The 137,895-nt window shown below is 44.4% G+C and overlaps 1 protein-coding gene, 1 non-coding gene and 1 pseudogene across 2 annotated transcripts; 2 read left to right on the forward strand and 1 right to left on the reverse strand.

The window, feature by feature from the left end:
* Positions 1-24,980: 24,980 nt before the first annotated feature.
* Positions 24,981-94,731, forward strand: LOC144252996 (regulatory-associated protein of mTOR-like). Its single transcript, XM_077794982.1, has 4 exons — positions 24,981-25,218; positions 89,025-89,129; positions 92,749-92,855; positions 94,600-94,731. Exons 1-4 carry the CDS (start codon positions 25,164-25,166, stop codon positions 94,729-94,731), a joined length of 399 nt encoding a protein of 132 aa, XP_077651108.1. The 5' UTR covers positions 24,981-25,163.
* A 1,174-nt stretch (positions 94,732-95,905) lies between these two features.
* Positions 95,906-127,513, reverse strand: LOC144252997 (transport and Golgi organization protein 1 homolog; annotated as a pseudogene).
* LOC144253011 (U6 spliceosomal RNA) lies at positions 121,758-121,864 on the forward strand. The gene has a single exon (XR_013343100.1). It is a non-coding gene; the product is annotated as a U6 spliceosomal RNA (small nuclear RNA).
* Positions 127,514-137,895: the final 10,382 nt, after the last annotated feature.

The raw sequence follows: 137,895 nt of genomic DNA on the forward strand, positions 1-137,895 counted from the left end.
ATTTTTTAATTTTTGTTTATTTGGACACAGTACATTTATTTTATTTTCATGTGGTTCTGAGAATCAAACCCAGTGCTCCACATGTGCTAGGCGGGCACTCTACCACTGAGCTATATCCCCAGCCCTGTTTTGTATTTTATTTATAGACATAGTTTCACGGAATTGCTTAGAACCTTTCCCTTGCTGATGCTGGCTTTGAACTCATGATCCTCCTTTCTCAGCATCCCAAGACACTGGAATTACAGGCATATGCCACCATGCCTGGCATGCTTTTTTTTTATTACAATGATGTTTGTTATTAACTTTTATACTTTATGTCATGAATTTTAAGTGTTAATCTTTTTAGAGCTTCATATAAAATTTTTTGTTTCTACAACTTAAAATATATTAAAGCCCATGCACATAGATCTGATGCATGGTAGTTTTAAGTAGGCATATTTAAAAACATTTAAGACCTGGAAATAGTGGTGCACATCTGTAATCCCAGCTACTATGGGAGGCCAAGGTAAGAGGATTGTAATTTCAGGACCAGCCTGGGCAACTGAATGGGACCCACTCTCAAAATGAAATAAAATAAAATGGATGGTGGATGTAGCTCAATGGCACCTTCAACATGTTTGGCAAGTCATTTAAACACTCTGAAACTTAGTTTACTTATTTGTATGAATGGTAAAATAATTACCTGCCAGTCTTGAGGGTAAACTCGACACAGTATAGAGTACAATGCTTGATAAATAATAGACTTTCTGGAAACATAATTTATCTCCTTTTTTCCAAGATTCTTCATTTTAATATTTCTAATTGCTTAATTATTTTTGCTCCCAAATGTATAATGATTTTATGATGTTGATATTAACATAGATGTTGTGGTCTAAATGTGAGATAACATATTTTAAGGAAAGCTTGTTCATTAAAATCAGTGTTTTAGTTTATCTTTCTTTATAATGGGAAATGTAATCTGATTCAGTTGTCAATTATTAGATTGAGACGTTTCCAGTTTGTAACTGCTATATTAACAGTTAGAAATGGTAATTTCATGAGAGTCACCCTAATTAAACTTGGGACATCACCTGGTAGACCAGTGGATACTTAAATACTTAGTTTTCATAATTTCCTTTTTTCTCTTAAAGGTCTTGATAAATTCAGTGCCTTTCTACAGCAAGAGCAGCCACCCCAGCCTCTGTCCTCTACCAGCTGCTCTGAGACTCTGGACTGGTGACTTCACCTCTCTGGGCCAGGGTGAGGGTGAAGTGCACAGCTCCACAAAGCTCTTAGGGCGGTGCTGGCCCCAGGAAGCACTTCGTACAGGTCGATGATGACTGCCGTTCCCAGGGGCTCCGAGGTTAGCAATGATAGAGGGGAGTGACCAGGGGCAAGTGGCAGTGGTCCCAGGGCTGGGGGCTGTCAGTGCCAAGCCAGGAGGAAGGAGGGAGAGAGGGCTCTCTGAGCAGCACCACAGGCTGGACCCTGGCGTGACCAGCCCCCTCTGAATTTCAGTTAAAATTTCATAAAGCATAAAAATTCCCCCCTTGTTCACGTCTCAGTGATGGTCCAGAGGCACAGAGGGAGGTGCACCATCCCCACCACCCATCCCCAAGACCTTTCACCTTCCCAAACTGAAACTCTGTCCCTGTTCATCATGAACTGCTGGACCTCCTCCTCCTCCTCCTCCTCCTCCTCCTCCTCCTCCTCCTCCTCCTCCTCCTCCTCCCGTGCCAGGGTTTGAACCCAGGGGTGCTTTACCGCTGACACATCCCCCGCCTCCCCTTTTCTGTTCTTTTATTTTGAGACAGCCTCTTGCTAAGTTGCTGAGGCTGGCTTTGATCCTCCTGCCTCAGGCTCCTGCACTGCTGGGATTAGAGGTGTGTGCCGCCATGCTGTCTGCAAGACTAGGACTATTGCAGGGACCTCGTGAGTGGAGTCCTATAGAACTTGTCTGTGCGTCCACTTTGGGCTACTGTGATTAGGCTTCTGTGAACACGGGAGACCCTGCTTCACTTCTTTTAGGTGAACCTCCAGAGCGCAATTGCTGGTCCACAGTCTCCCCACTTTCCACAGATGCAGACCTCGTGGCTGTCCGGGAGGGCTCCGAGGCCTGCCTGGGAGCCCTGCCTCACCAGTGAGGAGCAGCCACCTCTGACCCAAGCCTGCTGGTTGCTGGACCCAGGCCTTCCCCTGCCCCAGCTTCTCTGTGCCCATTCATTCTAGGTCTTCCAGAAAGTTCTCTGGAATAGGTGAGCCTTGACAGAGACACCAGGGGAGTGTCATCGCCATTCTGCACTGTTCTGATTCATACTTCTGTCACCAAATACGTGGACTTTCCCCCCTACACCAGCCAGTTCTCCACCTCTTGGGACCCCAGCCGGGTGTCCCACAGTCCCCTTAATTCTGACGCCAACTCCCTGGAGTCATTGCAGACCTCCCATCGAGGGCTCTGTTCTGTGACAAGAGGAACCCTCACTTTAGACCCAGTTGCAAATCCAAGGTTGTCACTGGGCTGAAAGTCGAGGGGTCCCACAGCCCCCTCCTCAGGTTCCACAGGTTGCTGGATGGGCCACAGGATGCAGGGAAGAGCTGTGCCAGCTGCCACCGCCGGGTTACAAAGAACCCACTGAGGAACCTCCGAGGCACAGAGGCGCCCAGCTCCCTCGCCCTCCTCTGCACCTGGTGTGTCCACAGCCTGCGGCTCTGAGCCTGTCCTGTAGGGTTCCCTGGGCTCCACGACAAGAGCAAGACCTGGAGAATGCAGGGCCTCGATGAGCAGCCCCGTCTCCAGCCCCTACCCCTCCCTGGAGCCACAGAATTGGTCACTTCCGGCTGGAACATTTAACACCTTCCAGGTCTACTCCTGAGCAGCCTCCTGCTGATCCGAGGGGCATGTGACCATGTTGTGGGAAGGAGCCAGAAAGCAAGGCTGCAGTTAAAGCAGCTGTCTCTGGGCTTTTTGTGACAGTGCCACGCCTGCCCACTGGGGTCCTGCCCAAGCACCGTAGATCAGCTTCTGCTTCATCTGAAGGCCACCAGTGCCCTTCCCAGGCTCTTCTTCTGCCAAGTCCACCCCAAGGAGATTTTGCTCTTTGCACGACAGCCTGGCCAGAGGAGGAAGCTGTTGAAATGTGATCCGCAGGTTGTGGGCCGCAGCCAGGAGGCGTGGGCAGGGGCGCAGGGGCTGAGACTGAAGGCCGCTGCAGAAGGAGTGATGCGGCTGTGTGTTGGGGAGTGCTAAAGGAACTTCCACACCCGAAGGCCAGGTAGCCTAATGGTCGAGGGCACAGTCTTCCCCTGCCTCTGCCCCAAGCCTGGATGTGGCTCCTAACACCTCGATTCCCAGCTTCGGGTCCCTGCACATTGGCCTGTCTAGATTCCAGTGAGCATGTCTTTGATGTGGCCGTGACAGTGCACAAAGGATCTGGGAAGCCCGAGAGGATTCTGCACAATGCCTGGCACAGTGTCACACACAGGAGCCACTCAGCTCACCCCGGTCATGCCCCCAACAAGGTGCGGCAACCCTGCAGCCACGGCCCTGGGCTCCATTTCCTCCATGCCACCTGCTCAGCCCTCTGCCGGAGACCCCTCCTCTACTCCCACCTGCCGCCCTTGCAGACCCTCTCCACAGGCCCCCTGCGGGCTCTGGAGGCTTCGGCCTCCAGGCGGCCCGCGGTCAGGATCTTGGCTTCTCTTGATTGCTTTAAAGTGTTTTGCTGCTGGGAAGCCTCAAGCGGCTCCTCAGAGGGACATAAATAAAGGCAATAACTTGGCCATCGGGAGGCCCACGTGGCGCTTCCATCCGGGACCTGGCATTCTGCGAGGCAGCCCTTGAGACTCAAGCTCCCCACTGTGGTCAGGTGCCTCTTCCCTCTGGGAATGTGCCCAGCCTGGTGCCAGGGAAGGAGTGGGCGGGCCAGCCCTAGGAGGGACACAGAAACAGTGGGAGGCAAGGGAGACGTGACGTGGACAAGAACTTGCTTCATACCCTCCCTCCTCCCCCACTGCTGCACATCAGCCCCAGGATGGAATGTCCAAGTTGGGTTCCGCAGCTGAGGGAGAGCACCGACCTTAGCTCCAGTCCTGGGTCTGCCCGCTGCCTGGGCCTTGGACAGCTACCCTGACCTCTGAGCCTCAGTATGCCATGTGCCAAGCAGAGACGGCGCTGTCCCTGATCTGAGGAGCTAGATTCAGCCTACAATCCCTGACACAGGGTCTTGGGCACGCAGCCCTCAGCTTCATCCTGTCTGGATTGTTCTGCACAGAGGTGCAGCCCTGTGCCCCGGAGGCCCTCCTTCCTGCACCCCAACACAGAGGGACCCCTGGCCGCCTTAGGACAGAGATGGGAGGGAACCCTTGACCTGCCTGCAAAGCTCCGGAGCATTTAATTTCCTGACAGGAGGGAGACCTAGAGCTCCGCAGAGGCAGGGATGCCGAGGTGGGCCACCGGGCAGCCGGGCAGCTGCAGTGGGGTGTGCCTGGGACCTGGCATCAAGCTGAGGTTCATTAGACCCTGAGTGCCCAGGCCACTTCTTCTACACTGTTCACCCAGTCCTGGGCCTCTGTCTTCCCTTCTTTAAAAGGCCTTCAGGTGGGGGTGGGGCTGGGGCTGGGGCTCAGTGGTGGAGCCCTTGCCTGCATGTGTGAGGCCCTGGGTTCGATTCTTGGCATTGCATATAAATAAATCAAATAGGGGCTGGAGTTGTGGCTCAGGGGTAGAGCGCTCGTCTAGCACGTGTGAGGCCCTGGGTTCGATCCTCAACACCACATAAAAATATAATAAAGGTATTTGTCCAACTACCACTAAAAAATTAAAAAAAATTAAAAAGAATAAATAAATCAAATAAAGGTCCATTGACAACTATATAAAATAAAGGTAAAAAATACATTAGAAAAAAGGCCTACAGGGGCTGGGGGTGTGGCTCAAGCGGTAGCGCGCTCGCCTGGCATGCGTGCGGACCAGGTTCGATCCTCAGCACCACATACCAACAAAGATGTTGTGTCCGCCGAGAACTAAAAAAAATAAATATTAAAAATTCTCTCTCTAAAAAAAAAAGAAAGAAAAAAGGCCTACAGGTACACTTTCATTACTATTTAATAACAAATTTTTTTAAAAAAAAACAGACAATGCAAGTTGGGCCTGGTGGTGTATACCAGTAATTACCAGTGACTCATGAGTCTGAGGCAAGTGGATTGAGAGTTTAGTGCCAGCATCTTAATGAGACCCTGGCTCAAAAAAATAGAATTTAAAAAAGGGGTGGGGTGCAGCTAGATGGTGAAGCGCCCCTGGGTTCAGTCCCCAGTAATATAAAACAAAACAGAACACACGCCCATGTAAAATAGTTGAAACCGCACAGACATTCACCAAGGTCCCTCAGTTGTGACCCTGTGGCTCCAAGGCACTCCAGGACACAGGTGGAATTTGGGGGCTGCGGGACAGAAGGCAGTGCAGGCAACGGTGAGGAGCAGCGAGGGAGGTGCAGGAAGCCATCCTGACTTCGTCCCTCATGTCCCAGACTCAGGCCGGGCTGGGGCTTGTTTCCCCTGTGCATGGGTTTGCTCAAGCAGTTGTGTGCTGTCCAGGCACAGAGCAGGGAGGAGCAGGACTTGGGGGGCAGCCCTGCAGTGCCCAGAACAGGTCAAGTGCCTCTCCCTCCCTAGGTAGTGCTGAGACAAAGGGGGCTCTCTGACCCTCCTTCCTCCTGCTTCTCCATGGAGTCAAGGACCCGGGAGGCTATCAGAGGATCTGAGTCGCAAGAGCCTGGGACACAGGCCAGAGCCAGTCTGTCCGGGCCACCTTCCCCGAGGCCGTGAGGATGCTCGGCTCCCTTCCAGCAGCACATCTAATGGGGTTTTACACAGGCCTCTGGCGCTGGAATCCATGTCCCAACCCCCTCCCCTCCCCATGTCCGCCCCAAGGTCTTGCCCCCCAGAGCCTGCACCCCCTTTCCTCCCACCCCCATCAGCTGTCCCATTCCACTGGCCAGGACAGGCAGGCGTGGAGGAGTTGGGGCACCTTGCGTGCCTGTGCTTCTCCACGACCATCTGAGGCACAGCTCCCCACTTGTCCCGTCTCAGGAAAAAGAAGGAACACCTGAGACAAGGTGTCCCATTGCCTCCATGAGCATTGACCCGAAGGGAGCCTCCTCCCTGATGCTTGCCCCTGGTGTGGGTGAGAAGGAGGGTCTCCAGGATGGCCTGCATGGTGGCACCAACACTGGAAACTGTAGAGACCGGGGACTTACCCTGGATAACGTGTGTCACATAAGGAGTGGCACCCGATGAAAATATCTGTGTGCCTGTCCATTTCCTGACCACTGCCACCTCCCAGTGTGCAGGACAGAGGAACAGGACACGCAGGCACAGTATCTATGATCTCTCTCTCTCTCTCTCTCTCTCTCTCTCTCTCTCTCTCTCTCTCTCTCTCTCTCGGATTGAATACAGGGGCACTTAACCACTGGGCCACATCCCCAGCTCTTTTTACATTTTATTTAGAGACAGGGTCTGGCTGAATAGCTTAGGGCCTTCCTAAATTGCTGAGGCTGGCCTGGAACCCGCGATCCTCTTGCCTCCGCTTCCTAAGCTGCTGGGGTCACAGATGTGGGGCACAAAGCAGGCGCTTGTGTTTCTGCTATGTATCAGACCTCCACTGTGAGCAGAGGGAGGGCAGGTGTCTGGGGGCTGCAGTGGGCAGGGTAGAGAGCTGGGTGGGAGGCAGAGCCAGTGGGAGTTTACAGCGTGGGCCCACTACAGACATGCCTGGCTCTTCCATGAACTCTAAAACCTCTGGGAAGCAGGGGCTGTTGGGGTCTCCATTTGCAGTCAAGAGCACCGAGCCTGAGAATAGCTAAGGAACTGGCCCTGGGTCCCAGAGCTCTTCCAAAGGGCCCAGGACCCATACTTGGTCTGCCTGCGCCCCCCCGGGCCTGCCCTCCAGGTGACCAGTTGTGCAGGGGAGCAGAAGGTGTCCCAAGCTTGTCCCTCAGTGGTCATCACCCTTGTGCATTTGCTGGCCACCTGCTGCCCTGCTCTTGGCTCAGTGGGCAGTGAATGCTCTTGTTGGGGTTCTGACAGGTTGGGCACCTTGCGTGCCCGTGCTTCTCCAGGACCATCTGAGGCACAGCTCCTCACTAGTCCCATCTCAGGAAAAAGAAGGGACACCTGAGACAAGGTGAGCCACTGGCGGAGTTGGGGCACCTTGCCCGACACACGTTATCCAGGGTAAGTCCCACCATGCAGGCAAGGGGTCACACCCTGGAGACCCTCCTTGTCACTCACACCAGGGGCAAGCGTTGTTTTTCAAGACCATGTCAGCAGAGGCCTGCCAGGGAAACAGACCCCTGTCCTGTCCAGGGATGGCTCAGGGCTCGCAGGTTGAAAGGGGCCGTGTTTGCATGATTCCCACGCGGCCTGCACCCATCTCTCCGGAAGAGGGAGGCTGGAAAGCGTTGGCAGGGGTGCCGACCACTTGGTTTTTAAAACGAGGCCAAAGCTTTTTACTCACTCCCATAGGCAGAGTGACCCGCTGTGGAGGTTTGGCTGAAACGAGGTAGTGACATCAGTGCTGCTCCCCACCCCTCCTGCCTGGAATCCCCCTGCCACCCCGCAGGCCCTTGGTCTCTGATTTCAGGTTCGCCCCTGCTCTGTTCCACGTCTCCTGCAAGCAGACAAGCGTGAAGCCTGCCCTGGGAGGCGGCATGAATAATAGAACTGAAATCATCCCTGGTTAAAAATATATATTCTTCTTAATAAATATTTTACATACTGTCTTTAGGACACACAGTTTCCCTGACTGAAGAGTTAAAGCAAACCCTGTTATTGAACCCAGTGGAAGCAGGAAAGGCTTAGCCCAGCTCTGCCAAGCGTGTTCCTGTGGCCGCAGCTTGGCTCAAGTCCGCCCACGCCGCAGCCACCACTGATACAGGCGGCAGCCACCCTGGAACCGCAGAACCTGCAGCCGGGAGCGGCTTGGAAATTCTCGGGCGTTTTCGTCACCTGTGAATTTTATGCAGGCAGATGGATTATAAAATGCCCTTGGTTAGTGAGGCTTGGAGTCCAGACAAGTCCAAAGCAGGCGCTTGGGTTTCTGCTATGTATCAGGCCTCCGCCGTGAGCAGAGCAGGTGTCTGGGGGCTGCGGTGGACGGGGAGAACGCTGGGTGGGAGGCAGAGGCAGTGGGAGTCCACAGCACTGGCCCATTTCAGAAAACTTTGCAAACACAGAACAATCTTGAAGGTCTGCACTAATTAGGACATGGCATGATCTAGAAATGTCAAACGGATTTGAATTGTCTGCAGATGTATCTTGATGCTCTGACCCCACCTCCTTCGCCAGGGGCCTCCCCTGGAGGGCAGGGGCAGGCAGGAAGTGCTGGGGGATTCCCAGCAAGCAGACCCCTTGCAGGTGACTTCCTTCTGCAGCTGGAGAGGCTGGAAACTGGGTACTGGGGGTACAGGGTGCTGGGCCAGGACCGAGGGCCACACGAGGCTCCAGGGCCCACGTCTCAGGTGGGCGCCTCTGTCTGGAGCCACAACCCCACTGTTGAGTCAGCTTTTCAGTGCTGTGACTAAAAGGACCCGATCAGAACAACTGTAGAGGAGGAAAGTTTATTTCAGGGCTCTGCTTTTGGAGATCACAGTTTGCAGAAGGCAGGCTCCATTCCTTCGGGCTCTAGATGAGGCAGGACATCAGGATGGAAGAGTGTGGCAGAGGGAAGCAGCTCACACGATGATCAGGAAGCAGAGTCAGACTCCACTCACCAGATACAAAATATGTGCCCCAGAGCGACACCCCGAGGAGCACTTCCTCCAGCCACACCCCAGCTGCTTCCAGCCACCACCCAGTTAATCCCATCAGGATTGATTAGCTGATTGGGTTAAGGCTATAACGCAATCATTCCTCCTCCAAACCTTCCTGCGTTGTCTCACAGGTGAGCTTTTGGGGACACCACATCTAAGCGGTAACACCTACATCCCAGCTGTCCTGCTGTGGGCCCGTGTGGCTTCCTTGGACTGAGCACAGAGGCCCCTCTGTGAGGACCTGCTCGGAGGAGAGGCCACCGTCTCCCTCTGTGCCCGGCAAACCTTGAGGATATTCAGGTTTAGAAGCCAGCACCTTGGGCGGCATGCAGGGCTGCAGGTTTGTCTCCTCTCCCTGGCCTGGCGCTGGCCTGGCAGAGGGCTGGTGGGCATGTGGACCCTTGGGTGGACCCTCGGGGGGACGCTCCGATGGGACAGGCGTGTGTGTTAGACTGCGGTGGTGGAGTCGGTCACGGAATGCAGTGGGGGCTGTCACCACTGTGGTTTCAATGATGCTCAGGTAGGTGGTGACCTGTTTGATCCTCACCTCTCCTGCCGGAGGTACCCCAGCTCCTGAATTCCTGACTCTGGAAAGACTGGGTTTAGGAGCCGGGAAGGAGAGGGACTCTCCCAGACCCATGGAAGATGGACAGTGGAGGCCACAGAGGAGGGGCCAGGCCTTGCCCACATGCGCAGAGGCTTCGAGGAGGATGGTTGCCGGGAACCGTGTGGAAGGCTAGGAGGTCTCCCGCGGCCCCTCCAACAAGCCCACGCTCCTGCGCTGGTCCCCAAGCTCAGTCTGCCCCTGGGTCCACTAGGCACCTGCTCTGGCGCACAGGCTCGGGCTTGGCGGGGAAAACAAGTCCAGGGTAAAACACAAACGTGAAAAGGGCTGGGGTCGTGGCTCAGCGGTAGAGCACTCCCCTAGCACGTGTGAGGCCTGGCTCCATCCTCAGCACCACATAAAATACATATATAAAATAGAGATATTGTGTCCATCTGCAACTAAAAATATTTTTTAAAAAATGTGGGGAAAATGAAACAAAAATGAAGGCATAAAATTACATCAACAAAGGGATATTTAAAAAATCCACGCCACCTAGCTGTACTTGTTTTAGTTTTTTTGGGTTTTTTTTGTTTTTTTTTTTTTTTTTTTTTGACCAGGTAAGGGGAAATTATGAGATGTTTTCATTTCTCTGTGATTGCACAAACTCTTAAAATATTAAACTATTGCTTAATAATTGATTAAAACTAATCTCAGTGGGAGCCAATCACCCATTTGGCAGGATCTCGTTAAACTTGTAGGGGCTTTTAGCTCCCCTTGGCTCCTAACCTTTCCCTTGTCTGATTCATTCAGGGATCAGCAGACGTCCTGCCTCTGTGTGATTGGGAGGTTGTGCCGTGGCCAGCTGCACGGAACTGGATTCAGAGAGAGGAAGCGTCCAGGGACGTCGCGTCTGAAGGGTGGTGGGGAAACAGGAGGATGGCTGGTCAACTCTAAGACTCGGACGGGAATCAGAGCAGCCTGCAGCCCTCAGACCCGCTCAGCTCGTCTGGCCTGAGTCTGTCCACACGGTGACGTGTCCCCTGCCCCTCCACTTTTTCCAGGATCACTGAAGACATTAAGCCACGTGGATCAGAACACAGGCTCGGCATCAGAGGTTCAGAACTTGCCGGCTGGATACTTCTTGTACGGCTTGAGCAAAGGTTGTCCCCCTCTCTGCCTCAGTTTCCTCATTTCTACAGCGCGGATGGCACGTGTAGAAAGGCACAGGCAGGTCCGCTGCATTCCTGCACTGTTGCTGGGCAGGGCTTGACATGCATTCATTCTGCTTACTAAGGGCTCAAGGGGGTCTCTGGATTCAAAAACGACTTGGGGGCTGGGATGTAGCCCAGCCTTCATGGGGCCCTGGGTTCTATCTGAAGCACCGCTACCAAACCAGACAAAAAACCTGCTTAGGATTTTAGGGGCCTGAGAAGAGGGGGCAGTTATATGAACAACTGAGGCTTCCAGCACTAAGCACCGCCTCCAAGAACACTTGTACACCTCTGTCCTCAGCAGGACTCTTCCCAATAGCTAAAAGGTGGAAGCAACCCAAATGTCCACTGACAGATGAGTGGATAAACACAATGCCATCTTCCCAGGACTGAGGTACAGCTCAGGGGCAGAGCACTTGCCTAGCATGCAAGAAGCCTTGGGTTCTACGTCAGTACAGGGGTGGGGGGAAAGTGGTTAATCCATACAATGGAATATTACTCAGCCTTAAAAAGGAAGAATGGTGCCTGTGATCCCAGTAACATGGGAGGCTGAGGCAGGAGGATAACAAGTTCAAGGCCAGCCTGGGCAACTCAGCAAGACTCTGTCTCAAAATAAAATAAAAAAGGCTGGGGACATAGCTTAATGATAGAGTGTGCCTGAGTTCAATCTCCAGCTCCAAAAATAAAAATAAATAAGCAAAGGGCTGGAGATGCAGCTCGGTGGCAGAGCACCTGGATTCAATCCCCAGTCCCACAGAAGGAAAAAAAAAAGAAATGTTCTGTTGACTCCCTGCAGTGGTCGATGAGGACTTTGCTCATTCAGTTTATTACTCTGTTTTTAGTTCTTCCATGGATGACCTTCTAACTGGGACCTCTGTCCTGGGTCTGGCCTCCGGGATCACCTTCTTGCTCATACCCAGGCTTTTGTCCAGTCCTGGTGAGTCTTGTGGGGCAGGGCGTGTGGGGCAGGGCTGGGCACCAGAGGCTGTGTGCTCCAGGGCAGTGGGCAGAGCCCTAGAGACCAGAATCGCAGTGGCTTTGGGGGTCCCCCATCACCCAGACCTAGATGCCTCCATTTCCAGGCAGGGAGGCGGGTCCACACCCACAAGGAAGTTAATGGCCAGCACCCAAATGTCCCAAGTCAAGAACCCAGGCCCGTCTGCAGGGCCTCAGCCGCCGCCCCAGTTCCCTCCACCCTCCGGCTGTTGCTCTGAGAGGCCTGCAGCCCTCTGTGTCTGAGACCCCGTCTGCATTTACCACACTCACGCCCCAGGGCTGCTACAAGCAGCTTTGCCACAGTCCAACAGCTCAAGCTCGCTCGCTCCCCCCCCATCTCTCTCTGTCTCTCTGTGTCTGTCTGTCTGTCTGTCTGTCTCTCTCTCCCCCCACCTCTCAGAGCAAAGGTGGGAGGCTGAGGCAGGAGGATGGCTTCAGTCCAGGGGTTTAAGGCCAGCCTGGACAACATAGCAAGACCCTGTCTCAAAACCACAACTACAAATATTAAACACAGAGAAAAGCTCAGAGAGAAAGTGATCTAAATCTGGAGGGTTATGGGCAATTACCTCCCGTAATGAGCAGTGAACAGACTGTAGATTCCTTGCCGTCAGGCGCCACCAGGTCAATTTTTATTTTTTTAAACTGGGGATTGAACCCGGAGGCCCGCTCCACTGACCTACATCCCAAGCCCTTTATCCATCGATTGATTTATTTACTTTTGAGGCAGGGTCTTACTAAATTGCCTGGACTGGCCTTGAACTTGCCATCCTCTCGCTTCAGCCTCCTGAGTCCGTGGGGTTACAGGCGTGGCCACGGCACACCCTCTTCATTCTGTAGGTGAATAAGGGAACGTGGAGCTTGCAGTGGGAAAACCCAGCACACGTTATTTACACGTTATTCAGTGGAAAACATTAACTTTCCCTAGCGTCAGGGCTGGAGCCACCAGGAGGGCCAGGCTCTGCAGACCGGAGGGAGGGCTGGCCTGTTCAGTGGACGTCAGGGGCTGGGACCCAGGTGGCTGCAAGGCCTTATCACCTGAGGTCTCTCGGCAGGAGTCACAAACGGGGAACTCCACCTGCTCCAGATGCTCCTGAGCTTCTCACTGAGGCCGTGCCCTGAGGCTTGGCTTTGCCAGCAAACACAGGCCAGACCCCTCTGGGGAGCCTCACAGTCCCCGGTTTCCTGTTGTCCCAAACAAGGCAGCCTCCTGATGAGCAGGAGGTGTGAGCCTCCCCAGGCCTGGGAGTCACGTCTGGGAGGCCGAGGCAGGCGGGCAGGCACACAGACCTGCTTGGGAAGGGATGCAACGGCCACTCCGAGTCCAGAAGGGTTGGGGCTTTTCTCACGTGCTGCCGTTCAGTGTCAAAGCGCAGAATTTTCATGTAGGGTGGCCTTCTGTCCATCCTGTCCCTTCATTTTAGACAGAAAGCAAGAGATCTGGGAAGGACAATCCCAGCCACTCTGTGGCTCTCTGGGGTACCCTGGTGGCTTGTCAGGCAGAGTGGCTGCATTAGTCCGGGTTCTCCAGAGAAATCAAAAACAGTGCGCTGGCAACACACAGATGGGTCTTCTTAAAAAGAACCTGCGCACCTGGTCACGGAGCTGGCAAGTCTGGATCTGCAGGGCAGATCTGCAGAAGTGGATGTTTCAGTCTTGAGATCGAATGCCAACTGAATTCCTTCCTCTTCTGGGAAACTCAGTCTTTGTTCTTCAGGGCTTCATCTGATTGGATGAGGCCCACCCACACAGAAAGGGATCATTTTACACAATCTACTGACTTAAGTTAAATTCATCTAAATAACACCTTCATGTAAATTTCTAGATTGCTCTTTGACCAAATAACTAGGTACCATATCATGGCCAAGTTGACACACAAAATAAACCCTAACAGTAGTGCCGTCTGCTCCTTCTGGGACATTTGGTACCCCGGCCCCTCCCTCTTCAGTACCAGCAGTGTCCCCATCATGTAACAATCAAAAACAAGCTGCCACCCCACTTCTGCATGACTTCTGGGGGTGCAGAGCTCTCCTGGGTGAAAGGCATTCATGAAGGGGCCAGAAAGCCTGGCGTCCACCTAGGACCCTAGGCTCTGCCTGGCTTCTCTGCTCAGCCGAGTGTTGAACGTCTCAAGCTAAGGGGACGGCTTCCCCCCGTCCTCGAGAGAACAGTGGGTACTGGACTGGGATGAGGCTCAGTGGCAGAGCAATTGCCTAGCATGCGGGAGGCCCTGGGTTCAATACAGAGAGAGGAGGGAGAGGGGCGTGGGGAGTCCTGAGCCCACAGTGGGGCCTCACTGGACATCTGGGTCTAACTTGCCTGATGTCCAGTCCGTGGGTCCCCAGCTCTGGCTGCCTTTGATGAACAGCCTCAATAATGGGTTTGGAAACTGGCCCAGAAATCAGAGATTTCTGTAATAATTAGAGATCATTTGGGGTCCAGCTCCTGGGAGCTGTGGGAGGCTAAAATAGAACTGTCTCATGGCTTTCCCAAAGTGTGAAACCGGGATATTAGGATTCTGAAGGCTACTGAGTCCCTGCTGATCCCCGGTGCCTGTCCTTTCTAAAGGGTGATGTATGCGACTCAGCCTCAGGGCTGGTGAAGTGGGGACCTGTTTTTTAACCCTTGATATTTACCCACTTTGGTCAGTTCACCAATCCCCAGTCTCAGGTTCACTGAAGTAAATGCTATGCCCTTTTCATAGAGCTGTCACTGTGTCCCCACCTCCTGTCCTCCAGTGAGCCCTGCAGTGGGGCCTGCTGGCACGTGGGGCAGGGCGGTGCTTGCTGTGACAGTCACCCCCTTCCTTCCGGTCCTGAGCCCCATCCCGGGGCGGGGGTCAGCTCTGTGCTGGGTGGACATGCAGCACTCTGCCTCCAGCTGCAGGCCGCTGTGGTCGGGCTGGACGATGCCCAGCGTGGGAAGGGGGGAAGGGGACAGAGGCCTGTGAGCATGGGTTCCTGCTCCTCCTCCAGCTGGCCCCACCCTTACCACCTCCTGGCCCCCATCCAAAGGGAGAGGAGGCCCAGAAAGGAAAAGGGGGAAGGGCCCCTGGGGCTTGCTTCCCACGTCACCAAGTGACAGGCCTGAATCCCAGTGATCACCCAGTAATCTGCTGTCCAGGGCACTTCCATCAGTGGTCACCAGGTCGGATGCTTCCTATGGATGGTGTCACCTAGGAGGGTGAGGTAGGAGGCCGCAGCCCACCTGCCCTCCCCCTCTCCCTGTTCCCCTCTCTCCCTGTTCCCTTCTCTCCGTCAACTAGACCCGGAGTGTGTCTTAAAAACGTGGCTTCGGTGGGTAAAGCACCAAGTCAGATGTCAATCTCTCAGTTCAGACGTGTTGAAAGGCTCGGTTCAGACCAGAGTTCCACTCGGTCACTTCCGCACTGTCCTCTCTCTGTAGAGTTGTGTGGACAACAGCCCCTCAATGCTCTGACTTGGTTGTTCGATTGAATCAGGGAAGCAGGTCTTCAAGCGGATCTGTGACCCACTCATCCAGGACAAGGGTCCAGAGCTCAGGGGCAGCCCCTGACCCTGTGGCTCCGAGGAGACCTGTAGAAGAAGGCCTGCGACCATCACCTCCTGGCTACGGGGACGGCTTCTCTAACAGAGCCTCTGCTGTTCTGTTCCCACCTCTGAAGAACCCAGAAAGTGCCCTTCCTTCTAGAGGATCCGTCAAGAGATTTCGTGAATCAATGAGCTTGCCTGAAAACAGAGTGTGAGTTTGAAGGAAGACAAGGGCTCCTTTTGCTGGTATGATTCTAGGTAGGTAGTCAAAGAACTTTTATTTATATCATCTAATTTTATTCTCACAACAGTCTTATGGGATTAGTAGAAAAAGAACTACCCCTACTCCATTTAACAAAATAAGTTACAAAACTAGTGAGTGGTGGGACCCTGACATGGATTTCTGCTTCTTGGCCATGGATTCATCTACTCATTATTTTATGCATCTGTTTATCCATCCATCCATCCATCCACCAATCCATCCATTGACCCATCCATCTACTCATCACCCCTCTGCCCCATTCAACCATCCACATTTCTATTCATCCACCCATCCACACATTCACCCCTGTACTGACTCACTCATTCACTCATTCATCTATCCACCCATTCATTCACCTACCCAACCATTCATTCACCTACCCACCCATTCATTCACCTACCCAACCATTCATCCACCTACCCAACCATCCATTCCCTACCTGTCCATCCATCCTTCATCCCTCCATCCCCACCCACCCATTCTACATGCATCTGCCAGACCCATGACTAAGCACTGGAGGACAGAGGGGACCTTGATTTTCAAAGAAATCCCAGCCCAGGGGGTTGTGTGGCCCCTGTATGACCCGGGGGCAGCTTATTTTCTCCTCAGAAATTCACCCTCAGCCTCTTCTCCCAATAGTAGCTGGGGGACGGGCAAAGGCCAGGGCACCTGTAACAAACACCTGTGGCTGGTTGGGGGCGTTGGTGTGACTGCAGGTAACGAGGCTCTGGGAAAGCTCCCACCCCAGGAGCCCCAGGAGCCCGGGGCCCGATGCTAAGTGCTGAGCCCTGTTGGATGTATCCCCAGTTCTGGGAAAGCCCGTGTGAGAATTTCTGTCTCCCTCAACACTGAGGATGAGGCTGGGCAGTGCCCGCAGGCTGAGGGCCAGCATGGTGTGACAGCTGTTTGCCTTGCAGATCGCACCCCCAGGCCTTGGGAGCTAAGGCTGTGGGGAACCAGATCATAAAAACCCACTCACAAGAGACTGAACGGTGAACCTGAGCCATGTGCTTCTGTCCAGTAGTGGGGGAGGTCCAAAGATCCACAGCTGCACATGCATGACCTAGTGTAAGCCTCTCACAGAAGGCGCTGGAGGGACTGTGGCTGAGGCTCACTGTCCAGGCAGAACTGGACTTGAGCTCAGGTCCAGGACTCCTTCCCAGCTTTCCTCCCTCTCCATGTGGCCCAGTGCCCCCCCCCATAGCCTTGGCACTCAGGGCCCAAACTTAGCTGGAAGACCCTGGAATCCATGAGACTGCCTGTCCCCTGGGGACCAAATTAGAGGCGGAACTGGGACCAGACAGCGTGCCAGCAGCACACACTTGTGATTCCTGGGTACCCAGAAGCAAACAGAGCAGGTGGCCGACTTCTGCACTTCAGCAGCCAGGGAAAGGCAGGCTGGGCTCGGCAGGAGAGTGGGGCAGGAGCGGGGAGCAGGTGCTCTCGTGGCGAAGGCTCGGGACCCTCCTGCTGGAAGGGCAGAGTGGTGGAGAGTGGCGAGGCCCCACTGCACGTGGGCTCTGTGTTGCGAGTCGGAGGCTGGGCGTGGGGTGGGTGCAGAACGTGAGGACTCATGGAGAGAGCCATCGAGGAGTCTGCCCGAGACGTCGGTGGGGTTCCGGGAGAGAACTGTCTTGCCGGCTTAGAAACTGCTGCCCACAGTCACTGTGCATGGCTCTGGAGCAGACTGTCCCCAAATTTAGTGACTCAAGACATTTTTACTTGTCATCTCACCGTTTTGGTCAATCAGAATCTTAGTGTGACATGGGTCCCTCTGGCCCTGAGCCCTTCACGAGGCCACGTGATCCCAGGGCTCCAAGGGCCAGGCCCTTCCTCCAAGTGCATGTGTGTGGCTGCTGACAGGACCCTGCTCCCCAGGCTGCTGGACAGAGGGCTCCCTGAGTCTGGGTCCCAGGTAGGTGCACAGAGCACCTCACAGGACAGGTGAGTCCCATCCAGGCCATCTGGTGGCAGGAGAGCCACCTTCCTGCAGGAGCCCCTCAGCCCCCTGGTCCTCCTCCACTGTCTCTGCTCACTGGCTTTCCCTCCTTCTTCTCCCTGACACATCCTCCCTGCTCAAGTGCCCACCTTCCAGCTGACCAAGGCTCCTGTCACTGAGCGCGTGCAATAGCAGGTCTGCCGCTAGCAGGGTGGGTGGCTTTTTCTAGGCAACAGGAGGCCTGGGCCCACTCTCTGTCCCCAGTGTTTCTCCAGCCTGCCCCAAGGCCTGGTGTCACGCTGCCTTATCTCCCTTGACTAAAGCCATGAGGACGCTGGAGAGTCCCAGGGTGGGGGACACAGGCACATCACATGCCTTTGGCCACACAAGACTTAGCTACCTGGTGAGCCAACGGCCTGGTGAGAGACTCGGGGAGCTGGAAAACAGGACAGGGCACTTTTTAAAAACAAAGCAAAATATATGTTACATAAAATTAACATTTTAGTCCCTTTTGTGGGTATAGTTCTGTGGCTTGAAGCACATTTACATTGCTGTGCAGAACCATCCCCACAACCTGCCTCCAGAACTCTTCCATCTTCCCAAACCAAAGATCCATTCCCATTGAATATGACTCCCATTCTCCCTCCCCCAGGCCCTGGCAACCCCCATTCTACTTTCTGTCTCATGAATTTGATGAGTCTAGGGACCTCCTTAAGAGGTCCCTAAAACACACTGTTTTTTTTAGTGCTAAGGATGAACCCAGGGCCAATGCTCTGCCCCCGAGCTGCACCTCAGCCCTGCCTTTCTTTCTAAGGCTGGATGATATCCCCTCGTGTGGATGGGCCAAGTCTGTGTGTCCAGTCACCCATGGGAGGACATCTGGGTGGTTGTGCAGAGTGCTGTTGTGAACGTGGGTGGGCACACGTGGGTCCAGGACTGGCCACTTTGGGAGGGCGCCGAGAAGGGGAAAGGTGTGGAGGGCAGGAAGACCTGTCCTCTGGAGGGGTGCAGGGCTGGAGGGGCAGTAGGGGTGAGTGGAGAGCAGCAGGGCAGTTGCTCTCCCTGCAATGAGGCTTGATTGTCTCTCACTGTTTATGGGGTCACTTGGGTGCCATAACCCCTCCTGTCCCTGACCTGACTGTTCCTTGGTGCCAGGACCAAGTCTTCCCCTCGTCTGGAGCCTCCTTGGTCCCAAGTTCAGGCAGATCTGGGGAGACTCAGGGCTACATAGCACAGCTGAGGCCAACCAAACCCAGACCTGCTTACTCTTATTCTAGGTTGTGGAGGGCTCAAGTCCACCTACACCCTGGTGAGAAGGAGGCAAAGGCTGGCCCAACAGGAAAGGTCACGGTCCACAAACAAAGAACGTTGAGAGAGGACGGGGCCTGTACTGCCCGGTGCAGCACTCCCCTGTGCGCCGGCCAGCTGGTTCTATGTGAGGGCATGTGGAGCTCCCAGAGGCCACCTGGCTGAGTGCAGCTCGGCCACATTTTGGAGGGGCAGATATTGGCACAATAACGATGGGTCACCAGTGGCTCTGATTCAAGTCCTGGCTCGTGGGCAGGCGATAGCAGCGGCTCGAGGGGGAGCCCAGCCCAGCCAGCATGTTCCTAAGCTCCGGATTCATTCCCTGTAGATGTCTGTGGGCCGCAGCAGGTCTCAAGGCTGGACAGGAATGGACAGGCCTGCACTGAGGGGTCAGGGATGATGTCCAAGCTCTGTGGCAAAAGCCACAAGTCACAAGACAGAGAGCAGGGCCACCAAGAGGGGGCAAAGAACTGGGTCAAATCTGCTGCTTTTCTGGAATGTTCCAAAAGAAGCTGGATGGCCACTGCTCCTCCTACCCCAGGAAGGGGGACGTTTTCCTACTGTGGGTTTCTCTGATTCCAATTCTGAAGTTCTGTGACTCCCAATCAATGGCCAGCCAACAGAATCTAGTTCGTCCCAGTAACCCGAGGGGCCCTCTTGTTCACTCCTGAGTCCCCTACAAATTCACCTCCCACCGCCAAGGTTTACTAGGAAATAAACAAGTCTGGGGGCTGGGGCTGCAGCTCAGTGGTGGAGCGCTCGTCTGTGTGAGGCCCTGGGTTCCATCCTCAGCACCACATAAAAATAAATAAAGAAAATAAAGGTATTGTGTCCAACCACAACTAAAACAATATTTAAAAAAAAAAAGTCTGAGGGCTACGGGAGTCGGCAGAGCCCCAGGAGCTGCATGGGATGTGCGTGGATGGCAGCGCCTGGGAGGAGGCTGGCTCTGAAACCCTGCCCGGGTTGCGGCGGTGGCCGTTGGTCTGGCGGGTCTGGCTGTGTGTTGTGGATTGTGCCGAGAGTTCCTTGCTCTTGGCTTTTCTGGGAAAGGCCTGGATTACTGGAGAAAATCCAGCTCACGTGTGTGCAGTGGCAAAGCAGGCCTGTTTATCTTTGGTTTTTACATGCCTCACAGATCTCCTGAGGTTTGACTCTAAGTAGGATTTATGTCTCCCCAGATGTGAGGAACAAACTGAGAAGCCTCATCAGGCTTGCAGGAGACGGTGCAGCCTGCGTGGGTCTTGCTGTAAGCTTAATGGGGATGTCAGAGAGAGGTGTGTGTGTGTGTGTGTGTGTGTGTGTGTGTTTTAATTAAAGGGAAAAAACCCACCTTAGTGTTTGGCCATGTGAAAATCTTCCACAATGTTAAGTGTTGCTGACAGCAGACGCGTGTGGCTGTCACGGACTGCGCTGGCCCTGGCTGAGCCCTGAGCTGGAGATCTGTTCTCTGTGCCAGAGGAGGCACACCAGGGGAGACTCAGGATTTCACAGATGTGTGTGCAGAGCAGTGTTCTTAACCAGGGGTAGAGTTGGTCCCCCAGGGGCATTTGGTAAAGTCTGGGGACATTTCTGGTTGTCATAATTGGGAGGTGGCAGGTGAAACTGGCATCCCATCCAGTGGGCAGAGCCCAGGGGCACTGCTGGGCATGCTACAGGACTCAGGACGGCTCAGAGCAAAGCATCATTTGCTCAGAATATCACTCTGCCTTGGAAAGGAAGGACATTCTGAGGACAGAATGGTTTGAATGTGTCCCTCCGAAGTTCAGATGTGGGAACTTGAAGGCTACTGTGACGGTATCGAGAGGTGGGGCCTGAGGTGACGTAAGTCCGAGAGCTCCTCTCCTGGAGGGGGTTGTCTTTATGAATGGGAGCCATCTTGGAAGAGAGAGCAGCCCTCACCAGACTCGGAACCTGCAGTACCTTCACCCTGGACTTCCCAGCCTCCAGGGCTGTGACGAATGGATTTCTGTTTTTTAAAAGATTACCCAGACTGTGGTGTTTTGTTACAGCAACACAAAATAGGCAATGCTATGGCATGGAGGGATTTGAAAACAAGGTGGAATACGCCAGACCCAAAAGATGGATATTCCATCCTTCCACTGAGTGTGAGATCTCTAGAACAGTTGAACTCACAGAGACAGAAAGGGGAGTGTGTGTGTGGCCAGGGGCTGGGGAGAGGGAGTTGTTTAGTGGGGACAGGTTTTCAGCTTGGGAAGATGAAGGAGTTGTGGAGGTGGATGGTGGAGATGGCTTCACAACCATGTGAATATGCTTAATGCTAATGAACTCTACACTGAAAATGGTAATTTTTTTTAATATTTATTTTTTAGTTGTAGTTTGACACGGTACCTTCATTTATTTTATTTTTATGTGGTGCTGAGGATGGAACTCAGGGCCTTGCACATACTAGGTGAGCACTCCATTGCTGAGCCACAACCCCAGCCCCAAGATGGTAAATTTTGTGTTATACATGTTTAACCACGATTTTAAAACATGCTAAAATGTAAGAAAAAAAAAGAGGGCTAGGGTTATAGCTCAGTGGTAGAGAGCTTGCCTGGCACGAGTGAGGCATTGGGTTCAATCCTCAGCACCACATAAAAATGAATAAATAAAGATATTTTAAAAAGAATAAGAATGATTTGCTCAAAACATTAGTAGTGTCGAGGCTGAGAACTCAGGTACAAGTTGTATGTGACAAGGTGTTGTCTTAGTTCATTTATGCTGCTATAACAAAATACCTGAGACTGGGTAGCTTATAAAGAACAGAAACCCATTTCTTAGAGTTCTGAGACTGGGACACCCAGTCCCAAGATCAAGGTACAGCAAGTTGGGTGTCTGGTGAGAGCCTGGTGGCACTTCCAAGATGGCAGCTTGTTTTAGAGGGGGTCCTTGTGTGGGAGAGGAACAGAACATCCTCTCTCCAGCCCTTTTGTAAGGCCCCCCGTGTTAGGAAAACCAAACTCTGCCCGCTGTTTCCATGCTGCAGTCAACACAGAAGAGCTCTGTGACCCTGCAGCAGCGGACACCTGCTGTCCTCTGATCCAGGCCAGTTCTGACACCATCTGCGTGGAACAGCGTCAGAGCCCATAGGCCCCAAGACTGCCCGCCTGCAGAAGCAGGTTACAAGTCCCAGGTTGTGCTTCTAACCCACTGGCTCTAAATGGAGAGTGCCAACATCTCCTCTTCAGGTCCCTCAATTTGCTGGAGTGGCTCACAGAACTCAGGAAACACTTCTTTTTACCCATTGATTTCAAAGCACATTACAGAGGATAGAGAGGCCTAGGGCAAGGCATGGGGGTGCAGGTCAGAACCTCCTGTGTTCAGCTCTCCTGAAGCTCCCGAGGCTGTCCTTGGGGTTCACGGAGTCTTTGCGGGACATCTGGTGCCAATCGATGGGGGAGGGCTTCAGCATCCTTCCCTCCTGGGCACTGGGCCATGAGAAGAATATTGCGAGCTAACTGGCAGATGAGGTGAGTTGGAAATGTTTTTACGGACAGCAAAAGGCGAAGGCAGACTGTTTCCACTCCAGCTTCCATGACCTGCCACGGGCAGGGAGTGATGAGCCAGGATCCATGGAAGAAATCCACAGAACAGACCACGACATCAGAGGCTGACCCTGCTCACGAGGCTCTCGTGACCTCGTCCCCATTTTTTTTTCCGTGTTGGGATGGAATCCAGGACCTCACACAGGCTGGGCAAATGCTCTGCCACCAAACTGCATCCCCAGTCCTTACTCACCTCCGAAAGGCCCACTTCTTAACGTTATCACATTGATGATTGGATTTGCACAGAGATTTTTGCCGGGACACTGTCATTCAAACTGTAACACCAGTCTGGCTGGTATGAGTAGCTACGACGACCGTGCTTGGCCAAATATCACAACATAGAGCAGTTCCCCAAAGTCTCCCCTCCTGCCCCACTTGTACCCACAGGACCTGCAATCCCCACTCCAATGACAGGTGCCTGAGTCAGGGTTCTCCTGAGGCACAGGCTGATGGAAGATGTATGTCGATATGTGCTCAGTATGCAGTCGTGGAGGCGGAGAAGCCCACAGGCTGCCTGCAGGCTGCAGATCCTGGATGCCAGAGGCCTTGGAACCAGGCAAGCTGATGGTGTAAACTGAGGCTGAAGGCCCAAGAATCCAGAGGTCATGGTGCAAGTCCTGGAGTGCAAAGGTCAGAGATGTCTGAGGGCCCAAGAGGTGTCCCAGCTTCAGGACAGACAAAGGGATCCTTCCCACTGCATTTTCATTCCATCCAGGCCGCAGCTGATGGGACAGGTGAGCCACAGTTAGGGCAGATGGTCCCACCCACACTCAAGTCTCCCCTGTGGACGCCCTCCCAGACGCACCCACAAGTAACGCCGACCAGTTCTCTAGGAATTACTTCATGGACTCAAGTTGACATGCACAATTAACCATCATGACTTGGGTTGACCCATGTCCCCAAGGAGCTGTGCATGAGCTCGACCTGCAGGAGGTCACCAGGGAAGGCTCTCATCTTCCTGCTGGCCAGCTGTGGCTTGATATTCTACCCCAGGACCTCCCAAAAGACAGCCTCCCCCATCAGGACATTCAGAGGAGAGCCAGGGACCATGCCCCTGTGCTTCTCAGGACATGCCCAAGCTGTCACTTGACACTGTGCCATACTGTGCCACCTGGTCCCAAAGCAGCCCAGAAACGCCCCCTGCCCCGCCCATCTCCTGCAGCAGATGTCCACTCCACCTGACCGCCTGTGCTCCACTGCACACGGCAGAGCCACCTTCTGCTCACACCAACATTAATCCCCACCTCTTATCACCAGACTGTCCCCTCCTAGATGAGTCACCACCCTAGCCCTGTACGTGGCTGTAGAGCACAGAGACACAGGGGTGGTCCAACTCCAGCGGGTGGTAGGGATGCCCACCCATGGGCCCTGGGTTTTCAGTGCCTGAGCCGGGAGCTTGAAATTGCTCTTGGGTCCCCTTGGCCTCCACCTCCAGCCAATCCCCCGTGGATTCCACCTCAACTGTTCTCAAAATAGCCCACGCCCCACCTGTTCTCCCCTCCCACCTCAGCCCAGGGCTAGGCCGGCATCAGTTTATCTGGATCACCTTGGAGACCCCTAAACGGTTGTTGCTGTGGGAGGTGGGACTGCTTTGTCTTGGGGATGTGGGAGTGATGGTGGCGGAGGGCCTGCCTCGGCTCCATGTTAGAGCCTAGCCCCAGTGACCCCCGCCTCCTGGCTGTTCTCTGCTCATGGCACTGGCCAGAGAAGCCCCTTGGAGAACGCAGTGGACCCTGCGTGATTCCCTGCAACTCCCCTTCCCTACAGGCTGCCCCCTCTCTAGCCCACCTGCCTGCCCCTCTCCAAGCGGTCACTAGCATCCTGAGCCTTCTCTTTCCTTCCTCAGGGCTTCCTGAAAACTGCCCTCTTCCCCAGTGCTGAGTGGATAGACATCATTTCCTCAGATCCCCCCCCCATTTGGGGTGAGGAGTCCCTTCCTGGGGTCCCTGGCCTTGTCACACTGAGCTGTTGTTGGAGGCCTATTGTCCCTCTCCCTTCTAGACGGGGACCATATCCAGTTGATGGGATGTGAGTCTCCCAAACACCTGGGCTCAGCCTGTTCTAGAAGTTTCCATTTCCGTGTTCCAGCCATCGGTTCCCCTTTGGTCACTCATCCAACAATCGTGACCCTGCGGCGAAGGCAAGAGAAGCGCAGATCACGGCCACCGGCCCACCCTCCCTCACTGGTTCCCTCTCACAACAAACGGAAGTGGGAGATGGGCCGGGCAGCAGTGAGGGTGGTGCAGGGAGATGAACAGGAGAGGGGGACAGGGCAGTGGGTCGTTGGGGCACCCGGAGAAGGCTTCTCTGCATGGCAGCGCGAGCGGTGACCCGGAGGACTGGCAGAAGAGCTCGTGGGTATCTGGGAGCAAGTGCCCAGGCCTGGAGGCGGGAGGAGCTTGCCTGGGTGTCCCCAAAGGGGTGAGGAGGCCAGTGTGGCCGGAGCTCGGTGGGCAGTGGAAGGTCAAGAGTTATGGGTCAGATGCTGTTGGCCTGGGGGTGACAGTGATGAGCCCTGAGGATCCCTAATCTGATTTTAGCTTTCAAAAAAGTATCAGGGCTGAGGCTGTGACCCAGTGGTAAGGCGCTTGCCTAGCACATGTGGGGCACTGGGTTTGGCCCTCAGCACCACGTAAAATAAATGAATAAAGTCAAGGTATTTTGTTCATCTAAAAAGATGTATCTTTAAAAAACACTGAGGACTGAGGACACGGCTGACTCCCCTCTCCCGCAGGCCAGGACAGGGTGGCGCCAAGGTCAGGATGAGGGTGGTGTCTTTCTTTATTTATAGCCTTCCACCTGGGTCTGGTTACACTGAGGTCTCAGCTAGGGCCGGGGTTACGAGCCAGGGGTTCAGTGGGTGGTTGTGGCTGTGCTGAAAGGCTGGAGGAGGAGGGAGCCTGGGTGTGCCCTCTGAGTGGCAGACTGAGACCCAGACATGGGGCATGGTGAGGCTGTTAGCCTTGGATGTTTTTAGCTCCATGATGCAGCTTTTGGTTCTAGAAGTTTCTGAGCCCACCTAGAGCCCAGCTCATCTCTGTCAGAAAGGCCTTCAGGCTGGGGATGCAGTTCCGTGGTAGAGGCCCGGGTCCAATCCATAATCCTGCTGGCGTCATAGGTAGGCTCCTGGGGTGCCCTGGGGGTGAGAGGTGGGGGGGATGCTTCACGTGGCCCTCAGGCCGGGAGGGGAGGCTCTCTCCTGGGGACCGCTGTGGCTTTGGCAAGTTGGAAACAGTCACCTAGACCATGTTCATGGTGTTTGGAGGGGGCCTTTGGAAGGTAATCAGGACAGACCAGGACCTGCAGTCCTGTGGTGGCAGGGCGGCTTTGTAAGGAGAGGAAGAGGGACCGAGCTGGCTCACTTGTTCCATCTTGCCCAGGGACCCTGTGTCTGGCAGGGACCTTGCTGATGTGGCTCCCAGACCTTGAACTTTCCAGTGATCAGAGCCCTGAGCTGAATAAACCTTTATTCTTTATGAGCTACTCAGGCTGAGGAATTCAGTGACAGCCGCAGAAAACCCCGTAAGGCAGGGGTGCTGTAAAGGGGCTGCGTGCTGCCGGGCAGGGGGGGCCGTGTCTTCCTGCTGCTCCTCCCCACCTCTTTGGGGAGCATGAGATAGAAGAGGCATAAAAATTCAAACTGTACTCAAAATAAATGAAAGGGAAAAATATATTTAAGAAGGAGATAACCATAGCAATCACTTTCACTCAAAGGTAATAAAAATAAGTATCACCAACATAAACTCAGAGACGGAGGCTGCGGTCCTCGCCAGCTCTCCCTGCCACGAGAGAACGCATTCCGGGGAAGGCAGGACTTTCAAAGTCACTCTTGACATATCCCTCTGATTAAAAACTAGAGGAGGGAAAATATGGGAGGAAGATGGAAGGTTATGGGGAGAAATAACGACCACGACTATGACAAAAATTGAGAATACAAATTATACTCACAGATTTCTCCCCGGCTGACAGACGTCAGCCTGGGATGGATGCCTCTGGTAAGGTGGCTGGTATGAATAATTCACGGGGGCGGGCTCTGGCCTCGGCACGGAGTGTTCTGACAGGGTGGCACCGATGGGATGGCTCCTGAAGCTACCCAGCTGCGTTCAGCCCCTGCAGCCATCTACTGGACCTGCCGTGGTGACGAGCGACCCAGACAGGACCCAGCAGTGGCAGCTGGGCTGTCTGCAGAAGCCACCAGGCCTTCTTGCTGGGACATTAATTTCAGATGGATAAATGGAAATTTTTGTCCTCTTTACTTTTTTTTTCTTTCCTCGTTGCTTTCTGATATTTGCCTTCTGCAAGAGGAGAACCAGGAGCTAACGACTGCCAGACAAATGTCCCTAAGTCCTGCTTTTCGGTGTCATGTGATGGCTGCTTATTGCCCAGTGAACACCCGTGGCCAGCCGGGCTCTGTCCCCAGCCCTTTGTCCAGGACACATCTTTCTTTAGCTATGGTGGATGATGTGGCTCTGAGCACTGCTTGTGATTTCTGAACCTCTCCCGTGGGGGACCCTGCAAAACAGAAACAAGACGTCATTGTTCGCTTACCAAATTTGCAAAAATCCCCATAATAGAACTAAGGAAGGAAAGCAAACCCTAGGCGCTGGGCTCTGAGAGGTGGGATGGTGGCAGACTCTCACACTGGTGTGTGTGCAAACTGGATGATTTCTTGTGGAAGTGTCTCAGGAACTTCAAGGTGTTCATGTCTTTGGAGCTGAGGGCATTGCTCAGGGGTAGACTGCTTGCCTAGCATGCATGAGGCCCTGGGTGCCATTCCCAGAAAAAAGTTTCTACCTCTTGGTTGTTGTGGGTGGAACTGTGTCTCCTTACAATACACATCCAAGCTCGAACACCAGGCTGTGATGTCGGCTTCATGTGCAAACAGGGTCTTTGCAGACACAAGTAAGTTACAAGCCAAGATGATGGAGGGCGCCCCTGGACCCAACATGACCACTGTCTTTATAAGAAGAGGAGAGGCGCTGGGCCCGATAGTGCACTCCTGCGATCCTAGGTGCTCAGGAGGCGGAGACAAGAGGATCTCAAATTCAAAGCCAGCCTCAGCAATTTAGTGAGGCCCTAAGCAACTCAGTGAGACCCTGTCTCAAAACAAAAATAAAAAGGGCTAGGGATGTGGCTCAGTGGTCAAGTGCCCCTGTGTTCAATCACCCCTGGTACTAAAAAAAAATAAGAGAGAGACACAGAGGGGGAGATGCTCAGGAGAAGCCATGTGACGACGAGGCAGAGGTGGCAGTGATTAGGATGCCTATAACAGCAAGGACCGCCAGAACCAAGGAGTGTAGATTGTCACCTGGAGCTGGAAGTGGCATGGTCCCGCTGACAGGCGGACCTCTGAATTCCCCCTCTACAACTATGAACTTAGAAGTTTGTTATTTTAAGACATTCACTTTGTGGGAATCTGTGGTGTGTGTGTGTGTGTGTGTGTGTGTGTGTGTGTGTGTGTGTGTGTGTGGTGCTGGGGATTGAATCCAGGGCTTTGTGCATGTGAGGCAAGCACTGTAACAACTGAGCAATATCCCCAGCCCCAAATTTGTGGGAATTTTATATAGCAGCTAATGAATATGCCCTGTTTGACCATTTAATTTCTAGAAAGAAATCTTGCAAATCTTGCAAATCTTATTTGAATTTCTCCATAGTTAGGCCATATTTCCCAGTATCCCTTGCAGCTAGCTGTGGCCATGTGACTGAGTTCTGGTCAATAGAATTCAGTCAGAAGTGGCATTAGCCACAGACCTGACCAACAGAAGCTCTGTGCTCCCTTCCAGGGGAGCTCCCTCTGGCTGGGTGCAGACTTCCAAGGGAAGAGAGATCCCCAGATGCCTTATTGAACTATGGTGTGGTGAGAAACGATGCTGTGGGTCAGTGTTCCAGCACTCAGCACACCTTGAAAAAACAGGGACATAATCAGAGACAGATCTGCTCTGATATTCATGGGCAAGGATGTTCTCCTAGCCCTTGTCATTCACTCTGATTATGGAAATCATCCAGTTTGCACTCTTCTTTTAGTATTCAGGTTAGCATGACCCTTTAAATCTCTGGGCATGTATGATTGAGCAAATGGTGTGACTCTACATGGTGTACAACCAGAGAAATGAAGAGTTTATGCTCCATTTGTGTACAACGGAATGAAATGCATTCTGCTGTCCTGTATAACTAATTACAACAACAACAACAACAAAAATCTCTGTGCAGCTCTTCTTTCTGGGGTGGCTTTAGGAATTTCTAAGGAAACCTGCAGTCTCCCCAGGTCTGCCCCACGGCTTGCTCCATCCAAAGGGTCACTTCTAGCTGTGGTGGCCCGAAAACGTCATCAGTGTGCCTTGTGCAGTCTGAGCTGTCCAGGCCATGCTGCTGATGCTTGTTCCCTGACCCTGAATCTGCCTCCAACAGTGACTCCTTGGGGTCCCCCTCGCCTGAGATGCTTAGCGATGCTGCGTGCTCATGCTGGGCCCTGTGTGCTGTGCAGAAGTGGTGAACAAGACACACGTGGTCCCTGACTTCCAAGAGCTTCCATCTAGCAGGTGGAAAGGGACATTGACACAAACACGTGTTTAATCAGACCAATGATGCGTGCAATGAGAAAAAAGTGGAGGGTCCCAGGAGAACGGGTAACAGCAGCATAACGAGTGGGTCGTCCAAACCAGGAGATTTTTGAGGATGTAATAAGGTACTTTTGATAGTCACGTTAGAGCAGTGGGTGGACACCAGACTGTCTCAAGAAACCAGGACACAGAATCACCGAGAGAGAACCCAACTTCACCTCTGATGGGCCCTCTCTGACCAGCCCCTCTCAGTTGTTGGCACAGCCCTACCAACAGCTCCACATACACTGCACAGCCTGGAAAAGGCGACACAGCACCGCATCTCTCCGTGGCTTGAGTGACTCTTGTCCTTGTGGAAGCAGTCCTCCTGCCTCCTCCAGGGCCAGGTGGGCTGGAAACCAGCTCCCTGCACTGAGTAGCACAAGGACTTGGGTCCCACATAGAGAATCGCCTGGGAATTCCAGGGTGATATGCTGCAGCATGCTTGTGAGTATGGGTGCAACCTGGGCATCTGGAATGTTAAAAGCTCCCCAGGTGATTCTGATATACAGAATCGAGAATCTCTGCCATGAGCCAACCTGTTTTGAATCATGGCTCCACCACATATTAGCTGTATAATCTTGGGCATGTTACTTAATCTGCCAGTGCCTCAGTTTCCTCATCTGTAAAATGGGTACAATAAGATGTGTTGTGGATATATATATATATATATATATATAATTTCAAAAAGGTGGTATGGAGGAATTGAACTGCCGCAGTCTGGCTGGGCACAAATCACAAGCCACTGAAGCAGGAACAAACTTTATTTCCGAACTCCCGCGAACACCATGCACGTGCCCTTCTCCCGGGACACACCACTCCAACTGGCAATCCCTCCTCCGGAAATCTCTCCTCTGGCACTTCCCCAACCAATGGGAACTCCCCAGGAATCCCTGCTAGAACTCCGAAGTAGCAGGCCAGGGCGGACAGCAGGGGTCTAATATACAATTGAATACACAGCTTAACATAACCATCATCATCTCAATGGCTTGCTGGCGTCACCTCTCAACCACTCCATTCTGGCAAAAATGCCATGCGTCATCCCGACTGGCTGTGGCCCTCAACATTGAACCAAAGGCCTCACTTATGCTAAGCTAGTGCCCCACCACCAAGCTACATCTCCAGCCTGTGCTGTGGGGATCAAGTTAAAAATTTTACTGTCAAGTTCCTTTCCCAGAGTCTAGGACAAGGAAACGCCAGAGTGAGAATCTGAACCTAGACTGTGTCTCCCAGTATGAGCAGGGGCTGGTGGGATCCCCAGCTGCCAACAGGCAGCCCCTGCCCCATGCTGGACCCTGTTCTGCCCACTGTGAGGGCTTGGGCCTAGCTAGTCCCAGACTGGTCTGACTGGAACCTTCGCCTTGCCCCCACAAGTCGAAGGGTCTCGAGAAAGCTATTTAATCTTCTATGCTTCAGCTTCCTTAATGATAAAGTGGATCTAAAATGGGAGTTTTGTTGTTTCTTGCTGCATGGGGATGGAACCCAGGGCTTGCACAGGCTAGGTAAGCACTCGGCCACCAAGCTGCAGCCAGCCTCTTAAAATGGGAGCTTTTACATGGGATTATAGGAAGGATTAAGTGAGTTAATTCTCACTAAAAGGACTTGGCTTCCCATCCACACTCACCAAGTATTAGGTTTTTAATGTCTCACAGGCTCGTTTCTCTAATCTTTGCATGAACGGCAGAGGCGACGTCTGGGTGAGCCTTGCCTCCTGGGATCTCGTGTTCAGCACAGTTCTTGAGAGTCACTGACCTGTAAACACTACGTAAAATAACAAACGAGGGGTTAAGAGGAGATGGCCATATCATTTGTATTTTCATAACGGCATACTCTTATTGTAGGTAACACTATTACAATAAAACATCATAAAAATTCAGTTTGCATTTCTTTATTAGATAACAAATTCTCTCAATATAGTCTCCATCATAAAATCCTTCTTTCCCCGCTTTTTTCTCTTGTCTGAACCCTGCCTGCAGTGAGCACAGACCCCTGTCTTTGTGATTCTACCTCAAGTGTCCTGGGGGAGGAAGGTTACCGCTGCTCATGGAGTCTACACCTGGGAAGGGCGACGACCTCCATTCTTCCTCCACAGAGTTCCTAAGGGTTGGGGACAGAGGTGTCTGATCCACAAAGTCTTGGGGATGGGACCCTTATAACTGGTCAGGGTACCTGGGCTGGAAGTTAGATTCAGTGAGGACTGGTCTTTGGCACCTTCTCTTGGAGTTTCTTGCTCTTGTGTCTTGCTCCAATTTCTGAGCTCCCACAGAGGCACTTCACCACCTTCCACAAAAGAGCTCTCAGCGTGGGTGGGAAGGACGAAGCTGGGCCGAGCTGGCCTCTGCTCCCTTGCCTGGTGCACTTCCTTCTTGGCTTGGTCCTATTGTGGCTCTTTGAGGCTGGGACTATGCAACAGCCCTCAATTCATCCAACAAGAGGCACCATGCTGGTGAGGGTGACCACTTTCAAAAAATGGGAATAATGTTATTTCTGCTTGTCCAAACCTACGTGCTCATTGTAAAAATAAAATAGACAGGTACAACGTAGAGGGTGAAAATCACATACATAAACATCACCATATTTTTACCTGTAGGAAAAAGAGAAAGGGAGACAGACTTGCCGGCTCCGGCAGCCTGGGTTTCTGACTGGAGGTGACGCTGGGGCCCATCACCTCCACCCCCCATCTTCTCACTTTGTTGTCAACAAAACATCTGACCTGCCAAGGGGTGGTTTAAATTTTGCTAAAAACAGAGTAATGACACTCAGACAAAAGCAAAGTAGCTTCTGTCTATTTTGGTCTCTTTAACACTAAGCACAGATTTCTCTGGAAGGGGCTGGAGCTGGCTGGTCTCCCTGCACAGAGAGCCATAGCTCAGCGAGCACTGGGCTTCTGACTTTCCTGACCTCCAGTCTTGCTCCTCATTCTTGATGACAAAACACATTCAGTGCCCTTGATTGATCTAGCAGAGAACCTGCAGTATTGGAGGACGGATCTCTCCCAGCCTGCCGGGGCCTCGTCCTGAGAAGAGACCTCCCTGTCCTGGCTGAGCCTGGAGGCTGTGCACATCCAGAACCCCTCGGCCTCTGGGAAAGGCTGTTTACCTGGGCCATTGAGGCCTACTCTTTTCCTGCTGCCACTTGCCCAGATCCTATTGTATGTGACCAACACTCTCTGGTTCTTTTATTTGTTCTTTTATTTGTCTCTTGTCTTTTGTTGCTTCTGGTTGCCAAGCTGCTGGGTTTTGGGGCTGGAAGGGGTCATGGACCTACCTTCATATTGTAAGATGAGGTCCCTGCCCGTATCAGGCAGGTGGAGGGTTATTTTGCTAATCTGGATCAGAGCTGGGCCTGGAAGCCCCTCTCCCTCCCAAGCCCAGGACCTGTACCTGTTGTCCACTGGTGGGATGGTTTCAGGAGCACTTGGCTTGCGAACATGCTTAGGAGCATGCATGTCTTGGGAAGTGAGTGTAAGAGACTCAAGGAGCAGGTTATCATTAATACCCTCCCCCATTTTCATGGCTTGAATCAGTTCGGGCTTTTTGCTTTTTCTGAGATTCATAACACTTGTTTTCAGGATTAAATTATCTCATTTAGAGGCCTAATGGAAGTGCATGTCCTTGCTTGTGAAGAATTGGAGACATGGAAATTGGACCGCAGGCCCAAGCAGCCAGCTGACAGCATGCACCATGGGGCAGGGATCACCCAGGCGAGAAATGTCAGCACTTAAATCTACAGCCTGTCACTGGTTGTAGAGGCTGGGGTGCTCCTCCAAGGACTTTTCTGGAGTCTAAATAGAAGCATACAAGACACACCGGAAGGGGGTTTCTTGAAAATCATGATGCCATAGGCTAAGCCCCCATTTGTTGAAATGGGGTCCTGTTTGCTGCCGAGGCAACTCCTGGATTCAAGTGATCCTCCACCTCAACCTCCTGAGTGGCGGGGATGACGGGAATGAGCCCAAACACCCAGCTGTCAAGCCCCTTCCTCAACCTTCAGGCTGGGGACTGAGCTCTCACCAGCCCCTTCCTGGGTTTTACCTAAATCACAATTTGTACCAGAAATACCCTTAGAAATTAACCTTCTTCATGTTCCTCATGCTTTGGGTGGTTTACACTATCATGAGTATTACCTGAATAGAAAATCCAGACCCTGAATTCCTGTCTTCCTGCTCCCCCCCATTCAGGGGTTCTGGGGTGAGTCTGGGCATGTTTATTTTTAAACAGTTTTCTGGGTGATCCTGACCATCTGCCATGTTTGGACTCTCACAGGTTCACTTACTACCTTCACCTAAACACCTAATGCAGTAGGTGGCTCTCCCAAAGTCACAGCATTTACAGGCAAGGAAACAGAGGAAATGGCTTTCCAGAGACAGGAAGGAAAAGCACCCTGACTCCGTGCCATTCTGAGGATGGAACCCAGGGTCTTGCATCTGAGATGAATCCCCAGTATATATATAAAACTATATATAAAACTATATATATATATATATATATATATATATATATATAACAATTTTATATGTATATAAAACAATCTTCAGTTTCTTTTTTTTTTTTTTGGTTGTTGTTGTCAATGGATCTTTTATTTATTTATATGTGATATGTGGTGCTGAGGCTTGAACCCAGGGCCTCACACATGCCAGGCAAGTGCTCTACAACTGAGCCATGACTCCAGCCCTAAATCCCCAGCTTTTTTAAAAAAACTTTTGAAACAGGGTCTTGCTAAGTGGCTGAGGCTGGCCTTAAAAGTGTGATCCTCTTGCCTCAGCCTCCCGAGTCTCTAGGATTAGAGGCATGCACACCACACCTGGCAGGAATAGAGGAATTGCTTTGCTGTAGCTGTGGCTTCTTGCAAAAGTGGCTGGGGCAGAGCTACCTGCAGCCAAGGTTGAAGGGAGGGCCCTTGCCTGCACTGGTACCTGCTGCAGGGTTACAAGGTAGGGAGGGGCAGGATGAGAAGGCACTGACAGGAGTTATTTTCATGCTTTTGGTGAGAATAGGGTCTTTCTTTTTTTTTAATATTTTATTTTTTTTAGTTATTGGCGGACACAACATCTTTGTTTGTATGTGGTGCTGAGGATCAAACCCGGGCCGCACGCATGCCAAGCGAGCGCGCTACCGCTGAGCCACATCTCCAGCCCAGAATAGGGTCTTTCTGGGACCCTGCAGCCCAGAAACCTCTGCTCTGACTGTGCTGCTATTCCCTCTGCCAACAGAAAGCAGGGGAGGGAGGGTGAAGCCCCCTCTGGTGTTTTGATGCATTGCCCTGAGTTCAAATGGTAGAATCTGGCTCTGTGGGATGTATAACTAAATGAATATTTGAAATGGTAATTAATGCAGGAACTTTCATTAACCACTTGTTATAGGCTGGAACTGCAGCATTCACTCTCATGTGGAAAGGGGCACAGTAGGATTTTGACAGGGCCTGTCACATTCTGTGCACCAGAATGTGTCCAAACCAGGGAGACCACCCTGAGAAATGGTACCTGATAGAGACCTGCCTAAGGCTTTAGATGAGCCAGACTCATGGGGGTGCTTGCACGGTAGTCATAGAGCCCATCAGCGTAACACTGGCCTGGCACTCACTATACAGTAAGCACCTTCACCAGTTAATTTTACCCTTCATGATGGGTAAAATTCTGGAGTTTGAGAAACATTTCTGAGCTAGTTAAGGGTCATAGAGTTGGAAAACAATATAGCCAAACCTTCAATCCACCTGGCACCAAAGCCTGCAGAGAGGAGGCTCTATCCAGTGGCTCTATGTGCCTTTCCCTAGGCATCCTGGTTATTCAAGGCAGGACTGCTTGTTGCATGTGGCTTTATATTCCCGGCTGTACTAGCACAGTTCTAGCAAAGCTGACTGAATTGAAACAGAAAAATGAAGTCCCAAGGGACTTGTCTCCATGCACACAAATCTACAGCTTCCATCGTTCACATGCAAAGCTGTATCAAAATAAGAATAAACTGCTCAGAAAATAAAATGGATTAAACAAAAAAAAATTGCATCCTATACAATTTTTTCACTTGGTTTTCTATGGAAAAATTAAAAAAAATATGATCGATACTGTGGGAAACCATGTGCCAAAAATAAATTTTTATCATATTATCAATGGTTCTTTCAGAAGCTTTCGTTGCCTTTTCAAAACCTGGAAGAAGCAAGGTGGTCGATTCATTTAATTTAGAAGCGTGTACCTTCATCTGAATAATAAAAACCTTTTTAAAAGAAGTAATTCAACGGACATTGTTTCACTCGTACGACTGACTTTCGCAGCCCGTATCTGCAGTGAACCAACGAAAGTGGCACCGCGGTAACCAGGGTAACCGGAGGGGAACTCCGGATACTCGCCCGCGTTCTGGGAAGCACGGCAAGAACGCTCCCAGAGGCTTGGCCCGCCGGCCACGCCGTAGACTGCGGTGCACGCCGGGCCTTGGCAACATGGCGTCCTCCTTGATGTGCTGATGAGAGGAGTTTCACTGTAGCTCCAAGCCAGAGGGCAAAACTCCTCTAGCGCAGCAAGCCCAGGTTGCCCGTTCTCTCCGCAGGTCGGTGTCGCCCGCTTCTCGGGACTCGTCCTCCGGCAGGAGAAAGCCACGGGGCCGAAGGCCAGCACCAGTCAGGCCGCGGGGACCCGGGGCTGAGGAGCCGGCCGCAGGCGAGCACGATGGGCCGGTCCTGGCTCCTGCCGCAGCAGCTCCGGCGAGTGCGGGACCCGCAGGGCTGAGACTGCTCGCGCGAGACCCGAGGCGCGCCGAACCTGTTCCCCTGGGCCGGAGGCCTCGGTCCGGTTGGCGCAGTCGGCGAACCCGCATCAAGGGCAGGCGGCCTGCCCGTCCCTGTCCTTGGGTCTGCCGAGGCGTTGGAGGCCGAGAGCGGGGTCGTCGCGAGGCCTGGAGGCCCTCGGCCCTTGACAGCTGGGCTCGCAGCCCCTCCGGGAGCTGAGAGCCTCGGACAGCCGGCGCCGCCTGGGACCCCGGTGTGCGTGTGTCTGTGCGGAGCTCCTTGGGCTGCCCCACTTGCCACCGGCTCTTCCCTCCCCACTTCGACTTCCCGCGCAGAGTTAAGAGAAAGGGTCCCGGACTTTTTGCTGAATAAGGATCTCCGCAAACTCTCCATCCATTTCTTTTCCGACCCCTCCTGTTTCTGTATCTTATTTCAGTGATCCTGGTACACACTAGTTTTTAAGGCTGGAGGTTCTCCAGCGCTTGCTGCCAAGGACTCCCCCACCCCCTCCCCCCCTGATGGAGTCCGAGATGCTGCAGTCGCCCCTTCTGGGACTCGGGGAGGAAGACGAGGCCGATCTTACAGATTGGAACCTGCCTCTGGCTTTTATGAAAAAGAGGCACTGCGAGAAAATCGAAGGCTCCAAATCCTTAGCTCAGAGTTGGACGATGAAGGATCGGGTAAGTGGATTCTCACGGCACCCCTTGCACTTGGTAGTTTTTCCAGGGAAGAAAGTTCAGACTTAGAATGAGTGTCGCTGAGAAAGTGTCAGTATTATTCCCCCAGCCCCCCCCACTCGTGTTGCAAACCAACCAAAGAGCAAAAACTATTTGATTCCAGTTTTTGGTTGAAAATGGGAAAGGCTATTTTGATTAGCTGTTATTCACTGGATGAAAACGAAATTTTAATTCAGACAATAAAAATTAAGCAAATTAAAAAATACAGCTTTGCAAGCATTACATGTTCTTGGATATACTTATTGCTGTTAATACTTAGAAGAAAGACAACTTGGGAAAAAAATTTTCTCACCCATGTAGTGTTAAGTGGGGTGAAGTGCAGAAGTTTGGTACAGTTACGCCAGGAAACTGGGAGACTACTGGAAAAGGTTTAACTGGTAACAAATTAATGCAAACTTCTTTTAAAGTTGCAGTGAGCTTCATCCTAGTCTTCTAAACTTTACTCCCTATATGTGCTTTCTTGTTGCTATAACTTGGACACATTTTCTCCAGTGGAAATTAGGGAGTCTGGGGTGTGGTGGGTTAGCGTTTGGGTCTAGGTCTTAGGAGTTCTCATGGTGTTGGATTGTGGACAGTGATTACAAGTAGGTGGTAGGTAGGAAAGAAACAGTCAATTTTGTTGAATCTGCCTTTCACCAACCCTTACCTATTCCCTGGTCTCCAAAGCAAAAGAGTGCTAATATATCTCACCTATGTACACTTATAATATGTCTTTTTATGGTTTGTTTTCTTTTAAGTTGCTTTTATTTGTGTGAACATTTCAGTGGTATAAAAGGAAAAGCTAGTCTGACAGTGTGTGACTTGCTCTAGGCTTATGTATATTTTTATAGAGGATTTTTTTTTTTTTTAGTATATGATGTTGAAAATTTTCAGGGGCACTTGACCACTGAGCCACAACCCCACCCTTATTTTATATTTTATTTAGAGACAGGGTTTCACCGAGTTGCTTAGCACCTTGCTTTTGCTGAGGCTGGTTTTGAACTCGCAATCCTCCTGCCTTCGCCTCCCGAGATGCTGGGATTACAGGTGTGCGCCACTGAGCCTGGCTCAGTCACTCACTGTTAACCAGTGCTTCATTTGTTGTTTTGGCTTACTTTTGAAAGGTTAGGAAAATTTGTTTCATCCAAAAGCAGTTTAAAGAGTAAAGTTGTCATTGTGAAAGGCTGTATAAGTCTATCTTATGGACATCTTTAGTACTAATTATATAGTTAAAAACATTTGTGGTTGCTATGCATAGATGGAAAGAAATTTATTTTAAAGCAACTCTTTAATTTTTTCCTGTTCTACTCAAAGAGCCTTCTTATGTCATTCTTTTGAAATGTTGTTCCTTTTGCTACATTAAACCTATGCTCAAAACTTTTTTCAAAACTGATTAATGGATATATTTTCGATCTTTTAGTTTAAACATTAATTTATAAATGGTCAACATCCCCTCAGAAGCTCTTATTAAGAAAAATAAGGATTCTGTGAATCTTAGTAACTACCAAGATTGCTATTTAGAAAAGAGCAGGTGAGAAGGTTTGCTGTTTGTGACCTTTGCAATGAAGCAGAAAATCAACAGCTAACATTTTTAGCTACGTGAGAGTTTGGTGTCTTAAAGAGTTCTTGTAGTCTCTTTCCTCAGGTAGACCATGAGAACTTTTCAGCATGCCCTGCTAGGACAAAGGTTGCAAATCCAAATGATACTAAGAGTTTGAAGGAAGGTAGCATGAATGAATGAAACAAGCCAGATTTAAGAAGAATAATAGCACAGATTCAAAGGTAAATGGCTGCAGATGTCTGATGTGGTATATGATCATTTTTTGGAAGGTGGGAACATTGCAGCTCTGGAGCTTATGTGTCATAGCTAAAGGGGCAGCTGGGCCTTGGTTAGCCTTTTTTTTTTTAAATAATGTGAAGTTTTCCAGTTTTGAAATCTTAGCTACTAATTCAGATATTATAAAACAAAAGCAGTTGTACACTACAGGCAGAACAAACCCTATTTGTGGGGCAGTTTTTGTCCAGTGGGTTACCCATGTATGACTTCTGCTCTATCATTGCAATGATTAGCAGCTGGTCTAACTCTGGCCGTTGTGAGCAGCCCGCCTCTTGGCCAACCTGTGCTGGGGCTCCTTCAACTTGATGGAGCAGGGCCTTTGTAAAGCAGCACCTGTGGATCTGCTTGTGCTGTATGAGGAGCTGCAGGTACCACTTCCTGGTGACTGTTCACTGCCCTGTGTGCAAGCTCAGTTTCTGCTTCCTGAGACTGATGTGGATTCTATATAGTTTTTATATATGTGTTAGTGCTTAGATACTGTGTCCTGGTTAGTGTCCTTGTTACAGATTCCTAAATTTATAGCTTCACCAAAGTTGACTAATGACCCCAAGAGACTTTCCTGCCCCTCAGCATCTGCCATCCTTCCAGCTATGGCACATGTTCATTCTCAACTAGGATTGCTTGTCTTTGTTTTTAGTCAGTCTGGTTTTCAGATACTTCTATTATCACATTTTAATTGCTAAGTTACTATTAGTTTGATATTGTCATTGTCAAATTAGTTTGTTGTTTGGTTAATTCTGTGTATAGTGAATGATGCATACATGTATTAACAGTGTTTTGGCTTGTAATTTATAAATAACTAGACGTACATAAATTACAGTTCAAAATGAATCATTTATAAACTCGTGGCTAAACAGGTACATAAATATATGTATCTCCCCCATGTGTGTTTTGCTACAGTAATTTATAGTTATTACAGTTTGTTTACCTACTGGAAAGTGGGCATGGGGATAATTGGTTTCAGATGGATCTTGTGCCTGGAAGATGTGGGATGGAATCAGGGAGGCCTGAAAACTGTTGCTCTGAAATAAACCATTGACACACTCTGCATGTGTGTGGGACTGTTGATAAACATGCCCTTTACATGCATGTTGGGCTGTTCACAAATGTGTGTGCATGTGGGCAGGATCACTGGCCCACGTGTTCTGTCTGCATGTGTCTAGGCTCAGGGGCGCTGCTTTGTGGCCATCCTGTGAACATAAACCTTGCTTGGAGGAGGCAGAGAGGACACATTCAAGAAACAGCAGATGGGCAGTCCCGAGGTAGACCCTCTTCTGAGTGGTATTGCATCTCCCTGCCTCTCTCCTTCGCCCTGCACCCTCCCCTCAGCTGCTCTGGGAGGCTCTGTTGTATGCCCCTGGGACTGCTCTTTATGTGGTCATTGTTTGTTGCTGAATCAAGGTCCCTTCTCTGTCTTTTTAATTTTTTTAAATTTTTTTAAAATATTTATTTTTTAGTTGTAGTTGGACACAATATCTTTATTTCATTTATTTATATGTGGTGCTGAGGATTGAACCCAGGGCCTCACACATGCTAGGTGAGCGCTCTACCACTGAGCCACAATCCCAGCCCCCTTCTCTGTCTTAACCTATGTGACCTCTCAGCAGCCTTCCACGCAGTTGACCACTCTGTCCCTCGTACAGTTCTTTACTCACTTGGCCTCAGTGTCTCCCTGAAACTCTGGATTCTTCCTCAGTTTCCTTTATTGTTTGACACCTAATTGGCTAGTTCTGATGAGTGGCAGCCTCATCAGGCCCGTGATTTCAATGCCATCTGCATGCCCATGATGCTCTGACTCCATCACCATCTCGGATCCCCTTCATAACATGCCACACTGCTATTCATTCAGTTATTCAAGCTGTAAATCTAGAGTTTATCATTGATGCTTTCTCCTCATCACCCTCCATTTTCATTTGTAGATCCTATCACCTTTACCCCCAAAACATATTCCTTCATTTTGTGTCCTTGCTGTGTTCCCAGCCTAAGCTCCACCATCTCTTGTCTGGATGACTGCAGGTACATTCTGATTCTTGCACTGCACATAGTGGTCTTCTAAAGGTTTAAATCAGATTCTTCCTGGTGTTTTCCTGGCTTCCTAAGAGTTTGAGGCAGAGAGCACACTCTTCTCCTGGCTCACAAAGTCTTCCGGTCTGGCGGCAGACTTTGTGTCTGGCGCCTACTTGCCTTTTCTGTTTCCTGGATAGTGACACCTGAGATGCTCTTCCCTCTGGATCTTTGCACACCTGACTCCTCCTCCCTGGTTGCCCCATCTGAAGCAGCTACCCAGACACTTATGGCCATTTGTGATCACTAAATTTCCCTGACATCCTCCATGCTCCTTACTCTGTTAGTCTACAGTACAGTGCTTGGTGCATAGTAGGGATGCAGCAAAAATATACTGAAGGGTCCAGACATGGTGGCCACCCTGTAATCCCAGTGACTCAGGAGATAGAGGCAAGGGTTGCAAGTTTGAGACCAGCCTGGCAACTTAATAAGTTCCTGACTCAAAATAAAACAATAAAAAGGGATGTGGCTCAGTGATAGAGCCCTTGCCCTGATGTGCGAGGCCCTGGGTTCAATTTCCAGTACTACCAAAAAATAAAAAAGTACTGATGGAAAAGTGAACAGTGTACAAACGACTTCCACACAGATTACATCTCTTAAGGCTCAACATTATTATAGTTAGTTACTTAGGGATCCTGATCTCTGTTACTGATGAGGAAACTAAGGCTTTGATTTAAATGGCTTGCCTAAAGTCACTAGGTTATATGGCTGGCACTGAGAAGAAGCAGAACTTGAGAAACAAAGCCTAGTTGGAAAAAAGCAAAATACAAAATGGTCAAAATCTCTCTTTTTTTTTAGTTGTAGATGGACACAATACCTTATTTATTTATTTTTATGTGGTACTGAGGATCTAACCCAGTGCCTCACATATGCGAGGCAAGTGCTCTGCCACTGAGCCACAATCTAACCCCCCAAATGGTTGTAATCTTCAACTAAAAGGCTGAGAGCTTATGGGCTCTCAAACAGGATATATTAGGAGAATAATTTAGGTGGTGATGGTTACCTGGAAGTAAATGGGAGACCAGTGTTAAGCAGACTGGGAATGATGCTGGAGTCCAAGCTTAGCCCAGTGTACTTGCAGAGTGTTCCCTGTGCTCCCAGGGCTCCTGTGTCAGGACTGTCTCATGGTAACAGAAGACATTATTGGTCTTTACACCCTGCCCATTCTGGCACTGATGGTGCAAAAGTGACAGTGAATCAGACTGTGGTGTCTTAGCACGACTCCAGGCAGCAGTGCAAACTGTAGCCGTGGTTCCTGTCTTCTTTGCCATGCACTCACAGTGAAGAAAATTCTAGTTTCATGTGAGAATATCATTAATAAAGCAGTGAAAATAATTAGTTTTACTGAATCTCGACTCTGGAGCCCACAACCTTTCAATTCTTGGTATAATGACCTTTCTGCTACATGTGAGCCCAGTGGCTGTCTGGAGGAGGAGCCGAGGCTGCAGGCCAGCTCCTGCTTCCCTGGATACCAGGTGCCCCAAAGGAGTGCTGACAGGCCTGCTCTGGACATCAATGTTGGCAGTTGACAGGCACATGTTCAGATATGAGCAAGTGAACTGTCACTTTAAGAAAAACAACTGGCAATATTTGTTGCCAATGAGAAAATTTGAGCTTTCAAATGACAATTAGAGTTTTGGAAAACTTGTATCTCTTCCTGTGAGCCCCCCAACTCCCTGATACTTAAAGACTCTTATGATGACAACATGGTGATATTAATACATGTAACTTTTAAAATATCTTTATTTTCTTTGTTTTTATTTTATTTTTTATGTGGTGCTGAGGATCGAACCCAGTGCCTCACATGTGAGAGGCAAGCACTCTGCCACTGAGCCACAACCCCAGCCCATGCATGTGATTTTTTGACTGGTGTATAATGAATTATGTCTACTTTTGAAAACATCTGCATGATTCAGCAAACCAGTATTTCAAAATGACCAATCCATGAAAATGCAAAATCATTCATAGGCAAGTAATCCATTCAAAGTTAGACCAGTGGATTTTACTATTCACTGATAGGCTTTCACATTGATAGATGTTGCAACAAAAGTCTAAGAAACTCTCACTCAGTGTTGATAAAAATCAAAGGAGAATGCTCTTAGTTGTTTGGACACTCTGATACTCTTGCCCTTTCTAACCATGTGTCTTTCTTTGTGAGGTCAGATTTTCTTCCTATACTTCAACCAAAATAGCATATCATAACAAAATGAATGTGGAAACAAATGTTAGAATTCAGTTGTATTTTCTTTCTTTCTTTTAAAATTTTTTTTTTTTAGTTATTGACGGACCTTTATTTAATTTATTTATTTATATGTGGTACTGAGAATTGAACCCAGTGCCTCATACATGCAAGGCAAGTGCTCTACCACTGAGCTACAACCCCAGCCACCCCAGCTGTATTTTCTGAAGTTACATAGTAAAAAGATTTGGAAGAATGTAGCAGTGCCACTTATCTCACTAGCACCAAAAAACCCCCCAAAACAAAAAAAACATTGGTGATTGAACCTATAGCCTTGTGTGTGCTAGTCAAGTGTTCTACTGCTGAGCCATGTCCCCAGCCCACACTAGCACTTTCTGAAGATATTTTTTGCATAGAAATATTGTTTGATACATAATGAGTTTATAGAGTTACTTTTAAGTGAATTAATTAATTATTTTTTTTTGTTTTAACCTCTAACATGGAAAATGATGATAAATATTAACTCATGAAAAAAAGGTCTTCAGGGGTCTCCAGAAATCTTTTTTTTTATGTTGATGGATCTTTATTTTATTCAATTATTTGTATGTGGTGCTGAGAATAGATCCTAGTGCCTTGCACATGCTAGGCAAGCACTCTACCACTGAGCCACAACCTCAGCCCCTCCAGGAATCTTTTTTTTTTTTTAGAGAGAGAGAGAGAGAGAGAGAGAGAGAGAGAGGAGAATTTTAATATTTTATTTCTTAGTTTTCGGCAGACACAACACCTTTGTTTGTATGTTGTGCTGAGGATCGAACCCAGGCCGCATGCATGCCAGACGGGCGTGCTACCGCTTAAGCCACATCCCCAGACCCCCTCCAGGAATCTTTAAGAGTGTAAAGGGGCCGCTGGCAAAAGTTTGAGAGTTGTAAGCATGGTTAAAAGAGTGGGCATCAGATGTAAACCAAGTGGTAGGGTTTGAGGAGATGAGGTGGTTGGCCAAAATGTCAGACAGTGACTGAAACTGACATTAGATTGGAGCCCAGAAGACCTAATAATTTGCACTCTTTCCATTCTCTCTTTGCCTGTGTAACTGTTGGGGGCTTCAGACTTGGAGCTGGGAGTGCTTTTCCGAAGAGTCAGTGTCTTGGAGAGGCATTGCCTGCCATGTAGCCTTACAGTGCAGGCAGGGCCTCCAGACTTCCACTGTGTCCAAATGGGGTATCACTGCTTGCTACCCAGTAGGATCTTTGAGTGGAGGAGAATCGACCCAATCTGGTGAGGAGGCAGACAGAAGTCTTTACTTCACTTGCAGCATGCTGTGCCCAGGAGGACAGAGACAAGCCAGCAGCTAATTATAGTACACTGATGCATGTGTTGGTTATGATGTCTGCAGGGAGAATGACGCTATTACCAGGAGCACCTTGGTTTTATGTTAAGTAGGAAATCATCTGAGTTGTACTTTTGTGAAACATAAGCTTTCATACTGACCAGTAGTAAACTCAGTAACCAATGACTTAATGTGCTTGTGGTTGGGGAGCTGCTTCTAGGTGTAAGCTGGGGAATGCCAAATATGATTTTTGTCCTCAGGGGCTATGGGTAGAGTGGAGGCTTTGGGGAGAGGTGATCCCAAGAGGAGAGGGAGCTGTGGTGTTCCAGGTGAGAGGTCACTGAACCCGAAAAGAGGCAATCACAGTAAGGCCGGAGGACAGGACATGGAGAAGGTAGAATCACTGGAGTCTGGTCAGAATGTGGGGCTTAAAGAGTGCACAGAGCTTGGGAGCGGGACATTGACCATCTGGTGGTCTTGTCACTCTCTTCATTGTACTTGAAATGTGAACTTTTCTTAGTGTGTCTCGGGTGAGTCTCAGGAGTGAAAGAAAACCATCCACCTAGATTAAAAAAACCCTGCTTTACGAAAATGTGCCATTTTCCATTTTGAGCAATGTGCTGTAGAAGAGTCCTGAAATGGATATGAATGCTTCCTCCTCATTATCGCCATGTAGGATGCTAAAGCTACAGTCTTAACAAGGTGGTGTGTGGATTACGTGTGGGTGGTGACTCCAGGCTGCTGACTCTCCACCTTTACTCCAAACACACCAGAAGGGTACAGGGGTCTCTCTGTTTCAGCGGAGTGAAGTTTGAACCTTTTTCTTTTAATTAAATACATAGAAAAATGCCATTCTTGGTAAATTATTGGATTATGCATTGATGTCATAACAAGTTGTTAAACCTTGAACTTGTCAGGCACTGGAAGGTGTGACTCTGCAGAGAATTTTTGTACCTTTAGAGGCAGAACAGGAAACAGCTGGTGAGAAGACAGTCATTGATAACAGGTTTTAATTTTACCCAGCCATCATACTTTGTTCAGATGATTTTTGTTCTTGACTAGTACCATTTTGTATTTTTAAATTTTGGTGTAATTTTTAAATTTTTTTTAACATTTATTTTTTAGTTATAGGTGTATACAATATATTTTATTTTTATGTGGTGCTGAGGATCGAACCCTGTGCCTCACGCATGCTAGGCACTTTACCTCTGAGCTACAACCTCAGCAAATTTTGGTGTAATTTTAAGTTTATAGAAAATTTATTGGGCCGGACGCCGTGGTACAGCCTGTAGTCCCAGGAAGCTGAGTCAGCAGGATAGTGAGTTCAAAGCCAGCCTCAGCTACTAAGTGAGGCACTAAGCAAGTCAGTGAGACCTTGTCTCTAAATAAAATACAAAATAGGGCTGTGGGTGTGGCTCAGTGGTTGAGTACCCTGAGTTCAATTTCCAGTACCCCCCCAAAAAAAACAAGTTTGTTGAATAGCATAATGAACTTCCTTATACTCTTTTTTTTTTTAAAGAGAGAGGGAGAGAGGGAGAGAGAGAGAGAGAGGAGAGAGATTTTTTTTTTGTAATATTTATTTTTCGGTTATCGGCGGACACAACATCTTTGTTTGTATGTGGTGCTGAGGATCGAACCCGGGCCGCACACATGCCAGGCGAGCACGCTACCACTTGAGCCACATCCCCAGCCCTCCTTATACTCTTAAGGCAGATTCACCAGTTGATTACCTCTTATCTTGCTTGATTTATGAGTCTCCATTTTCATATGTGAAAACATATTTTTTCCCTGAATCATTGAAGAGTTCGTTGGAGACATTGTCTCTTTTTACTCCTAAATATGGATGTCTCCTAGGAACATGTCATTCTTTTATGTAACCCCAGTGCAGTTATAAAAACCAAGACATTTGTCATTTTTTTAAATTAATATATTTTTTTTAAGTTGAGATGGACACAATATCTTTATTTATTTTTAGGTGGTGCTAAGGATAGAACCCAGTGCCTCACACTTTTAAGGCAAGCACTCTCCACCACTGAGCTCCAGTTCCAGCCCTGTCATTGATATTTTTTAAAAAATAAAAAAATTTTAATTTGTTATATATGACAGCAGAATGCATTACAATTCATATTACACATATAAAGCACAATTTTTCATGTCTCTGGTTGTATATAAAGTATATTCACAGCATTTGTGTCTTTATACATGTTCTTAGGGTAATTATATCCATCTCCTTTCACCATCTTTTTTTACCCCATGCCCCCTACCATCTCTCCCTCCCCTTTGCCCTATCTAGAGTTCATCTGATCCTCCCAATCCCCGCTCCCCACCACAGTATGAATCAGCATCCTTAAATCAGAGAAAACATTTGGCATTTGTTTTTTTTTGGGATTGGCTAACTTAACTTAGCATTATATTCTCTAACTCCATCCATGTTCCTGCAAATGCCATGATTTTATTCTCTTTTAATGCTGAATAATATTTCATTGTTTGTATATAACACATTTTCTTTATCGATTCATCTACTGAAGGGCATCTAGGTTGGTTCCACAATTTAGCTATTGTGAATTGTGCTTCTATAAACATTGATGTGGCTATGTCCCTATAGTATGCTGTTTTTAAGTCCTTTGGGTATAGACTGAGGAGAGGGATAGCTGGGTCAAATGGTGGTTCCATTCCCAGTTTTCCAAGGATTCTCCATATTGCTTTCCATATTGGCTGCACCAATTTTCAGTCCCACCAGCAATGTATGAGTGTGCCTTTTCCCCCACATCCTCGCCAGCACTTATTGTTGTTTGTACTCTTAATAGCTGCCCTTCTGACTGAAGTGAAATGAAATCTTAGAGTAGTTTTGATTTGCATTTCTCTAATTGTTAGAGATGAACATTTTTTCATATATTTGTTGGTTGATTGTATATCACCTTCTGAGAAGTATCTGTTCAGTTCCTTGACCCATTTATTGATTGGGTTATTTGTTTTTTTGAGTTCTATATATACACTAGAGATTAGTGCTCTATCTGATGTGCATGTGGTAAAAATTTGCTCCCAAAATGTAAGCTCTGTATTTACCTCACTGATTGTTTCTTTTGCTGAGAAGAAGCTTTTCAGTTTGAATCCATCCCATTTATTAATTCTTGATTTTAATTCTTGTACTATAGGAGTCTTATTAAGGAAGTTGGGGCCTAATCCAATATGATGGAGATTTAGGCCTATTTTTTCTTGTATTAGATGCAGGGTCTCTGGTTTAATTCCTAGGTCCTTGATTCACTTTGAGTTGAGTTTTGTGCATGGTGAGAGATAGGGGTTTAATTTCATTTTGTTGCATATGGATTTCCAGTTTTCCCAGCACCATTTGTTGAAGAGGCTATCTTTTCTCCAGTGTATGTTTTTGGTGCCTTTGTCTAATCAATATGCATTAATGTCATAACAAGTTGTTAAACCTTGAACTTGTCAGGCACTGGAAGGTGTGACTCTGCAGAGAATTTTTGTACCTTTAGAGGCAGAACAGGAAACAGCTGGTGAGGAGACAGTCATTGATAACAGGTTTTAATTTTACCCAGCCATCATACTGTGTCCTCTATTCTGTACCATCGGTCTACCAGTCTATTTTGGTGCCAATACCATGATGTTTTTGTTACTATTGCTCTGTGGTATGGTTTAAATATAGCGATGTTACCTGCTTCACTCTTCTTGCTAAGGATTGCTTTAGCTATTCTGGGTCTCTTATTTTTCCAGTTGAATTTCATGACTGCTTTTTCTATTTCTATGAGGAATGTCAATGGGATTTTGACTGGAATTGCATTAAATCTGTATAGTGCTTTTGGTAGAATGGTCATTTTGACAATATTAATTCTGCCTATCTAGAACAAGGTAGTTCTTTCCATCTTCTAAGGTTTTATTTAATTTCTTTCTTTAGTGTTCTGTAATTTTCGCTGTGGAGGCCTTTCACCTCCTTTGTTAAGTTGATTCCCAGGTATTTTATTTTTTATTTTTTTGAGGCCATTGTAAGTGGGGTAGTTTTCCTTGTTTCCCTTTCCTGTCATTGATATTTAATACTATTAGTAACTTGCAGTTCACGTTAAAATGTTGCTGTTTGACCAATAATGTCCTTTTATTACCAATTCTGTCCTCTTCCAGGCTTAGTCTTAGTATATAGAATCTTTTAAATTGAAATGTAACCTGTTTGAATCTACAGTTTCTTAAAAATTTTCTGACTTTGATTTTCCCTACTGTGGCAAGGGGTGCCATTTAGCTTTTTCTTGTGCAGTTCAGTGTCACTGGGTGCATTCAGGATGCTGTGTGTGGTGGGCCAGCTTTCTGTCCTGTAGTGAACACCTGAGATAATCCAGTCCACAGTCAGCTGGCTCCATGCTTTTACGACTGAGGCAAGGCAGCACACCATGGCTGCAGCCGTCAGAGGAGCAAAGCTGCTTCACCAGAACTGCTGGGCAGTGAAAAGAAGGAGCTGGGGCCCAGTGTCCCTGTTGAGGGCACCCCCCAGTTCAGTGTCACTGGGTGCATTTATGATGCTGGGTGTGGTGGGCCAGCTTTCTGTCCTGTAGTGAACACCTGAGATAATCCAGTCCATCCTTTGGATGTAGAGCATTGTATAGTTACTGTCTCTGGAACTTTCCACCTATAATAAATTCCAGCCCCTTATTCTGTCCTCTCCCATCCTCAGACCCACCGAGGTGCCCTGCTTTTCTTTTCCTCTTCCTTTCCAGATGTGATTTCGCTGTGCTGCCCAGGCTGGTCTCCGACTTTCGTGCTTTAGCAAACCTCCTGCCATTGCCTCTCAAGTAGCTCCCAAGTCTAGGTGTGTGCCAGGCACCTGACTTCACTGCTATACTTTCTGTCTTATGAATTTGTAGACTTTGATGCTTCTAAAGGGTTCATTTTGTAGAATGTCCCCAATTCCTCATCTTCAGATTGAGGTTCGCATTTTGGGTAGCAGTGTGTAGTAGTTTTCAGAGCATTGTACCAGAAAACATGTTGCTTGGTCTCAATAGTCTCACCTTTGGTCTTTTGATTCATTACTGTCATTACTGACTTTTCTTGCTTAGTGGGGACCTCCTTTGCCCTTATGTCATGCCAGTGTTGAACACGTACTTACTTCTGCGCAGCTGGAAGTTCCAGGCTCACCTTGTGCATTTTCTGCTCAGTCCTGGAATCTGCCTTTTCCCCAAGGAGGCCAGTTCCTGTTAGTGGAGAGTGGAATCTGGCAGCCGTGATCTGGGCGTTGGGTTTGTGCCTTGTTCCTGGCAGGGCGCATTGTTGGCAGAACCTCAGCAGAAGAGGTCTCATGGAGAGGTCTGCGTTTGTGGATGCTCACTCCATGCTGGGAACCTTGAGCATAGAGATAGCTTTAGTGCAGCCTTTCCCACAAGGCACGCTCTGCTCTTCCCCTTTTGTGCTTGCCTTGTCCTTCCTTGCCAGTGAGAAGCCACTCTAAGGTCCTCATCTACTCACTTGCTCAAGCTGGCGTGCACAGAAGTCTCTGAATCATAACCCATGCCTCTTGGGAAATGAAACCACTAAGGAGTTGATATTTATTTGTATTGATGTTTGAGGTAAATGTATGTACAGTGAAGTGCACACACCTGTACTATTAGAGGGTGAGGATTGGGGTTTGTCAGTGTTTTGTGGGAAGATCACTTTTTTTAAAATATACATATTTTTAGTTGAGGATGAACCTTTATTTAATAATATTTATTTACTTATATACAGCATTGAGAATTAAACCCAGTCCCTCACACATCGTAGGCAAGTGCTCTCCTACCACTGAGCCACCACCCCAGTCCTAAGATCACTGCTTTTGTGAACATCATAGGACCATTACATATAAAGTCTGGGACAGAACCTGGGGCGGTGTGGGACATAAAAGGATATAAGATATGGTTATGGCCTTGAGGAATTTTTATTAGAGAAAAATCATATCCTTATAAAAAGTCAAGTGGAAGCACAATGCAGCAATTATCCATAGGCCGTTTATTGACAAGGTGATGATTAAGGAGTTCTGCTTATTGGACTTCATTGGTATCTGTTGTGCACAGGGCACCTGCCTGAGCCCCCTGCTGGTGTAGTGGGTAGTGCATGGTGGGGGAGATGAAAATCTCTGTACTTAGGAGGAGTAACACAGGAAAAGGTCAGTTAATTTTCAAACAATTGACTTGTGGAATTTAGTTTAACTACTATTTATTGAGAACCTGCTGTGTGCCAAGCACCATGGTAGATACATTGGTGAATACTTACTGATTTGTGCGTGTGTGCTAGGATTTGTGTGGATGAGGCACATGCTATACCACTGAGCTGTACCCCCAACCAACAGCTCCTGCTCTTTAGGCAGTACCAGTTTCCTGGGGAAGATGTGGACACACATCAGGAGGCAGGGTGTTAGTGGCCCTGGCAGCTGAGTGTGAGGGTGGACAGAGGAGCTCTGAGGCAGTACGTGGAAGAGAGTAGAATGAACAGAGGCAGGGGGTGAGAGCCAGAGCCAGGCCTCACCTTCTCTCCCAAGGCCTCCTAGGAGATGCTGCTTCTGGCGCTTCTCTTCTCCCACAGCTCCTGTTACTGTGTGGCTTGACCTGGCTTTGTTTCTTATCATCAGCACTGCTACCACCCCAGCACTCAGTTATGTATTCCATATAACAAATGGATGTTGTTAGAGAACCAGGACTTTCCACTCCCCAAGATCAGGGTCATACTGTGTGGGCAATTTTGAATGTAGTTGGATCATGGGGGATTGATTCCAGGACCACCCCCTGCTGTGTGGGTACCAAACTCTAAGGAAGCTCAGTCTACATAGAATGGTGTAGTATTTGCAAATCACCCACACATATACTCCCGTGTACTTCGAATCACCTCTGTGTTACTTATGATGCTTAATACAATGTAAGGGCTATGTAAATAATTATTCAGCTGCATTGTTTAGGGTATAATGATGGGAGAAATGTCTGTACATGTTCAGTAGAGATGTTTCTTTTGAATATATTCTTTTTTTCTTTTTTTTGTGGTGCTGGGGATTGAACCCAGGCCCTTGAGCGTGGAAGGCAAGCACTCTACCAACTGAGCTATATCCCCAGCCCTCTTTTGAATATTTTGATCCTGGAAGGTTGAGTCTATGGATGCAGAATTTTAGGATATGAAAAATTGACTGTATATATTTTTAGTAGTTTCTTCTTTGTTTTTTGGGTACTGTGGATTGAATCAAGGGATGAGCCCATCCAGCCCTTTTTTATTTTTTATTTTGAGACAGGTTCTTGCTAAGTTGCTAGTCTGGCTTTGAACTTGTGATCCTCCTGCCTCAGCTTCCTGAATTGCCAGGATTATAGGTGTGTACCTCTGTGCCTGGCTTCCTTTTTCTTCTTTTGTGGTGCTAAGGATTAAATCCAGTGCCTTGGGTATATTAGGCAAATACTGCACACTAGGCAAATATTCTACCACTGAACTACATCCCTAGACCTTTTTCTTTTCTTTTTTTTGTGTGGGGTATGGGAGATTGAACTCAGGGGCACTCGACCACCGAGCCACATCCCCAGCCCTATTTTGTATTTTATTTAGTGACAGGGTCTCACTGAGTTGCTTAGTGACTCTCTTTTGCTAAGGCTGACTTTGATCCTCCTGCCTCAGCCTCCCCAGCTGCTAGGATTACAGGCGTGCGCCACCTCGCCTGGCTTCCGTTTTCTTTTGAGACAGAGTTTTATTGCTAAGTAGTTGAGTCTGGCCTGGACCTTGCCATCCTCTTGCCTCAGCCTCTGGAGTAGCTGGGATTACATGCATGGCCACTGCACCTGACCTCACCCCCAGCTCTTCTGACTATACCTTTTTGATATCCTTGCCCTCGTAAGAGCTGAGACATTACAATAAGATGTACGCTAGGAAGAGAACTGGATTGTCCCCCACACTAGCTAGCTCTTACCATCTTTCCTGCTTCTGGAGGGTCCTAGTAAGCTTGGTGTAGTTTGAGGTAGTACATCCTTGGTCAGGCATCGTTTAGGCTTTCCATACAACAGTCCCTTTAGCTGCTATAGCAGTCCTATCAGCTACTTTTACACTGAGGACACTGAGGCAAGGAGGTTAAATTATTTGCTAAGGGTCACCTACCTGGTGGAGGGTGGAGCACAGGTTTGGAGCCAGGCAGTCTCCTGGGTCCTGCATTCTTGCCTGTGGAAGAATGCAGGTGCCAGTAAATGCTAGGCCATTGCCGGCACTCCAACTGTTTTGTCGTGCAGCTGGGTATTGACCTCTTCTTGTTTTACTTATTGACTTCTTTGTAAGTGCCTCTGCTGTACCATTTCCTCTGAGGGAATGTGAAGGTATAGACCCAGTTCATAACCCTGAAAGGAATTATAAACTACGTTGCAGATCAGCCTAGTGAATCTGCCACAGGGTTCTGATCCTGAGACGCTTTCGGAGTTGTGTAGGGTTGTTACATCACTCAGCCCTGCAGGGCACAGCAGCAGCTGAACCAGGTTTCAGAAGAGGAATCCCTGCTCACAGGGCTTCCCTGAAGGAGGGAGAACCTGGCTGCACCCCGAGGGAGGAGGGGTTGGCTGGTTGGAGTGTAGAGGGGGCGCTGGGGTGCATGGGGTCCAGGGTAAGACGGGAAGCGTTTGTGGGAGACGATGATCATATTCGCTTCAATGAGATTTACTAAAACATGTAAACATTTTAAGGAAGGGGCTTATCTTCTGATTTTTCTTGAGATCCTGATATTTGTTAGACTTGGTTTTATGCTTTTTTTAAAGAGAGTCTACCTTAAGGGACCCTAAGTACCTGGGTTTGGCAAGAACACCTCCCGCGTGGCAAGTGCTTTATGAATTGCTACAGAGGGAGCACACTGGGAACCAGCCGCCAGGCCGAGGCACAGCCTGCAGCCTCCTGGCTTTTCTGTGCCTTCCCCAGTCACCATCCATCCTGGGAAGCCACCCTCTTGGCCTAGATTGCCAGTCCGGTCCTTTCCCCTGAACCTCGTGACTCACTTGCTGCACTGTGTAAGATGCTCACTCTCAGCTCAGTGTGCCGTCCACCGTCTACAGCTCCGGCTGGCTTCTCCTGTGCGTCTAGCATGTATGTTGTTAGGACTGTACTGCAGTGACCCTTCTTCTATGCATCCTTTGGGAACCTGCACACTGATTTCTCCTAGGTAAAAGTGTAGGAGCAGAAGGCTGGGTGCTGGGACATGCACTCAGCCTCAGTGGACTCCACTGATCTGTTTCAAGGTAGTTGCACTCATCTGCATTTTTCCCAGCGTGGCGTGGAGTTGGGTTCTGCAAGGCCAGCGCTGGAAGCAGCCGGGTAGAAAAAGCATGAAGGCTCTCTCCCAGGTGTGTAGCACTTCTGGGAAGTGTCTGCCTCATAGTAGACACTTTGTAACCATTTGTTGCATGACTTAACCACGTGCTTTTGGTGATTTTGCTACATATGTTTTTATGGAGTATGTAGTTTAGTAGAAGCTGATTGCTGGGAAATAACTAGTTGTTTAGGAGGCAAGGGGAGGGCAGCTTTGGCACAGCCCCCTCCCAACAGTGGTGAGTATCTGTGGAGGCAACAGTAAACAAATGCTTCCTTGTGAAGGAGCCAGCAGAGGGGAAAGATTAAAGACACAGGAAGGCAGGAGAAGCTGCGCTGAGGGTGGAGGTGGGCAAGGGGCTCAGTTCTCAGAGCCATCTCACTCTGCACTCTGTGTCCCTTTCATATCTGCAAACATTTCTCGGCATGGATCCATCTATCTAGTCCAGCACTAGCAGGGTTTTGTTAGAGTCGAGTAACCCGAGGTTATTTAGAGAGGTCAGCCAACCTTAGGAATTCTTTTACTATTAAGTAACAGAGCCAGGAGTCCCAGCCTAGTGCCCTACAACTTGGACTCCTAGTGCCCACACTGCTCCCTGTTAATTCTCAGGGTGCAGCTTTTGTGGTTTCTAACGGCTCTCCTGATGTAGAGGTGGATTGTCTTGAACTTTTTCCGAGGATTGCAGATTTTTTTAATCTAAGAGATGTACTTTGGCGTGTGGCTGACCTTGGTCCAGGCTGTCTCTGTGGCCCTCTAGCTGTCTGCTCTAGCCTTAGTGTTCACATGTGCAAACTGGGTCTTAGACTGCCTGCCTTATGGTGCAGTGTTGGGATTTAGTGGGGGTAATACTTGTGAAGGACCTGGGATTGCAGGGAAACAAGGGACCAGTAAATGGCCTTCCTTATAGTTCTGAGGGCACTGGCTTGAGCCTCTTTGTATTTTTGTCCACATGCTCAATGTGGCAAAGCTAATAATCCACCCCATTCTATTTGTGTATGGTGGCTTAGATATTGTAAGTGATTGAATATTTGGAAGATAAAAGAGTAGAAACTGTAGCCTCTTGAGGCAGCTAGCCATACCTAGGATTTCTTTCAGTTGGTGGGGGGCAAAAGTTTCAACAAACACCATCCTAGTGGGTGTCCCAAGCTGGATGGCTTAGATTTCTCTCTCCATCTTTTCCCTTTTTTGGCCTAGGGCAGGAGCTCTCCTAAGATCCTTGTTCTATTTGCTCATGTTGAATGAAGGGAAAGTATTGCAGATTCATCAAAAACTATAGACTTTATGGGCTGGGGCTGTAGCTCAGTGGCGGATGCTTGCCTGGCATGTGTGAGGTACTGGGTTCAATCCTTAGCACCACATAAAAATAAAGGTATTGTCCATCAACAACTACAAAAAAAAATTTAAAAAAAACTAGACTTTATGACATATTTCTTTAGGTTAGTGTTTGTGAATGCTCTACGGAAAATGAATCTGTTCTTATAAGCCATCACTCCAGATACTAGGTATCCAGTAATAGCTTTCACACTTTCTTTAGTGGTCAGATTAATTTCATTCAGAATGAGTATTCTTGTTCAAACAGTTCTGGGAATTTTCAGGATCTAAAGGGGGTGGAATTTTCAGGATCTGATAGTTATTATTGTAGCCCTATTTCTAATGAAGGTGCTACCAACGTGAGCATTTTCATTGCTCTACTTCGTGGTCTGTGAGGTGAACTGCTTGAGTTTAACAGGGAATTTTTTGGACATGTCCTAAAAACCCTTATTTGCTGCTGTATGTGCCTCTCTGGTTCTTCTACTCTGCATTTGTCACTTCCCCATTTGAACATTGACATTCCCTTGACCCAGCACTGTTCCAGGTAAAGTGCTCTTCAGGTAGGAAATTCTTCCATTCTCACCTGGAGGCAGATGTGGGGCTGACCTTTGGAATTTGGAAGTGGGTCTGAAACCACACTTCCTGCCGCCTGGATTTGGGTCTTTTGTTTCCTCATCTTGTTTGCAGGGCTTCTTCTTTATTCTGTCCAGGGATTCCCTTCTCTGAAAGCAAAGCCTAGGAACTTGTTGCTAAGATCTAGAACTTGAATTTCACCTGTGAGTTTTGGTTTGATTCACATTCTTCTGTGTTTGTGTTTGGGGTACCTTCTTACCCTTGCCTGGGTTCTGTGATGAAAGGGATCAAGCGATGACCACAGAGTGGCCTGGGGCTTCACGTGCTGTGTCTGCTGCAGGTGCCCTCAAGGAGCTCAGGTGCCAAAAGTGTGTCCGAAGGTTACAGTAGTCTTGGAGCTGGCTTTGTTCCCTTGTCCTCAATCCCTGACACTCTCTGGTCCTGCTGAGTAGGGCTGAGCCCTGGCCCTTGCTTATTTATTGCCTTAACATTGTGTTGATGATCAGATGTCCTGGTGCTGTGTCAGTGCTTTATATTGCTGTTCTTAATTTTGGGCAGGAACTCCTAATTTGTAATCTATTTTATTACCATATTAGAGGTTTTTTTTTTTTTTTGTAGTTTTCACTTAACTATATGTATTTGAGAAGGAGTGGTCCGATTGTCCCTTATGCAAAAGAATTTTCTTCCAGAGGCATTTTATGCTAAGGAGATTCTATATATTATTTTTTCTTTCATTTGGTGACTTCCATAGAAATGCATTCTGAAAGTAGTGTGAATATTTTAAAAAATGAATGACTCTGCCTTTATCTTTACACAATTGTAAGCCTATTTTAAAATCTAGTTATAATAAATCCAAGCAAATATGAAAAACTGGCTTTTATCCTAATTTTCCATAGAATGTTTATTGCAGCACTCATCCACTTGCTTACTTAGTATTTATTGAATGCAAATAAACTGCAAATAACTCTGCCATCAGTAGAGAGGGGATCATGTAAATGTGGTACATCAGTCAATAGATTTCAGTGCTGCTGGTAAAGACAGCGGAGTTACACTCTATATGTGCTGGTATGGGAAGTTTCCAAGATATTTTATTAAATAAAAACAAATGAGACATAGAACAGACTATATGATATGTTCCTATTTATTTTTATTATTTTAAAATTATTATTATTATCTTAAGAAAATGGAAAAAGAAGTTTTATTGCTTTGCTAGCAAAGGAGAAGCACAGGGGACTCCTGTTCCAGAGTCTGTGAGTCTGCCCATCAGAGGGTTTTTAAAGAGGTGTTTGAAAGACCACATTCCAGGTGTCCTCTGACAGGGTTGTCATTCACTTGTTAATTTGGAAGATTTCTTAGTGATCCTGTTTTTTTTTTTGTTTGTTTGTTTGTTTTTTTTTAGGCACATATACTTATAAAATAATTGTTCATCTATGTAAAAATGTATGCAAAGATACAGACGGACAGGAGTGGGAGGTAGGATAGATAGACTTATACTTAAAAAAGTTTGCATTTTCCTATACTGTAATCCCCCCCTCCCCTAGGCTGGAGTTCTTGTGCATGCTAGGCAAGCACTGAGCTACATTAGCTTCTGTGCTATAATACTTAAAACCTGCAAGATGATTTTAATGTTAGTTAAAAAAATTGCCCTATTATAAGTCCTCTGTTGTGTATTAGATGTGTTTCTCTTGTTTTAATATTTTGGTGGTTTATAGCAAATCAGATTTATAGCATTACATCCTTAACTTAAATGTTATCAGAGTTTGTCTGCTAAGATGTCACACCCCGTTCCATGTGACATGAGAACTCTGAGATGACAGACTTCTGCATCCTTCTTCTTCTTCTTCTTTTTTTTTAGAGAGAGAGAATTTTTGAATATTTTTTGGTTCTCGGCTGACACAACATCTTTGTTTGTATGTGGTGCTGAGGATCGAACCCGGGCCGCATGCATGCCAGGCGAGCGCGCTACCGCTTGAGCCACATCCCCAGCCCATCCTTCTTTTTTTAAAAAATATTTTTATTAGTTATAGATGGAGACAGTACCTTTATTTGTTTATTTTTTATGTGGTGCTTAGACTCACACCCAGTGCCTCACACATGGCTAGGCAAGCGCTCTACCACTGAGCCCCAGCCCTCTGTGTCTCTCTTTTTGGTATGGATATCTGATTTACTTGTATGTTATAAACCCCATGCTACAGTGTTATCTTTGTATAAAATAGTTATCTTTGAAAGAAATTACAAAATCAGAAAATGTTTCACACTTCCCATGTTTCCATTTCCAGTCTGCGCTCCTTCGTGAGTTTGGCGTCTTCTTCAGCCTGGAGGATGCCAACATTCTCATAGTCTTGGTCTACTGGCAGCATGTTCTCTCAGCTCTTGCCTTTCTGGGGATGTCTTCATGTCACCTTCATTTTTGAAGGGTATTTTCCCTGGATGTGGAATTTGTGGTTGGCAGCTCTCCTTCTAGCATGGCTCTTTTGTCCCTGGTTTGTACCATCCTGGGGAGGGTTCTCACTGGGGAGTTTTTTGTTTTTTTGGTACTGGGGATTGAATCCAGGGGAGCTTAACCACTTAACCACTTAACCAACATTTCCAGCCTCCGACTTTATTCATATATATATATATATTATTCTGAGACAGGGTCTCACTGAGTTGCTTAGGGCTTTGCTAAGTTGCTGAAGCTAGCCTCAAATTTTTGATCTTCTTGCCTCAGCCTCCGAGTTGCTGGGATGATGTGTGTGTACCACCATACCTGGCCTCTCATTGTTGTTTTTTTTTTTCCCTCCAGAATGTAAAGAGTCTTTTTTTCCTCAGTTACTTTTAGGAGTTTTCTCTTTATTATTGGAATTTGGTTGTTGGATTATGATGTGCCTATTCTGATTCTTAGATCTGTAGGAGTACAGTTTTTTACCAAGAGTTTGTAAAATGTACTGCCATTGTTTCTTCCATTTTTTTCTATTCCTCTTCCTGCTCCTCTTCAGTTTCTGGTTATGCTTATTTTAGATGCTTGATGTTGTTCTGCTGAGGACCCCTTTCTTTGCTCAGTTTGGATTGTTTCTGTTGTGCTGTCTTCAAGCTTTCCTCTGTTCTCCTATGGCATCTGGTAGTTGTTCTTGTCAGGTCTTTTGGTCACAGTGATGCAAAGCTGACTAACAGCTATGGGCCACATTTTCCTGCCTTTGCTTACATCTAGTGATTTTGGTTGCATGATGGACCATAGTGATAGTCTAAAGAATGTTACGTTTTGAGGATCCACATTTTATTGTCTTTTTAAAATGGTAGCATTGAGTTTTATTCTGGCAGGAAGTTCATTTACTTGTGAATCAGTTTCATTCTTTCAAGGATCGTTTTCTTTCTTTTTAAAAACAGATCTAGGTTAGGGATTGGCACATTGTGGCCTGCAGACCAAATGTGGCCCCTGCTTAAGTCTTTGGGAACCCGGCCACATCATTCATGTGTTGTTTGCTGCTTTCATTCTGCAGTGGCCAAGGTGGATAGACTGTGTAGCCTCTGAAGTCTGGAATCTTGATTCTGGCACTTGCATAAAAAGTCTGAAGACCTCTGCCTGGAGGAGCCTTCACTCTGGGTCTAGGTTAGCCCTGTGCCCAGTGGCTTTGCTGTGTCTGCTGGTGTCCTCCCAGCTCTCTTCTTTCCGTATGTTGGAACCTGGTTTTCCTGGCCTTTTCTAGCCTCCTCTTCCCCAGTAGTTGTTCTTTGCTTGGTTTCCTGGAGTCTCACCAGGAGCGCACATAGCCTGTCATTCAGCCAGGAACTCCAAGTGACTCTGTGTGGGAATCTGGAGTCCAGTCCCTTCTCGGTGAGCATTCTTTTCTTGGGTACTTTGCCCCACCAATTCCAGGGTCTTGATAAGTTGCTGAGGCTGACCTTGAACGTGGAATTCCCCCTCAGCCTCCCAAGGCACTGGGATTACACATGTGTGCCACAGTGTAGTTGATTTCTTGATAGTTGATTTTTTGTAATTAATAAATTGTTCATTATTGGGTTTATTTTTTGTTGGACCTAATTTTCTCACAGTGGAGTATTCTTCTAACTTAAATATGCCATTAAAGTTTAAGATGACTTGGTGTATCCAAAAAATAGTGCAGATGAATGTCTGGAGGAGCGCCCCTGCCCCATCCAGGTGAGAAGCCTGCTAGTGCTCTGAGAGCCCCTCCCTGCTGGAAGGGAGAGAGGTATTTGCATCTCATTTGAGCTTTGGAAAGCTAGGAAGGTCAGAGGAGAAACTGAAGTAGTTGTTAAACATGCAGCAGGATTTAAGCTCTGAGAATCAAATCCTCTCCTGGTTGGTGTTACAGATCTAAACTGGGCACTTTGTCACGCAGTCTCAGGGCTCTGGATTTGACTTGCTACCTTGAAGGCTTAGTTAATTATACAAAATCCTCTTTGGTGCTAACAGCCATTGGAGCTCTGCAAGGAATAGTCCAACAGCTCTTTTCATTTACCTGGTTTATTTAAGAAGATCCATCCTATTCCTACTTGATTTTCTTTCCTTTTTAAGATAATGAGACATCTATTTACAGTTCAATCAATATTTTAAAAAATCATTTGTGAACTTCTGGTCAGGAAAGGGAACATTTCAGCACCCTGAGAGCCCTTGGTGTGCCCTTTTATCTTCACTACTTTCTCACTCTAAGCGGCAAATCTTGCTCTTACTTTTTTTTTTGGATATCTTTTTAGTTGTAGTTGAACACAACACCTTTATTTTATTTTTATGTGGTGCTGAGAATCGAACCCAGTGCCTCGCACCCCTGAGCCACAACCCCAGCCCCTGCTCTTACTTTTTTAATGGTTCTTAATGGTTTCCTATCCACGCATGCATTTCTAGAAACTGCACTTCAGTTTTACCTACATTGAGATTTATCTAAGTGATAGGCTGCATTTATTTATTTTTTGTGTGTTGCTCATTTCCTCAGTGGATTCTCCCAGGTGTTGAGTATGTGGTGTGTGTGCTTAACTCACCTTTGCCCTCTGTGAGGCTGCGATACGTGAGCACAACCCAGCTGGCTTACCCTTCCTGCTACCAAATCACAATGGAGTGAATTTTCTTGCTTGTCCTTGTGCCTGCAAGCACGTGTAGGGCACAAGGAAACTGCATGGTTTCTTTAAAAAAAAATGCCTATTTGGGTATTTTGTCTATTTTCTGTTGAGTTATCTTTTTATTATCGATTCTAGGAGCTTTTATATATTTTGTACTATGAATACATTTCCACTGTGAAGCTTGTTTGTTCATGATCTTTGTAGGGTCTTTTGACACTCTCAGATTTAATGTCAGATTTTGCAGTCTTTCCCTTTAGAGTTAGTGCTTCTTTATATTTTGTTTATAAGTTTTTCTTTCCTGAGTGTGAAGGTAATTTCTGTGTTCTCTGCAGCAGCTCTGTGTCTTGCCTTCCCTCTTGGGGGCAATTCAGGGCTCCAGTCTCTCTTTTCCCGGGTGGATCCAGAGTTCTTAGTTACTTAACACTGCTGAGGAGCATGTCCTTTCCCTTCTTGCACTGCTCTGTCATGTACAAAGCTGCAGTGTACTTGAGGTCTGCCTGAGGCTGTGTGCTTGTTCTGCTGGTCTCTCTTAATTGCTGGGGCTTTATAGAAAATCGTGTGAAGGCAGATCTCACACTAGTTTTCTTTGAGAATGTCTTAGCCATCTTGTTCTTTTGTGCTTCATATAAGTTTAAGTAGCAGCTTGCAAAGCTCAACTATACATTATCTGTTGGATGTTTGATTGAGACTGCATTGAGCCTGAACATCAATTTGGGGAGAATTGACATCTTTACAACATTGAGGCTTCCAGCCATGAGCATGGCATATCTCTTATATTTAGATATGTAGGTCCCCTGAATGAAATCATACTTTTCCCTATAGAGAGCTTGCCTGTCTTCTGTGGAAATTCTTTTAGGCATTCAATATTATCTTGATGCTTAAAAAAAAAAAAAGGAACAAAAAGCATTTTTAGCTGTTTGTTTTTGTTGGCAGGTGAGAATACGATTTATTTTTGCATCTTGTTTTAGATGCAGCATTCATAGTGTCCCCATCTCATGGAGACCCCCAGCAGCAGTGCATGCAGCTTCTCGCCCTCTCCCCGCTGCACTGACCTGCAGTACCCCCAGGGATGCCAGGCAGTGTATAAGTGTGTGCAGTGGGCACTGAAGAATTCTGCCTTCCTGTCTTCCATTCTAGAACCACAGAGCCGGGTGGATCAAGGGCTCCTGGCACCAGCTTCTCCAGCTGTCTTAGGGGCATTTCCAGGAAGTCAGGGCCATGAGAAGTCAGCCCTAGGTCATCTTCTCCTTGGCTGGGGAGGGTTCCACTTCATGATAGCTCTTGAGCTCAATGGGTTGGTGCTCAGGATTGGAATGATCAGGTCTGTGAATGCTCAGGAGAACTGCCAATGAAACCATTGAATCCTAAAGTGGTCTGTGCAAAAAAAAAATTTAAAGTTCAGATTTAGGTTTTTATTAGCTTTCTGCATTTGTTTTTCTTTTTAAGTTAGTTTTGGTAAGTTACATTTTTAGAGGACTTTGTCTATTTCATCTAGGTTTTAAGTTTATGGGAATAAAGTTGTTCATGATATTCTGTCTCCATGATTATAATAATGTTCCTTTTTCAGTTGTGACATTCTGTATTTGCACATCCGCCCTTTTAATCTCCATTATTGCCAGAGGATTGTCTATTTTATTAACCTTTCAAGTAATTAGCATTCTTGACTCTCTGTGTTTGTTATATTTTATTACTTTACTTTTTAATATATTATTTCTTTCCTCTACCCTCCATGGCTTCATTTTATCCCCCTCAATTTTTTTTCTTTTTTAAAAAAATATTTATTTTTTAGTTTTCGGTGGACACAACATCTTTATTTTATTTTTATGTGGTGCTGAGGATCAACCCAGCGCCCCGTACATGCCAGGCAAGCTCGTTACCACTTGAGCCACATCCCCAGCCCTCCTCCTCAATTTTTTGAGGGGGACATCTATGATACTTATCAGTCTTGAGCCATCTGCCTGTCCTAAGATATATGTATTTAGTTCTGGGAATTAAATGCTATGCTGCATTCAACAAGTTTTGAAGTATTTGTGTTAATATTCACTTTGAATTATTTTGTTTTTCATTTGACTTCATTAATTTGCTGCTTAAAAGTGTTTTGGAATTTTGAAACATAGTTTTCCAGGATGTACTTTTGGCTTTGTTGCATCTGATGAGAGTGTCTCTGATTTCAGCAGGGTAGCCTGTGTGCATGCCTGGCTAGGGGGAGCCATTGACATTATTGTCACATGCGGATGGCGCCCCCTAGTATTGTGGGTCATACAACTTGCACAATTCTTATGCGTTTACATTTTGAAATTTGTTGAGATTTACTCTGTGGACCTGCATATGGCCAATTTTTGTAGTGTCCACTATGTACTGGAAATAATGGGTATCCACAGTTGGTGCCACCTTCTTTATGTGTCCATTAAGTCAGATACTGTGGATCTGTCTTTACTGATTTTGACTACTTCTGTCAATAACTGGGGGAGCTGTGTTAAAACTTCACCCTAGGGATGGGGAGGTAGTTCAGTGGTAGAGTGTTTGTCTAGAATGCACAAGGCCCTGGGTTCCATCCCAGGACCTTCAAAAAGAAAAAAGAAACAACAACAACAGCCCCACCCTGTGATAGTACGCATTGCTGCTAACTTTGCCCTGTGATTGCCCTGTGATCTTGCATGTCTGCTCTGGGCAGTGCAGTGATGGTCTGCATTTGCTGCTCTGTGCAGTCCTGGGCCCTGGTGTTGTGCTTCGCATTTGAGGCTCTGTTCCTCATTTGAAGTTATGCTCTTGCATTGCGTCAGCTCAGAATGCCTAGGTATTCTTGGAGTCTGAGCCTGCTGTTGGAGGGGCCCTCTCCCGAATGGTGCTTTTGCTCTGTGTCTCTTTGGTATCAGGAATGTGCTTACACCAGTTTTCTCCTGGTGGCTGTTTAAACCTGTTTACACTGTTTACTTTTCCCTCTCTTTAGGTTGGCTCCTGTGTTTCTTATGTCTCTTGTAAACAGCTTACAGTTGGATTAAAAATATGCAGACTGGTGTTTTTTCTATTTTAATTGGACCACTTAGTCTATTTACTCTTATTTGGACCAAAACCTGCCATCTTATTTTGTGTTTTTTGTCCTGCCTGTACTTTTTGTTTGTTTGGAGTATTGGGAATTGAACCAGGGGTGCTCTACCAGTTACAACCCTAGTCCTTTTTATTTTGAGGCAGGGTCTTGATAAGTTGCCCAGGATGACCTGGAACTCCCGTCTACCTGCCTCAGTCTCCCAAGTAGCTGAGATTACAGGTGTTTGTCACCACACCCGGCTTTCCTTTTTTTTATGGATTGAAAATATTTATCTAGTTTCTTCCCCTTTACTATGATTTTTGGAAATCATGCACTGTTTCTCTTTCTCATAACAGTTCCCTAGAAATTGTGGTAGGAATGCTAAAAAAAAAATCAAGTAGATCAAGACCTTTGGTCCTTTTCCTGGACAATTCAAAATTTTGGAAATCACTAACTGCTTTGATTCTCATATGATAGTATTGTTGGTATTTCTATTTTTAGCACCACAAGGCTGGGTCTCTCTTACTTTATCTAGTCAGTGTCTTTTCAGGTCAACATAAAATTTATGCCTCTCTTTGCTCTTCACCTTTTTTGGACCTCAGGAAATCACTTATTTTGATATTTTAGAATTTCCTCTCCTGAGGGCCTGCTGATGCCCAGTTCTCTTTGTTAGTCTGAAAATGTCTTCCTTCAGTTCTCATTCTCCTGGGTGTGGGCTGTCGTCTGGTATTTCCTTGCAGCCCTGGAAGCTGCCAGCCACCTGCCCAGTGCTTCAGCTGTCTTGGTGTGCCTGCTCTCCACATTGGCTCCTCTCCTCAGCTTTGATTTTTGCTCATTTTCTCTTTAAATTTGTTGGGTTTCTTGAGTCTGAATTAGAGCCTTTCATCAGGTAAAATTCACAGCTGTTGTCACTTTGGATGTTGCCTATTTCATTCTACACTGTTTTTGAAACTAATTAGATGTATGTTCTCTCTCTTTTATGTTTTTCTTCATATTTTTGGCCTTTTTGGCTTTCTGTGCTTCATTGTGGACATTTTCTTCTGTTTTTCATTATTGAGTTCACAGATTCTCTCTTGATGAGGTTTAAGCTGCTGTTAGAAGGCTCTGGGTCCCCCCATCCCATTCTATATTCTGTTTAGTTCTCTCAATCTACTGAGTTTAATAATATATATATATATATATATATATATATATATATATATATATATATATATATATAGTTGTATTCTAATAGGTTACTTAAAAGAATTTTTCAAATGGAGTTACTTTTTGCATTGCATTTTTTTTTTTACTCTAGGCTTTCCACTTATTCTGACATATTCACGTCCCTATGTGAAAAAAGGTTACTGTAGTGTGCCTGCTTCCCAGCTGCAGCAAATTTTCAATTTGCCATTTTTACTTCACTTGAATAAATAGATATAGCATTGTATTATTTGGTAATTCCAATTTTGAATTTTTGGATCTTCTGTTTGTTGCTTAGTTATTCATTACCCCCTGCAGTGTGTTTGTTTATATGCTGTTATTTCTTACTATTCACTGTTTTCATCCTTGGAAAATTATTTGTTGGAATTAGGTGAATAATCATAAGGGATGAAGGTATCTCTGACCAGAGCGGATTCTTGTTGGCTTTTGTCAGGTGTTTGGTTCCAGTCTTTTGTTGGCTTTTGTCAGTTGTTTGGTTCCAGTCTGGGATCACTTTAAACAAGTTCGTGGCTCAGAGTTGCTTGGGCTATCTGGACATGGGAACCCAACTTGCAAAAGTGCATGAAGCTGACAGGAAATCACCTAGTGTGATTCCCCGTGATGTGTCAGGATGACTCTTGGGGTGTGTGTGGAGTGAAGAATGGTTTCAGAAAAAGCTTGACAGCTTCTTTTTGGATGATGAAAATGTTCTAATATTAGATCGTGTGGTTAGATTTAGCAAAACTCTAAATATTCTAAAATCAGTGTACAGTTGTATACTTATTACAGGTGACTTTTATGATATATAAAGTATAACTCTGTGGGGCGCCACAGTGCATGACTGCACTCTTCCCGTCCTGATGCCTCAGATTCTGACCAACCACTGCATTTGCTCTGGTTAGGGCAGAGTCTAGCTCCGATACTAAGATGGTCTTCTTGTGGGATGTGTCCCCAGGGTTGAGTTACAGTCACCTGTCCGTGGTAACCCTGCTCCTTCTGACCTTTTTTGGATGGTAAAAGCCCACTTCCGAATGTGCTCGCTCTCGTCAGCCTCTCGGGACTTTCTCTTGCTCTCCCTCTTGGGGGGGCCTGAGGCCGAGAATAGAGAAGCCGCCCTGAAGCTTGTGTAAAGGTAAAGTGTGTCTCTTTTATTTGGTGTCCCTGCAAATTCACAGAGGGACCTTAAGTTCAGCTGCCCGCACAGGTTGGGGGCGGCATAACTCAATAAACTGTTAAAAATGCATGAGGCTGCTTGTGATTCTGTGTCCTCAGGGCCATGATTTTGTGTCTTTTCTCTAATGCTCTTGTCACTGCCAGGTTCCCTGGGGTGTGGGTATGGAGATGGCGCTTGGTCTGTGAGGATGGCCTTGTGCCTGGATTCTGGGACTCTCATCCTGGTTCCTGCTTTCGGCTGCTTTCTCCTTGAATCTTCCCCTCATCAGAAGATTCTCTAGGTCTGCGGAGGCCCACTCTTCTCCTTGGATTTTGACCTTCTAGTTTCATAGTCTCTGGACAGCTCCTCTGTGTTTTTATTGAGATTATAAATCAAAGAAAGGAAAACATTTGGTATTTGGTCTAGTTTACTCCTCCTCTGCACTGTCCCCACCTCCCCATGTGGAAAGGCAGGCCCCAGCAGCTGGCCCTCATCCCTGGATCTTGAGGTCTTTTCCTTTGCTCCCTCATTTCCTACAGTCTCTCGTGACTCATCACACACTTTCTGTGGAGTGGGGCTACTTTCTCTATTATATGTTAATGTCATCTCTAATCATACAGGTGACATTAAACAAGCGGTCTGGTGAATGGGGTGAGGCTGGGACTGGGTAGAAACAGCCTGTCTGATCCTATACTTCAAGGAAGTCTGCATCTTGGTTTTACCAGAATAGTTTTAGAAATGGAGCTAATTTTAGCTAGGTGTGGTGGCCCACGCCTATAATCCTAGCCTCTTGGGAGGCTGAGGCAAGAGGATTGAGAGTTTGAAGCCAGCCTCAGCAATAGAGAGGCACTAAAAAAAAAGTAAAAAGAAACTGGTTTGATTTTTATGTGTAAGGTGTAAGTGGTGTTTGAAATAAAATAGTTGCATTGGTATGTTAGAATTTTTAATAAGGAAAATATTTTTTTGCAGTAATTATTACTATAGAAACATAGTTTTTATTCTTTTTGTTTCCTAGTGTTTCTGCTTAAGTATATTAAGCATTGGTTTTTGTGAATCACCCTTAGCTGTTTGCCTTTCTTAGTAAGGACAGAAAAGGAAAGGATGTGGCTTAGGAAAGACACCAGATGTACACAAAGAGAGGAGGGGTGAGATCTCAGTATAGGCACCAGCAATAAAATGCATGAAACAGCACTTTTGCTACATTAAAAATAAAAAAAGCCACATTTACTGAGCTAACAGCAAATGAAAATGAGGTTAATAATATATTTCTAAGTTCAAAATTTATAGTGTATTTACTTGCATAGAAAGAGCCACACGTTTTTCAAATGGAGTTACTTTTTGCATTGCATTTTTTTTACTCTAGGCTTTCCACTTATTCTGACATATTCACGTCCCTATGTGAAAAAAGGTTACTGTAGTGTGCCTGCTTCCCAGCCGCAGCAAACTGTGACACCTGTGTGGTTTATTTCAGATCCAGCCTCTTCCTGCTTCCTGTCCTAACCTCCTGTTTTAAGCCCCATAGCATTTTGTACTGCTTTGTACCCTGGAACACAAGTTACCTTTGTTTTATAGTTTTCCACTTGCAAGAAAGCAATATCATAGATTTGAAAAACCAAAGCATATAGTATTAAAATAGTGATAATGAAATAATGCTAGGAACCACTTAAATGAGCTTTGGCATTGCTTTTCCTGCCATTTCCCCAGTGCATTACCTTGCTCTCAGGGAGCCACAAACTCTATGTTGCACTCTTTTTTGTTTGCTTATGCAATTCTTCCATGTTACTCAATGTTATTTTTGCCAATTTTTAAACATCTTCTTGTTATTCTACACTTCCACACTTGCTTCTTGTTGGATATTCAGGTTTCTTCCTGTATAGCCCCTGTCCCTCCTGTGCTTGGACTGTCTCATTATCTTAGAGTCCGGGGAGTCAGCTGATAGGGTGAGAGGATGATGGAACCCCTGTGGGAGGTGGGAGTGAAGCTGGAGGACCAGCCTGGAGCCTCTACCTGCCTGGAGCGCTTGTTGCCTTTCTCTCTTTCTTCACTTCCCACATCTGTTCCCCCTGGTATACTTTAAAATGTTTTTGCAGTGCTGGGATGGAACCTCAGTGGACTCCCACGGCCCTCCAACTTCCTACCTCCAGAGTGGACGGTGGTAGGGGGTCACTTCCATCATCTGAGTTCTGGGTGCAGACTGCTGGCTAAAAGTGGCCTGAGTCTGTTCCCTTGCCTGGGGGCTTGTCCTGCTGCTGTGCTTTCTTAGAAATTCCTTGAGCCTCCTTTTATACATGCTCAGCCACTGCTTCCCATTCTCTGCTTTGTGGTTGGTTTCTGCTGGTGCAGAACCTGAGATTTTGTCTTAGGTTTCATTTGGCCTTTGCCAGATCTTTCTGGATTCCTGATTACTTCCTGGAGCTTATTTGCAATCTTCTCTGCTTAAGTCATTCAAGAATCAGGTAAGTGTACTTGCTGTGCCCTCCATTTTCAGGTAATTCATAAAGGTGCAACAGGGTGGTCAGGGTGCAGTGATTGGAGACTAGCATTCATCTGTAGAATACGTTCTCCTGTGTCCTGCTTCAGCAACATGCCTGTCTCCATCACTATTTTCTCAGAAGGGCTTTGAATCTACAGCCTTCCTGGAGGGAGAGGGTGAATAGCTAAGAAGCAGAAAGGGTTTCCTTCGTTATTTGAGGATTTACATATAATGAAGACATGGTAGGCTCAGACACCTTCATGTCAGTGAAAACACATTTAGGTGTTTCAGTTGATTGAAGGCAAAATGTGGCCCAGCACTGTGAAATGCTGCCAGAATAGATGGATCAGATCCTGGTTATCAACTTCTGGCTGTGCTAACAGGTTCCAGCATCCAGATAAGGAGGAGAGAGCTTTCCAGCTTATGAACTGTTTTTTTTAAAACATCATTATTTTTAAAAAGAGTGTATATGAAATTAGAATTCTTCAGGGTGCATGGCTCAGGAAGTGAGGGGTTCAAAACCCTGTCTTCCAAGGAGATTCGGCCAAGCAGTTGGATTGGTTCAACTTAGAACACAGAGTATTCTTGGGCAAGTGAGACGGGTGAATGGCTTCCTAGATGTCAACAGTCACGAGGAGTTGGCTCTGCTCTTACACATACTTAACAAGAGAAAATTGAAGGTTTTAGAGGTGAAGTAATTTGAACTCGGAACTGGCTGTCTGCAAGGTGGCAGGGTGGGCTGGGGAATGAGGGGAGACATTCTCTGGTGGGAGTTTCTGATCAGCACAATCTGACTGGTGTCCCAGCATTGTCAAGCAACAGGGCAGACATTATTGCTCTAAGTGCTCTGAACAGCTTTAGATCATGTGTGTATTTTTTTCTCTTTTTTTTGACAGCATGGGAGATTGAACTCAGGGGCACTCTATCACTGAGCTACATTTCCAGACTTTTAATTTTTTTTGGTCTTAAGACAGAATCTTGCCAAGTCACCTAGCTGGCCTCAAACTTGCAGATCCTCCTTTCTTCAACCTCCTGAGTCTGGGTTACAGATGTGCACCAACATGCTCAATTGTGTCTTTTCCCTTTGAGTTGAAGCATAAGGAAATATCCCAGTCAGGATCTGGTAAAGGAGATAGGAAACCTTCTGGGTACTTCAGTAGAGGGCATTAGTTAGGGAATTGATTTCATGGGAGTTGGAGGCTAGAAAGACAGACAAGAAAGCTTAAGATGGCAGAATGTAGCTAGAGGAGGCAGCTCGCACCTCTAGGACCAGGAGACAAAGTGAAGCAATAGAGAAGACCTGGGGAACTAGAGCTGGGACTGCAGAGGTTGGGAAACAGCCAGGTGGTGCTGTGTATGTGCCTGGGTGTGAGGTGGGTCCTGGGGGCACCAAGGAGCTGGGAGTGCAGGGGGCACGGTTCTTTTGTCGGCAGTCTTCCTCTGGTGTTCCTGATGGCAGAATCCAATAGAAGATTCTCTGGAATAGAGGTAGGAGTTGCACTCTCCTTGTGTCTGCATCTCCAGCAGAGGTTAGGAGGGCATCTGGAGAGTGGGCTCCTTGATCCCCATTGCAGGCTGCTCCTTGGGACAAGTAGCATCAGTTTGTCCGTTCTGTGTATTCTTTTTTTTTTTATTCTTTTGGTTGTAGTTGGACACAATGCCTTTATTTTATTTATTTTTATGTGGTGCTGAGGATCGAACACAGCACCTCGCACATGCTAGGCGAATGCTGTACGGCTCAGCTACAACACCCCCCCCCACCTGTTCTGTGTATTCTTGAACCTTTCATGCAGCAGTGGTGGTTCTACTTGCTGTGCCTCTGTAACCATCTGATACACAGAGCCTCCACCGAGGGAGGGTGAATAGCTGAGACACACAGTGAGTTTCTGCTGGCTTGTCCACCTAATGAGCCTCTTTGCTTGCCCACAAGGGCCTCATGGACTCTGTGGACTCCTTTATGGCCAGAGGTTTTTGTAATGAAGCATGTCTTGGTTCATGCCTAGGGAAGCACATACATGGTCATCATGGACCACATGTGGATCTCACATTTCTCCCTCCAAGAGGCAGGGGTCAGAGCCCCACTTAATTCTCTTCAGTGATGACTACACATCTGGGCCTGCTGGCAGTGCACTAGAATTTTTTTAAAAATCAAGAATGAATTTCATTCAGAATTCAGAAACATTCAAGAATGTTTCAGAGATGTCCATGATCCATGTGGTTGAGAAATGTGCAACCTTCTTAGGAACCATACTCTTCACAAAAATCTGGATGTGGAGTAGTGAAGTTCCATTTGTAGAATCAAGAAGGTTCCAGTTCAGTTTCTTCTTAGCTTCTTTGATGAGCGTTTGTTCTCTTCGTAATAGATTATGACTGTGAGATTATTCTTGATGTAGTGCTGTGCAGGAAGAGAAGCCACAGCATCGAATCTGTGATGCTTTGCTTCTGTATTCAGAAGGAGAACCAGAATATTAGAATAGTTGCTTATTGCTCTTCAAAACAGCCAGGGCTGCCCTCCATATGCAAGCCTGCTTCTCTGTGGTCGGGCTGCTTCCCGACTGTAGTTTCTCTGGAATTACATATTTACTATTGGGATATACCTGTAATTTATATAACAATTTTTCTACTGTTAGATATTTAGTCTGCTTCTGATGTTTCAGTATTATAAATAATGATATATATATATTAAACCTTTGGTCCAGATTTCTGGCTATTTTCTTACTGTAGTTTTTAGAAGTGATGTAAAAAACTGGAGATGAAGCTTGTAAGGGGTGTTGCTGTGATTTTCAAAATTGCTTTTCAGGAAGGCTGGGCTACTTTCCATGCCCACTAATGGGATCAGAGAGTTTCCTTCTTTGTACCATGGGCAGTGTCATTTAAAAAAGTCTTTGCAGTTATGTAGATTTGATCATTTAATTGTTTTAATTATTAGTGTTACCATAAGTGCACTGAACTCTTTTGCATATGTTTATGAGTCACTATGATTGCTTCTTTTATTATTCTTTCATCTCTTTTGCTTATTTCCAAACACAGAAGTTGAAGGTGAGCTGCACCATATTAATACTCTGGGATTCTGCAGCCGCCTGGTTCTGAGAATTATTTTGTAACTCTTAGGACCTAGAGGGAGGCCCCTTGGGAAGTGCGGACTGGGGCTCAGGTCCCAACCCTTTCTGATCAGTGTGTGTCAGTGCCTTGGGTAAAGATTTGGTGTGCTTACCAAGTTTTCTAAGCCCAGGTAGTACCGTGGATGAGAAAATCACCATGATCATGCTGTTGAAGGACAGACTGCTGGAGGTGCTCAGATACTAAAGGGAGGTGTAGGAAGTCTTACCTGTAGTGTTCTCCCCGCTTCCTCCCCTTCTGCACTCTCCCTCTCTTCCTTCTTTACCACCATTCCCTCTTTCCTTCCTCCCCTTATTTCCTGCCAATTGCCTAAGTGCTGATGGACATTCAGAGTCCCTGTGACCACCCTGGGGAGTACAGAGCTGAGTGTGCAGCCCCTGATGGGTCTCCACCTGGGCTCAGACTCCTCTGTGCTCTGTGCAGTTGAGGCTGCAGGTGAAATATCTTATTTTGTTCTGGATCTTCTTTTTTGAGCGGTATTCGCAGAACTGACCTGATAGGGGGTGGTCCTGAGAGGTCTCTAAGTGACCCTGTGCCCCTCTGTGAGTTGCAGAGAGTGGGGGATATTGAGTAAGGGAGATAGGCTCTGGAAGAATGGATGACCCTCACCCAGGCTGAAAAGGGTGACCATTGGTCACTTGGGGACTGACTTGTACTTGCTGATAGTCATTGCACATAAACTCCTCCACAGGACAGACCTCACAGTTACTGGAGACCTGTCAGGAGGAATTGGAGGCCACTCCTAGGTGATTGAGGATTACTGTGTTGCTAGAAGGGTGCTTGCTGTCATGGAAGGAAGGATACCAGGTAGACCTGATTCAGGGAATAAGGGAATAGTTCAGCTCATTCCTAGACTTGTGGCCTTAGTGATTTTTTTTGGGGTGCTGGGGATTGAACCCAGGGTGCTCTACCACTGAGCCACATTTCTAGCCCTTTTTCTTTTTTTATTTTGAAACATGGCCTTGTTAAGTTGCTGAGTCTGGACTCAAACATGTGATCCTTGTGCCTCAGCCTCGTGAGTCACTGAGATTGCAGGTGTGTGCCATGGTACCTGGCTCCTGACTTAGTGGTTCTGAAATCACTTAGAACATTAATTTCCTGCAAAACAGGTATTGATGTGTGCTTCCCACAATTGATGTGTGTATCTAAAGATGTGATGTTGCTGGAGCCACCTGTTTCCCTTTCCTTAAAGGTTGCCTGTGTAGACCTGGTCTTGCAGCTGACTCTGGGACTCTCTTCATGCCTTTGGGTGAAGGTGACAGAAGGCTGATGGGTTGGTTTTTAAAGCATATCAGAATTTTTAGCCTCAGATAAACATTCAGTACTTGTAGAGCAACTGCCCACCAAGTTGCAAATTAGCAGATGGTGCCTGTCATCCATGTTCAGGGCATCTTTCTGCCCTGCATGCCATGCTGTAAGCCCAGAGGCTCGGGGTAGCATCTGAGGCCATTGCTCATGCTGTTTCTGCTCCTCTGTCCCTCGTTCTTACTACATAAGATGGGAATGATGGTATTGGTCTCCTGATCCTGGTGGTGAGATGGAGGGGTAACTAGGCACTCTGAAACAGTTACATGTTCTCTCATGATTGGCTCACCATGTGGCACAGGTGACTTGGACCTTCCAGCCTGTCATTGGCCGTGGGCAAAAAGGGGATTTCGATTTTTCTTTTTTGGACTCTGTTGAGCAGAGAGTAAGACCCTTGCTTAGGAATCTGTGTTACTGAAAGGAAAGACTGGGGGGTGGGGTCTCCCTAATTCACTCTATCTCCTCTTCCAGTCCAGGGCCTGCTCTGCAGCTGGGGTTGATGGGAGAATGAGCCAGGCAGTGTCAGGCTAGGCCAGGCCCAAGGGGATCCTATCTTTAGTTTTTTGTTGTTGTTGCTGCTGCTGCTGTTCTGAATGCTTGGTTCCTTGAGTTCTTTCTCTGTCGGGAAGGGAACCAATTAGCATCCTGAATTGCACTTTGATGAAGTTTACTTTTGTTCATTGAGATTCTACTGAGAACTACAGAAAAACTATTCATCTGGGGGTTTCAGAGGAGGGTTGTGTCATGCAAAGTTTTTCTTTGAACTTATAAGGTTAGAACTCAGGGGAGCTAAAAAAAATTTAAACTTTATAGTGTGGCTCATAAATAACTTACTGCCTTTCAAGATGAGTGAATTCATTTGGGGGAAAGCCCTGTGGAGGTTTTCCTGCCCACATAGAAGAAAGAGGCCACTAGGATGAAGACTTCTGCAGTCCGGTCTGTGGGTGGATCGGATCCTGTGGGAGCCTACCGTCCGGGGAGTGCGACTCTGCTCTGATGACAGAGGAGGTCTTTTTCCAGGTGTGCTCTTTCTTCCTGACCCTTTCTATTTCACCACCATTTGCCCTTTACCGACGGTGGTGCACTGTGTAACCAGTCATATCCCTTCTCTGTCATTTGGAAAATGGATGCCATCAGTGTGTTACTGCTTTGATCTATTATTTATTTAGAAAAATTTTGTATCATGAGAAAATGGGAATTGTGTTTTGAACTTTGAATTCAATCAAGGCTTTGGTAGCTGGTGAGTCATGAAACTTTATTAAAACAAATGATCTCAGACATGTTAGATGTTTACTGACACTGTGTTACCAGAGTTGAGACATTTAAAGTGAGCCACACATTATTTATATGAACTCATAAAATACAGAGAGAGCATGAGCTGGTTGGGGCTGGATTCTGCATCCTTCTCCAATTCTGCCTCACTTCAAAAGACTGAGTATGTGCTTTTATGTGAACAGGTGTAGAAAGCTGGAGAAGGGTGTCAGCTGGAAATGGAATTAAGCCTGAGTTATGGAAGAATGTTCTTAGTTTTACAGCCTCCTATTACTGTTCTGTTGCTCCAGTTTATTTTTTCCCTTAGCATTCTGAAGCACATGGGGCTGCTCTGTCCGCCAGGGGCAGTTGGGGCACTGTGTGCATAGTCTGCAGCAGGGTGGTCCTGAGTGTGCACACTGCCCTGGGCACTCAGGTGGGCGTGCCTTAAAACATTGCATAGTTTAGGGGCAATTGTCTTTGTGAAGGTGAATTGTACTTGCAATCATTTGCATATGGCTCAGAAGTAAGACACTTATTTTATAATGTATAATATAATTTTTGGTTTAGGTTTTAAAGAATTGGAATGCTTGTGAAACAAATAAATTCCATAGTGATGAAAAGTTCAAAATTTGCAGTATTTCTGAAAAATATTCATCCTGAATCTACTTCCCTTTATAGTCCAGGTATATGTGCAGTTTGCTCAAAATTCCTCACATAGGGCCTTCAGCATTGCTTTGAGGCTGCTGAGCTGGTCCGTGGTGGTGGCGGCTGTGAGCTACGTTTCCAGCATAGATCATAATGCTTTTTGCAGTTTGTCAGAAGGCGCTCTGTGCTCAGGCAGATGGAGGGGCTGAGGCAGGATGTTGAGAATCTGTGAGGACATCAATCCTCCGTTTCTGGCACAGATTTAATTGTTTGGTTCGCCTGGGAAGCCATACGTTAACTTCTGCTTCAACCCTGCCCGATCTCGCCACAGATGCTAGCTTTACACAGGTCTATTTTTCTCTGAAATTGAACCTGAGAGACAAAAATCCACACTGGAGTTGTCATAGATTTTGCTAGATTGAGACTCATTGAGCTGATTGGATGCTTTCTATCTGCCCAGGTGATCCCTTATGTAGCAGTCAAATCGTCATCCCGGGGAACATGTCAGGAGAGCTGCCTTCTAAGATGGGAGTTTCTGTTTTTCATTTCCCCTAATATATGACCAAAATCCAGCACTTAACTCCCTGCCTCTCTTAGGTACTGGGGATTGAACCCAGAGGTGCTCTGTCATTGACTCCTTTTTTATTTTGAGACAGGGCCTTACTAAGTTGCTGAGGCTGGCTTTGAACTTGAAACCCTCCTGCCTCAGCCTCTGGAGTTGCTGGGATTAAAGGTGTGCACCACAGTGCCAGGCCTAAATTTTCTTCCTGAGAAAGTAATGATGAATTCACTTTGCTCTGGTCTAATGGAATCTGTGTTGGGTCAGCTCTCTCCTTTGGCCTCAGGGCCTGTGGTTTCCATCCCCAGAGGGGAGCCAGAGAGCAGCCTTCAGGTGACTCTTTACTTGTCCCACCTGGTCCCTTCTACTGCAAGGTCATTCCTGAGTAGGAGTATTCAGATGCTTCCAGCTCCTTGGGGTCTGGCCCAGGAGCTGAAGATTCTGCTGGGTTGGGTTTATGTCTCTGTGGTCTTCCTCACTTGCTCTGTGTGCCCTGGTTGTCCTTGTTCTGCAGACCAGATTTCAACAATCTCAAGGGTGAGAATGTCCTCGGAAATCATCTGTGGAATGAAAACATGAGCCTATTGTGGACCACTTCTTCTGTTTTTGTAACCTTTGTCAGTATTTCTAAATGTGCCATAAGGGCACAAAGATACATAACACAAATACATGTTGAAATGAGTCCCTGGAAGGCAGTGTTGGCGGCTGCAGGCAGGCCCTAGGCCACAGCTTCCCTCCCAATGCTGTACTTACCAGCCTTGCCCCCTGGCTTTCCTTTCTCAGTCTTACCTGAATATCTGTAAACTGCACGTGTTCCCGTGTGCCTCCCGCACCTGCAGAAGATCTGTCTGGTGCAGCTGGGGTCTTTTACAGTCACTGTTGTGCACCACCTGCCAGTATATGCATTTGTTGAATATTTGGGTTGCCCTTGCATATTGTAAATAATGCTGCTTTAGGCATTTTTATATAGGATTTCTGCTTCACAAGTGGAATTTTGGGGTGGTTGCTTAAGGATAGAATTGCACGGTGACAGGGCTCAGTTTTAGAAGATAACTGCCAGTGACTTTTCAGAAGGTTGTGAGCTCCCACCAGCAGCACACAGGCCTGCCGTTGTGCTCTCTGCCAGCACACTGGTCTTTATTTCAGTCGTTTCATGGGTATGGTATTTTGGTTTTAATTTTCCTTAAATTTAATTTTTTTTCTTTTTCGAAATTGTTATTTACTAATGGGGTGAATGTGATAATGTTTTGGTATATATACACATTGTGCAATGATTAAATCTAGCAAATTAGCATATCCATCACAGGGTGAGAACATTTAAAATGTACTTTTTGGGGAACTGGGGTTACACTCAGTGAGTAGAAGAGCACTTGTCTTGCATGTGTGAAGCCCTGGGTTCCATCCCCAGCACTACTAAACAAAACCAAAAACAACAAAAAGAACCCACAACTGTTTTTTTTTTAATATTTTAGTTGGACATAATATCTTTACTTATTTTATTTTATTTTGTGGTGCTGGGGATTGAACCCAGGGTCTTGTGTATGAAAGGCAAGCACTCTACCAACTGAGATATATCCCCAGCCCTATTTGTTTATTTTTATGTGGTGCTGAGGATTGAACCCAGCGCCTTGCACGTGCTAGGTGAGTGCTCTACTGCTGAGCCACAACCCCAGTCCCCCTCCCCCAACTATGTTTTTAGCAAACATCTTTTTAGGCTTTCTTTTGGTAAATAGGAACAGGTGAGATTTGCTACTGCAGTGCATGTGTGTGCATATCTTCCCTGAGGCTTGTGCTTGTGTTGAAATCTTCTCACCTTAAGGTCAAGATTTGTCCCAGAATGTGTCCTAAAGCTTTACAGTTTGGTGCGATTTGCTTAGGTCTGGTAACTAGGGTGCAATAACTCCTGGTATGGCCTGGAAGTTCTGTGTCATGCCTGCTCTCTTGGCATAATTATTCGTATCATCGTTTTTCATTCAACAGTGCCCCATGTGGATGGCAAGTTGCACCGACTACTACTTACTGGTATTGGGCTTTGCATATGGAGTGAAGGAGGAGTCCAGTTTCACTTTGTTCCATATAACTATTCATTTGTCCGATACCTTTTATTTCTATGGACTGAGGTTATTCCTCTACAGTGGTCTCTGGCATTGGCTTGGGCGTGCCACTGGCCCTGCCTCTGGCACTCTGTGCTGCCCTGGGTGTGTCTTTCTGTGTCAGCACCACACTCTTAATCTCTGTGGCTTCATATGATCTGAAAAGCAAGCTGTGGCATCTGGTGTTCAGGAGGACCTCTCTGCTTCTTCCCTTTGCCTTGCATACACATCTTGGGATCAGCAGCTCTGATTTCCCTGCTGAAGCTCTGACGGAGTCCGCATAGATGATTCAGCCAGAGACTTGATCTCAATAATAAGTTTTCTAATTTTCTGTGTGGAGGTCTTTCACATCTTTTATTAGAATTATTCCTAGTTATTTAAAGTTTTAAATGCTATTTTGATGATGTCTTAGAAATGTTTTCTCATTTGCTCTGGTGCACACAGGAACATAGTTGGTTTTTATGAACTGATTTGCATGCAGCAGCCTTGCCGAATGTTATAATTTGGATATTTATCCTCATATTTGTTTGGATCTAAAAACACAGCCATCGTCTTTTGCAAATGGTGCCAGTTTCTGTCTTCCATCTTTACATTTTCTCTTTTTAAAACTATGTCACACCATCTAGGATTAGTGTTGAATAGAAGGGGATATCCTTGACTTTCTTCTTACCTCATAGGGAAAGGTTTTAGCCTTTTACTACTAAATGACAATTTTTGCAGAGTTTTTATAGATAGGCTTGATCAGAATAAGGGAGTTCCCTTTCCTTGCTGTGAGAGTTGTTTTGATAAGGAGTGTGTGGTTGGTTAAGAGCCTTTCCTGCCTGGGTGGGTTGGTCAGCAGCCTTCCCTGCTTGGATTTGTTGCAGTGGAGGAGCATGCTCTCAGGTGCAGAGCTGCTCTGCAGGTTGAGCCTGGCTGTATCCACTTTGGGACACAGGTCTTGAGCTCTTTCTGTATAACGAAGTTATTTAAGATTTTTGCCCATTGTTATTGATGAGAATGACTCACTGATTTTGTTTAGTTTTGTCTTTTTGGTACAGTATTTATACCAACATTATTCTAGTCCAGAATTATGATTTTGGGAGTGATTTCTTATTTTTCCTATTCTCTGCCTTTTAGCAGGATTTGTAGAACTTGTTGTCCAGATCTTGATTTTTTTTTTTTTTTTGGTTACTGGGATTGAACTGAAGGGTGCTTTATCATAGCTACATCCCCAGCCCTTTATATTTTGAGACAGGGTCTTGAGATCATGGCTGGCCTCAAACTTGGGATCCTCTTGCCTTAGCCTCCCGAGTAGCTGGGATTATACAAGGTACACAAGCAGACGCATAGCCTGTTCTGTTGTGAACACCTCACAGGTGAGATGCTGGGGGTGGTCCTGAGTTGAGGTTGAGGGAAGAGTGGATCTGGGGTTCTGTTGTGGTAGAGGTGATGAACATTAGTATAAGTTGAGTACAGTTGTTGGACAGCCTGTCGACTGACTGTTGTCTTTTGTTGTTTAGCAGTTCACAGTAAACCGGAGCTTTATAATTTTTCACTTACTTCCATGATCATTCAGTGTCTTACAGAACAGGAGGTTTAGTTAGGCAAACAGGTCCTAGGAACATTAATTTTGAGTATTCCTGAGATGCTTATCAGAAACATAGAAAGCCCGGTTCAAGGGGTTTCAGGTCATACAAACTCAGTGTAGTCCAGTGCTCAAGGTCTGCTGGCCGTCCTCAGGGGTTCTTTAGGACGCTTTCAGTGTTTGTGAGGGGGGTTTGCATTTCCCCTGTCGGTGTTTCTGCTGGGTGCAAAAGCATGATGGGCAAAGATGTTGGTGTCTCAGTGGCTCCAATGGCACCATCCATGCATTCTTGCTAGCCTGTTACCAGCACCCCAGGCCAGAGGTACTGCTGGGGTCCCCACCGACTGGATTCAGTTGCCTGACTGCATCAGAAATGAGAGAAAGGGCTGGGGATGTGGCTCAAGCGGTGGCATGCTCGCCTGGCATGTGTGTGGCCCAGGTTCGATCCTCAGCACCACATACCAACAAAGATGTTGTGCCCACCGAAAAATAAAAAATAAATATTGAAAAAAATTCTCTCTCTCTCTCAAAAAAAAAAAAAAAAAGAAAAAAGAAAACAGCACAAACATAAGAATTTAATCACAGTTTGGACCAAACTGGGGTGACAGCTAATCTGCCTCTGTCCATCCTGCAGGAACATTGCAATTCATAGGTACAAAAGCCAGGAGTTATGTGGATTTAGCAAGCTGTGGTCCAGTTTTTCAGCCTTGCTGTCAACTCCCAGTCTTTGGAGTCAGTTCCTCTGTTCCCATTCTCAGCGTGGGAAAGTTTAGTTGCAGAAAAACAATGGATCAGGAAATTTGGGAGGTGGGGGCTCTGTTACAGCCTTGCACTTGCGATAACAAGTTTTATTTTGTTAAATCTTGCGCTTTTGTTACATGTGTTTTTAATATGTTCAAGCACTTCTGCCACACGTGGAGGAATCTGGGTGTCTGAAGGGCTTCCCTTGGGTGCTTGGTACTGCAGTGGGCTTGTGTTTTCTTCCCCCACGGAGCACTGCTTTTCCTGAAAGAATGACTGACATAATGTTTTCAAAAAATGGGTGAAGTGAGGGCTGTGGCTGTGGCTCAGTGGTGGAGCGCTTTCCTAGCATGTGTGAGGCACTGGGTTCGATTCTCAGAGCCACAAGAAAATAAATAAGTAAATAAAATAAGATATTGTGCCCCATCTATAACTTAAAAAACAAAAAACAAACAAAAAGAAATCCACCCAAAACCTAAAAAACCATGTCTTCTGGTTTGAGTATAAGGTGTCCTCCTGAAAAGCTCATGTGGCCATGCAGGAATGTTTAATGATGAGATTATGAAAGATGTGACCTCATTAGTGGATTAATCCATTTGATGGATTCATAATTTGATTGAATTACTGGGTGGCAACTAGGTTAAGCTGGAGGAAGCAGGTCACTGGGTGGGCCCTTAGGGATTATGTTTTGTCCCAGGTCCCTTGCCTGCTTCCTCTCTGTATCCTGGCTGCCATGAGCAGAGCTGATCTCCTCCAGCAGCACTTCTGCCATGATGTTCTGCCTCATCGTAGGCCCAGAGCAGTGCAGCTTGCTGACTGTGGACTGAACCTTTGAAACTGAACCAAAATAAACTTGTCCTTCTTAGAGTTGTTCTTGTCAGATATTTTAGTCACAGTGATGAAAAGCGACCAACACACCATGCCATGTGTGGGTCAAAGAATCACTTAAAGTATGAGGTAGAATAATAGATTTTAATGTAACAGTGTGAAAAAGTTATTGAAATGGTTTCAGATTCTGTACTGTAGATGACCTTTAAGAAGCTACCCCTAGGGGCTGGGGATGTGGCTCAAGTGGTTGCACGCTTGCCTGGTATGCATGAGGCACTGGGTTCGATTCTCAGCACCACATAAAAATGAAATAAAGATATTGTGTCCACCTAAAACTGAAAAATATATATTAAAAAAAAAAAGAAGCTACCCCTACTTGAGGTTTGGCGCAGTAGCAGAGTATTGGGGTTAGGGATTTAGCTCACTGGTGGAGTGCTTGTCTATATGTGCAAGGGACCCTGAGTTTGGTCCTCAGTCCTGAAAAGAAAAGTATTGACAGTTATTTAAAAAGACTGCATTTAGTATGTAAGGCTGGATTTTCTTTGTCTTCAGCTGAAGCAACACATTGTGCAGATTGCATTTTTTCTTATTTTTTGGTTCTGGGGATTGAACCCATGGGTGCTCTGCACTAAGTTACGTCCTTAGCCGCCTTATTCTTTATTTTCAGACAGGGTCTTGTGAAGTTCCCAGACTGGCCTTGAATTTATGCACTTTCTGCCTCAGTTTCCCGTAGCTAGAATTACAGGTGTGCATCACTGTGTCCAGCTCACTAAAATGTTTTGTTTGGGAAAATAATCTTTTTTTTTCTCCCCCTGTGGTGCTGGGGATCAAACCCAGGGCCTAGTGCATGCAAGGCAAGCACTCTACCAACTGAGCTATATTCCCAGCCTGAAAATAGTCATTTTAAAAAAAAAATATTAAAATGCCAAGTTGGGTGTGGTGGGCACACCTACAATCCCAGTGATACTGGAGGCCAAGGCAGGTGGATGGCAAGTTTGAGGCCAGCCTGGGCAATCTAGCAAGATCCTATCTCAAAATTTTATAAAATTAAAAATAAAAATATCATTTATGTTAACATGTAACTTTTTTGGGGGGGGGTACTGGGGATTGAACCAAGGGGTGCTTAACTACAAAGCACATCCTCAGCCCTTTTTATTTTTTATTTTGAGATAGGGTATTGCTAAGTTGCTTAGGGTCTCACTAAGTTGTTGAGGATGTCCTTGAACTTATGATCTCCTATCTTAGCTTTCCCAGATACTGGGATTATAGGCATGCCTGGCTGTGATTAATTTTTTATTGTTAATTTAAAATAAATCAATAAAAATGAAAAAACCCTCATTTTAATTTTCAAAATGATAAAAGCTGATAATTATAGCTGGCAAAAGCTTTTACAGATCTTCCATAATTGTTAGGAGTATAAAAGTGTCTGGAAAATGAAAGTTTGAGAATGGCTGGTTTGTAGAAAAGAAAATACTTAGTGATCTTGTAGTTCTTGGGATGCGGGAGGTGAGGCCGGGCGTTTCAGGTTGATACTAGCCCCTCCTGCCAGCAGAGGCGGATGTCTCTGTCAGTGCTCCGCAGCAGGCTGTGAGGGAATGTGAACACGACCACCCCCTTGGCCTCCGGGTCTCTCTGAGCAGTGAGTGCAGCGCAGTGTATTTCTTCTCTTCATCAACCTCGCACGCCCCTCTGTGGGAGGAGAGCTTGTTGGAGGACTGTGGGGCCTGCAGAAGAGCAAAGCCCTAAGCACCACACAGGGAAGCAGCCGGTGCTGAAAAGTGAGTGTTTTAATTAAAAATATCCATCACCCAGTGGCTCTTCTTTTCCTTTATTTCTCAAGTGTGGCAAACGCTAATAAACAGTGGTTGCACTCTGGTTCTGTCGTAATTGTTGGTTGGCGAGTAGGACTTTTTCCTCTTAGTGCTTTCAGATAAAACCCTGCAACGTCTGTCCTCATGACAACTCTCCCTTTTTATTTTTATTTTTTTGTTACCTAATAGCAGTTTTTAAAATCATCATTATCATTATTATTTGTTCTTTCTATATACATGGCAGTAGAGTATATTTGACATATCATGCAGACATGGAGTATGACTTCCCATTCTTGTGGTTGAACATGATGTGGCGTGTGAACATAGGAAATTCATGTCCGATTCATTCTACTTTCTTTCCTATTCCCGTCCCTCCCTTTTAAATTTTGGCTTATGTGTATTTCAGAAGTTAGAGATAAAAGGTTATAAGAACCTTCAGGAAATGCCTGCACTGTTGTGTGTGACTGAGAGCCAGAGATGGGGAGAGTTGGGGTGGGGAGAAAACAGCGCCTGCATCATGGGCACCCTTCCCCACTCAACCGTGCTTTGCTCCTGGGCTGATTGTTGGGTGGATTGACCACTGAATTGATCTGGAGGGAGAGGAATCCCAGAGTTGCCTGGAGACAGGGTTCCATTGTGTAATCTCGGGAAATCTCCATCAAGAGCATGTCAACTTTCTCTGCCAACACTGTTTTACTGAAATAGGCAAAAGTATTCCAGGTAATGAATGATCCCTTGTTCTTCCTTGTGTATATGCCCTTTTTGCCTTTGAAGTGGTGGTAGTGAAAAAGTTATTCAGATCAGGGGAAGGGTGTTGGAATTTATGAACATTTTTGTGTTTATTGAGTGGGTTGATTTTGGGGGGGTGCCTACTGCAATGTAGTAGAGGGGATGTATATTGGTTTTTTGATCTTGTGGAAATTGACCTTTATATCAGTCCCCAAGTTTTATTTTAAAACATCTTGTTTTATTAGGTAGAAGAAAAGTCAAAGCACAAGAAATAGAAGCCCAATCTTTTAGTATAACCCCAGGGCTCCCCACTGAGAGCACAGACTGCTGCTTCTGAGGTGGTGGGTGGTGCGTTGGGCAGCAGCAGCTGGGCAGGGGTATTCCGAAGTGTGAGTACACCCTTTGTTGCTAAGAGGTGTTGGGTTTGGTTTGGTTTTACCCTTCTCACCAGTGTTGCCAAGCTCTTTTGATTTGTCATACATGAGTTCTGGCCATTGTAGGGCAAAGAAGGATCCCCTCTATTCCCCTTGGTTTTTATGTGGGCTCTTTGGCTGAATATAGGAACCAGATTAATACAAGAGGTGATTAACAAGAGAAAAGCATAGAAATTTTATTTATTTTATATGTACCTGGGGATCTTCACAGGATTGAAGTTGGAAGAAATGACCAAAGCATGATGCTTATATACTTTTACACCCAGAACAGTAAATGTGTGAAGGATTGACTGGTAGGCAGATGGCTACCTAGACTGGGGTGGTAAACTCTGGGAATGTCACTGTATGAGGGAGGTAGAAGCTTGTGGAAATGAGCATTGCTTCAGAGTTTAATTTAGATTTGCTACAGCCCAGTGGCTAGTCTCTGGTGATCTCTTTTCCAGTGTTGGTATGGGAGGGACATTGCTTCTGAAAGGGTCTTCATGGCTTGCTGCATGGAGGGAAAGGCATACCCAGGGTCCTTCCTGCAGTTACATGTCCTGATGAGCTGGTTTAGCTTAACATAATCAATACTGCATGGGTCTGCTTTGCCTTCATGCCTTCACCATCAGACAGCTGCCCTGTGTTCAGGGTACAGGGTTTTGGGGAGATCTTGCTGGGGACTTTGTAAAATGTGATGGAATTTATCCCTACCTTTTGGACCCATGCAAGTTGAGTCTTGTTAGCTTTTCCATTGCTATAGTTTTCATCTTACCAGGTGGAACTAGGGTGGTTAGTTTCCTGCAAGTACTACTTAGGTGGAAATGTTGGGCAGACATGCACACTGGAGTGTGCTGGGAGCAGGTCATCTGGGGCAGGTATGGTATTCGCATTTTTTCTCATTAGTATTTCCATTTTATTTTAAGGAAACCAGTTTATTCCTGCTGTGTTCTCATGCTCAAAATTTCCTATTGAAATTGGAATCAATAAGTAGGGGATTGACCTATCAGCATCTTTGAATGTTAAAAACTTAAGAAAAGTCTGCTTGTTTTCTTAGTTAAATCTATTATAGTATTCTGTTCTTGAGTTTTCCTTCTCTGCTCTTCAGAGGTGCCTCAGAAGTTGGCAGGTGCCCTGAGGCTCCATTTCCCCTGGTTCTTCAGGCAGGCATCATAGAGCTCCAACTTCTTGTTGTTTCAGATGTCTTAGTAGCTATTTATCCAGGATTGTGGGCGTGGGTGAGCACGTTATGTATGCATGAGGTCATGGCTGATGCTAGGGCCATTTGAGCAATTCTCTGTTGTGATGAGAAGGATGTCCATCTGACATTTTAAAATTTCTAAAGTTGTGTAACTGTTTCCTTTTATTATTTTATCCTTTAGGATGGTGTTATGGTGTCTGTATTTGGGATCTCTGGCTGAGTGAGGAAGCATTTTGGAGGAAAGCCCCATGCTATTTTAATCCTAATGGTGCTGATTCTGTTATGTAATTTACATGAACTCAGAGGTTGGCCTGAGAGTTATGGAGTACAACAGAGATCTGGCCCATGTCACAGGTTTACCAAAGCAAAGGGAAGTTTACTTTTTTTTTTTTTTAACTTGAAAATGTTGTGGTTGTTTCTTGGGTTGTCCATCCAGCGACTCTGCCAGGCTTATGCTTTGCACCTGCTCCTTTCCCCACTTGTATGGGTTTCCCTGATGTGCAGTGAAAAGTAGGAACCACTGTGGAGGTTGGATTTGTGGTCTGCCTCCCTCATCACGCTGTTTTTGTGATGAAAATACTTCATTCAACAAGAATAATTTCACTTTTATTTACACAATATGACCTATGAACTTTCTTGAGTAAAATTGAAAATAATTTAAAATCTAATTTTTCTTAGAATCTATAAGGGATGGCAAAAGAGCTAGAGCTCAGGGCGAGGAGCATTCGGCATAGATAGTTGTTAGCCTGAGAGCATCAGCTCTAGTGGAAGGCTCAGCCTGTAATCAAGTACTAACAGGCACTGAGTGTTGGGACTGGTGGAAAGGTATGTTTTTGACCCAGTGCTGTCTGTCAGGCAGCCTGTAATTGGTGGTGGCTGGTGCATCCCCTGGGTTAAAAAGGGAGAAAGTTGGTTACCATCTGGCTGTGCAGATGTGGAGCTGTGTTGAATCCCTCAGGCTCCCCCTGCTTTGATGATTCAGCAGAGGCTGCGCTAGACTCACCATGGGTACTCATGGCTGAGGTGTACTGCAGTGAAAGAACACGGAAGCAAACAAGTCAAGGGAACAGGGGTGTGGGCTGAGGTCTGTAGGATGCCAGGCACAAAGTTCCAAGTGCCCTCTCCTAGGGAGTTCCACCAGACAGGCTTAATTCCTCTGGAACAAGTTAGGGCAGCATATATGACGTGTTGCCAACCAAGTGGTTCTTTAGAGAATTAGTCCCCAGTGTTTCTGTTGGGTGTTGGTCTTGGGGGCACTCTCTATCTGGCAGATACCAAAACACTAGGCTCCCAGAAGGCATGATCATATTATTTGTACAGATGGTTGAGGCCCAGTGAGCCACTCTTATCACCAGGTGGTCGGAGCTCCCAGAAGTCCAGGCTGCCAGCACCCAGCCCCCAGCCGAGGGTCCACTCTGCATGCAGTCTTTTCCTGGGGACAGTTTAGGTGTGCTGTGTTAGGTCCTCTCTGGGCAGGCACCCAGTTACCTTTTTCTTTTGGATTGACATCTCTTTCTAAAATACAGAGAATGGGAAAACTAAAGGGTAAAAGACAAAAGAGCAAATACTGACACATATATCACTGCTTGAAGTTTCCAACTGACCTGTGACACGTGATGTAGGTGTAGTCACCAAGGGTGAGTGGAAGGTAAGTGGGGAGATGAAAAGACTTACTTCTTTAGAATTGTATGGTAAATATGGGTAGAAACTGAACTTTCCTGAGCTTTGCTGTATACATACTAAATGCTGGTAGAGTTGCTTTTGTGAGAACATCCTTGAAGTACCTATAAAATGTATTTGTATTGCAAAAGTGGTTAAAGTAGTTTTCTTAGTCTTCATAAATTTGGATAATATTATTAAGCAAAATAATAGGCTAGTCTTTAGATGGAAGAGACAAAGAAGGAGAAATTTGTCTCTGGAGCAGAGTAGCTAATGACACTGTTCCCTGTTATTCTGGAAGGTAAACTCCTGTGGTGTTGGCTGCATTCCTCATGGCCATCTGTGTAGCGCATGGTCCATTGCAAACAGGAACATCTGCACGACTAGGTGAATGCAGGTGGTGGGTGACGTCATCGAGAGCTCCTTAGGTGTCAATTATCCCTAGGTCCAGCTGGGCTTCAGTCAGCTTCTGAAGGCAGATGGGCCCATTCCTAGGGTGGGGCAAAGAGAAACATGAATTTAGTGGACTTTTAAAAAAATGAACTTGAGTACAACATTGTAAGTAATAGTTAATCCATGTGTTGTGGTCCGTATTTCATCCAGGCTCTCAGATACCTGGAGCTAAGGATTTAAGGGTAGGTTTTCAGTTAGGAAAGACTGAGTACTCTTCTGTTTTAAATGAACTGTTTAAGATGATTGCAGATTTTACAGTATGCAAAATGATGGAGACCCCATATACCTTTACCCCGTTTCCTCTAGTGCTGATATCTTGAAAAACTCTGCTGTAGCATCACAGCTCAGATTTTGGCATCCATGCAGAATGTTCTACCAACACAGATCCCTCCTTGCCCTCTGATAGATGCCACTCCCAGCCCCCCAAATCACTAGAAGTCCTCGTTGCTATAGCTTTGTCATATCAAGAGTGTCTTATAAATGGAATCATATCATACATATGGGACTGGCTCTGTTCCCACTCAGCATGATTCTCTGGATAGCCGTCTAAATTGTGAGTGGAAGTTACTTGTCCCATTTTGTTGCTGGGTGCCCAGAAGTAGATCTGCACAGACATGTTCAGTTGAATCTCAAGGAATGTGTGAAAACAGTGCCGTTCAATGAAGTTTTCAGCAAGCAGTGCTATGTCCCAAGAAAGGGCTTCGCTCAACACTTCACCCCTGCACACCAGCTACACAAAGTGAACACCCCAACTGCAAGACTCCTGACCTTAGAACCTCTAGAAGGAACAAGAGAACCTTCCTGACTTTGCATTAAGATACAGGAGGCATAAGCCACACGATCTAGTGGCACATTGAACTGCATCAAAATCAAACACTAGCTTTGAAACATACCATTGAGAAAAGGAAAGACAGGCAATGACTGAAAACTGCCAAGCATACGTCTGACACAGACTTGCATGTGGTATGCATAAGAACTCTCAGAATCCCACAACTGGGAAAATGCAGCCCAGTTAAAGAATGGTGGCGAAAGACTTGCATGGTCCTTTCCCAGGTGAGACACACAAGTGGCAGATGATCACACGGAGGACCACCGCAGAACCGACCTGCACTCAAGGCAAGATTGGACTAGCCAGGGATGGGAAGCCACTGGCGTGCCCCTTCTTGGCTAACACGGGTGTGTAGGCACTTGGGGGACATTTGGCTGCTTCTCATAAAGTTAGGAGCACACCCCAGCAACCCACAGAGGAACCTAAGAAGTTCATGCAGAAACCTATACATCCCACCACCAGCCTCTGCCCCCTGGCCTTCCTGGGAGACGCAGTGGGCGGCAGCTCACTGCCTGGCTATGATGGCCCAGGGCTGCATGCCCCCTTCCTTTGCAAGTTAGGCTTCTCTGGAAGGGTGCCCATCAGGTAGCGGTGGCCGTGGATCTCACACTGGAGATTTTCTTGGTTTTTATTTTGGCCTGAAACATCATCATCCTACTCTTACTGTAGAGCAGTAGTTCTCCAAGCTAGTCACCCTAGGCTGGTGCCATTTCTTTTTTTTTTTTTTTAATATTTATTTTATAGGTATAGTTGGACACATGCCTTTATTTTATTTATTATTGTTATGTGCTGCTGGGGATCAACCCAGGGCCTCACACGTGCTAGGCAAACACTCCACTGCTGAGCCACAACCCCAGTCCCCTGGCTGTCATTTCATTTGGCACTTTAAATTTGACTCCATGGGGGCTAGCGTTAGAGCTCAGTGGTAGAATGCTTACCTAGCACGTCTGAGGCACTGGGTTTGATCCCCAGCACGACACAAATACATAAATAAGTAAAATGAAAGTATTGTGTCCATCTACAACTAAAAAAAAAAAAGAAAAGAAAAATTTGACTCCGTGATGCCTTCTTGCTAACGAGAAGCCAAGGTCAAGCTGTGTGGGTAGGAAGGTGTCAGTAGCGGAGGGAGGAGACAGGCATCTAGGCTCACCCACCCTGGGCTGCTCTGCCCTGTCTTGTCCTGGTCCCGGACCTGAGCATCTGAGCTCCCGAGGCTGCTGCTTGTCAGTGACATCTCTTTTGAAGTGTTTGTGGGTTCCCTGTGACTGACCTGACCATGAGGAAATGTCCCTTAGCAGCTGCTCCTCCAAGAAGAGCCATCTCAGCCTGGTAGAAGGAAGCCCATGTCCAAAGCCAGTCCTTCCCTGTAGGCGTCGGCACCGTGGGCAGGGCCCAGCAAGGCCCAGCCGAGGGGCTGCACAATTCAGACATGAGCATCTCTTATCACCAAAGGCAAGAAGGCTGGAGGGCTCCTTAAGAGTGGACCCCTGTGGGGAGTCACAGAGCAGGGCACTCACTGCAAGGTGGCCTTGAGAGCCAGGCACACAGGTGGAGGAGGCCAACCTTCAGTACTGAGGCCAAAGAGTGGGTCCTGGGGAGGGAGGCTCACCACACACAGCTGACCCCCTGCCTGTCTGCTGGAGGATGCTGAGGGCACCTGCAAGGCAGAGGGCCTTCTGTGTCTGTGTGAGAGCCCCTTGGGCCACCCTCCCTTCCAACTTCAGGCTGGTGTGTGCGCAGAGCACCGAGGCAGGTGGGGACAAGGTGCAGGCCTAAAGGTTTTGGAGAGAATGGGTCTGAACAAGATGAGCAACTGAAGTACTCAAGGGGAAGAACAGAGAAGGTGAGGCCCGACCCGTCTCCCAGCTTCCACCAAGTCCTCCTTCCCACCCCGGGGACAAGCTGGAGGCCACAGAGCTCCCCTGCAGGGATCCCAAGCCGGCTCCAGAGAAGCTCTGTGGCTTCCAGATGCCCAGAGACCACAGGTCCCATTGCCCTGCTGCCAGCTTCCCCAGTTGCCCGACAGGAAGTGAGCACGGAGTCCCACACTGCGAGAGCATGGGGACAGGTGTCCAGAGCGCCTGGCTGCCCTGTGCAGGGCCCACTGTTGGGCATGGTGGAGCATGATGTCCAGGACAGGGATCTGACCCCCATGTGGGGTGCAGGCGAGGCCAGCACAGGGCAGAGGATCATGTCCCCCTCTCTCCTTCTCAGATGATGGCGCCATCAGGGTGTGGAAGAACTTTGCTGACTTGGAGAAGAACCCAGAGATGGTGACTGCATGGCAGGGGCTCTCAGACATGCTGCCCACCACACGAGGTGGGTCTGGGCTCTTTGGGGAGGAAGTCCAGAGCTGCAGGGGTCACTGTTCCAAGGCCTCTGGACCAGCTCCCTACCAGCCACCCATTCACATCAGAGTCCCCAGTTCATTAGTAGGTGGCCTCTCCTGATAGCCATGAGGCTTACAGGCCCAGGGTTCTGAGTGCCTTTGAGTCTTGGGTATGGCCCTGAGCTCTGGTCACACCTGTCCTGGTGTGAAGCTGAATGTGGCTTGGAAACACACTGTGGTTAACTGGCCCTGAGCAGCAAATGTCACATGTTCTTGAGGACCAGTGTGGTGGGCTGCCCAGGCTGGTGAGATCGGCAGCCACCAAAGCAGCTCTGGGCGTGGCTTTGCACCATCCAGCAGTTTGGGAGGACCACCAGGTCAGCCTTTCCAGGCCTGAGTTTCCAGAGCCCTCTGTGCATCTTGGAATGGCCACCTGTGAGCACAGCCCTCTGACCCTGGTGACACCAGGTGAGGTTACTGTGGCCCACCACTGTCTGCTCCTCCTCCTGCCTGTGATTTCCACAGCCCCATCCGAGTCCTCTTCCCAGCCCCTGTTTGTGTGGGGCCTCTCCTGGTTCTCTCAGTTCTGTCCCTGCCCTTCTCTCCTGCAGAGAACATCAAAATGAGCCCCTTCTCTCTGGACCTTGCTATTGAGACAAATTATAAGCAAGTAGAACCTCACTCCTCCCATAGCCAGTGTGTTTCTGGGTCGTCAGCTGCAGAATCTAGGTTCACAGGGAGACCTGCCTTCCAGAGCTCTCTGTCCTTGCCCATCTTTAATGTGGAGTCACAGCTGCCTGTCCTCGGGCCACAGGGCCTACAGGGTGTTGGAGGGATGTGCCAGGGAACCTTCTGGACTCACATCTTAGTGTTTTGTAAGAATTCTTACATTAAAAGTTCAAGATAAAGGGAAGATGAGTGAGAAAACTCAAGATGGTTGAGAAAACTCAACCTTGACCTCTGTAAAAGTTTTATATGGAGACTCAGTGTCCGATCTCCCCAGAGAAAACTAAACTAGACCACAGGGCTGGGGCAGGTGTCAGGGAAAGAGCAACACAACTACCGTCCCTGAAACCCTAAAGAAAGACCAGAGGCCCTCCTCTGTGTGGGGCCGGGGGTGTCCTCGCTACATTGTCCCAGTGGTTGGTTACACCCTCCCACGTACGTGAGAAGCTGTGCCACAGGACAGCAGTGGTCTCTGAGAAGACACAGGCAGAACCAGACCATCCTCCACACCCTGTCAGTCAGGGAGGGCCCCAGTCCGTTCCCAGGGTGGAGCGTGAGGCTGCCAGGGCGAGACTGTCCCACCACCTTGGCCCCGAGAGCAGTGTGATGGTCCAGCCTCGGCCTGTGAACGTTGACCTGAGCCTTTGGTCAGTGGTTACTATTCATTAACTGGAGCAACCAAGGAGGTATACAGAGCAGCAGCCCCAAGGCTGGGGCAGGTGGCCATGCAGAGGCACAAGCCAGAGGCAGAGCTCCCCAAGTCACAGAGGTCAGTTCTGGGCTGGCCACAAAGCTGGGCGCCTAGCCACTGGCTGGCAGGCACCAAATCTACAGCTGTGCTCCAGGGCAGCGCAGGGCGAGGCTTGGCTCTCCACTACCAGGCCTGGGATGCGGGTGGCTGGTCTGACTTCCACGCTCTCTGCTCTGTCCTGCCTTGTCTCCCTGTTTTAAGGAAAGAATTAGCTCTTTGGTCAGGCTGTGTATCAGGACACACATCCAAGGCCTGTGTCCAGGATTCGTCAAGCAGGGATCGGACCTCTGCCTTCTGGGGAGTGCAGTGTCTCCCAGTCCAGTACTCAGGGTGAGCAGGGCACAAGCACACTTTGAACTGGCGCATGGTGCCCCCATGGCTCCTGCTCAGCGAGCTACACACACCTGGGCACAGCAGCCTCCCCTCCAGAATCCCTTCCTCTGCTCCACCAAGACCTCCACGCTGCAGGCTTGGCTACCCAGGACCTAGGGCTTGCTTCCCTCTGTAGGGCAGATGGACAGACATCAGCACTGTCCTAGAGGACTTCCACATCTCTACTCAGCTGGGTCTCTCAAGTTGCAAACTGGCTGTCCAGGTGTACCTAGACGTGGGGCTCTGGCCTTGCACAAGGTGCCATCAAGCCCACCTGCCCCCACCCCATGCTATGTGGTTGGTACCTTGTCACATGACTTCCACGTGGGGACAGGTATGCCCTCCCTCCAGGGACATCCAGGTCCCAGCAATGTTGTGGCTCTCCTACCTGTGTTCTCCTTTTCCACAGAGGCTATTTGAAGAAAAGAGGACAGTGGCCAGAGGGTGGGGCCCAGGCTGCACGAGGCTATGGTGCCTTGGTTGGAAGCAGGCGGTAGGAGCAGCTGGAAGGCCCAGGGCACAGGAGGATGAGGTGGTGGCACCACAGGACAGCCGGGACCCAGGCTGAGCTGCGTCCTGGGAGAAGTCTCTGGTCCAAAGAGGGTGACTCATGTGCTCTGGGTTCCTTGCTTCTCTCAGCATTCACCAGGTGCCAGTCCCCACAGACCCTCATCCTGGACCTTAGCCTGCCTGGTGCCCAGGCAGCCGACCACACCGGCCAGATTGCATGGACACTTCCTCTTCAGTTTCCCTCCCTTTTGTTATAAGGCGACCACAGCTGGAGAAAGTATGTGGTGCAGAGCACGTGGCCCCACAGCTCCCCTCCGGGGCTGCTTACTGCGCGAGAAGACACACTTAGATGTGGCCTGAGATGTGGTTTCCACCAGGGAATAGCTAATATGACTGTCGGTGGAGTGCCTCACAGACGTCTGAATGGCAGCTGCCTCTCTGGACCGGGTCGGAAGACCCTCAGAGGGAAGAGCAAGTGGGGGAGGTCAGACTCCCGTGCAGCGCTGTGCTGCTCCGTGTGGAGGAGGCAGGTTTTGCAGCCCAGGGGCACGTGCACATGTGGCCGCAGTGCAACTCCTGGGGCAGGCGCGCAGCTGGGCAGTCGGGTGCCACACTCACGAGGCCCTGGGCCCCCCCAGCCCCACCCCCCAAAAACCAAACTGCTGGGGACTGTCAGATCTGGGTGGCGGGTTATAAGGGTTTATTTCCACCGTGTTCCTTCGTGTATGCTCAAAACCTTTATAATTACACAGTTAAAGCCGTGTGGGGCTGGGGACGTCGGTCAGCAGTGGGGCACTCACCTGGCATGTGGAAGGCCCTGGATTCCATGCCCGGCACCACACACACAAAATATTTTTGTATTAAGTAGAAACTATGATGCGAGTGTATAACTCCCTGTCCAATTCCAGACAGAAAAGGACACCCTCATTTCTTTCCTTCCTATTTTTAACCGGGGCTCCTCTGCGTTGCCCAGGCCAGTCTTGAACTTGGTGCTCCCACCTCAGCCTCCCAAGTGGCTGGGCCCCAGTACTCTTCCCTCTCGCAGATGCCTCAGTGTGGAGGGTTCCAGGGCAGGCTGCCACCACCGCAGCAGCCTGAGCTCGTTGCCCTGGGAGCCCCAGCCTGGGTTCAGGAGGAGGTGGGGACCTGCCCAATGGTGGGAGGGGTGGCAGTGCTCCTTGGAGCCGCTGACTGAGTGGCTGCCTGGAGTAGCCCCAGGGACTGACCCCGTGTCCCGCTTGCCTCCCCAGGAGCTGGGATGGTGGTGGACTGGGAGCAAGAAACTGGCCTCCTCATGAGCTCAGGGGATGTGCGGATTGTCCGGATCTGGGACACCGACCGTGAAACGAAGGTGCAGGTAACCATGGTGGGCCCCACAAGCACCTCTGGTCCCTGTGCAGCCCCTTCCCCCAGGCTCTTCGCTCCCCCTGCACAAAACAGACCCCTTGCTCAAATAACCCAGACCCAGATCTCCAGAGCAAGCTCGGTCTGTGCACGTCTCAGCCTTCCAGGGAAGCAGATGGGCAAGATGGCGCCTGCTGCTGGCGAGAACAGACTCCCAGCCTCGGAGCTGATCACCACCTTGGCTGCACATTAATCATGCACCTGACCCTGCGCTGCAGCATAATTAAGTCTAAGTAATCCTGATCATTTTTAAATATTGTCTTATCTGGCAGATTAGGGAGTATCAGAAATCAGCGGGGTGAAATATTTTAAATTAGAAGATTAACTATTCGTGTGCTTTTCAAAGCTTTTTTTTTTTTTTTTTTTTTTTTGAGAGTGAACCCGGGGCTTCTCAAGTGCTGAGCATGCGCTCTGCCACCAAGCCACAGCCCCACCGCTTAAAGCATCTTTTCTTTTTAGTTTTAATAAAGAAAGGGATCTGCACTGGTTTTGCCTAAGACACCTGTGAGAGGGCCATACAGGCCGCCTGCTAAAATCCAGCTGTGCCCACCGCTTTAGGAGCAGAGGCAAGACCACAGCTACCTCAGGGATGCACCTGAGGGCTCTAGCCCAGGACACCCTTCTCTAGAGTCCCTGGAGAGGCACAGGGCAGAGACCTCCCCACCCTCTCCTGTCCTCCCTACCGATGGAGAGACATTGGCCCCTTGGTGGCAAGAAGGCTGCTTGCTCCACATTGCTACAGAACTGAGCCAGGAAGGAGGAGTGACAGGAGCTGGACATGAGGCTGGACCTCACCACTGTTAGGCACTGTGGTGACGCCCGGGAGAGCTGCAGCCTGAGGTCACCTCCTCTCACAATTACTGTGCTCGGAGATCCCATGATGGCACCAAACAACTTTCGTTGTGCTCCTGCTGGGGAGCTTGACAGGTGCCCACTCCTCAAGGGCAAAGCATGGAGACCCTAATGCTCAGATCCGTCTCCCTGTGGAGTGTAAGGGCCTCCAGAGCCAGAGTGTCCCTGGCCACCCACCTCCTCCCCCACTCTCAGCTGCCTTCGCCCAGAGCTGTGGTCCTGGTGCCTTCCTATGTATTTTGTTGCCTCAAGGTGCAGGGAGAAGTGGGGGGGCTCTTGCAAAGGCCTGCCCCTCACACAGAGTCCACATGTGCAGATTTCCCGCAGCGTCCCCACTGGGGTTGGAAAGCACGCGTCCCTCCCTGCCCCCACAGGCCCATCTGCTGCCTGCAGCTCCCCCTGCTGGCGTTCACCAGTCCTCCTGCTGTGTGCAGCCACCAGGGGAAGCAGGGTCCACGCTTCCGCTCTTCCCTCGACTGATCAGGAGTCCTCAGGGGTAGCTAATAGGAGTTCTCCTTGCCAAAGTGTACTTTGTCTCTCTTCAGGAAAGAGGGAGATGGTGTTGGGAAGTTTAATTGGCCAATAGCCAGGTGGCCCTGGGTGCCTCCAGGATGCTGCCGGAGCTCGGCCTGCCCTGGCCAGTGCGCAGGTGCAGGGCAGGTGTTCAGGCAGATCTGGCTGCACCGAGTCCCATGTGCCCCTGCCCTTCCCTCCCATCTGAGCTCCTCAGCCTGCGATGGCCTCTGGCAGGTGGAGGCAAAGGCCGCAGTCCCCAGGGAGGGAGGTGAGGCCCATGTGGGCTTGGGGTAGCGGTGCCCCATCTCAGCCCTCTCTGTCTGGGCCAGGACATCCCCACGGGCGCCGACAGCTGCGTGACAAGTCTGTCCTGCGACTCCTACCGCTCGCTCATTGTGGCTGGCCTTGGTGATGGTTCCATCCGTGTCTACGACAGGAGGATGGCGCTCAGCGAATGGTAACTCACCCCCACCCCCGTTTTTGCGGCCCCTGCCCCTCCACACAGCAGCAGTCACCTCACTGCCCACCGAGGAGTCCCAGCTGCTCAGTGGGACATGATGCTTTCCCCAGGAGCCCACAGCAGGTTTCCAGCCAGGCATGTTCCACGCAGGCCAGTCCCCGTGGCCGTGGAAGTGGGTGGACGGCCTTGGGCATGCTGGAGGTTGTTCCTGGAGAGAACAGCAGTGGGGGGGTCCTGGAAAGGCCCCACCATCTCAGCCTCCATCTCACATGGGTTGTGGGCCGGGCGTCCCCGTGGTCCTGTTCCTGGTGTCTCTTGTACACCCACTGCTTTCTGGGAAGTAGGCTTGGTGCCAACAGGACAGTCCAGGAGTCACAGCAGTGGCCACCAGAGATGAAATATCCTCATGGCCAGGACAGTGGGACAGGATTGAGATGGGTGTTGACTCAGGCACCCAGGAGACACCAGCTCCTGGGGACAGGGGGAAGCCAGGGCACCACAGGCTCTCATGTTCCCTGGTGGGAGGTCCCTGCCAGAACGGGCAACCTGTCCCCAGAGGCACCACTGTAGGCAGCTGGTAGACTGCTCCCAGGGGTGCAGGTCAACAGCAGGAGTCCACTGGAGCCAGCTGAATCTTGCACTTCAGAGTGGATCTCATGGGACATCCATTGTCTCCAGACCTTTAGTTAAGCCATCTTTGTCCCCTCAAAAACACCCATCTGGGCAGGCAGGCATTGAACTTGGGAGTTGGCTCCACAGAGGGCCAGAGGATCCCAGGAAGCCCCCAGCCCCAGGCAGGGTCCCCCTCAGTACTCACCCAGCAAAAGGCAGCCTTGCTCCCATCAGGCCTGGTGATTGGGAGAGAAGTCAGCGCCTGTCTTCACCTCCCCCAATTCCCCGGGCATTGGCTGTGTCAGGCAGCTTCCGTGCCGACCTCGCCCTCAGAATACACCTAAGCTGGGTTCGTGGTGGTCCCTCCTCGCCCCAAGCCCAGCACCCTCTGCCCCTCAGCTGGGAGTGGGGACACAGGCTCTGGCCCTCCAGGTGTTGGCCCTACCAGTTCTGCCCTACCCAGTCCCCCTGCACCCTTCCTCCTCTCTCCCTTCCCTGCACCTGCCTCACAGCAGTGTCCCTTCCTGGCCTTACCCTGCAGCCCCTCCCGCCAGGCCCCTCGGCCCTCCCCAGGTATTTGAGAATGTTGCTATTTACATCTTGCATGGGGTCAGTCTCCCCCCAAGATGGGCAGTGGCTCCCAGGTGTAAGGATGGCTCAGAGAGCTCTCTAGACTGTGGCAGGAGGCAGCAGGAGAGCAGAGGCGTGCTACCACTTCCCAAGCTGCAGGGCAGCAGTGGGCAGCCCACAGGCCCTAGCCACTGGTCCCCAAGCTCCAGCAGGCAGGGACACAGGGGTCTTGGAAAGCTGGGCTGAGTGGAGAACCCCAAGCAGGCCTGACCCTGCTGCTTCTGAGGCCTAGGGGTGGATTCTGAGAGTGAGTTGACATGCTTCCCCAATGGCACAAAGTCTCATGACGATCCAATGAATCAACAGACACTTGGGAAATATTAATAAACATTTTTTATGAACTATTACAACAAAGAACTTCAGCAAGAAGGAAAATGAAGTTTATGATCTTTGAGTAAACATTTTTAGCGTAACAGTCTCTGCGACCAGATATTGAAAGAGAAAAAAAATCAAGCTTATAAAACACCATTTCTCTGTTATCAACTGGAATACACTAAAAATAGGATAATGGAAATACATGTTCTTAAAGCATTTCCACAGGAAATGTCCATAATTATGACATTCTAAATCATTTAGCAATTGTATATGCTACATTAACTAAAACAAATGTATTCCTTATTGCACATTTTAAAATTGGAAGGATACTCTAGCTTAAGTGGGGGATATTTAGGGGGAAAATATTTTGGCTCAAAATGTATACTGCACCAAGGCAGCTTCATTCTAAAAACATAAACCATTTAAAATAAACTTTTATATTTTGAAGCCAATAATCCTTTAACTTGATGAATAGTTTATAGTCCATTTTCTGACTAAGTGTCAGAGGTTAACTTTATGGGCCCTGTTTTAAGGCCTGTGAACAGCCCTCACTAATCTGAGAATTAGGTGTATATGGAGGTTCATCTTTAAAGCCTGAAGGCATTAAGTCTTTTGCAGCAGGTGGTGGCCCATAGTCTTGGGGACCATGAGTTGGAGGTGGTAATGGGGCACCAGGAATGAAGTACTCTCTTGGGCCAAATGAGCCTAAAGGTCTAAATGGTGCTGGTGCGGGTCCTGGAAAAAAATCACGAGGGTCAAAAGGCAAATCCCATTTTCCAGGTGAAACACCTGGTGCATATTCTCTGAAGCCTATTGGTGGACGCATACCAGGACCTGGAAAATAAAAAGGAAGTTATGTAAATACCCAGAAATTTCTGAACTAGGGTGATTTCAAGTATGTTAATATAGTCTTTAATTTCTCCCAAGCCTAGAACATCAACTGGTGAACATCCTGACTTGCCAGATGAGGCAAACTGAGATGGAACAAGTTTAGTTATAGCCTTTGACCAACCAGCCATGAAGCAACATATTAAGGATTTAAACATGGCTCTACCTAGCTCCAGGCTTGTCTTTTTTCTTTCCCTACTACATAATTGCAGAATTATTTCTATCTCACAAGAGCTCCATTTATATTTGGAAGTACTATATTACCATGACAAGATGATAGATCATGAAATAAGAACTTCACTACATCAAAGAAATATTGATAAAAGGAAATTCCACTATAATTACTGTATCCATTAAAAATTCATGAAGTATTTCAGCATGGACTTTACACATGCCATCAGAATCAAGGTGCATGCCCTCCTGAAAAAGGCCTTCCAAAGCCACCTAATTAAATCAGCAATATTTATTAGGTCACTGTTAAATCCTCCTCTTTAACACTTCCCTCTGACTTTTCTCAAGGTAAGGAGGGTTTGACTTTTCTATATTCTATAACCTACTGCTTATGCTTCCATTATGGGTGATTACAAACTTTATGTTATAGGATTTTCATATCTGTGACAAAATTTTAAGTTATGGCATGTGTCTCATCCACCTTTCCATCTATTGCAGTGCATATCAACAGATTTTCAACAAACATCTGCAGAAGTAATATTTCTGGCTTTTCTGTATATAGCCCCTTATCCTTGTCTATGAGAGATAGCTATTGCCTATCTCAGTATAAGATTATGTAGTGTCCCATATGTCCCAGAAAACTGGAGGAAAAGTTAAAATGTACTCAGCTTTATCCTTTCATTGTTAAGACCTGAGATAGCAACCAACTGTTTTAGCAAGCAATAGAAATGAAAGATGAATGTGATTTATAAGTCAATCACTACTGTTCAGATCATCATACCAAACGGTGGAGGAATTGGCCGAGGCCCAAAAGGCCCACCAAGCTGACGTGGCGGTCCATACCAAATGGGAGGTGGTGGAGGCCGTCCCATCGGGGGTCCCATGAAGGGTACCCCTGAGAAAGGAGGGGGCCCTTTCATAGCCATATGAACCTGCAATTTAAGATTTGAAAGCAGTTAAAAGTTTTAAAATTCCTATGTATTAAGACAAAGTACCAACACCGATAAAAGCTAAAACCCAAAACAGGCACCTGTCCAGAGAACACCATCAGTGCAACAAAACTACCCACCCCTCCTGTGTATTCCCACCGACAGCTTACAGAAGTTGGAAGGATGCCACAAGAGGGAGCAGTTTGTTACTGATTATATCTGCACAGGAAAGGGAAAGGCAAGAGGACTGGCAGAGGTTATTAACAGAGGTGATTTCTGACCAGTATGTCATGCTGTATTCACTACAATCTATTTCAAAGGGAGTCCCCCCCTCCCCATCACTTCCCTTTCATCACAATAGCTCATTACTTCCATATTAAGAATGAACAGAATAAAATGAAAAATCCATTCTCTACCCATGTAATAATAGCTACTATTCAGAGTATCTTCAGTAAGTCTTTCATATATTATTCAACCTCTGAGATCTTTAAGTAGACTGTCTTATTTTAAATAAGAGGGAACAAAAGCAAATGGAATATCATAATTTGTTGAAGGCCACACTGCATATTAAAGGAACTCAATCCCAGGTTTTCCTCCAAGCCATGCTTTTCCCACCTCTACTCCTCTCTAACAATGGGTCTTTTCTCTCTTTTAAATCTTCTACTACAAAGGGATTTGGGGTCTTATCTAAGGTGCCCTTAGATTTCTCTAGAGATGTATATTCCTGGAATATATATATACACTGTAACTTGAGAAGTATTTTCCATCACAGTGCTATATACACAAATTAGGAAGACAAGGCTTTAATATTTACTTTCCTTTACTGTACACCATTTGAGATATTGATTTATCATTTCCTATGAGTAGTGGGTTTGAAACTAAACAATTAAAAATTTATTTTATTATAGAGCTGCAGAAGACCTACCGGATATAATAGCAACACAGTTACAAGAGAATACACTTATGTGAACAAATGAGACCATTTCTTGGGACTGGCTCAAGAGGTCATTTCAGATGATCATTGTTTCACTGAAACAGTATTTCACTTTCAGAAAATCTGATACCAATCTATTTCAAATCACTCAAAATAGGGTTTGCACAAATGAAGGAATTCTTAAATAACATTCTTCCAAACAAAAATAAAAATGATGAATTATGTAATTTATAATGAATTTACTTTGCCTTAGAACATTCAACACAAAATACCATATAAAGTTAGAGTGATAACTTTTCACATTCTATAGTTCATTATAGTTGTACACACTTAAGCAACATTCCCAAGTTAATGAGAAAAGTAAGCTCAATATTGCATGCAGTTTAAAGCAAACAAGATCAGTGTCATGCTCTGAATATCCTTCCCAGAAATGCACAGAATAAAACCCAATTCAGGTCTCAACCTCTAAGTACTTACTCCTACTGGATGCTCAGTCAAAGAAGTAATTGTGGAGACTGAGGGGGTCTCAGGTTCTTGGGGAACAGTTTGCTTTTTAAGAAACAAATGGGATAGTACAAATAGAACACAAAGAAGGATAAAGCAAAGAGCAAGTACTGTAGGAAAGCTACATGTTCCTGCATGACCACATGATTCACAGTAACTACAGAACTTACCTCGCCCTCATTCGTCACCTTAGCTGGAGAAGAACTTCTGGAGCTGCTGTTCATGTGAGCTGGACCACATCCTGGGTCTGTTAGAGATCAAAGAATGGATTCAGACTTAATCCTAACATGAAAAGAATAAAAATCATCCATCCACAATTACAGATTCTTTGAAGTTACTTGGTCCCTTTACCAGAGGCAACGGGTTTCCCAGATGCCTCAGAAGACCAGTACGAGGTAAAGGTCCATCCATTGACCCTTGGGAAAGAAAGACCAGAGCCCTTGTATGTATTTTTCAGAAGAAATAAATCACTGGTGGACAGGTCAGGATTCAACAATAACTAGAAAGCAACATGAAAAATGGGTTGCCCAGGGGTTGGGGTCATAGCTCAGTTGTAGAGTGTTTGCCTAGCATGTGTGAGGCACTGGGTTTGATTCTCAGCACACATTTAAAAAATAAAGATATCATGTCCATCTACAATTAAAAATATATTTTTTTTAAAAAATGGGTTGCCCAATATGTAAATCACAATTTATGAAGAGACTTAAGTAAAATAAAGAACTGCCTTGGGTTGATAGAACAGCAGATTAATAAGTACTGGTCCTAAACTTTAAGCTATAGACATGAAGTATGTGTAGGCTGGCTTTTCTTTAGTCTGTATAACCTGACTTCCAATCTTACCAAGACTACAGTCCTATTTAGAATTGGAAATAAGACTCAGTATTTCATGTTGGAAATATGTATGCTACATAAAGTTTAAGGCTACTTTTATAATATTTGGGAAAGGAACACCATAGAGATTTAATTTAAAGATAAAGGTTTACACTTCACAGTGTAAAATTTAAAAGAAAAAAACAATACAGGGACCTCCAGGAAAAAAAAAAAATGTTTTCTAGAACAGATTTTACAGAAAACATTCACTAAGATAAAGTAAGAAATTATCTTCTATATATTGTACAGGCCCAAATTCTATGTTTTCATTAGAATATTCAAAAGGGAAAAAAACCCCAAAACCTTGAAGTAGTTTACTATAAAGCAACATGTGAATGCTCACCAAATCCGTTTCTAGGCATAGCTTTTTGATTAAGAGTAGCAGAAGGAGGTCTCTCAGCTGGCTCTGCTGTCAGTGGAGGGGAACATTCTCCACCACTCACAGGGGATGGACCAAAAGAGCCATTATGGCTCAGTGGACCTAACGACAACAATGCCATGTTACTACTTTAAGGCAGCTTTCTCACTGACACCAACCCTCGCCTCCCGCTTTAGCAAATCATTCAGATTATTTCATAACCATTGCACACAGAAGTAAAAAGTAATTTACATACATTCTGCACCAAGAAATAAAATAGCTCCTTTTACAAAGTACCCCCTACCTCTCCGAGGAGGATTTTGTAAATTTGGTCTTCCCGGCATAGGTTTTACAATCACGGGTTCATCTTGCCGCACTGCCATCTTTTGGGTCATTTCCAATAGTCTTGAATATTGAGAAAGAATGGGCTGAATTATGAAACAGCAATCTATTCCTTCATAGATAATGTCTAGCATAACCTTAAAACACTATAAAACATATAGTAAGATATCAAAATCACATACTTCTGTCTCAAATTAGCAGCTTCCCTTTTCTCTTCAGCTACAGCTCTTTCTGCAGAACGAGCTTTGAGCTTTTAAAGAGAAAATATTCAAATTCAGTTGCGGTAGGCTATGCACAAAATAAAGAAAAGGGGGAAAAAATCTTACCCAATTATCATGAGCTTTCTTCTCATGCATAGCAATCTGAAAAAGACAACACATTAAAAAATATGTTTTTAGGGACTCATTATAATAGCCTATAATTGTCTGTATTAGATATCAAAGAATTCTGCAACTACAGGACAGTATTAATTACTACCTGGTGTTTAAATGAGCGCTCCGTTTTCTGTAATTCTTCTTCCATCTCTTCAATTCTCCGCCTAAGAATTACAACAATTGAATAACATTTGAAACATTCTGACCATTTTCCCTTTATTCCATCAACTATACTTTTAAAGACTTTATCATACATAAGAAAAACATTTCTATAGTTATATGAATCCAGTGTGATCAAAACTAATACTACAGGCCAGGTGCAATGCCACATGCCAGTAATCCCAATGATTGGGAAGCTGAGGCAGGAGGATCATAAGTTCGAGGTCAGTCTCAGCAATTAAGTTGGAACCTATGCAACTGAGACCCTGTCTCAAAGTAAAAAAAAATGTCTAAGGATGTAGCTTAGTAGTAAAGCACCAAAAATAAATAAATAAATAAATAAATAAATAAATAAATAAAAACCTAATACTAATAACTTCTTTATCATTTAATTGCTAGAGATTCTGAATGATAAATTATAATTTCCTTAACTGTTCATCAGTGTGTTCTCAAGTAATTCTGCTAGAAATATCTTCCTCCTTAAAACTTTTTTTCTTTTTTTCAAATTATATCCATAGAAGATTTCCAAGGTCTAGCAAATGCCACATTTTTGTGGGTCTTGATAAATCACACAGCAAACTGATTTCTTAAAGAATTACAACAACATACAAATCCCCCAGAACTTGTTGCATTGACCAAGTTCCCTATGGTCTTGCCCATTAGGTATAAGTAAATTTTTGTTAACATTTTTCATTTGTTAAGTTGAAATTTATTTTTTCTCCTGTGTGAATTGAATTTATTCATATCCTCTCGTTATTTATACTTACATGCTATTTTCTTCTATCTACATAATGTAAAAAAAGATTAAAAAGAAAGCTAACACTAGTTCATTAGACATTGACACCCTCCTTTAGAAACTGAACTCACTTGTAATTTTTAACTTCCTGTACAGAGGAAACCACCTTTTCATCTGCATCTGACAGCCGCTGTTCTTTTTCTAGTCTCTCATATTCTTCTTGGCTTAGTTTCCTAAAATAAAGCCAGTTATCAAATCCAAAGTTTCTCTTTGTGAATATCACTTCCCACAATTCTATAAAATGCTTAGGCACATAAAATAGAAATTCAAACCTGCAATTTCGTAAATCAAACTCTGGCAAATCACTTACATTTTCTAACTTCTCCTCTTAATTCTCTACTTACCAGTAAATAAAATAAATGTGAAAACAATATGTGCCCCAAGGGCAAGTCTCCTGTGTGTAAGATAATAAAAACTCACTTTACTTCAATGTGGAAGATCAGGACTGATCAACCTAACATAATTAAACATATTAGGATAAAGCAGGGGATAATTCTTTTCTCGTTTCTGCCATGGGTAGGTCACTAAGTATATCTTTGTCATGGGGGAACTCTTCTCAATCCAAGACTGGTACCATAATAAAGATATAGTCAGTCAAAGAAAAAATCTTCTAGAATATGTCTTTTAGCTATGCAATTTACCACAGAACATTTTTCACACTTTAGATATCTATTTCAAAAGAATTGTAATTAAGCAAAAAGACCAATCTGAGTTTTGATAATGTCTGTCAACCAGAAAAAGAAGCCAAACTGACCCACAATCAGAGTATTATCTACTGACAAGTTTTAACTCTGATCATGAAACTCAAGATGTTCATCTACTGAGACAAAGGTAGACACATTTAATGATTTAAAAAATACTATTTTCTGCTATCCTTGTACTACCCTCTTTAGCCATAGTTCCAATTCAAAAGATAATTAACTTGAAACTTAATTTTCCATAAATCAGAAGAACTATAGTAAAAAAGGATTATTGATACCAAATAGAAAAAGGGGATTATATATTCTTATATAGCTTCTCATTTAATTCTTCAGCAAGTATTTTATGAGTGGCTATAATATACTAGTTACCTTGTAAGATGCTAAAGAATAAAAGAGTTCACTGTTTCAGGTATAAATGATGCCTAAAGGAATATAATAATTTTCCCCACTGGCTTAAGAAGGAATATGGAGAAAACTAAATCTTGAAGGACAGAGAGAATTTTGTTTCCAATTATCAAAGAGTTAGTCTGAGGAGCACTAAGAAAAATCAAAATATCTTTATAAGAATATAAAATTGTGTTTGAAGGGATCCAAGCTAAAAAGGCAGTGGAGATATATGGATGTGGCCAAGATCCATTAGAAAAAGGAATCTCAGAATTACAAGTAAGGTTGGCACTTTAAGGTACTTTTCTCCTAGGTTTACCCACATATTGAAGATAACACAAAGATATTATAATGAGTCTGAACTAAGCCTTCATCCAATTCTTGGGCTTAGAGGAAAAAAAGAAGTGTTTGGGGCTACAAATAAAGGGACCCTTAATAAAAGCCCTAGCCTTTGAGTTTAGATTAGAAAATACTGCACACTTAAGTGATGAACAGGCAAAAAATCCAAAAGGAATAATACTGAAACATTGAAAAGACAAGTCATTTTTGAATTATCTTAATTGCTGACTAAGTTTAAAGTGACAATCTTACTCAAGTAACCTCAACACTTTTCTATAAGAAGATAACTTCATCTTAGTCCTCAAATTTCATCTATAATTATCACAACAATGTTAGCCAATCAAAACTGACCAGGCACTCCATAAGACAAAATTCTGTGAGAAAAAATCCCATAGAAAAGAAAACCACCTAATGGGGTTATCTGCACATGTTTTAAAATCACTGTGCTTTATACAGTCAAAAAAGTAAAGTCAAGATTATGAATTTCAGGGCTGGGAATATAGCTTAGTTGGTAGAGTGCTGCCTTGCATGCACAAGACTCTGAGTTCAAACCCACCACCACAAAAGAGGAAAAAAAGAGATTATGAATTTTGTCAAAGGATTAGAAACTATAAAACCAAGAAAAGGTTGGGTGTGGTGACCTACCTACAGTAGAAGATACTCAAGAGGCAGAGGCAGAATGATGAGATTAAAGATAGCTTGGAAAGCAGTAAGACACTAGTCCCTTATGAGAAAGAGCAAGGAGTCTGGGGAGGTAGCTCAATAGTAGAGCACATGGCTCAATGTCCTGGGTTTGAGCTGTAGTACTGAAATAGGACTGGGGTTGTGGCTCAGTGGTGAAGCACGTGCCCCACATGTGTGGGGCACTGGGATCAGTCCTCAACACCACATAAAATAAATAAAATATTGTGTTGGGCTGGGGATGTGGCTCAAGCGGTAGTGCGCTCGCCTGGCATGCGTGCAGCCCGGGTTCAATCCTCAGTACCACATACAAACAAAGATGTTGTGTCCACCAAAAACTAAAAAATAAATATTAAAATTCTCTCTTTCTCTCTTAAAAAATCCTATAAAAAATAAAATAAAATATTATGTCCCTCTACAACTAAAATAATATTTTAAACCCTGAACTTTTTAAAATCCTAAACTCAATGAATGATTTTAGCAGCAGATTTGGGAAGTAAAATAAATCCTAGCACTTTTAAGATAGGTCAGAAGAAAATATCCAGAAGAAGTAAATCCAGAATGTAGGAGGCATGGGAAATCAAATTCTAATATGCATTATTATAATCAGAAGAGAGAATGAGGTAAAATCAACATTTAGAAAAAGACTCGAAAATTCAAGAAATGTTTAATGGTCCCAAGCAACATAACTGCAAGAGAAAAAGTGGGTGGGGTGGGGAAAACTACACCTAGGCACTTCCCAATACAACTGTTAAAAAAACAGAGAAATGACTACAGGAACTAGGGGAGGGATAAGACCAAACAACAATGATAATGGATTCCTTAAAGAAAAAATTTAAAACAGATGGTAATTAATTGGATATTTTTAAATTGCTAAAACTAAGTAACAGTCAAAATTCAGTAGCCAAAAGAAAGAACCTTTAAAAAATGGAAACTGGTTTTAACTCTAATCATGAAGTTCATGTCAACCTAATACAGATTATAAAGGTAGCAATATTTAGTGGATAAAATACTATTCTCTATTTATCCTTGTACTACTTTGATACACTAATCAAATCTATCATTAAAGGACAATGTTCAAATAGAATGAAAATAATTTCAAATAAGAAACCAACAGTGTAGAATGCAGAACAACAGAAACTTTAAATATGTGTATAAATTGAATGAATGTTTTGTGGAGTTCACAGTATATGAAGTACTAACATACAATGCCACAACAGTTATCTGATTCAGGAGCTACTTAAAGCCCATGAAAAAATAATAAACCTATTAATCTATGTCAGGTTTTTATTAAATCCAGAATATATACCATGGCCTTTAAATTATGAGAAGATGAATAAAATTATAATTATAATTATATAATTATAATTCCATTATAATTTAGGATTACATCAAGCTTATACAGGGGATGAGGAAAATAATTAAAAATATTTAAACTATTAAAAAGATACAAGGGGGGCTGGAGATGTGGCTCAGCGGTAGCGCGCTCGCCTGGCATGCGTGCGGCCCGGGTTCGATCCTCAGCACCACATACCAACAAAGATGTTGTGTCCGCCGAGAACTAAAAAATAAATATTAAAAATTCTCTCTCTCTCTCTCCTCTCTCACTCTCTCTTTAAAAAAAAAAAAAGATACAAGGAAGAAAAAAAAGAACAGGTCATCAAATAGAAAGCAAATTCTTCATAAACCACAGGCACATATTGACATGGACAGACTTATATTTTAGAAAGTCCACTCAAGCGGCTATAGAGAAAATTAATAAGAATATATTATATAAAAGAATATATATATTATATAAAATAATATATATTATATATATTATATATTATATATATATATTATATATTAATTATATATATTATATAAAAGAATATATATATATAAATGCTGAAGAGTAAAATCAGGTGCAAATAAATAAAATCTGACACAAAAAAAACTATTTTTAGAGAATTCAAGTATTTTTGTGGATTAAAAACTTCAAATAAACTTTCAAAAAATAACTAGCTCCACACTGAGAAGATTAATATATAAATATATACTACAAACAAGTACTTCTGTAATCATAACTCCTAAGGTCCTTGCCACAGTTCAATTTTTAGTGTGAAGATCTGAGATATTCAAGTCCAAAACTTGTACCATCAATAAGTAAATATTATTCCTTTTTGAAGTTTTTATTCTACTAAAACATGTCATTCCAAATCACTCAGTATTTTTAAAGGTCCAGAGTTAGAGATACAAGTTCAAAACATTAGAATTACATAACTGATCACAATGAAAGGTAATTAAAATAAGTAGTGGGATCATAGAAAGGGTCTAGATCTTTGAGAGGTATTTCCACATCAGTGACTGTTAATACCAGTTTACCACTTCCTGCCTTCATATGAATTTGACAATTGATTACGATGTCCTCACAGCCTTAGTTTATGGTTCCAACTACCTCAGGACTCTTAAGACTGATGATGGAAAGAAAAATGCAACTTATAGGAAACAAAACACAAAGGAAAAAAGACAAATCTCTACTTATTACAACTAGAAGAAATTGTAAATAATCTTAAGAAAAGATAAAATTATCTGTTAGTTCACACAGTGATAACAATAACAAACAATGAAAATCTTACTTTTGTAATGCCATCTCATTTTGCTGGTAGAGTTCATTTAAAATCTCCACTTTCTGCCTAAGAGTTTTGCATTCCTCTTCCAGTCCAACTTTAGAAGACCGTAGTGAATTGCAGTCACTTTCTAATTTCTTTATTTGGTCTGTAAAGGATAAAACAGCTTATCTCTATATGTGTACAAGGACTTAAGAACTTGTTTGAGGGAGTAGTGCCAAGAAAAGTAAGAAGCATGAAAGCAAGAAGCTTTATCTTTCCAATAAAATTTTAAGTCTTTCCAACATGGCAATTTCTTCTCAAGAAGAACCCACCTTCTAGATTACATTTTGTGGACTTCGAGGCTCTTAGCTCAAGTTGTGAAAGTTTTAGATCCTCTTCAACTACTGATATTGTAGTTTGTGTCTAAAAATTGCAGAAAAGAGAGGTATTCTTAAAAGTGAGGCACAGGAAGAATTCACAGGCACTATGGGACTCTTACAAAGAACTATACCCGAGAGACATCCATCATCTGCTTAATTTGATCTTTGATCTTCTCGTTCCGATCACCTAAAAAACAAAAGACTTTAGCTTTTTCTTTCCTTACTTTTAACTCTATATTCTCCTAACTTCCCCAAACTAAAGAATGATCGTGTTCAAACACCGGAAGAAAAAAAAATCAATTAAATAATTAAACTGATTAGACTAATGACTTTTAAGAGAATTGCAAGCTTAGATTTAAAAAAAGAGAGAGAGAGGTGAATTTCAGGTTGGGGTTGTGGCTCAGTGGTAGAGTGCTCACCTAGCATGTGTGAGGCACTGAGTTTGATCTTCAGCATAAAAATAAATAGAAGTACTATGTCTGTCTTAGAAACCAAAAAAAGGTGAATTTCTAGTTTGCACAACTAAAATGTTATCTCTGCTATTCTTGTAAGATAAAAGCTTTTCTTCTCTCTCAGATCTATCTTCACCTGGGCAAGTAAGTGTCTTATTTAGAAAGATTCAATCCTATATTTTCTCCCTGAATCTACTACCAGGTGTGGTTTGAAATACTTGCTATGTAAGCAATATCCAACTTGGGAGAAAACATCTGGAAATATTTTCCTCATCAGTAAACACTGTTACACTCCCTCTCTAGCTTTCTGATAGTCTCTAGCCTCTGTTCTCACAGCCTTAGTTTATGGTTCCAACTGCCTCTGGACTCTTAAGACTGACTGTGGACCTTAAAACCACAGAGCCATAGAGATGATGAGTATCAAAATCAAGTATCATCTGCATAAGTTAAGAAATAAATTTCTCTTACTGTACAATGTTCAATACTTAGAGGTATAGGATGTGACTATTGTAGCTGCAGTGTACTTACTAGTTTTCAATGGGATAGAAAAAGTCAGTGTTCTTCACATGCCTATTGCTACATTATACCGCAGCAACCCACCTCTGCCAATGCAACAGACATATCTATAGATCCAGTGATATGTGTCTACAACCCTGAAGCTTAAGAAGAAATTCATCCAGCTGAAAAGTGGCATCTGTATAATTAAAGACAGGAAAGCAAAAAAGGATTCAACCTCCCTGAGACTGATCTTACCTGCTCTCTCTCCATTGGTTAATTCATCTGACTCATCTTCTCTATTTTGATCCTCAGATTTAGATTCACATCGTAACCGATTCAACAATGTGATATAATTAGTCAAAGCCTAGAAAAGAAGCAAAAGGTTGGAAGACTTTCGATTTTAATTCAGAAGATTTCAGGAGAATTCATGAGATGAAACATGTATTTGGAGTATAAACTTACTTTATTAGTATTATCTTCGTAACTAAGAGCTACTTGTAAATCTTTCTGGGACTTCTCAAATGATTTGATTTGTTCACTGAGCTCAGCATGTGATGTACTCCAGTCTTTGACTTCCTGCTGCAACTGAAAAGTCAAAACACATGAATTCCTATGGGTTAGGTAGGGGTTTCTGCACTGGATACATTAGGACTACAAGACTTAGACAAAGAAATAGAGAGCCATACTCCTCGGTGGCCTGCCTCAAATGAGGGGGTTGAGACCTTGGTTAAGGAAGAGGGCAGAGTGGCCCCAACTCTCACAGCTGCAGTAAGAACATCAGAGCTATCAGGAAGTTGACCCTGTTTTATTGCATTCCCCAGAAAATTGCTGTCAATTCAAATAATTTACCTCCAGCAGGAATGGCTGGGCACATATGACTGTCTCCTAAATTTAGATTCCTTATCATGTAATCTTCCCTTGGCCGGTGAATCAGTAACTACTCAAAACAGGATCATAAAATACTTAATTTTCTGTTTTAAAAAGTTTCTTTGAGGCTATGCAAGTTAATAACTGATTGATATTTGATAAGAAAAGCAATAATCCAAAAATCCAAAACAGATGGAGAACATATATATGCACTCAATTTGGGGAGCATTGTTTAAACTTTGCATATCTAGAAAAGGTCCTACATGAATATTCCTTACCTCAGAAACAGATCCAAGAAAGATTCACTTCTCTAGTTTACATTATGTATGACATCAAATTTTCTTTACCTGCTCTTTCTCCTTCTTAAGCATGGTATTTTCTTTCTGAAGCTGACAGCATTCCAACTTCACCTTCTCTTCACGAAGCTTAGTTTCATTGAGGATAATTTGAAGCTAATGCAAAACACTACAGTTAGTGAATTAGTTCCAAAGAAAAAACAAAGTTATACTTTCCCAAACCAGACATCATATAGTTCTTATTTTTTGCACATTTTAGCACACCTCAAATTTTTGGTTCGCAACAAAACTAAGATGTAGTATTAATATCCGTTAGCAAGAGTTGGCAGCTTTACCTCTGAAAGCTCAGAAGTATTCACTGAAATGACATCTTTAAGCTTCTCTATAGATTTCTTATTTTCCATTATCTTCCAGGTAAAAACAGAACTCAAAATATGCATTAGGATTTCAGTAGAAATACTGATACATATGTGTGTGTGTGTGTGTGTGTGTGTGTGTGTGTGTACACACACATATATATATACTAAAAAAGATAAACACAACAAAATATTTGTCAAGCCATCCCATTACATTTCAGGTAAATGCAGGGGATCCAGCTTGGACTAAGCAAAAAATCAAGAAATGAAAGAGATGAGGGAAAATGAAGTCATAAATATTTCATGGCATCCACAACATTACTGTTTATGAGATAACCAGAAAAAAAGGACAAAGTATAGAAAACCATAATGCAATAAGTAAATAAAATGTTTTAAAGCATAGAAAATTAACTAATTAATTACTGTTTCAAGTAAACCAGTTCAAATTAGTAATTTTTTTCGAGTGATAGAGAAAAAAATTTCCCAAGATCATTTTTAAAATTTTCTTATCTGAAGTAAAAAATGATAAAATTTAAGGAAGAATAGACTAATCTCACATACAGAAGAATTCCAAAAAAATTATAAAGATACTCGCTCCTTAAGGAAGTGGACATAACTCTGCAATCTTTGTTTGCAATGCCTGGGATTGAATCCTGGGCCTCATGCATGCTAGGCAAGTGCTCTACCATGAGCTGCATCCTGAGCTTGTAACTCTTCATACTTTAACTGTGGGCTGTGCATGGTAACTTCCAAAGAATGCAATATGACAAGGATTGGAAAGAATTTTTACAGTGGAGAAATCTGATAAATACTACCTCAGCTAGGTGATCAAGCTTACTTGGGGGTAGGATATTTCAGAACACACTCTACTATCTTTTGCAACTTTTATGTAATTACAGAAACTTATAGAAATTGAAAATGAAATATGTAAGTAAAATTTTTTTAAGTGCAGAAAATTCATTAATTCATTACACTTTCAAGTAAAAAGTAAACAAATACTATTCAACTGGACAATAGTTTTTTAGTTGTTCTGCATGTTTCCAAGGGCAGAGCAAAACAATATGAAAATTATCCAAGGTTGAGAATAAAAATATTTCCTAGGCCCATAAAAATAATTTGTTGTATCAGTACTTAAAAGTTCCACAAAATGGGCAGAAGTGTGTTCAACTTCCTTGACTCCTAATCTTACTTTAGTTAACAGCTGGACTAAGTTCAACTTAACCAATTTTACAAAATATTTCAAAAGCCAAATTGCAGTAACACTTAGCAGCAAAACTCATACCAAGTCCTGATTCTTAGCATTCTGTTCTCTCTCAGATTCTAACATAACATGAAGACTTTTAGCTCTCTCATCCAGAAGTTCATTAGCTTTTTCAAGAAGCTTCATTTCATCCTGGAAAAAAAAAGGTGTCAAGATCACTCACTCATTACATTTACTTTTGAGTTTAGAATGTAATTCCCCCCAAAGAAGGGATTTTTACCTTATATTTAGTTACTTCATCAGAAAGAATCATATTTTGTTTCATGGTCTCTTGGACCTGCTGTTTCTTTGATTCCTTCATCTATGTAAATAAAGCATTCAGAATTAAGATACACAAATTATAGTGCTACTATACAAGTTACTTCCAGACAAGTGACCCTTTCCAGAAGAAAGCAGTACTTAATACATATGACTGCTTAGAATTTGGATGATTTGTAGGAAATAATGAAACAAAAATTTTAAAATACGATTTTAAATTAAAACAGGTAGAAATGATTCAAGCTAGAACCAAGGGAGAAAGAAAAAGAATAATTATACCTTCTGTTCATAATTTGACAATTTCTGCATTAGTTCCTCATTTTCTTTCATGAAATTGTTCACCTTTTTGGAAATTTGCTGTTCATTGACTAAAAGGGGGAAATACACAAGATTATTACAATCACTAAATGAAATTCAATTACTCAATCTACTAAAAGCAAAGACATGTTATATGGTACTATGAGGAAATACTTCTTAGCATAACTATTATGCTTTTAAAAAGCAATCTATGCTTATTAGCAATAAGAGTATAAAAATTATTAAAATTTAAGAAAAATATAAGAACAATGATATTTTGCTGGGCGCAGTGGTGCACACCTGTAATCCCAGTGGCTCAGGAGGCTGAGCTAGAAGGATCCCAAGTTCAAAGCCAGCCTCAGCAAGAGCGAGACACTAAGCAACTAAGTGAGACTTGGTCTCTAAATATAGGGGGTTGGGGATGTGGCTCAGTAGAGTGCCCCAGAGTTCAATCGCAGGTACCCCTCCCATCCAAAATGATATTTCAATTTAAGCTTATTTGACAGATGGGAAATACAGTAAAGTGTTGTAGCTTGATATTCCTCCCTTCTCAAAACACTCTCTTTTCAGAAAATGGAATCATTTCATTCTTTGCAAAGAAAAACAGAAATGAAAACATACTGATTCACATTGCCATTCTTTAAATTATCTACTCAATTACTTCATGCATGACTAAATCATTAGCATAGAAATATTCTTCAAATGTAACACATCTGCATTACATCAATATTCAAAGTTAATCTGCCCCAAATTAAAACTTATCATCATCTCCCTATCCACAATTTGTTTCTCCTCTTTATCTCCTATCTCAGAGTTGGAACCATCATCATCTACTCTATTATCCATGCTAGCAACCTAGGAATAGTAAAATTTTCAGGAGGTAAAAAAGATAATAGACATTAAAATTCACTCTATCTACTTCTAACATACATAAAACACACATCAAACACCAATACAAAGGGTTATTACAAGTTTAAGAAACCTAAAAATTTACCTTGATATACTCTATCTTTTACCTAGAAGAGAGAAAAAAGATTAAATTTGATGTCAAACATCTGCTCAATAGAAACAGCATTCCTAAAACAACAGTCAGAATCATAACCAAGTGAGAATTTAATAACATTCTGGTTCAGGATAATAATTAATAGGATTAAAAATAAGTAAAGGTTAACAAGCCTTTTAAATTTAATTGGTAGTGATATTTCATAAATAGCCTCTGACATAAAAACACTAAGATATGTACCTTATTTCACAGTAAAGATGTGTGTGTGTATATGTGTGTGTGTGTGTGTGTGTGTGTGTGTGTGTCCTCAAAATCATTTACTTGACAATTCTAAATAACCAGGATAAAGTCTAGAAACAATGACTATTCAAAAGGAATCTGAGGAAACAATATTAAAGGCATAATCTTTGTACTAAGATATGCCACTTTCACTCACCAGAAAACATCTTAGAACTCCAATTTAAATTTGGCTATTGGCTGAATTTAGAAACTAAGAGGCTACATCATCTTATTTCTGCAAACCACTATATATATATAGCAAGAAATCTGAAAGGGAAGACTGCTAGAAGAAAATGCACAAGCAACAAGAGAAATGACAATTAACATATTCTGGAAAGGACAAAAACAATCATTTCCAAAAGACAGCAATAAACTGCCTGATAATAAAACCTAAGCAGAAATATTTTTAAAAACATCACTAAATTTCTTTGTAACTTAGCATATTACTTGTCCTTTCAAATGTTATAAATGGTGATGGGATACTCAGATGTGTCCATGGATCATCCATGGGATCTTTGTAATAGGAAATTGCATTCAGAAAACTCCAACACAGAAATAAATGAACATTTCTTTAATGTCATAGCCTTGCTAAACTTTTACTCAAAATGACAACAGAGGAAAATGGGAAGTAGCATAAAAGCAGTCATCTAAGGTAGGGACTAAAGTTCCAAAGTCAAATGCTGAAACTGAGGAGCAACAAGCTAGGAACCAGATCCCACATAACCTAGTGAAAAGAGAAACAGGTACCGCGGTTCTTGAAATGAAAGAAACAAGAGGGAGAAATATAAAATGGTTTCATGTTTTTCCCTTCTCTTTATCCTTCTATTTCCTTTTTCCTTTTAGCTGAGACAAAGTTCAATGAGATTAGAAAATTCCTCACAGGAATCCAGGCAAACGATTCTTCTATTTAAGAAGGGAATACTTTTTAAGAGATTTTACACTCAATTGTACAAGGAGAGGAAACTTATCTTAACAATCATATGTCTGAAATAATTAAGAAATCAGAAAAAGAACACTCAGATTTGAAAAGATTTGTATCCAATGCTTTTAGCCTCTTTAAATGTTAGGATTTTCATATGCACAGTCCATTTACCTAAAATAATTTTCTTCCAATTATGTTAAATAACTATGAAACAGAATAACCTACAGTACAAACATAAGTATGTATAAGCCTACACACACACACACACACACACACACACACACACTTATACATATATGTACACACATACACAGAGATAGACTAATTCTGCTCAGGAAAAAAAAACTTAATGAACAAAACATTTAATGGATTTTTGGACAACACATAATCTATACTTCCAAATAAAAAGGTATTTTCTGAACATATGATCAAATCATAAAATCTGGGAAAAATTTATATAAAAGACTGGAAAAATTATCTCATCTCCTTTTTCTCATTTTACTGTATTTCTTTGCAGCATTTCCCCCTTTTTATATGTGTTTATATTAACATACAGTTCATCAACATTTAAATCTTAGTTTCTGCTTTTTTTCCCACTTCACATTTAATTGTGAGCATTTTCTGTACCTCAAAGCTTTGAAATAAATAAATCTGCCTACTATTCCATTAATCAAACATACAATAACCCCTAAATGAATTATGTTGTGCTAAGTCTTCAATCTAATACACTATTCCATTGAAAAACATTACCAAAATCTTCAAAACATAGTTATTTCTTTAAGATAGATTACTAGACATATATGCTACATAAAAGGATATTTATCTAACCTATCCCATCTTTTATCCCATTTTTAAGACTTCTGATACATATGAAACTACTGGTTAGGATGGCTGTAAGAATTACCAGTTCTACCAACTGCACCCACACTAAATTATTTTATAAGGTTAGTTTAACTTAAACCACTAATTTGTGTTTTAGCAACTGAAAAAGAAAAAAAAGGGGGGGCCAGTGACTATATAAAATAATCCTTGTGCTTATGTGCTAAGGTATAAGTAAGTCAATTTACTCACAATAAGAGCAGTTCTCCGAAAGAAAATGACAAAGGATACAATCCCAAAGAAAACAGTGAAAACTACAGGCTTCCATGGTAGTCCATAAAAATCAGGCCCAGGTTGAGTATCATCAGGCAATGTAGTAAACAGCTGAAACAGACAAATTAGAAAAAATGGGAAACCTTAAATTTATAACAAAACAGTCACAAAGAATCATGGCAATTCTAAACCAACCTCCTCATCAGAAATCCACCTCCTCAATATTTTCCAATAGCGTCTTCAAGAGAGAGGATACTGGCAGTCTCATATTTTTTGTTCTCTTGCAGTGTTTTCAAGTATAATGAATCTAAATACTTTTTAAAAAATATTTATGTATCTTTAGTTTTAGGGTGGACACATTGTTTTGTTTTTATATGGTGCTGAGGATTGAACCCAGTGCCTCATGTATGCTAGGCAAGCGCTCTACCACTGAACCACAACCCCAGCCCGAATCTAAATACTTTAAATTGAGCATACATTTCCAGTTTGTAACAGGCCCTATATCATCACATTGTCTAACACCTGGCTAGAATCCCTCTGGATCATTCTTTTCTCTGATAACCTGGTTTTTAGAATTTAAAAAATTCATTTAAGACAAAAACTTAAATATATGAAAGAACTAATTAATTTTATGGCAACAAATAAAAACAATGATGATATATGTATAAGATTTTATATCTTACTTCCATTCCACTCTTATATAAACAGATAAGTGACATGTAATTTCAGACAACTCTTGAAAACTGGCTTAGATAAACTTCTCTGAATTTAACATCCTTCTATAAAATTCAAAGCCTAATTTTAAATGGTTGCTCAAAGGCAGTGTAGTAAACACCTGCCTACTCTTCCGTTTTCACCGCCCTCTACAGGTAATACCAGATAACTGTCATCTGGGCCCAATTCCCCAGCAGTCTCCGTAGGGAAAAGACCTGTAGTAACGTTAGCTGTTTGGATTGTTGGCTGCATTTCGGAACATACCATGAGGTTGTCACCTCTATTCCGTCAAAAAAAAAAAAGTGCAAGTGGGGAAAGCTCAAGTCCACTCTCACCGGCCTCGCTTAACAATACAGTCACGTCCTGCCTGCCTTGGGCCTGACACACTCCATTTCTCCGTCGCAGCGACAGTCAGTGCACCCACTCCGCCAGAACTCAGCCACCCGCCGCCTGCCAGAGCTGGGGTCCCTCCCTGGGAATGGGACCGTCACCTCCAGTAGCTTGGCTATGAGGGCTGCGTAGAGCATGGACAGGGGTCCCAGGAGCTCCGGGTCCCCCGGGGAAGCACAGTGGCAGGTACTGTGAGTCCATGGTGTAGGGACAGCTGAGCGGAAGTGATGCTTCCCTGCAGAACAGCACAGGACCCTGTCTTTCACTGTTTCCTACTTTGGGAGGACCCAGCGCAGGGGGCGCGTACTGGGAGTGAACTTTGCCTTCCTCCACAGGCGCTTTTTGCCCAAAGCACGTAAAATGCGTCATCAGAGAAAGCCACTGGGCGGACTGCAGTGAGCAGATGGAGGATGCCGAGGGGTGGGGCTGGGAGCGGAAAGAACCAACTGCAGAGCCCAGCGGGGGACAGCTCAAGGAGAGCCAAGCGGAAGAGTCCAAATGAAAGGACTCCAGAAGGAAAGACGCTTACCTGTCCCTGGATTACTGCTGTACATAGGTGTAATCTTAATATAATCTTCTATTTGTTCCTTCTGTTCTTTGTTCTTTTTCTTTTCTTTCTTTCTGTCTTCTTTTGCAGAAATACCACTATCGGTATTTTTAGTGATTCCTCTATTGGCTTATTATTCCTCTATTGGCTATAACTCTGTTTTCTAATCTTAGTGCTTCAGAGTTTAGAATATACATCTTTAATTTGTCACAATCTACCTTCAGATGATACTATATTACTTCACATATTCAATAAGAACGTTACAATAGTTACTACCCTTCTGAGATTTATACTGTTGTCATGTATTTTACTTTACATGTTTTCTAAGTCCCATACTACACTGATATTTGTCTTTAAACAGTCAATGACTTTTTAAAATGTTCAAATAAGAAAAATTATTTTAAACATTTATGCACACAGTAACCATTTTCTTTACTCCTTTATTCCATTATTTCCATCTGCTGTCTTGGTGCAAGTGTAGGGTGAATTCTTTCAGCTTGTATGTAAGTACAAGTCTTCATTTTAGAAAGATATTTCACTGGGCACGATATTATCGGCCAACATTATTGCTCTTCAAATATATTAAAGGTATCACTCCACTATATTCTGTGTTTCATTCGGGGTACTTCTCTTGCTATGTCTTCAAGTTCACTAACAATTTCATTGCAATGCTTATTCTGGCATTAATCCCATCCACTGTATTTATCATATATTTTCAACTCTAGAAGTCTGATTTTCTTAAAATATATCTTCTATATCTCTTTTTACCTTTTTAACACACGAAATACAATAGTGATAACTTTAAAAAAATGCCATTACCTCATTCTAACATCTCCGCCAGTTCTCAGTTGGCTTTGATTGGATGATTCTTCTCCTCATCATTGTGGATTGTATTTTTCTTGCTTCTTTGCATGCCTGGTAAGCTTTGATTCGATGCCATACATTACGAATTACTGTTCTTAATATTTTGTATACAGTTAAATTACTGGAAACAATTTGAGTCTCTTGGGTCTGAATATTTGTTAGGTATGACATAAATTGTAATAGTCAGTCCGAGGTAACACCCTTCTGATTATTCTACCCAACTTCCTTAGATAGTTTTTTCCAGGTGCTATTCTGGTCCCTGTGTTAGGACCTATTCCTTCTAATCACTTAAGATTGTTTCTCTGACTTGCTAAGCAGTTTCATCACACTTATGTGCTGATCAATACTCTGCTGAACACTCAGGGAGCCTTTCACAAATTTCAAGAATTGTCTCTCAATGTAGAAACCTTCTTTTGTTACTCCACCCTGTGAATTCTAGTCACTTTGGTTTTCCTGGAATCTCAGCACCATCTCTCAATTCATGGTATCCTCTGGTTCTGCCCGACTTCCCCTTCTTTGTCATGGCTTGGGAATCTCTTAACATAGTAAAAGCTGGGACAACTATAGAGCTCATAGCATTTGTTCCTTATGTTTCCAGAACCATTCTTTGTTGCTTGATCTTCAATGTTGCTTGATCTTCAAATTTTATGTTTGTGGGTTTTTTTTCATATTTATTTTAGTTGTTTCAGTTGGGAAGGTGAAGCCAGTACCTATATAAACCTATCATAGCTAGATGTAAAAATCATTTGCTTTTCTTTTTCTTTTTATGGTGCTGGGGATTGAACACATGGCCTCTTATATGGTAGGCAAGTGCTCTACCACTGAGTTACATATCCCTTTTCTCATTTGCTTATTTTTTTTTAATAGCAGAATACATAATGAAATAAATTTTTAAAGTTAACTATAAAAGAGAGTAACATCAGGATAGACAGAACTGGGACAAAAGCTAGAGTTCTTTCAAAATCAGGCAGGAGAATCACAAGTTCAAAGCTAGCCTCAGCAACTTAGCAAGTCCCTATGCAACTTAGTGAGAACTATCTCTAAATAAATATAAAAAGGCAAGGTATGTGGCTCAGTGGATAGGAGCCCTGGGTTCAATCACCAGTACAAAATAACAGAAACAACTTATTTTTACAAATTAACTTTGGCTCTTCTAAATATTTAAATAATTGTAAAATAAATTAAAAAATCTTAAAAAGTAATACCTAAATATTGAAAGCAAAAACGAAACAACCTGTGATATCAACTTGGTGACAAACCACAGAAATGAGTTATTTGAAACACACCTTAGTGGGATATAGCTTAAAGACAAGAGAATTTCATTTCATTTCAGGAATACATTTCTGAAAGTATTTTAAATAATATAAATATAGTCGTATGTTGCTTAATGATGGGAATAAATTCTGAAAAACACATCGTAGGCAATTTCAGTGTGCAAACATCATTGAGTATACTTATACAAACCTAGAAAATATAGCCATTTCCACACTTAGGTATTCATATATGGTATATTATTGCTTTGAGGATAAAAACCTATAAGATATTATTATACTGAATACTGTAGACAATTGTAACATTGTAAATGTTTATATATCTAAACATATCAAACACAGAAAAGATATTAAAAATACTAGGTGACAAGAATTTTTTAGCTCCATTATTATGCACTAATGACCAAAATGTCATTAAGTGGCACAATACTGTAAACAATTATATTGATGTCATTGAAAACTGGAACTCCAACATCAGAGAAAGAAAACACAAATCTAAGATAGATGAAGTGAAGTAAAATCTCTAGCATCCTGAATTTTCATGGGAATTATCTAAATGACATGATGAAAAACCCCCACATATTTCTGTGCTTTGTTCACTAAAAAGGCCTACAAATGACAGTCAATTTGAGCAATAAGCAATCCTAGTACTTGGAATGTAGCCTCTAAATATGACTTCTTATTGAAAGGAACCAAAGTTATTTTAGAGAAATAGTTCCTTCAAGGTCTGGACAGGAAATGTTTAAGATGAACGTGGAACATCTCATACTTCAAAAGCAAGGAAAATAGGTAACAATGACCACTAGGTGGTGGCAAAGGGTCCCAGGAGCCAAGATAAAGAGGCTTCTACAAGGCAAAAGGGGGGGGGGAATGGAGCATCAGGTAAGAACAATTACTATTCCTAATTGGATTAAACACACCAAATATTTTTAAATGCATGATAATCATATTGACAAATAAAAGTTAAAAAGATTTCAAGCCCCTTTGTGTATCATTTGATAATGCTAGAAGAATACCTTACTATTCTGAATTGAACCTAAACCTGACTACCAATTTGCAAGGAATATAAAGCAACAGACAGAGGCTGAGGTTGTTAGCTCAGCACTTGCCTAGAATGCATGGAGCCCGAGGTTCAATCCCCAGCACCACCAAAAAAAAAAAAAAAAAAAAAAGCAATAGAGAAAACAGGTTAAATTGTTGTACCAGGGGATGTCATTTATTCACCAAAACTATAATATATCCTAGAAGTCCCACAAACATATTTTTTCAATTATTGCAAAAAGTTACATATATATATATTTGGTACCAGGGATTGAACTCAGGAGCACTTGATCACTGAGCCACATCCCTAGTCTCAACCCCATTGTGTATTTTATTTAGAGACAGGGTCTCACTGAGTTACTTAGCACCTCACTTTTGGCTTTGAACTCGTGATCCTCCTGTCTCAGCCTCCCGAGCCGCTAGGATTAAGGCATGTGCCACTATGCCCAGTCAAAATATATTTTTAAAGAGCTATTTTTCAGATAGAAAGCCACAAGGGACATGCAACTGTCACCCCTAAGAGCAGGAGAACAAATAGGTGAGCATTCTACCTGGAGGCACCCTCTAGACCTCAGTTTGGGAAGGAGAACCCAAATGGGGCATAACAGTCTCACTGTGCAGAGAGAGACCAGAGTTCCAGGAGATTAAGCAGCCAAAAATATGTAGAGAAAACTACCAGAAAGATGGGAGCCACAAGAAAAAGAGTTCCAGAAATCTGCATGGAGGTGGTCTTCAGTTTGGGGCTACATTCTAAGCAGTACCTGTGAGGGCCAAGAACAACTATAAGCTAACCAATCCCACAGTTGGCACTGAGATGAGAGAAGTCTGGATTCCAGCTAGCCAGAGAGAGTTGACATACAAAAACAGTATGGTCAACAAGCTCATGAAGAAGTATTTGATCCAGGCATCATGGCACATGTCTGTAATCCCAGCAACTCAGAAGGTTGAGGCAGGGGCTGGGGATGTGACTCAAGCGGTAGCGCGCTCGCCTGGCATGCGTGCGGCCCGGGTTCGATCCTCAGCACCACATACCAAAGATGTTGTGTCCGCCGAGAACTAAAAAATAAATATTAAAAATTCTCTCTCTCTCTCTCTCTCTCCTCTCTCACTCTCTCTTTAAAACAAAAACAACAAAAAAAGAAGGTTGAGGCAGGAGGATCCCAAGTTTGAGGCTGGCAACTTATCAAGGACCTAAGCAAGTTAGTGAGACCCTATCTCAAAAGAAAAAAAAGTTCACTCAGTATCATTAATTATCAGGAAATAAACTCACAAAGACATACCCACTAGAATGGCCCAAGTGCTAGTGAAGATGAAGTCAAGTGGAAGTCTCCTAAATTGCTGGTGGAAGTATAAAATGATTGTAGTCATTTTTAGCATGGCTTGACAGTATCACATAAGATAAAAACATACATTAAACGTAGGAGGCAATTGCACTCCTAGATATGAGTCCACTTATAGTGGCATATATATGAAATAGTACTGTAGGAAAAATGAATCTATAGTTTAAAAAAAAAAAACTTATCAGTGGTTGCCTGAAACAGGTGGTGAAGGAACTCACTGGGAAGGATCCCAAGGAAACCCCTTTTCTAGTGAAAAAACTGTTCTATATCTTGATTATGGTAGTTTTTATATGGGTATCTACATTTGTTAAAACTCAGAGTGTGCTTGCTTTGGCAGCACATATTCTAAAATTGGAACAATACAGAAAAAATTAGCATGGTCCCTGAGCAAGGATGACACCCACATTTGTGAAGCATTCCATAGTTTTGTGGAACCAACCCTTCAACAGATGAATGGATAAAGAAACTGTGGTACATATATGAAATGGAATATTACTTATAGCATTAAAAGAGAAAAAATTATGGCATCTGTGGGTGAATGGGAATATCAGGTTAAGGGAAGTAAGCCAATCCCCAAAACCAAAAACTGTATGTTCTCTCTGAAAGTGGATGCTGAACCATAATGGGGGTGAGGTGGGTGGCAAGGGGCATGGAAGAATGGAGGAACTTTGACTGGGCAGAGGGGAGGTAGGACAGGTGAGGGGGCATAGGGATAGGAAAGATGGTAGAATGAGATGAACCTGATTACCCGAGGTACATGTAGGACTACACATGTGTTGTGTACAACTAGGAAAAGTTTTGTTCCATTTATATTCAATGAATTGAAATGCATTCTGCTGTCATGTATAACCAATTAGAACAAATTAAAAAAAAACCTCACTGATATTGGCTATCAAGGAATTACTGTTAAGTTGGGTGATGGCCCGTGGGTTCATTATACTATTCTCTATGCTTTTCTTTAAAGCTTTTCTAATTAAATTTATTCTTTAACTAGTACATAGAAACAAACACTACAATTATTGAAGTAGGTAACATGACATTTTGATGCATGTATACACTATGTAACGTTTAAATCAGGTTAAATATATATCTACCTCCTCAAACATCATTTCTCTATGGTAAAACTTTCACAATCTTTTCTTCTAGTATTCTGAAATGGACAGTATGTTATGGTTACCTATAGTCCCCTACTATTCTCTCTGCTCTTATTTGAAAGTTTCCATGATAAAAATACTAAAAATAATTTTTAAATTAAGATATAACTTCAAATATTTAAAGGATTTCTATGTAGAAAAGAATTCAATTTTATAGAGAAAATCATGTGAAGGAAAATTTGGAGTCAATACAAGGATGAACTAGACAACAGAAGAACATATAGCCTTGTAAGAGAGTGACTCATGCTAGGAAATACTGGTGTACAGGCCTCATAACTACTCGTCAGGGCCACAGTAAAGAAAATTACAGCAATGAATGAGAAACTAGACTAGCAGACTTCCAAGGTTTCTTCTAACACCAAGATTCTACTAAGATTCCATTGATCAATGAATCTGATTGGTGCACATCTCCCAAACACATCAGAGCCTATTACTCTCCAGTCCTATCAGATATCATACTACTTGTTTAAGATTTTACATTGACTTGTTCATAATTTTTGCATATATTTGTTAAGTCCTTTTCTTAAGGCTTTCAAAAATCACAATCATGCCTTACACCTGTTAGACTCTTTTAGTCCTCGCACAATGTCCTGTACATACTGGGCCATCAAAATGCCTTTTTGAAATCTCCTTTCAAATCAGTCTCCTAACATTGTGCCTCTTCTTTACCACTCACATCTATGTCTTACCTATCACCGTACAATCACTGACCATACCTGCACCACATTCGTGTCCCCCGACCTAGAACTAGAGGAGGGCTCTGTGCATACCTAAAAATATGAATAAAGTAATCCTTCCCATATCGTGAGGCTGTTAACTTTCCAAGTGATGCTGATTCATTCTGATAATCAAATTATGACTGTGGAAGACTGCTTTAATCACTGGAAATATCACTATTCTAACTGCCTGGCTTCTATATACCTCTTACTCAGGTGGCTGCCACCATCATGAACAAACATGGAGCCAACTGAAAAATGATTTGTTTCTCCCCACCACATCTTTTCCACCCTGGTGGTCTTTCCTCCCCAGGAATATTCATTGTCTTTATACCACCTTCTGACTGCCTACATGAGAATTAGGGGGTACGTGGGGGTAAAACCCTTCAAAATGCCAGACACCTCACCAGACACTTTACCTTGTCAAATCATTAAATTCTTATGATTGGAGTAAGCATTATCTACATTTTTCAGATGAGGAAAACTTTTTTCAAAAGTTTAGTTATTTGCCCAAACTTCTAAATGATAACCTTGGGATTTGAAACCAGATCTACCTGGCTACAAAATTTATACATTTTACAAGGAAAACAACATCATCATCTTTCTTACTCAAGCCTTGAAATAACACAATCTACAGGAAACAACTTCAGTTTAGGAGGATTACTGTCACAATGGCCCTAGGACCATCTTATCCTCCAACCTCTAAAAGCTTTCTCATTCCTATAATTAAATTCTAAAAGTCCAATATCAACAAATACCAATGGGGGGGAGGTAAGCCCTAAAATGCTTAGATAAGCTTCTAGACAGATTAAATGTCTTGTTTGGATCATGATTTTCTTTAGAAAGATCAGTCTTAAGTGACTCTAAGAAACAGATCTAACCTAATTCCTTTCATTCTTAAAACTTTCTAAGGATCCCCACTATTAATGGTCTAATGCGACTTTGGCTCATGACTTCCTTTAAGATTTGCTGGCCTCTCCAACAGACCATCCCCTTCCAACTTCACACTTTACAACACCAACTATTCACATTCTCCAGCCCTACCCAAATATCCTTTTCTTCATGTTTCCATTTCTCTGAACACATTTCTTCTGACTACCAGCTTCCCCCACCATCCTCCAACCCAGCCTATCTAATCAACAACAAACCACATGTCAGACTCCTGTTTGCCCTTTGCCTGTGCTTCAAACACATCTCAACTACTTTATGACCTTATTGATCACCCTTCCAACCATAATAAATGCATTTATGGACAATAATGTTCTACCATCAAATAAATACCTCTCTTTCTGCCATTATCTTACTGTGTTTCAAGTGAATGCTGTTATCTCCCTGCCAGAAAGAAAGGTTCTGAGGGGAAGAACCAAGTTTTTACAGGTGTGCAAATGACCAGCCTTGGTAGACAGCAAATCTTCCTCATGTGCTAAACCAAGTAGCCATTAAAGCCACACCCCTATGGCTTTTGTTTCTGGAGCTATCTACTCAAAGGGTCAGGAGTCATTTTCATAAAGACATTTTAAGTTCTTCACTTCATGACCAGAAGCCACTTACAAACTAATAAATAATCAACATTCTAATTGAAGAAACTATGTCAAACTTACCATCTTAGACAAATAAAGCAAGAATGAATGTAACAAGAAAAGTATGCTGTCCAAAAGGGTGGCATCTGCTGGCTCTTCTACCTTTATCTCTAGTTGGTTTTCTGTATCAGCAGCATCAACAGGAGTACCTTCTGTTATAAGTAGCTCTAAAATTGAAAGGGGAAATGGTTACTTTATTTTATGCTATAGTATAAGAATTGTCTCTCTTCAGTTTCAATATTCATTGAGTGTTTCACTTAGAGTCACAGTGCCTGGAATATGTGGCTCTCCTAAAGACAATTAACACAGAGAAGAAAACTTCAAAATCCTAATTAGAGCTGTCAGACCCTTCAATTATAAAATGAACATTCTCCAGTCTACTCTCCACTACTTCCATGGCCATACAACTGCTACCAGAACAATATTTATTCAAGGAGAAATTTTAAAACCAGAGATATATAGACAGGGTCACATTCAACAAACATGAATTTAGTGCTGGTGAAACTTTGTGTTTAAAATTTTAGGAAAGCTGAAAGAGGGAGTCTTGGTTTGCAGATTTGCAGGTGGAATGAGCCAAGGCTTAACACAGCATCTGGCACCTGGCAGAGATACTCAACAATTATTCATTGAATGAACAGATGACAGCTATTTAAAAAGAACACAGTAATACCAAGAGAGACTAAAGGGAATTGGGTACAGACCTGCACTGAGGCTCTGTGAATGAGGTAGAATTCCAGTTAGAACTGAGAGCTTGTAGGGGTGGAATTTCAGTATGAGTTACATGAGCCTGGGGTACGTTTGATTAAACAGCAGGAGTCCAACATGCAGTTATTAAGAAGTTGGACCAGTTGCTTCTAAGGTCTTTCTCAACCCTGAGATTCCATTCACTACTATTCTTTTAAGCTTTTGCCTAATTTTTTTTTTAGTTTTTTTTTTTTGAGAGAGGAGAGAGAGAGAGAGAGAGAGAGAGAGAGAGAGAGAGAGAGAGAGAATTTTTTTCATATTTATTTTTTAGTTTTCGGCGGACACAACATCTTTGTTTGTATGTGGTGTTGAGGATCGAACCCGGGCCGCACGCTTGCCAGGCGAGCGCGCTACAGCTTGAGCCACATCCCCAGCCCTTTTTTTTAGTTTTTGATGGACCTTTATTTTATTTATTTGTATGCAGTGCTGAGAATCAAACCCAGTGCCTCACATGTTAGACAAGTGCTCTACCACTGAGCTATAACCCCAGGCCCTCCATTCACTATTGGTCTATGAATTTGACTGCTGGTGAAGTCTGCCCCATTGCCTCAGCATCTCAGCACCTGAGACACATTAAATGACATTTGGGAAGATTTTACCTATAGAGGTCATTGACATCACTTTGTGGTGGAACCTAAACATCTCCTGAACATCTGTCTCTTTTCCTTTAATATGAAGTTCGATGTCCACTTTTGGCTCTTCATCATTATCTGTCTTAGAGGTTTCCACAAAAAGACCATATTCTGCACTTTCAGGATAAATATAATCTGTTGCTGCTTGTGGTTTCTTCTTTTTTCTATCTGGGACTAAATCTTCCTCATCTTCTTTTTCTTCTTCTGAATAAGAATTCTCCAAATCCATCATATCTGTTTTCTCATCACCACCTGTGCCAATAAATAAAGTATCCTCCAAGGTTGTCAGTATATTTTTATCATCATCCTTGATGCCCGGGGGCAGAGTTACCTCAGCCTTATCTTCTCCATTTGAATTCTGCTCTTCACCTATTGAATATTTCTCCACTCCAAACTCCACTGTGAATTTCATGTCTTCTTCATTTATAAAGGTTAGTAACGGGGGCTCCCCAAAGCTTTCCTCATTCTCCTCTTCTTCCTTATCAAATGCATAATAATCAGCATTCAATTCCTCATCATCAAAATCATCTTCTAATGAAGTCACCAGTCTGGTCGTCTCACCATCAGACACAAGTGCATCAGCAGTAGAGCCAAATTTGGTTTTCAAGTCGAATGTCATTTCTTTTTTCAAAAGTTTATAAGCATCAGTCTTCTCCTGTTCGTTTGAGACCTGAGAAATGTTGCTGGTTTTGTTGCTTTCACTTTCTGGCACTTTCAATTTATCTGGTAGTATTTCTTCAAAAAGTTCAAATGAAGTTTGTTCACCCTGAGCATTATCTGTTTGACTATCTGCATGAGGATGGTTCTTCTGAGCCAAAAATTGTTCCTACCATCCATAGTGTTTTCTGAGAATGCACTTTCAATGCGCTCTGAGTTTTTCCCAACCCCCGCCTCAGTCAGTAGAGAAAAATAAAACGCTGGCAACAAGTAGGAGGGCGCCGGCAGAGCCGGAGGGGACACACACAGGGTCCCGAGGCTCTGTCACTCCTGCACCCCACCCGTTGTCCTTCGAACCCCTAGCCCAGACCGCAGGGCTGGGGACCAGGGGATCGGAGCCCCATGCAGCCCCAAAGAGCCACCGCAGAGACCCCGGGCCGCCCACCCGCCTGCTCACTCACTGGTGCATTCGTAGTCTGCACAGAGTTTGTGCTTCCAGCAGCGCCTGCCGGTGCTTGGGTCCGGGTGGCCCGGCACTCGCCAGGTGGGACAGAGCACGAACAGCCAGAAGAGCAGCCCAGGCACCGCAGCCATGTTGTGGTCACCTCAGTGAGCCCATGATGCGGTGGAGTAGGCTGAGGCAGGCAGTGGCAGGCGGCGATGGAGGGGGCTCAGGGGGCGGGTGGGTAGCGAGGCAGGGAGGGGTGGTGGGTAGCAAGGCGGGGAGGGGTGGCGCCCGGGAAGGCTTAAGCCTTTCCCGGGTGACAAGTCAGCAGGGATATCTGGGGGTAGATGCACAGACTCTACTGGAGAACTCACAGAGCCAGAGCTCTGTCCTTCTCTAGTCAAGACCTTCTCCTCAACTGAAGACCTTCTCCTCTAGTCGCTGCCTTGGCAACTAGAACTCTCCTTCTCGTCCAATCACCTGCCTTTGCTTCTATGCCCTCACAAGTCATCACCCACCCATCCCCCCCACTCCGCCAACCGGTCCTTTCTGGCTTTCCTCAATGTCTCCTTTCTGGTCCATCCTGAACTAGCCCACTCCACTCCAACATCACTCCCATCCCCCATTCCTGGTCTGGTACCTCCTTTTCTGAACTACCAAATCCCACCCATGACTTGTCACAGCTAGTCTAGGGTTCCAGGCTCCCTCCCCTTCAAACTCCTTGAGGATCCTTGAAGCCCCACCCCAAGATCCCTCTGATTAGGAAAGGGGAAGGTGAATGGAACTGTGAGTGAGGGTGTAAACTGGAGACAGTGGCCTGCTTTTTTTTAAGGCGGGGACAGAGAGATGGACATTAGTCTTCCAGCTAAGATCTTGAGATTCTTATCTTTATCCATAAGGGAAGAAATTATTTAATTCAAAAGCATATTTTTAACTCTCATTTTGTGCTACCATTCATGCCAGACGCTGGACAAGGCCCTAGAATGGTGTTGGAGTGGATGAAAATCAAAAGACAAGATATCTGGTCCTGGTCGGAAAAAGTCCACAACTTAGTGGGAACCAACTGACAAAACCGATTGTCAGAGAAGAAAGCTACTAGCTAACGTTTCTTGAACGCTTTATGTCCAGTTGTTATTCTGAAGGTTTTATATATATATCAATTCATTTAATCTTCATAACAATAGTACCTTACAGTAGTAGTAGGTCCTATTCAAATCCTTATTTTAGAGTAAATTGAGGCAGTCACACATCCAGTGAGTAATGAAGCTAAGTTTCAAGCCAAAGGAGTAGACTCCTTTTCATCACAACCTATCAACTAACAAGCAATTGTTGTACTTTCTGACAAGAGGAGCAAAATCTGATTTAAATCATAATATAGCTGAATTACTGATATGTACAGTTAACAGGGGGAAGGCACAAGCTAGCCAGCCCAAGGAAGAGTGTCTGCAATGCTCCCATCCTTGGTGGAGCCATTCTCATTTGTCTGTGACCAAGGGCTTGTTACTATAGTCTCTGCTAAGGTTATTCATCAACCTCCAACAATGAACCCATCAGTTGTTTCCCCAAATTAACTGAATCTTTAAAACTTAGAGAAAAGAATGTAGTCCACCATGCTCATAATGTTAAATAAAGAAAACGATGGAAAAAAGGTGTGCACAAACATTTGTCTACAGGGGCCATGAGAGGTCCCGGTTGGTACAGTGTACTTCTGCGCTTTCTGGAGAACCAGTGGATCATAGAGAGAAACTGTCTATCTGAGTCATTCTTCATTTCTTTTCTACCATGTATTTTTCAACAACATGTTGAAAAAACTGAACTCATTTTTCTCTCAAAATCTGCTCCTTTCAGTCTTCCCTATCTCAGAAATAAGAATGACAATTTAATTCCCATTTTCCAGGTGCTCAAAGCCCAAAACTTACAAACCATCTTTGATCTCTTTTCTCTCACATTCCAACTCCAGTCCATTAGACAATATTATGTCTTTATTTTTATAATTTTATTGAGATATGGTTGACCTACAATAAATTGCACGTTTAAGGTGTACGATTTGATAAGTTTTGACATGAGTATACCCATGAGACTATCACCAAAATCAAAAGAGTCTTTCATCGTTCTTTGTAATCCCTCCCCTCTCCTTTTCTGGGCTGTCTCCAAACATCTCCTGTCATTATAGATTGTTTTGCATTTTCTAGAATTTGATATAAATTATACAGCATTTTATTTATTTATTTTTCTGACTTCCTTCTTTCCAAATAAGCATTTGAAACATGCCCCCAATCTGACCACTCCTCTGCATCTGCTAAGCCAATATACAGGCCAAACCCACATCATAAGTCACCTGAATGATTCCCTTAGCCTTCTTCTGTCCTTGCTTCTGCCCTCATTTCCCCCAATATCTATTGTACTGATGGCAACTAGAGTGATATTCTTAAATATAAATTTGATTGTGTCTCTCTGCTCAAAATCTTCCTATAGCTTCCCATTTCCAAATAAAAGGCAATGACTTTAGCCAGGCCTGGTTGTATTCATCTGTAATCCCAGCAGCTCAGGAGGCTGTCAGGAGGATCCTGAGTTCAAAGCCAGCCTCAGCAATGCAGTGAGTCCCTAAGCAACTCAGTGAGAGTTATCTCTAAATAAAGTATTTTAAAAAGGACTGTGGGTGTTGCTCAGTGTTTAAGTGCCCCTGGGGGTTCAATCTCTGGTATCAGGAAAAAAAGCCATGACTTTATTATGGACTGCCCTGGCTTATTATGGACTGCTCTTATTCAATGTGACTCCCCTCATCCTTTTCTCCCCATTTCCTAACATTCTTCTCTTGTCTGTTAGTTCCATTTAAATACACCAAGCCCACCCCTGCTTCAGAGCATTTACACTTGTAACTTTGCCTCAACCTTAACTCCCCAAATCATCTGACTAGCTAACTACCCCTTCACTTTATCATGTCTCTGTAACAGTGGCATTTCATGTGATAAAGGCCTTCCCTAGCCATCCTACACAAAATAGAGCCTCTTGCCATGACTATCAAGCCCATTACCCTGCCTTTCTTTCTCTTCAGACTTGCCTTTCCACTTTAGACTTCTCTTACCACTTTCCTTACATTTGTTTATCTACTTCACTGCTCTGAGCCAACCTCAAACACAATTTCCAACAGGAGCAGGAAATTAGTTGTTTTGTTCACTACTGTTACATCAGTGACTAGGGAAATGCCTAGAATGTATGAGAGAGTTAACAAATGATTTGTTGGGTAAACTCATGGTTCCAATGATATTATAAATATACTACACTATTAACCTAAACACCTATATTAACTATTAAGCCCCCATATATAAATAGTACTGAGAGGAAATAAGCTATGAGAACAAGGCATTTAAGGTCCACCTCTCAGCAGCATGCATCCTCAACTCCAGGAATGTACCCCTGAATGTGTTTGTTGTTGAATGAAAACATACTTGTGTGGAGAGTAGTTGTTTGGTTACATGATACTGGAATATTTAAGTAGATCTTTTAAAACTAGCTTTAATTTTTTCTTATTTTTCTTATTATAGAATATGGTATGTTGTAGAATTTTTCTTATTGTAGAATAGAAATTAATGATAATTCATTGGTGGAAAAATCAGAATAGCAAAATGATCTAATTGCATATTATCTTCTTGATATTTACTTTGACTCATAATCAGATATACTTTTATATGCATAGTCAGTGCTTCCAGTTACTGAAGAACTAGCTTCTTATTTTGTAGAGTTTTCAATACTTTGATTTATCAGCATTATTTTTTAAACTTATTGCCTTAAAGACATATTAACTAGTCTGGTGGATAATGAGAAGAAAATTTCTCAACTGGCCACAATAAGGTAGTGGTAGTTCTTTCTATCAGGATACATACAATTAGTGGATGAATCAGCATTCACTTTTACTCATAGCATTTAAATATGTGGCATTGATGTTTAACATGATGTTTAATATAAGGTTATATTAAAAACCTTCAGAAAAGGAACAGGATAGAATGTGGTGGTGATTGTTGGCATGGAGATAAATAATCTCAAGTGCATTATTCTTTAATACCTCAAAGGGAAATCTTACGGGGTAAGGGTTGAGTAATGGTTAAAGGTAAATGTGACCAGTTTGGGTGGAGGGGACATAAAATTCTAAGATATGAAGGGTTCCTAATGTCAGAGTACAATCTAAGTGAGACAAGAAAAACATATCTGAAACAAATAATTGGCAGCATAATAACATATACCATTGGAAACTTGTGAAGGCACTTGCCTAGGAGCATTCAGTAGGCCTAACGCTGCTGTTACCAGGAAGAACCTCATCTATTGTAAATGATGAGTCAGAAAATAGTGTTAAACATTTATGGAAGACTAAATCTCTCCAAGAGGGGCAACAGATTTACCCTCACATATAAAACATTGGAAAAAAGTGGACAAAATACAAACAACAGTTCTCAGATATTAGATAATAAGCAGCGTAAGAGTGACCTCTAAGATAAAGTTAAGCATGAGAGATGAGTGCTAGGATTATCCCAATTTACTCCCTGGAAAGAATTTTTTCAGGCCACATCCAGAGAAGGGAAACTCAAATAGAAAATCTCCTGAGTTGAAGAGATGGATTTTAAAGTCTGAAGAGACAGATGCAGCTAGAAGTCCCAGAGCAGAATAAAGGGGAGAGTAGGGAATTGCAGAGGGAGGGAGAGTGTGTACATGCACTAGCTCTCTAGACATCTATGGACGGTTCCCCTGAAGTCTGTGGCTATGTAACAATGGGCACACATGTAAGGCCAGAGAAAGAACCTTCAGAAAAGAACAGAATGGAAGGTGGTGGTGATTGTTGGCATGGAGATCAATTTTTGTAATCACCAGCTAGAATGGAAAATCTATAATAAAAGGGCATCAAGTAACATAGTCAGTAAAAGGGAAAAATTAGCCCAAGATTGAAGGTAACTCCAGTCTAGCAGAATCTTAAAAAAAGATAAAAATGCTTCCAAGATAGTTTAGAAAAAAAAGCTATACACAGCTCAAGAATATTTAAACGAATACAAAATATCCAGTACTCAACAAGGTAAATTCACAATGTTTGGAATCCAATAAAAATGTATGAGGCATGCAAAGAGGTAGGAAAATATAACCCATGTTGAAAAGAAAATTAATAGAAATGATCATTAATTACACTGTGATAGAGTTATTATACAAGGACATTAATACAGTTGTATACCATATGTTCAAGATGCTATGGAAAAGAATAAGCATGTAAAGGAGAAAAAGAAGATATAAAAATGTCTGAATTAGATAAAACAGATAAAATTAGATAAAATCAGATAAAACAATGGCTAAGGTGAAAATTACACTGAATGAGATTAACAGCAAATTCGACATTGAAGAAGTCAATATCAGCAAACTGAATATGCAGTGATAAAGACTCCAAAATCAAACATGGAGAAAGAGACTGAACTGAACAGAGCATCAGTATGCACAGCTTCAACCAGTCCAACATATACATATATTATATATGTATGTTATGGTAGTTCCTAAAAGAGGTGAGAAAAACACATTTGAATAAATAATAAATAAAAATGTTCTATATCTGATGAACACTCAGATTCAAAAAGCTCAATGAATAAGAAAAATGATAAAGATGACACAAATATACACTAAATGCTTAAAACCAGTGCTAAGAAAAAAATTGAAAAGCATCTACAGAAAACAGACACCATTATGTACAAAGGAGTGAAAGTAAAATGTCAAAATTCATTCAAGAACCATGCAGAAAACAGTACATCAACATTTTCAAGTTCTGAAAGAAAAAAACACTGACATCCTAGAATTGCATTCCAAATGAAAATATATTTCAAAATGATGTAGTCTTTAATGCAAAAGAATTAAGTTAAACCCTACCCCACATAAAAATTACCTGAAAATGGACCACAGACATAAATGTAAGAACTCAAAATGGACAACACACACACACACACACACACACACACACACACATATATATATATATATATATATGAACCAAAACTAAATGTAAGAAAGCATAGGTAAATCTTGGAGTAGACAATGACTTTGTAGTTAAGACACCAAAGGCCCAAGCACCAAAAGAAAAAAATAATAAAGTAATGAACTTCATCAAATTTAAAACTTTTAAAGGCTACCATCGAAGAAAGTGAAAACACAATCATAGAAGAAAATATTTACAATTCATGTAGTTAGAATATAACTACCTAGAATATACAAGCAATTCTTATTGTTCAATATGAAAAAAAATGGCAAGAAATTAGAATAGACATTTTTCCAAAGAAAATATGCAAAAGCAAATAAGCAAATGAAAGGATACCCAGCACCATTAGGGAAATGTACAACCTCAGTGAGATACTACTTCACATCTATTAAGATGGTTATAATCAAGAAGATAATAATAAGTTGGCAAGGATGTGGATCAATAGGAGCCCTCACACACTACTGGTAGGAATAGACTACAGACCTAAATGTAACAGCTAAACCTATACAACTTCTGGAAGAAAATATAAAAAGCTGCTTGGCAGAGACTTTTAAAATTAACTAGCTCTCTCTGCCTCATGCTCTCTTTTTTCTCTCTCCTCTCAGAAATAAATCAGACTTAAAAACTTTGTCTCAGGCTGAGACAGGGGGATTGCAAGTTCAAAGGCAGCCTCAGCAAAAGTGAGGCACTAAGCAACTCAGTGAGACCCTGTCTCTAAATAAAATACTAAATAGGACTGGGGATGTGGCTCAGTGGTGGTATGCCCCTGAGTTCAATCCCCAGTACCAAAAACAACAACAACAAACTTTGTCTATTCTATATTCATTGTTATGGAAATGGAAAGGTAAGCTGACAGACTAGGACACAGTATTGGCAAAACATATCTCTCTCAAGGGAATGATATCTAGGATATACAAATGATTCTTACAACTTATTAATAAGAAAAATCACCCAATTTGAAAAGATGGGCAGAAGATTTTTTTTCTTCACCAAAGTAGATACAAATATGGTGAATGTGCACATGAAAGGATATCCAACGTAAGTTGAAATGTAAATCAAAACTGCAATGTTATTACACATACAGTAGGATGGACAAAATTTAAGACTGATCATAACAAATGTTGACAAAGATGAAGACTATGGTATCTCTCTTAGAACTGCAGACTATAACATGTAGTACAAACAATGGCACAAACTGTTAGAAAACTGTTTGGCAGTTGCTTTAAAAGATAAATCACATCTGTCGAGATATTTACTCCAGAGAAATAAAAGCATACATCCACACTGAGACTTGTGCACAACTATTCATGGTGGTTTTATTTGTAATAGTCAAAAAATCCCCAATGTTGGACTGTGGGAACATGTCTGTCTTACATGCCTCAGAACCCTTATACTCATATTAACCATATAGTAGGCATTTGATTACTAACTTTTACATGAATGTAGAGACTGATTTTTTTTTTACTGTTAATAGAGCTTCTCTTTTATTAAATATAACAGACAAAAGAAAATCACGTATAGCACAATGAATTATCACAAAGTAAACATATCCACTGAACCCTAACCCAGGTCAAGAAACTGGACATCAAATGCACCTTCATGAGCCCTTTCTTATTGCTCCCCTAATTATTCCCTCCGCTCCCCCAGAGTTAGGCACTATTTTAACTTCTAATAACAAGGATTAGTTTTGCCTGTTTTGTTACTTTATACAGTGTAATCATACACATGTGATCTTTGGTATGTGGCTTTTTTTAGCTCCATATGTATTTTTATAAGATTTATCCAAGTTGTTGAATGTGAATGTACTTCTTATTTTCATTGCTTAATAATTTTCCACTGTATAAATATAACCTGGTTTACTTAAAAAAAATCCCCAATGTATATTGATAGGAAAATAGATAATAAATTTTGGAAACATACTTAGCAAGAATAAAGAACTATTGATAATAGCAAAAACAGGGAGATTCTGAATGAAATAAACTAGACAAAAAGTAATATGCATTGAAAATTCTTTTTTTTTGTACTCCCTAGTACAAATATCCAGGGGTGCTCTACTGCTGAGCTACTCCCCAGCCCATTTTATTTATTCATTTATTATTAATTTTTTTTTTTTGCTATCAGAGATGGAACTCTTGGGAACTCAACCACTGAGCCACATCCCCAGCCCTCTTTTGTATTTTATTTAGAGATAGGTCCCACTGAGTTACTCAGGGCCTCGTTAAGTTGCTAAGGTTGGCTTTGAAATCCCAATTCTCCTGTTTCACCATTCTGAGCTGATGGGATTACAGGTGTGTGCCACCAGTTTAGTTTTTATTTTGAAACAGAGTCTGGCTCAGTTCCCCACATTTACCTCAAACTTGTGATCCTCCAGCCTCAGCCTCCTGAATATCTGGGATTACAGACTCTGCCACCACCTTCCAGCAGATTCAGTTATATTTAAAGGTAGAAAGTTATAAACCAGGTGAATCCTAGTAAAGGTCTTAGTAAAAAAAAAATAATAAAAATAAAAGCACTATGCTTGGTCACAATATGGTAAGTCAGAAAATGACAACAAATACCCATTTTCTGTCAGGTTGACCAGAACAGTATCATTTCTCAATGGATTTCAAAGGGTCTCCCTCCCTCCCTCCCTTCCTTCCTTCGAGTTTTGGCGTGTGTGTGTATGTGTGTGTGTGTGTACATCATCTTCTGTGCCAGTGTAAGAGGTTTAGGCAATGGATCAACCTTTACACCTGTGCCGAAGGACCCCAATCTGGGATCTATCTCCAAGGGTGGAGGTGACTCTAGATCCTCATTATAATCCCGAGAGTGGGAACTCCTAAAAAAATAAACAGGTCTTTCTTGGTAACACCAGTTTCCTCCTTGGTAAAAGTTAGTGTAGTGGGGGGGTGGAAAGGGCACTACCCTGCCACAAAATAAATGCTAAAATGTATTTTGGTACAAATTGTAAACACTAAAGAGTTAAAAGTAAGAGATGAGTCTTGGGATTTGAGCTAGACCTGGATAAGTACATAGGATTCAGATTCTAAAAAGAGAATAAAAGGCAAGTGAATTAAACAGCATAAGAAAGACTCAGCAGAAAGAAGTATGTTTAAAGGACAGTAAGGATACCTCATTTTGCTAAGAGGAAAGGATTCTATAAAGGATGACATATTTGTGTGCTTAGGTCAGATTATGAAATTCCTTGAAAATCAAGCATAAGGATTTAGACTTAATAGAATAAAAATGCAGAAAATATTAGACTTTAAGTAAAGGGATCATATAACTTAAGTGGAATTTAAACAAGTATCTTGCCCTTAAATCCAGGGAAGATGGAGGTTTAGGCTGGGCATGACCAGTAGGGCTGAGGCACTCCCCACAATTAAAAAGTCATGTTGAAGTGTACTGTACTAATGGAAGTGAGTCATATACAAGGCAAGGTCTTCTGCCAGCATCTACTGTTTGTCTAGCCCTGAAATATTATTCCACTTTCAACTGTACAAAGAAAGAAACTCAAACATCTGAAATTGCCACTAATATATGGCATATATATGAGTTCCTGTTTCTGGTTCTGCCTAATTTACCTTGGCATTCTTTTCACGGAGGTCAAATATTTGGTGTGTTGAAATAAATGCAGAACAGATGTTGGGGACTTGTGGCCTGCACATCTCAATTTCCACAGTGCACTGTTGGGCTTTATACATTTAGTTTTCAGAAATATAAATTACTTCCTTACTAGAACAGCAGCAGAAGTAAGGAATATAGCCAAAAAGATTGTAGTAAGAGTCAGAAGTCTAATTGTGTGACTATAGGGAAATCATTAACTTTTCTGAGTCTCAGATATTTCATCTATACAAATATGGGGTCAAAGTTAAAATTTTATAATTCACTTTTTAAGAAGAAAATGAGATAATATATGAAAGATTGCCCATTTATGTGGTTTAAATAATTAAACAGCAAAATCCTGGCGGTTACAGCCAATATAGACAATTGACAAAGCAACAAAAGTCTTGGCAATAAATGCTTTCATCACTAAGAAGACATTTTTAGATAGTGCATACTCTGGAAACTGTTCTCTTCTCACTGAAACAAAGTAAGGCTGATAACATCCTCCAAAAGTGTGCTTGGAAGATCACAAGCACCTCTTGGAGGAGACAGGGAGAGTGGAGGAGAAAATATGTTCTTCGGGATAACATATAGTCTACCAGAGCATACACTGAAGCAAAGCAAACCCTCCTGAATCTTCAGCATTTTAACTGATGCATGCAGTATAAAATTAGAAACAGGACCATAAACACTATTATGAAGACTATACTCAGTGGGGGACACTGAACAAATATATATGGGAAAGTAAGTTCTCTGTGATTAGCATGAAAGCTCAGTCTTACCCAAATCCAAATGAAATTTGAAATGGTTTGGAATACATAAGGAGGATCAGTGAATGACATCAAACGCAAATGATGAAATAGAGAATCTGGACATGATCTTTCTCTTATTTCTCACTGATCCCTTAGAACCACCAATAGAAATATAATATTAACTCTACATGTA

Source organism: Urocitellus parryii, unplaced genomic scaffold (assembly GCF_045843805.1).
Source record: "Urocitellus parryii isolate mUroPar1 unplaced genomic scaffold, mUroPar1.hap1 Scaffold_83, whole genome shotgun sequence".
NCBI lineage: Eukaryota > Metazoa > Chordata > Mammalia > Rodentia > Sciuridae > Urocitellus > Urocitellus parryii.

What these genes read in the sequence shown, in the direction of transcription:
- LOC144252996 (XM_077794982.1), top strand. Translation starts at nt 25,164, where the DNA reads ATGCAGTTCCGTGGTAGAGGCCCGGGTCCAATCCATAATCCTGCTGGC. An exon ending in TAATCCTGCTGGCGTCATAG is followed by an intron (nt 25,219 to 89,024) that starts GTAGGCTCCTGG and finishes TCTCCTTCTCAG; the next exon opens with ATGATGGCGCCATCAGGGTG. An exon ending in CATGCTGCCCACCACACGAG is followed by an intron (nt 89,130 to 92,748) that starts GTGGGTCTGGGC and finishes TTGCCTCCCCAG; the next exon opens with GAGCTGGGATGGTGGTGGAC.